The sequence below is a fragment of the Bos grunniens genome, chromosome 20, assembly GCF_055505025.1.
Source record: "Bos grunniens cultivar Pamir isolate PY7600 chromosome 20, Bosgru_T2T1.0, whole genome shotgun sequence".
NCBI classification, from domain to species: Eukaryota; Metazoa; Chordata; class Mammalia; order Artiodactyla; family Bovidae; genus Bos; species Bos grunniens.
Genome location: NC_141184.1, coordinates 72,930,827 through 73,049,591, shown reverse-complemented (window position 1 = coordinate 73,049,591; position 118,765 = coordinate 72,930,827). Strand labels below are relative to the sequence as shown.

Genomic DNA, 118,765 nt, shown 5'->3' with positions numbered 1-118,765 from the left:
TCGAGACTATTGCTTTCACTGATGTCCTTGGTCATTGGGCAAGGACAGCAGAACAAAGGGATCAATTGCATGGGATGGAGTAGACCGCTAAATATGACCACAATTTTCACGACTTTTTGTCTGACATATTGTTGACTTTTACTCTGTGTTTTCAGATATAAAGAAGCACTTCTCCTCGAGTTACTGATCGTTTAAAACAATCTAGTGATTTACTCCTATGGGTAAAATTATACCTTTTTTCTCTCTGCCTCATCCCTCCAGAAACTGGAGACACTTGGGTTCTGAACAGCCTTATCAGGTAAATAAAAAGACTGTCTCCCGACATATACAGAAATCTCAACGTATACCGGGGAGCTCTAAAAGAAAAATCCACCTAACTGAAGTCAGGCCTATGGCATCTATTATGTTTCACTGAATATTAAGTTCCAGTTTTTTTTAATTAAGGTCTGTATTTACTAAGACTCACTCCTTAGATAGTTCCTTGTGGTTATGTTACATTGCTAAGAGGTTGAATTAAGTTGTTAAAAAGGACATTCTGAGTTTGTTTCTAAAGCTTATCTCAATAACCAGTCATTGAATAAAGATCAGATGCTCAGGATCTACAAGCAGGATATCAACAGCAAGCTATAGTCATTTAGCAAACTAAGTCAGATGACATGGAGATGTCACTGGGCTACACCTAATAGAAGTTCTTGACTTAACTTCTTATGATTCTACTATTACTGCTATTGTTTTCGATATTGCCTGTTTCAAGAAGTGTTGTTCCTTACATTCTCAAGTGTGTGACTGAGCCACTAAGTGAGTCACTGTATGACTTAGCTGTAAAAAGAAGAGAAGTGAAAAGCAAAGGAGATAAGGAAAGATATAAGCATCTGAATGCAGAGTTCCAAAGAACAGCAAGGAGAGATAAGCAAGCCTTCCTCAGCGATCAATGCAAAGAAATAGAGGAAAACAACAGGATGGGAAAGACTAGAGATCTCTTCAAGAAAATTAGAGATACCAAGGGGACATTTCATGCAAAGATGGGCTCGATAAAGGACAGAAATGGTATGGACCTAACAGAAGCAGCAGATATTAAGAAGAGGTGGCAAGAATACATAGAAGAACTGTACAGAAAAGATCTTCACGACCCAGATAATCACGACGGTGTGATCACTGACCTAGAGCCAGACATCCTGGAATGTGAAGTCAAGTGGGCCTTAGAAAGCATCACTATGATCAAAGTTAGTGAGGTGATGGAACTCCAGAGGAGCTATTTCAACTCCTGAAAGGTGATGCTGTGAAAGTGCTGCACTGAATATGCCAGCAAATTTGGAAAACTCAGCAGTGGCCACAGGACTGGAAAAGGTCAGTTTTCATTCCAATCCCAAAGAAAGCAATGCCAAAGAATGCTCAAAGTACCGCACAATTGCACTCATCTCACATGCTAGTAAAGTAATGCTCAAAATTCTCCAAGCCAGGCTTCAGCAATACACGAACCGTGAACTTCCAGATGTTCAAGCTGGTTTTAGAAAAGGCACAGGAACCAGAGATCAAATTGCCAACATCTGCTGGATCATGGAAAAAGCAAGAGAGTTCCAGAAAAACATCTATTTCTGCTTTATTGACTATGCCAAAGCCTTTGACTGCATGGATCACAATAAACTGTATAAAATTCTGAAAGAGATGGGAATACCAGAACCCCTGACCTGCCTCTTGAGAAATCTGTATGCAGGTCAGGAAGCAACAGTTAGAACTGGACATGGAAAAACAGACTGGTTCCAAATAGGAAAAGGAGTACATCAAGGCTGTATATTGTCACCGTGCTTATTTAATTTCTATGCAGAGTACATCATGAGAAATGCTGGACTGGAAGAAACACAAGCTGGAATCAAGATTGCCAGGATAATATCAGTAACCTCAGAAATGCAGATGACACCACCCTTATGGCAGAAAGTGAAGAGGAACTAAAAAGCCTCTTGATGAAAGTGAAAGTGGAGAGTGAAAAAGTTGGCTTAAAGCTCGACATGCAGAAAACGAAGATCACAGCATCTGCACCCATCACTTCATGGGAAATAGATGGGGAAATAGTGGAAACAGTATCAGACTTTATTTTGGGGGGCTCCAAAATCACTGCAGATGGTGACTGCAGCCATGAAATTAAAAGACGCTTACTCCTTGGAAGAAAAGTTATGAACAACCTAGATAGCATATTCAAAAGCAGAGACATTACTTTGCCAACAAAGGTCCGTCTAGTCAAGGCTATGGTTTTTCCTGTAGTCATGTTTGGATGTGAGAGTTGGACCATGAAGAAGGCTGAGCACCGAAGAATTGATGCTTTTGAACTGTGGTGTTGGAGAAGACTCCTGAGAGTCCCTTGGACTGCAAGGAGATCCAACCAGTCCATTCTGAAGGAGATCAGCCCTGGGATTTCTTTGGAAGGAATGATGCTAAAGCTGAAACTCCAGTACTTTGGCCACCTCATGCAAAGAGTTGACTCTTTGGAAAAGACTCCGATGCTGGGAGGGATTGGGGGCAAGAGGAGAAGGGGACGACAGAGGATGAGATGGCTGGATGGCATGACTGACTCGATGGACATGAGTCTAAGTGAAGTCCAGGAGTTGGTGATGGACAGGGAGGCCTGGCGTGCTGCGATTCATGGGGTCACGAAGAGTCGGACAGGACTGAGCAACTGAACTGAACTGAACCGACATAACATAAGAAATCCCCACGCAATAGGAATTAAAATCAGTATATGAGTTTTCTCATACAGTTTGATTTACTAGCGAAAAGCAACCACCACCCCACAACCTGAACTGTTCATGAATCCAGACTGAATGAGGCAGGCAGAATAATGTCTTATTTTAAGCCTCATTCCGAGAGACAGAGATTTGTATGAATGATGTCTCTGTGAAATGAAGCAATATATTCTGGCCTCTTTATTTCCTAGTACTTGTACTTATTAACAAGAGAGATAAGAATGGCATATATTGTAAGCATCTTTTTAAAAAATTCCTCACCCAAAATATCTGGTATTAAACTCTGTAGTTCGTGGCTGAAGGTCACGGATTATGGTTTATGCTTAATTTACACATGAAGGCAGAACTGAGGTCTCTATGGAAGGCTATTAAACACTATAAGCAAACACAGAGATGGGGATATTGAAAAATATCAGTTATTACCAGATATTCGCAACTATCTGGGAAGATGAATGGATGATCTTTATGAAAATGTAACTCCAAACAACTGATCCACTTGAGGAGATAATTCAATTGGGAAAATAAGTAAGATTTGGTTAATTTACATTATTTACTACATATTCATTCAGTTACTTTGATAACTTTTGCCTCCTTAAGATTATTATTTACAATTCTGAAACACCATTCTTTTTTGACATGTAAATATGAAGCAAAATATGAAAATAATATTTGCAAAGTATCTTGCAAGTACAAAAATAAGACACATACATATTCAGTTCAGTTCAGTCCCTCAGTCGTGTCTGACTCTTTGAGACCCCATGTACTGCAGCAAACCAGGCCTCCCTGTCCATCACCAACTCCCGGAGTCCACCCAAACCCATGTCCATTGAGTCAGTGATGCCATCCAGCCATCTCATCCTCTGTTGTCCCCTTCTCCTCCTCCCCTCAACCTTTCCAAGCATCAGGGTCTTTTCAAATGCGTCAGCTCTTCTCATCAGGTGGCCAAAGTGTTGGAGTTTTAGCTTCAACATCAGTCCTTCCAATGAACACCCAGGACTGATCTCCTTTGGGATGGACTGGTTCGATCTCCTTGTAGTCCAAGGGACATTCAAAAGTCTTCTCCAACACCACAGTTCAAATGCATCAATTCTTCGGCCCTCAGCTTTCTTTAGAGTCCAACTCTCACATCCATACATGACTGCTGGAAAAACTATAGCTTTGACTAGACAGATCTTTGTTGCTAGTAAAGTAATGCTCAAAATTCCCCAAGCCAGGCTTCAGCAATACGTGCACCGTGAACTTCCAGATGTTCAAGCTGGTTTTAGAAAAGGCAGAGGAACCAGAAATCAAATTGCCAACATCTGCTGGATCATCGAAAAAGCAAGAGAGTTCCAGAAAAACTTCTATTTCTGCTTTCTTGACTATGCCATAGCCTTTGACTGTGTGGATCACAATAAACTGTGGAAAATTCTGAAGGAGACACACACATAATATAGCCAAATATTAATATGGCCTATCTTTGTGTGGAGAACAGTTAACAACATTTTTATGACATATTAATAATATGATTCTTTAAAATTCATAATCTTTCCTATTAATTCTAAAAAATATTACATTATTTGAGAGAGAAACATTAGAAAATATCCTATTACCTAAAATAAATCTATAGTATTAAATATAGTTTAACTCATTATATAGAATACAAATCTATACTATCAATAGTTACATTTTATATCCAAAACTATGCACATTTTCATAAGAAAATGCAGCAATCTTAAAAATGTATTTCAAACAAAATGTATACTTTGCACTAGAAAATCATGAAAATCCTATAGGTATGGATGTATACACATTAGACTTCCCTGGTAGCTCACCTGGTAAAGAATCCATCTGCAATGCAGGAGACCTCTGGTTGATTCCTGGGTCAGGAAAATCCCCTGGAGAAGAGATAGGCTACCCACTCCAGTATACTTGGGCTTCCCTGATGGCTCAGTTGGTAAAGAGTCTGCCTGCAGTATGGGAGACCTGGGTTCAGTCCCTGGCTTGGGAAGATCTCCTGGAGGAGAACATGGCAACCCACTCTGATATTTGTGCCTGGAGAATCCCCATGGACAGAGAAGCCTGGTGGGCTACAGTCCATGTGGCCACAGAGTCAGAAACACCTAAGCACAGCAGCAGAATATATATATATTCCCATCACTGAGTCTGATCTATATTTTGTCAAATATTATTTTAGGATTATTCTACACTTGAAATTAGAAACGAAGTGAAAGTCTTTTACTTTGAAATAAATCATCTATTTTGAGGAACTAAAGGATTTATATTTTCTTCTTTTTTGTAGCAAAGTCAGTTGTAGTTTATATATTCCTTGATCATGTATACTTAATGTGAAACCCAGTTAAAATAGCAAGAGTTTGTGTGTGTGTATATATATGTGTGTGTGTGTGTATATATATATATATGTATATATATATATATATACACACACACACACACACATATATTTTCCCCAATACTTACAATGTTACTTCACAAACAGATCACACAGTGACTTGCTTTTCAGACTGTAAGACTTGCCATGTAGACTATAAGGCTGGACTTTACACTATGTTGTATTTAGATCTATATATTCTTTTCACTTAAGTAAAATAATCGCAGTTCACAAATACACACAAAAAGATCTCTAGGTATTTGATTAAAAGAAATCTAGAGTTGTAGGATAGGAGGCTAGGTATATAGTTCTGAAAGGAGTTTGCAGTATGTGATTGTTCTTATTTTCCTATAACTGCCTTTTTGTTTTTGTTTAGTTGCTGAATCATGTCCAGCTGTTTTGCATCCCCATGGGCTGTAGCCCACCAGATTCCTCTCTCCATGGGATTTCCCAGGCAAAAACACTGGAGTGGGTAGCCATTTCCTTCTCCAGAGGATCTTCCTGGCCCAAGGATTGAACCTGTGTCTCCTGCATTAGCAGGTGGATTCTTCAACTGTCTTTTACCTTTTAACATATTATTACCTTTTATACCTTGAGGCCAAGTATTTTGAGAGCGAAGTCTCCCCCAGGTTTAGCCTTCAATACAGGCAGGATCACTCTCCCTCCAGATTTTTCAGTGTGTTTTTACTCTGTAAAAAGTTTTCTTTTCTTTTCTTTTTTTTTTTTAAACAAAGGGGATTATTAGTGAAAAGTGAAATCAAGGAAAACACATTGAGAGGAAAATAAAGAAGGAACCACCGAAGGCAAGCTGTTGTTGGAGGCTTGGCTTTTACACATTCTGACTGATTTTCCCATTAGCAGGAGAGAATCAGCAACAGAGGGAGTGATGAGAAGACAGTCACTGGCGTCAGACGAATGACCTTCAGATCATTAAGTTCCCTTCCCAGAACCTTTTATTGCACCAAACTCTTCTTATGGAATTTTTCATCTCCATGTTTCTAAGTGTGTAGATAAGCGGGTTGAGCATGGGGACAATAATTGTGTAGAAGAGCGTAAACACTTTATCTTCTGGTAATGTTGTGGCAGGTCTAATGTAAACAAAGATGACAGGTGTGAAAAAGAGGATCACGGACTGTGATGTGGGAACTACAGGTGGAAAGTGCTTTATGGTGGCTTTCTGCAGAATATGTGCACACATTATACAGAATCAAAGTGTAGGAGGCCATCAAAACCACAAAGAGCACCAGTCCCATCAAGCCAGAACTGGCAATGACAAAAAAGCCAATTTTGTGAGTATCAGTGCAGGCTAGTTTCAACAAAAGATATGCATCACGGAAATAGTGATCTATTTCACTGGGGCCACAGAAAGGTCAAACAATCGCAAGAAGAAAGAGACCAAGAGAATGAAGAAGTCCCCCTGCACACGACGCTATGAGAATTGAGTGACGTTTTTGCCTGTTCATGGTGATGGCGTCGTGGAGAGGTTTGCTGACGGCCACATAGCAGTCACAGGCCATCCCTGTGAGGGTGAAGACCTCAATCCCCCCTCAAAGAAGTGGGTGGTGAAAAGCTGTGTCATGCAGTTTTTATAGGAAATGGCCTTTTTCTCCATCAGTAAGTCAGTCATGAGTTTGGGTGTCACAGTGGAGGTGTAGAAGAGGTCTGAGAGTGCAAGGCAGTTAAGGAAGAAGTACATGGGCTGGGTGATTAGCTGACTGCATGTAATAGAAATCACAATGATCAAATTCCCCAACCAAATAGCCAGGTAACAGAATAAGAAAAATAAAAAGCAGAGGATCTGGACTTTCTTGTCCATAGAAAGTTCTAAGAGGATAAATTCAGTAACATTATTTCTATCTTCCATGATCTGATGTTCAAGAAAGTGATCTGAAATGACAAAACCAATGAAACGAATCATTGATGAGAAAATGGAAACCTAATATCTACTTTAAATGGCACCAATGCCTTTTAAAGACAAGTTATTTTGAGACCCACTGAAATCATTTTCATTTAATACGAGTCTTTGACTATCTAGTACTAATATTCTTCTATGAGCTAAGAATACAGTGATAAATTAGACAAAGTTCCAGTTTTTATATAATTTAAATTATTTTGTGAGGAAGCAAGGAATTATATTTATCAAGAATTTTAAAAAAAGAGATAATCTTAATAGTGTTAAGTAGGGTGACATATAATGTGCCAATTTAGGATGTAAAATAGAGGTAACTATAGAATTTGCTTGATTAAGTGGTTTCTAATGAAATCACAAAATTGGTGTAGGGTGTGTGGGTGGGTTTTGCAGTGCTGGCACAGAGTCAATGTTAAATAAATATCAATTAAATAAAAATCTGGAAAGTGAACAATGTGCTATAATTTTGAAGGAATAATACAATAAATAATCATCCTTTAGTCAGGTAATTCATGATAAAACTGAAGAACAAATCATTTTTATGAGTGGACTCATTTTTGACTTTTTGACTTTTAAGTTAGTTAAGTTGCTCAGTAGTATCTGATTCTTTGCGACCCCGTGGACTGTAGACCACCAGGCTCCTCCATCCATGGGATTCTCCGGGCAAGAATACTGGAGTGGGTTGCCATTTCCTTCTCCAGGGGATCTTTCTGACTCAGGGATCAAACCCAGGTCTTCTGCATTGCAGGCAGATGCTTTAACCTCTGAGCCACCAGGGAAGCCCTTTTGACTTTTAAGAGGAAATAATTCCTTCATGTGAAATACTCCATGAAACTTTCATATTTCTTAAACAATATTTGAAGCATCTCTAGGTTAATATATTGACAACTATGCTTTTCCTGTTTGTCTATATTTCTCTTGCAAGATTATTTCCTCTTTCAAAATATATTAACATTCAGAAGTTATTTGAGTTCCATCTTATCAGACTGTAATTATAGTTGCCTAGTTTGGAAATAATATACTGAGAAATGGGCTCCACTAATTCCAAATTAGTTCCCCTAAACACAATGCAATAAACAAGATGGAGCACTTCTTCCCGTAATTTCTTAGAGAATTCACCCACACAGTCTGCATGTGGAGTAGAGTTCCCTTTGGTCCACATCTTCTCTAGCATTTGTTATTGATAGACTTTGCAATGAGGACCATTCGGATTCGAGGAAGCGGTCCCTCCTTGTAATTTGCAGTTGAGTCGCTCCAATCATTAGTGTTATGGAGCAAGATGAACTTTTGGAAATGCAGATGCAATTCTATCACCTCCCTGCCACAACTGCTCTTGGATTTTCCCATCATATTGAATATATGATCACATCCCTTCATTGCTTGTTCCCGAAGTTTGTCTCTGATGCCTTTTCACTGGAATGCCCTCTGCACTCTGGCTTCCATCCCATAGGGCATTTTTCATTTCTAGAATGTCCTAAGTTTCCCTAGTCACATAGCCTTCCAAGATGCTATTTTCCCTGCGTGAAATTCTTCCTGCATCTTAACCCTGGTTTACGTAGGTTCAACCTACGGATCTCAAACCAATTGTTACTCTGAAAAGCCTTTCCTGACACCCAGGTTTTGGTGAGGGAAGAGGTCCCACTATAAGTTTGCAAAGGATCTGGCTGTGATGTATCATTAAATTCCTCTCAGTGAAACCAGGAACTCTGTGTCTTCTTCTCTCCACATTCTATTTCCAGAAATTTATTACACGCCTCCTAGCTCATCGTAGGTGCTCAGTATTTACTTAGTGTGTGAAAGACAGAAAAGATCTTGGAGGCCTCAAGGTGTCACTTGGCTCGGCACTTTTGATCTCCTTGTATATTTGGCGATTGAATTCTTTCTTTCCTAGGTTGATGTGTACACTATAATCAAGGCAAAATATAAGGCATTAATACATATCCATAAATATAGTTTCTTGCTTTCAAGGAACTCGTACCGCAGATTTCTACAAGTTAGGGCTTTTCAAAAGCTCTAGAACGTTCAGTGAACATTCAGTATGATTCATTTTCACTTCAAAGAAAAATCGTTTGACTTCCATAGCAAAGGTGGAGACCTTCCAACGTTTAGTCCAATACTTATACCTTGACCATTTCAGGCAAGTCTTGTGGTTCCTTCTGGAGGTGTGTGGCACTTGCAGAAATGTGAAAATTTTCCAATGTCCTCAGACTTTGCTGTCATTTGCAATCATCAGGAAAGCTTCCAGGTCTCCCACCACACACAGTCAGTAGCCAACGGAGTGCATTCCAGGAATATGCGTTGTTAACCAGCATCACCGTTGATACTGTTGCTGCACACTCAATGCAGTGGGCAGGGCCAGGATTGTCCTCTGGGTCTCATGTGGAATGGAGAGAAGGGCTTCCCCCACCCCCACAGAGCCCAACACCCCCACCCGCTGTTCACAGCCTTGTGACTAGAAACGGTCCCCAAAACAAGAATCAGACAAACCAGAGAAGCCCAATGATAGTCCTTGAGATGAAGGAACTAAGCAGCTGGTTGAGAAGGCACCAAGGGGAAAGGTTGCTCTTCTTGTCTGCCACTCTACTCCTTTCTTCCTGGACGCCTTAGGGGTTCGTCATGGAGATTTGAAATAAAGTGCACAAAAGTCATATGTGTTGAATCAAGATTTTGCATTTAACCATCTCTCAAAAAGGAAGAGAGCTTCACCTGCACATGTTTCTTTCAAAAACGTCAATTGCTTTTCAATTCTGGGGTTTCTCTCTTGCCTTGTTCAAGTAGCCTTAAGAGTAAAAATCGACGAAAACTACATAAAGATTCAAAGATACCAACAAAGGACACCTTCTGTTTCTGAAATCATCTTTCCATTTAGTAGAACACGAGCTCTATTCTTTGTATTTGGCCTAGGGAATTAGCAATGTCCTTGTTCAGATGGCAAGGCATCCGCCCGCAGGAGATTGGGGTTTGGTCCCTGGGTCGGGAATATCCCCCCCCCCGCCCCGCCCCGGAGAAGGAAATGGCAACCCACTCCAGTATTCTCGCCTGGGAAATGCCACGGACAGAGGAGCCTGATGGGCCACAGTCCATGGGTCATATCAAAGTTGGGCTCAACCCAGCAACTAGGAACAGAAGTATTTCCAAAGACCACACTCAAGTGTGTGTGTGTGTGTGTGTGTATCTCCTCTTGCCGTCTTGGAGTCTGTCTCGGAATCTTCATGTATTTCTGCCTCTGTATCTCCTGACAGCCGGCCGCCGGCCCGTTCGTCTGGCCCCGGCCTCTGCCAGGTGCTCTGGCTCTGGCTGAGGAGCTTGCGCAGGCCAGCTGTCTCCCTTGGCGTGGGTGCGTGCGAGTGTCTGTCTGTGTGCCTGCCTGTGGCTCGTCTACTCTCTCAGGAAGGTCGAGTGCTTGGCGGGCGGCGTGGGGGCAAAAGGGGGCCTCGGTAGTGCGAACGGGCGGGGCTGAGGCGCTCTGGTCGACCGTGCCTCCGTGGCTTCCGGTGGGTTTGGGCACCAGGCAGGTGCCCGGGAAGTTGGGCACTCAAGTTTCTCTGTGCCTAGGCCCGCAGGATGTTCAAAGGTCCCTGGGCCGCGGGGGTTGGGAACCGGGGGGCCCCGAAGACCGACACCTCCAGGGCCCCGCGGGCCTGAGCAGCAAATGGGATCGGGGGTGGCCCCGCTCAGCGAGCGCGGCCGGGTCTGGAGTGGCCGGGGTTGGGACGGCGCCGAGACCTCCGCACCCCTCAGCCCACACCCCAGGTCCCGCGCGCACGCACGCATGCCCTCCCGGTCACTGGGTGGTCCTGGAAGCCCTTCGGGCCCCCGAGCCCGGGCAGACGCTTGCTGGTCTGGTGTTGGCAGTGTTCGGGGGGCGGGCCGGCGTCAGCAGGCTGGAGTCAGGTCGGGGGTCATGCGGCTCAAATACAGCACGCCCCCCGACGAGAGGTGCGGCCCGTTGGCCTGACCTGCAGGTCGGAGCGAAAGGGAGGCGAAGTGCAAGGCTCTTAGGGCGCCCGGCGCCAACCGCTTCAGTCTCCGGACATATCAGCCTGAAGGCGATAGATCTTGTCTGCTCTCAGAAGTTAAGCAGGGTCGGGCCTGGTTAGTATCTTGGATGGGAGACCACCTGGGAATCCCGGGTGCTCGAGGCTTTTTGCCTGCCAGAAGAGGTCCTTTAGCCCCACCCCCTCCCACCTCCCGCGTCCCAATTCTTGGATCCCCCCCGCAGCCCCAGCCCCTCCCAGGGCGGGGGGAGTGGGTGGCCCCGGCCCCAGCTCCCGCTGCAGACCTGGGTTGCCTCCACGCTGCCCGCGAGCCCCTCCGCATTCGCATTCGACTTCCAGGACACCAGAGGACAGGCAGTCCCTTCTCCATCTGGGGCTCCTTTGGCTTGCCTCAGGCAATCCCGGGGCTTGCACCGACTCCAGCCAGAGCCCCATCCCCCACCCCACCCCCTGCCTAGCAGGCGATCACGCGCGCGCACGCACAGATAGATGTGCCCAAACGGGGCATCTATCTTGTTCACTTATACCGTGGGTGGATCTATGCCTGGGAGTCGGACTGCTGAACCATACGCTACTTCCACTTTTAGTTCCTTCGGGAACCTCCATATTCTTGTCCATACCGTTCCACCAACTCCCATTCCTACTCACCATGGAGGAGAGTTCCCTTTGCTCCACATCTTCTCCAGCATTTGTTATTGTCAGACATTGCAGTGAGGCCCAATCGGACTCATGTGAAGTCTTCCCTCCTTGGAGTTTGGAGTTGAGTCTCTCCAGTCATTAGTGATGTGGAACAAGATGACCTTTTGGAAGTGCAGATGCAATTCTGTCACCTCCCTGCTCCAACGGCTCTTGTATTTTCCCATCATATTGAAGATATGACCACTTCCCTTCAGGCTTGCTCCTCACGTTCTTCTCTGATGTCTTTTGCCTGGAATGCCCTCTGCACTCTTTGGCTTCCATCCCATAGGGCATTTTTCATTTCTTGAATGTCCTAAGTTTCCCTGGTCACATAGCCTTCCAAGATGCTATTTTCCCTGCCTGAAATTCTTCCTGCATCTCAACCCTGGTTTACCTAGGTTCACCCTATGGACCTCAATGCAATGGTTCCTCTGAAAAGCCTTCCCTGACACCCAGGTTTTGGTGAAGGAAGAGGCCCCTCTATAATTCTCACAGGATCTGCCTGTGATGTATCATTAGAGTCGTCTCAGTGAAAGCAGGAACTCTGTGTCTTCTTCTCTCCACATTCTATTTCCAGAAACTTATTACTTGCCTCCTAGCTCTTCGTAGGTGCTCAGTATTTACATAGTGTGTGAAAGATAGAAAAGCTCTGGGAAGCCTCAAGGTGTCTCTTTTGATCTCTTTGTATATTTGTCGATTCAATTCTTTCCTTTCCTGGGTTGATGTGTACACTATATTTGAGGCACAATCTACGGCATTAAGACACATCCATAAATATAGGTTCTTGCTTTCAAGGAACTCGTACCGCAGATTTCTACAAGGTGGGGGTTTTCAAATGCTCTAGAAGAATGTGAACGTTCAGTATGCTCCATTTTCATTTCAAAGAAAGATCGTTTGACTTCCATAGCAAAGGTGGAGACCTTCCAACGTTGAGTCCAATACTTATACCTTGACCATTTCAGGCAAGTCTTGTGGTTCCTTCTGGAGGTGTGTGGCTCTTGCAGAAATGTGAAGGTCTTCCATCGTCCTCAGACTTTGGTGTCATTTGCAATCATCAAGACAGCTTCCAGGTGTAGGTTCCAGACCACCACCACACACAGTCAGTAGCCAACGGAGTGGATTCCAGGAATATGCGTTGTTAACCAGCATCACCGTTGATACTGTTGCTGCACACTCAATGCAGTGGGCAGGGCCTGGATTATCCACTGGGTCTCATGTGGAATGGAGAGAAGGGTTTCCCACACACACACACACCACCCCCTCTGTTGACAGCCTTGTGACTAGAAACGGTCCCGAAACAAGAATCAGACAAACCAGAGAAGCCCAGATGGTAGTCCTTGAGATGAAGGAACTAAGCAGCTGGTTGAGATGGCTCCAAGGGGAAAGGCTGCTCTTTCTGTCTGCCCCTCTAGTCCTTTCTTCCTGGATGCCTTAGGGGTTCATCATGGAGATTTGAAATAAAGTTCACAAAAGTCTTATGTGTTGAATCAAGATTTTGCATTTAACCACCTCTCAAAAAGGAAGAGAGCTTCGCCTGCACATGTTTCTTTCAAAAATGCCAGTTGCTTTTCAATTCTGGGGTTTCTCTCTTGCCTTGTTCCAGTAGCCTTAATAGTAAAAATCAACAAAAACCACATAAAGATTGACAGATACCAACAAAGGACAGCTTCTGTTTCTGAAATCATCTTTCCATTTAGTAGAACACGAGCTCTATTCTTTGTATTTTGCCTAGGGAATTAGCAATGTCCTGGTTCAGATGGCAAGGCATCCACGCGCAGGAGACTCGGGTTTGATCCCTGGGTTGGGAAGATCCCCCGGAGAAGGAAATGCCAACCCACTCCAGTATTCTCGCCTGGGAAATGCCACGGACAGAGGAGCCTGATGGGCCGCAGTCCATGGGTCATATCAAAGTTGGGCTCAACCCAGCAACTAGGAACAGAAGTATTTCCAAAGACCACACTCAAGTGTGTGTGTGTGTGTGTGTGTGTGTGTGTGTGTGTGTGCTTGTGTATCTCCTCTCGCCGTCTTGGAGTCTGTCTCGGAATCTTCATGTATTTCTGCCTCTGTATCTTCTGACAGCCGGCCGCCGGCCCGTTCGTCTGGCCCCGGCCTCTGCCAGGTGCTCTGGCTCTGGCTGAGGAGCTTGCGCAGGCCAGCTGTCTCCCTTGGCATGGGTGCGTGCGAGTGTCTGTGTGTCTGTCTGTGCGCCTGCCTGTGGCTCATCTGCTCTCTCAGGAAGGTCGAGTGCTTGGCGGGCGGCGTGGGGGCAAAGGGGGGCCTCGGTAGTGCGAAGGGGCGGGGCTGACGCGCTCCAGTGGACTGCGCCTCCATGGCTCCAGGTGTGTTTCAGCACCAGGCAGGTGCCCAGCAAGATGGGCGCTCAAGATTCATTGCGCATAGTCCCGAAGGAGGTTTAGAGTCCAGCGGGCCGCGGGAGTCAGGTCACGGCAGGTCCCGAAGATCAACACCTCTAGGGCGGCGTGGCCCTGATCAGAGAAACGGATTGGGGGCAGGCCCTGCTCAGCGAACGCAGCCGGGCTTGGAGTGGCTGGGGGTGGGAATGGGCCAAGACCTCCACACCCCTCAGCCTACCCCCCAGGCCCCACGCGCAAACACGCCCACCCTCCCCGTCACTGGGATGTCCTGGAAGCCCTTTGGGCCCCCGGGCCTGGCCTGGCGATTCCTGGTCTGGTTTTGGCGGTGTTTGGTGGCGGGCTGGCGTCAGCAGGCTGGTGTCCTTTCGCAGGCAGTGCACCTCAAGTACAGCACGCCCCCCAAGGAGAGGTGCGGCCTGTTGGCCTGACCTGCAGATCAGAGTGAAAGGGTGGCGACGAGCAAGGCTCTTAGGGCACCCCACAGCAACCGCCTCTGTCTGGCTGTCGCAGTTTCCGCGGGGTGGCATGTGTTTTCCTCTTTATAACCCGTGCTTGCTGCTCTTACAGTTTAACTTAGAAGCAGCCCTTATTTTCTGCATTTCTAGTTGTCACCGTTCACTGGGGCTTTCCATGTGGTGCTTGGGATAAAGATCCTGCCTGCCCGTGCATCAGATAACAAGCGATGTGGGTTTGATCCGTGGGTCGAGAAGATGCCCTGGAGGAGGGCGTGGCCACCCACTCCAGTATTCTCGCCTGGAGAATCCCATGGACAGAGGAGCTAGTGGGCTACAGTCCCTGGGGTCGCAGAGTCAGACACGACTGAAGCAGGTTAGCACACACTCAGGTTTTAGTTCAGCCACTCAGGTGTGTCCGACTCTTTGCCACTCCGTGGACTGCAGCACTCCAGGCTTTCCTGTCCTTCAGTATCTCCTGGAATTTGCTCCAACTCATGTCCATTGAATCATCATGCCATAGAACCATCTCATTCCGGTGGCATCCACCAGAGAGGTGGCTGGGGTTTGGCAAAGTGCCTGGTCTTGCTGCGTGGGTGTGAACCTGCCCTCACCACTCCCTGACCGTGTGACCGTCACCGTGTCCTCCTCTGTAAATTTGGAGGGGGCAACACCTGCTTGGGAAGGGGCACACACAGCATCTTGTATATAATCAATGCACCATCCATCGCAGCATTGTATATATTAATAACAGGGATCACATTTAATAACCTGCTCCTTTTTCTCTCTTGTCACTTAACTGTGCTCCAGATCACATCTGCTTTACTTACCCCCGTAAATCCCACACCCAGCACAAACAAGACTCAACAAATTTGTGGCTGAAGAGGCAGGAACATACCCTGTCTTCAAGGAGATGAAGCCAAGCGAGATGAGGGCCTAATGATAACCCTGTGTGATGAGGGGACCTCAGGAGGACCTGCATGGCTGTGGGGTGGGGTAGGGGCATGGGCAGATGAGCTCCTGGATGGGGAGGTGGCAGGAAGGAGGGCGGGCTGTTCCTTGTGGGGTGTCCACAGATTGTACTTCACCCCTCACTGAGGAGCACTTAGGCAGTTTCCAAACACATGTCACTGTTAGGAGGAAACAATCATTGCCTAGCTCCTACTCAATTGATTTCGTACAATATGTTTCTAGCATTGGAGTACAATCATCTGCTTTATTCATTCCATGCTCCGTCCATCCACCCATCCAGCCAGCCATCTGTTCATCCAACCATCCACTCACTAATCAATCCATCCATCCACTCATTAACTCATCTGATCATCTCAGACCCATTGAGAAGACAGACGCCTCTTCCACTCCTGCTCCTAGGAGGACCCCCAGCGTGAGTGACTGGAGCCTTGTGGGGACAACAGGGGAGACACAGAAGGGAGATGCCTGCAGGCCCTCCTCCCTCTGAAAGGTGAAGCACCCACCTGGTCCTAATGCCTCCTTGTTGGGGTCTTCAGGCCGGCCCTTTTCCTTCTTGCGAAACAAGAGGCTGATGGAGGACTTAATTGATGCCCTTTTTCTTTGGGGCTTTGTGCAGCGAGTCCTGCCTGCTGGTGCCGCTGCTGGGGTTGTTCCTGAGGCTGTCCTGAGAGCCTGTCGAGCTTTAGGGAGAGAAAAGGACCTTTAACTGGCACCCTTGTACAAACACACACCCCTCCACAAGATCTACTGATAGAAATGGGCACCCAGCAACACCCACACCTCAACCTCGAAGCAGACAGTGGAGTCTCCTTCACCAAACACACTCCACACAAGCAATGCAGGCTCCGAGACACAGAGAACCACCCCAGGAAGTTGAGATTCTCTGCCCCGAGCTCTCCCCCGAGGAGGGCTGGACTCCAGGCCAGCTGGTGCAGAGGGCACTCCGACCCTCCATCAGGGTCGCTGCTCAGCAGGTGAAAACGCTCAAGCAGAAGGCAAGCTCCCCTGCTCTGGGCAGTTCCCCCCACCTCCTGCAGGGTGACTGTCCCCGGCCATGACAGGAGAGCGACGGTCACCGTGCAGGTCTGCTGGCCAAGTGACCACATGTGTCCTCCATCGAGTGCTGCCTGGCTCAGGACGGGAGCTTAGGTGGTGGTCTCAATGAGGACAGTGTCAGTCACAGGAGGGGACAGAGTCTCCTGAGAGGAGACCCCTGAGGAAAAGGGAGGGACCCTCAAGAGCGAACCTGAGAGGCACAGGGCCATCACTGTCAGGAACATGCCCCTGGCCGGGCAGACCTCTACCAAGATCAGGAAGAAAGCTCCCACAGGAGTCAATCTGTAGAGAAGGACGTTTTCTAAAATCACTGAGGTCACTGAGCTCTTCTTCCCCAGCACCTGAAGTTCACCACTAAACACAGGCACTAAACCCGAGGGTATTCCTTTAAAATCATCCTTGCAACTCCTTCAAGACAAGAGGCGCAGGGCTCCTGAAACTGATGACGGGCACACAGGCCGCTTACTTGTGGGCGTCCCTGAGGTCCTCATGGGTGGCTGTGTGCAGCGCCCCCGTGTGCAGGCGGCCCAGCCGAAGGGACAGCGGTAAGGCAGGGGTCGAGGTTTCACATTTGATGGTGGTCTTGTCATCTCCTACCTCTTCCCGTATAGCTGGCAGCTGAGGGAGTGAGGTAAGTGTCCAATTGGCTAACAATAGACTGTTTTGAAAATGGCAATCACATAGGCGTTACATTATAACCAGAAACTTATGTGAAAATCTATTAGCTATGCTTTCCCCCAAGTACAAAAAAACCCCCTTGTTCTAGCTTAATGCCATCTTAAAGGACTGTCTTGTTCAAGAGAAGCAGGGCTATGGGGCAGCGAGAGCATCCGATTGAGTGCAGAGACCATGGATGGGAGCCTTCCTGCAGCTGGGCTCTGCCCTCTCTGGAATCCAGCGACCAGATGGCCCTGCCGGGCAGGACAGCAGAGCGACGCCAGCACCGTGGACCCTGCATGGCATGAACTGCCCTGATGAAAGGACTGTGCTCATTGCCAGATGCTGCTCAGAAGCACCACAGCTAGAGTACGAAACCTCTCAGCAAAGCCGTCCAGACCTTTCTGTTTGAAGGAGAAAAAGACACAGCTTGTGCCACCATCCAAGATCATTTGTAATGATGATGCAGGTTACTGGAACCCATGACAACAAGAGAAACACAGAAAAGGTACCTAACCCCTCCACGCGAACACCATGTGCCTGGATCGTATTTCTCGGTAACATACAGACTCGGGGCTACTCACTGAAGTACTTACACGCAGTTCGAGTGTCATTCGCTCACAGTGGTTTCCATAAGGCACCCCCAGGTCTTCACTAAGAGATGATCTTGTATCACCCTAGTGGGGTGGGAGGTTCAAAAGGGAGGAGATATATGGGTACCTATGGCTGATTCATGTTGAGGTTGGATAGAAAAGAAAATTCTGTAAAGCAATTATCTTTCAACTAAAAAATAAACAAATTAAAAAAAAAAAAAAAAGAGAGATGATCTCTCCTGGACTCCCAGCGTTTCTGCTGGTCCTGGGTGTGAGGACAGGAAAGACAGTGGTGGCAACAGTGTGGGGAACAGATTAACCCCTCAGGGTCCAGACAGGTCTCACTGACACATCTGGGTGTGTGGTTAAGCCAGGGGAGGTTTTAGGAGACATGCATGGCATGTATTTTTATAAACAATGAGTGTGTTGTTTTAACCAACTAACCTGTGCCTTTTTAGTGGGATTCTGTAAAGAATACTGATCCCGTGCAGTCCCACGGGAGCTTGGTGACAGCAAAGTGACAGTGCAAAATACAGCTGAGCTCGTTTAACAGCAGCTGGATAAACTGGGCACCCTCTCCTGAGCTCTAACAAGAACCCTCAGACAACAGAAGGCTACAAAGGCTAGAAATTATCCACATGGAACTGAACAGGGATCGATCTCAAATTCAAGTTAAAATAAGCATTTATAAAAATCAGAAAACAGCAACGAACAGAGCAGGGAAGTGACACACCTGGGTTGACTACAGACTCAGTGGAGACAAACACCTGCCTCAAAGTCAGGGACTGTGGCCAGCCCCTTCGCCTGGGCCTTCTCCTGAGGAAGGCCTCTGGGTCCACAGCCTGGCTGCCCTACCCAGGATGGGAGCCACACCACTGGTGCCCACATGGCCAGGATGGGCAGCACCGTGTCCACTTAACAGGAGGGCAAAGCAGGCCACAGAGCAGGCGAATGGCACACCCAGGTCACCAACCCCAGGGGGACAGCGCTGGTCTGCTGTGCCCAGGAGAAGGGCTCCTGGGCACTGAGCTGCCTGAACTGGAGCACAGCCACCCCAGTCCTGCGGGAAGGCCCAGGAGTACTCGGTCAGTGGGCTGGGAGCAGGAGAGGGACAAGGAAGGCCATCCCTTGGGGCACTGGACTCCAACAACAGGGGCTCATCCAAGTGACCCGAGGGGAGAGGCAGCGAGCTCCCTCCTGATGCTCCCTCCATCAGGGATGCCGTGATGGACACGAGAGCCTCTGGAGGAAAGGTGGCTGGACAGCACCATGGTTAAGTGTCCAGGCTCTGATCAGACCAGTCCGCACCGTGCTGCTGGGTGTGAGAGCCTGGGCAGGGTGCCCGGCCTCGCTAAGCCTCAGTGTCTATGTCTGCTGAATGGGGATAGCATCAATCTGGATCTCACCTGGGGCTGAGATGACAGACTCGGAAAGCACGTGCCTGGCACACAGAGTCTCCTGCACACTGCTACCCACCATCATTAAATTGGCTTCCCGCAAATCTAACATCTATGGCTCTGATTCAGTCATTTCTTACATGAAAACACCAAGCGGAAATTCCATGGTGGTCCAGAGGTTAAGACTTGGCACTTTCACTGCCGGGACACTGGTCTGATCCCTGCTTGGGGAACTAAGATCCCATAAGCTGTGCAGCATGGCCAAAAACATAAGTAAAGAACATTTTAAAAATAAGAAATAATACTATGTCTATTATAAACATGCATGAGATGATCAGAAGGCAAACAAGTGGGAGAAAGGCACACTGTTACAACTGTCCCAACGAATGACCTATTTCCAACAGAACCATCAGCACATTTTAAGTGGTGGGTGAGTTTCATCACTTCCATTAAAACGTCAATTATTCACCAGGACATAATCACACAGTGTTCATTCATGTTAAACGATAAGGACTCTTTAATACTTCACAGAGAAACAAAGGCGTGCTACATTACTAAATAGTTTACCTTTCGACACTGCTTCCTTAAATCACTAGGCTGATAGATGCATGCAAAGAAATGAAGAGAAACCAGATTCATTGCGACTCTGAAGCTAAAATTTCAAGAATCCGTAGAGGCAAATACAGTAAAGCAAAAATGACGGCAAACATGTAAGTGACATGAAGATTTACAGAACATATGACTGGAAGCAGAACATTTTTTTTGACCACAGAAGATAAATAAGCTATTCAAGATTTACTAGAGAAACACTATAAATTATTACTCAGGAAGATACCATTCTATTAGAACATCATGATTTATTAAAGCACAGCATTCTGTACAACAAAGGGCCTTAACACGTGTCTATTCTCAGCCAAATTTCTCTATAAGTTAGTTTCTCTTAATCAAAAACATGTTATATTTTAAATTAGTAATTTAACTGATGAGGAAGTTACCATAATATCTATTTTAACATTGAACAAATCTAACCAGCTCTTGGACATTAATGTAAAATCCTGACATAGAATTTGATTTAAAACTTCTCAGAATAAATTCATTAAAGCAAGTTCCCTGTGATAATATGTAAGAATGAAAGCTAGCATAATAGCAGGTGCAGTCTTTACATTTTATTAACTATAGAAGATACTTTCTTAACGAGTCTAATAGAGACATTAACTGTGCAAAAGCTGATGAGATTTACAGTCTTAAATACAAGCACCAACACAGAAAGGATATTGTGTCAGTTCAGTTCAGTTCAGTCGCTCAGTCGTGTCCGACTCTTTGTGATCCCATGAATCGCAGCACGCCAGGCCCCCCTGTCCATCACCAACACTTGGAGTTCAACCAAACTCATGTCCATCGAGTCGGTGAAGCCATCCAGCTATCTCATCCTCTGTCGTCCCCTTCTCCTCCTGCCCCCAATCCCTCCCAGCATCAGAGTCTTTTCCAGTGAGTCAACTCTTCACTTGAGGTGGCCAAAGTACTGGAGTTTCAGCTTTAGCATCAGTCCTTCCAATGAACACCCAGGACTGATCTCCTTTAGAATGGACTGGTTGCATCTCCCTGCAGTCCAAGGGACTCACTCTCAAGAGTCTTCTCCAACACCACAGCTCAAAAGCATCAATTCTTCAGCGCTCGGCTTTCTTCACATCCCAACTTTCATATCCAAACATGACCACTGGAAAAACCATAGCCTTGACTAGATGGACCTTTGTTGGCAAAGTAATGTCTCTGCTTTTTAATATCCTATCTAGGTTGGTCATTAACTTTCCTTCCAAGGAGTAAGCGTCTTTTTAATTTCATGGCTGCAATCACCATCTGCCGTGATTTTGGAGCCCGCAAAAATAACGCCTGACACTGTTTCCCCATCTATTTCCCATAAAGTGATGGGACCAGATGCCATGATCTTAGTTTTCTGAATGGTGAGCTTTAAGCCAACTGTTTCACTCTCCTTTTTCACTTTCATCAAGAGGCTTTCTAGTTCCTCTTCACTTTCTGCCATAAGGGTGGTGTCATCTGCATATCTAAAAGTCCATTAATTCTACACTTAAGAGGATCATTTCTTCATGTAAGCACAATCTCATTTATGAATTACACATGATATGTAGTTTAGGATCCATCTACATTATGCTTATACCTGCGTGCTGCTGCTGCTAAGTCCCTTCAGTCCTGTCCAACTCTGTGTGACCCCATGGACTGCAGCCTACCAGGCTCCTCCATCCATGGGATTTTCCAGGCAAGAGTACTGGAGTGGGTTGCCATTGCCTTCTCCTGTAAATGCATAGTGATACACCAATTCAAATTACTGCTATGGGGGAAAAACACCATTTAATGAGACAGGAAGACAAAGCACAAACCCGACTAAGGGGACTCACGCTGTGGACCACAGCACTGCTATGACCAGAGGAAGTGGGGGGACGGGGGAGGGGAGATGGATGAGTAAACTACAGCCTCGGGGGCTGGGGGGGGGATCTGGATTGAGGACGACTAAGCAGACAACAGGATGAGACAGGAAATCAAAACCAATGATGAAAGCAGACACACTGTCAGAGAACTCCAACAGCAAGGAAAACATACAGAACTGTTCTTTTCATAAATATTCGGAAAGAAATCAAGCATGAAACCACAGAGAAATCGTCAAAGAATTTTAAATATCAACTAATTAGCCAATGATGCAAATTATAAAAACAGTGTCAAAAGACCACAAAATGGACTAGTTACCACTTCACAGGCCTCTAAAATGATTCACGGTTAATTTAATTATAAGCTGACTAACAATGCAGCTAACGTGAAATGGGTGGTAACAGAAAAAAGAGATAATACAAGTCCAGTTACAAAGCAGAGTGTTTGTACACGTGATTTCATGGGGTAAACAGCAATGCACTCACAACACCTAAGCTAAACACCCAAGAAAGCTGGAACATGTGCTTTAGAGCCACACACTTTGTCACCAAAAGCCCTAGGTCGTCATCCCAGTTTTAGACTTGGAAAAGTGAGGCAGCCTGACATCTTCCCTGGGGCCCTGGGGCACTGGGCTTTTAACCTGGTTTCACACGCAGAGCTGGCCGGAGTGCGTGGCCAGGTCCATCAGCAAGCAGACCAGTGTAGATTCTTGGTTTTGTTCCCACCGCATGCCCTGTACCCTGTAGCCAGGCATTCCCAATGGAAAATGTGCTGCACGACTTTCCCACGCCATGACAGCTGCCTATAGTTACTTTCACAAAGCTGTCTGCTCCCTGAGAACAGAAATTTCCCTGCAGCTGCTGTGCCCAGCACAGGCCAGGCCCAACGTTACAGAGGCAGGCTCTGGCTGAGTTCATGATGACATGCTAAGTTGGTGGTCCAAATATCAAGACTAATTTGTCACTGTGCCATTGTGGAATGATTAAAGACTAGGCGGTTTAAAAACTTTTAGACCTCTGAGCGTAGCAAATGTACCTGATTTTCTTCTGGGTATAAAGAGAAAAATCAAAAAACAAACAAAAAACAGCGTGCTGGGGGAGGGATGCGGCAGGGAGGAGGCAGACACATACCAGAGTCATGATGCCCAGCTGGTCTCCCTCCTGTGCCGGGCTGTGCCGCCTCGTTCTGGGCTTGGGCAGGGGCGGGCAGGAGCCAGCATGCGAGGAAGTGGGAAGCAGGTTGAGGGAGCTCACTGATTTAAAACGACAGAGGCTGCCTAAGCTCCCCCTGCCCTCCCTGCTCTCAGTCTCCTCGGCCCGCTGCTCCGTGTTCTCCTTCTCTTCTTCGATCAACCTAAAATACAATAAAATGCATCACCTGCCTTTGTCAGCAGAGGAACCTGTCTGGACAATAAATTTGGGCTGGCATTCTGTGTCATGATTAGCAAATTCCAGAAACAGTTGCTCAATGAACATCTCAGCCAAAAGGTTCTACGTTTCCTCTTTTGAATATTCTCAAACTTAGAATGACTTAGCGTTGAGTCTTACTGGCCCCTGATCATTCACGCTTGATTTCACTTATTTACTCTAACCTTCTGCAGGGACCCTGGTGGCAACTCTCTTCCTCTGAGGAGATACCTCAAGTTGACAACCCTTACTTCCCCTGCTCTCAGGGCAGAGATGCATGTCAGTGCCTCAAGTCTTTTCCACTGCGAATCAGGAACTCTGTATAATCAAAACAGCAATTCACGAACAAGCTGCAGTTTCTAAACACAAGTCTCCAGACCAGATGAAGTGCTGAGTTGATTTTTTTTTTTTTTTAAGGTTGTGTATATACAAACGCATCACTTGATGAAGTTCTCCACCAGCTTTGTGTGAGTTTCTGGGTTCATGTCAATGTGCTGCATTAACCTAGAATTCACAGTTTCTGCTCTTCTCCCCTAATGTGTGGTGGATGTTTTTATATAGCAGTTTAAATACACGATTATGCAAATAAAATGACTTTCAAATTAAAATACAAGATTCTTACAGACAGTAAACTCTCCAGCTTCACTTCTACTCATACATCTTGAAAGTTTTTCACTGTTGATTACAAGTTGATGGACAGAATTTACCATTTACATCAAGTCAACTTGTCAAATAAGGAAAAATCACTTTTACCTGACAACTTGCTGTAAAAATAAAAATATTAATATATAACCATTCCATACTTCCTGCAGGGATGCAGAAAGATCATCTTTCTGAGCTCGTCTCTGCTCAAACACGGCCCACAAAGCTGTCTGTCTTGGCGTCAAATGGGCAGGCGACACCACCTGCGTTTGCTGGTTGTCCCATTCACCCCCTGCCTTTCCCCGGGATCCCCGCACTCGGCCGACAGGAAAGGGCACCTCAGCCTGGGCTGACGTGGCGAGAACAGTCTGAGCAGCAGCTCTGCCTGGTCCTGTGCAGGGTCACCAGCCTGCGGCCACTCTGAACGTGGACTCGGGACACGGGCATAGCTGTGCGGGTGTGGCACCAGGCAGGCCTCGGGGCCCCCAGCCACCCGGCCGCACCCAGACCCAAGGCCCCCTGCTCACCACGAGGGAGGCCTTTGGATTCTATCCCATTTTGAAAATTGTTATAACTGCCAAGATGGTGTCTAAAGAAAACATCTTAAATATACTGATGAGATGTGAAAAACTCAAACACATGTCCTTGGACCACTGTCTTACAACAAGCCAATCTTCACACTGCATTAAGTTAAAAAGGAAAATGCAGATCTGAGTGGGAATTTGCCAACCCCAAAACTCCAGCTTTCACCAGGTGGCTTTTCACCAGAACGTGGGGGGCTCCGAGGGACACAGGAGGGTGCAAGGGCCATAGGGGACACCGCCTCGGCACCTCACCCACCTTGGGGCTCAGAGCTGATGGGGCACACCCCACAACGCCCCCCCACAGAGTGCTGACACCACACCGTGGATAGAACGCCCTGGCTGACCGAGCTCTATAAGCAAGGGCAATCTAAAAACTGAAAATTCTTGAAGCAGACCTGAGGTCAGGTTTCTTGCTATGGAACACTCAGATGTCCCTAGAAGACAGCTCCTCAGAGAAACCGAGTTTCTGGGGAGCCGAGTTCGCAATCACCCACTGAATCTCTTCATTGATGGTGTCCAGCTTCTCCTGAAGCATCACAGTCAGAGTCTTGGCATTGGCCTGCCCGCTGGGCGACAGCTGAGTGGCCGAGCTGAAGAGGGTGACCCTGTCGCCCTCGTCGTCAGACACGCCCTCGTCACTCTCAAATGCCTGGGCCACGTCGGCCAGCATGCTGGCTTGCTCCGCATGCTCCCAGTTCTGCTCCTTCAGGGTCTGCATCTGGGCACGAGAGGACCACGTCTCGTCAGCAACATTCAGGGCAGCTCAAGTCTATCAGGAACTGAACCCAATTTTACATGGAAACCCTGACTGTGGATAAATGGGCCATGTTCATGAGACACTGCCATCTCTTAATCGAGCAGGACTGAAGAAACGGGCAGGGGGAGAATCCAGTTCCTAGATGGCCTGGTGACACCCAGGACGGTAGGCATTCTATGAGGTTATTCAAAAGGGTGGGCTGATGGAGTCAGAGACAGAAACTGAAAATTACAAAAATACATCCATGCCTCCATCAGCCAGGCTGGAGGAAAATAAGAAAAAAGAACCCTTCAGCTCGGCAGCCACTGGGTCCCTATCAGCGGTCACCTCTGGTACCAGTTCACCAGAGAGTGCCATCCTCGCAGGCTTCCAGCCCTCCATTTCCCAGGCTGGTCTGAACACCCACAGACAGGAGCGAGCAGGGTCAGCCAGGAGACAGGAGGGCCAGCCCCCCTGCGGCTCTCCTCTCTGGGCACAGGCCCTCGGGCTGTTCTGGGGGACGGCCCCTCGCACCACAAGTGTGGCTCTGTCATCAGAGACACACGGGAGAGGGCCCACGGGGCCCCGTCCCACCCTCCGGCTCTCACACCTCACACCCTTCTCTCTGAAAACGTCCCCTCTGCCACACTGTCACCCAGGTCCTGCCTTCTTTCCCAAACATGACCTCAAAGGAACTGAGGGGCAGCCTCGAGGTGCTGGCTTGCTGGCTCCCTGTCCCCTGTGGCCAGTGCCCTCGCCTCCTGTCTTCATCACAACCCCACCCCAGGCCTGGGCTACCCCCTTCGCTGGCTCCAGGACCACCTGCCATCATTCCTGCTCCGCTCTAGCAAACCAGCTGCCTATGGGTTCACCCCCATCAGCCCGGTCAGCAAATCCTCTCCCTTCTCTCGCCTTCCAATAGCACAAGGGGAACCAGCAGATTCCTCCTCCAGGGCTCCCTGCAGCACCCACTGTGGGTCTCTGAAAGCTCCCTGGGAGCAGCCTCTATGGTCCCCTCCCGCCCGGTTCCTAGCTCTCTGCCAGCAGGCGGTGGGTGTGCCCCAACCTGCAGGGCAGCTCCCCGGGGGTTTGAAGAACCCATGTTACCAAGCCCCCTCCCCTCTTTGCCCTCCCCCACACCCGCCCCAGCATGTCTCTCCCTGGGATCCAGGCCCTGCCCTCCCTGCAGTTATTCCTGTCGCTTGCACCTCTTCTCAACCTTGGAATGCAGGGTTCCCCACAGCTCTACCCTTGCACCCCATCTCTCTCCACGGGCACCCACCTGATGACTTTACCGTGCTCGTGGCTTTCAATGCCATCTGTATGCCCACGACCCCAAGTCCACCCTGAGCTGAGTGAGTCCTCTCCCGGATGCAGGCCGGAACACTCAGCTGCTCTCCTCACAAGTCCCTGGGACACCCCATGGGCTTGTCCACCTCAACAGGGCCGAGGCCCAGCTCTTAGCTCCCCGTCCCGGCAGCCCTCCTCACCTCAGGAAACAGGCTCTGGCCTCAAGCTGCTGAGGCCTGAGCCCGGGCTCCTCCCTGATGCGGCCCGCTCTCTCCCTTGTCCCCACTGGTTGACACGACCCTTTTTCTATCTCCAAGTGGCTACTTCTCTTCCTGCCTCGGGGTCTCTGGTTCAAGGTCACCCTCCTGGTGTCACCTTGCTGGCCACCCTGTTCACACACAATCGTCCCCTCCTCCTTGGACAACTCGGGCACTCTGGTCTCCTTTCCCTGCTCATTACAGTTCGACAGGCTGTGCGGGTTTAAAAAGGGGTCCACAAATTCTTCCCTCCTCCTCCCTTCAAGCGGCAGAAGGGGCAACTCCTGCTCAGCCCCTAAGCGAGGCAGGACTGTGCAGCTCACTCTTGCAAACAGAAGTGAAGGTGTGCGGCCTCGGGATCAGGGTGCAAAAGGCCCCGGGCTAAACCCCACGCTCTCACTCTTAGAGGGTGTTCCGAGGAGAGTCAGGCCATACGGAAAAGCCACACGGCAGGGACCTGGGCCTGTCCCCAGCAGCCAAGTGAATCTGAAAGCCTGCCATCCAGCCCTGGGGGGCCTTCCTGTGTCTGTGCCCTCAGGAGGCCCTGAACCAGGCCTGCCTGCTACAATGCACAGGCACTGTGGACTGTGAGCTGCTCCCTAGGAAGTCATTAAGCTTTGCAATGATTCGTTACGTAGCAGTGGATAAAGGACACACACGGTTTTTAATTCACTGCTGGAGTCCTACTTCTGACCATGTCTGGCCCAAACTAACTGCTCACTGAATATGGAAGCTCAAAACACAGACATGTATGAACAAATACATGGCATGAATGAGGTGAAAAGATAAAGGCACTTAAACTCCCAATGAGAATTCTTCTCACTATAAGCTGATGGATATGTGTATCCATTTACTCGTAGGATGATTTCAAAACTGTGGTAATTAGTACCATGCTGGAGCTCACAGTAGGCCACAAGTTATCCAAATTGGTTATTTTAAGAAAAAAAAAAGCATGCCTTAAAAGTAAACTCTTAGCCAGAAAAAGGAAAATGGGAAGACATAAAGCGACCTATCAGCGCTTTGTTCCAAACCCACCTCAGGACCACAGTGTGAGGGGGCAGGTGCCTCACAAGGTGCCCACCAGGGACGGGAAGAGGGCCGCGGGGTCCTTGCCTCTGACAGCTCATCGTGCAACGCTGCCAGCTGGCCTTTCTGGGGGCATTGTAGCACTGCCCGATCTCCTGAGTAGTCTGCTGACCAGTCTGCCACAGGGAACCTGAGGTCCAGAGCACTGCCCAAGTGGGGTCAGCTGAAACACACGGCAAAGAGCAGCGCTGTTAGAAGAAAAGAGAGCTCACTCTGTCAGTCGAGCCAGAGCCTGTCCATTTGGAAGATTGGCAATTTCACAGCAAAAGGGCCCCCGGGAGGGCACTGCCCTCTGGCTCCAACAGCAACAGGCCACCCGCTGCTCCACAGACACTCAGGGCTCATCCCCAGCAGCTGGAAAACTCCCATATGTGGGGAAGGCAGTGCTGACGCGAGGGTGTGGAGCTGACTAGGACAGGATCGGCTGTCTGAGGCTGGGGCATCCAGGGTCCCTCTGGAGCCCACTCTCAGGTCCCAGGGCGGGGCCTGCACCTGCTCTGCTTTCCCCTTGGCACCCCACCTCCCCTTCGGCCCACGCCTGCTCTGACCTCCCTCTCCCACGGGAAGTCTGTGGATCACAATCACCAGTCTGCCTGGAACACTGTCTGCACTGCTCTCATTGTTTTTAAAGGTGTCTCAAACAACCCGCAGCAGAAAGGGCTCGGACCCACACCTCGGAGCTGAGCACCACTGGTGTCTCCCATTAGAACAAAGGTGAGCGTGTCACTGGACTCTGGGCTGAACAAGGCCCAGCACAGATGCTCAGGCCCTGAGCACTAAGGCCTGGGCCTGCAGGTGCCAGGAGCTCACTCAGCAGGGGCCTGCTGAGAGGCAGGGTGGCCCCGCCTTGACTGTGAGCCACCTGCACGGCAGGACCGCCCGGGCTGTGCTCAGTCTTGTCCCTGGGAAGAGGGTGGTGCCTTCACGTGCAGGAGTCCCTAAACCTGGGAGACAGGACCTTCCTCCGAGGACAGGACACCCCATACGTCTGCAGAGTGGCCAGGGCCGACCACCAGCTCAGCCTGCTCGGGGTCACCCGCTGCTCTGCTTGACGGTTTTGCAAGGAATACTGTGTTGCATAGGAGATGGAAGTCTGGAATCTCCCGGAGCCACACCTGTCTTCCCTCCTGTCTCCTCTCCCTCCTGACAGAACTGCTCCCTTCTCTGCCCCACTTGCACCCAAGGGCCTGGGGCCAGAACACACTTGGGAACTGGGTAGGGGGTACGACACAGTCCCACTGTGGACTGCGGACCCTCGAGGGTCCTCTGAGGGCCACAGAGGCCTCCGGGTTGGGTCGCCACCCAACCATCACCTCCCAGTCCCCTCGCGGGATGCAGCCTCCATCTCTTTCCCCCTCATCACCCGAAGCTCTATCCCCCCCGGAGAAGGTCTCAGAGACAAGGTGACCAATTCCTCTGGGAGGCCCACTAAATATGCTGTGCCTGCCCTGCCTGTGAGCCAGGTTTTCAGTCCCCACTCCCTTTCTCCTGAGCCAGCATAGTGCTCCCCACCCAGCCCACAGTGCCCGCAAGCCCCACTCCGAAGCCCCACCTGTGCTGCTACGTCACTGCCGTGACCCCTCGAGAGCTGCCTCCTGGAGACACCCCTCCCTCTCACCAGCCGCTGTGGCCCACTGTCTTCAGAGCACAGCGGGCCCTGCTGCCCCGCGGCTGCTTCCTCTTCTTGTCTCTCACACTCACTGACACACAGGGGACTGGTGACCAGGCCCCAGGTTTCTCCATCTGAGCCCCCCAACCATGCCAGGCCTCGGATCCTGGCACCAGGGCCCTCCTCATTACCCAAAAACCCCCAAGAGCAGGAGGCCATGTCCACCTCCTCTTTCTCCACTGTCTACACAGTCTGCCTCACACTCACCTTGTCCATCCCGGGAGCAGGGGTTCCCCACTTCTGACAGCACCAGCCTCTCACCTTGGGGGAGCTCTACCAGCAAGTCCAGCCATGTCCCCTATCCATATTGCAGGGCACGTGCTCTCCTTGAACTCCACCCACTGTGGTTTCGGACTCCACCTGCCAGTTTCTGGCTCTGCCTTTGTCTCAAATGATATCCCCTTACTCTAGAAGAAGGCTGGGTTGGGGCCCTGGACTGTGAGGATCCCCTAAGTACACAAACACAGAAATATGCGTATGGGCTCCAAACTGTCTCCTAAGTCAGGCTTCAAGCAGTAGTCGATTTCCTACAGATGAATGAATGTCACCAGTTAAGCACTTAATGACCTTTGCTAAAGTTTGTCTCTCACTTGTGACCATTTTTCCGTGAAGAAGCCAAAGAAACATTTAAATACTTAATAAGAATTACCACCCCTCGAACAATGAGGAAGAAAAAATCAGGATGCTCAGTAATCTGCTCGCCTCATTCACAAGCCAGGTGATTCCTCCCACCACAGTCAACGGCAAGTCATGTCTCAGTCTCCATTCATGTAAAAAAGACTACAGGTCATTAACCTTCTGCGACTCTTCTGAAACATCAGTGTCACAGTCTGTCAGGCCCCTCAAATGAATACACCCAAATATCAACTGGTCGCCCCCACACTTCCAAATCTCTGCCTGTGGTTTTGAGTGTTGTCAATACTGTGACTACCACTCCATGGTACCAAGTTTGACCCTAAGGAACGATGCTTGTCTCTTCCCTCTCGCTGGTCACGAAGCTACAGGCTCCTTGAGGTGCGACCATGAGCAACACCCAGTCATACTGTCCACACACCAGACAGGCCCTTGTCACACTCGACAGCGCTGAGGGGAGCTGCCCGGGGGAGCAGCCTACCCATAGTGGAAGGGAGCCCCTCGCACTCTCATCTGGTCCAGTTCAGCTCTCAGGGTTTCCAGGTTTAGAATCAGCTGGTCCTACGAAACAGCAAATGACACAGCCTGCACCGCTTGCTTTCCTGATGTAAAATGACTTGCACCAAAATGTGCAGAACAGGTTATGTGAGTAGGTATCCACTCCGAACATTTTAATTCTGAGAAAATGTTCTCTAGGAGTCCCTAGAAAATATAAACACTCAGAACAATATTCACCCATAAACCACAATGAGGAGGAAGTTCCATCTCAGGCGCAGAAAAGGTTTCTCTGGAGGAAACATGGCAAGCCATTAACAACGATGAAGTCTGTAGAGAGAAGCTCGACTTCAGGCGGGGGTTCGGGTCAGGGGGACACAACTCACTCTATTGCCCTCACTCCTCTCGTTGCTTTAAACGGTCTCCATGGAGCTCACCTGCATTCCTGGGCATTCCTCACATTCATTCCTCTACAGCCCACTTCACTTCCTTATGGGGTAAAACAAGTCAAACGGGCCAAGTTTCCGAGTCACTCGACTCAACCTGGAAGCTCTGTGCTGTCGGCCATGGCAGTCACTCGCCTCGTGCAGCCCCTGAGCACGTGAGACAGGCTGGTGCAACACTAGATGTGGAAATCACACAGAAGATTTCAAGACTCACAGTGAAAGAAGGATGTCAAGGAGCCCATTGGGTTTTAGGAAATTTTTGATTGTGTAGGTGGCTCGTATTATCTTTCTGACGCACAGCACAGTCCACGTGAAGGGCTCACGCTTTGTCTCAGCTTTCAGGTGATCCCAGAAAGGACTACTCAGAATTCTGAACCACACATAACAGCCACACACTCTAAATTCAACTATAATGCAAACACATTCAGTGTTCAAAACCAGAAATGCTATACGTGTTACAGCAGTGGATTAGCATAAGGAAAATGTAACTTGACTTCTGCTAAGCATCTGCTCAAACTCATGTCCATTGAGTTGGTGATGCCATCCAACCATCTCATCCTCTGTCATCCACTCTCTTCCTGACTTCAATCTTTCCCAGCATCAGGGTCTTTTCCAATATGAAAATTCATATTAAAAAACTGGAAATAATTACCTCAAGCATTTTTTAAATGTAATAACAAAGTTGGCAAGGCTGTGTTTTATAAAATGAGCATCAATTCAATTTCAAGGTTTAAAAAGCTGTTTTAGAATCTACTGTATAAAGAAATGGAGAGAAGAATGATCTAGTTGAGATTGGCTTTGTGTTAAAAATTGCTGAGATTAATTGATGGGTCATGGGTATTTATTATACTACTCCATCCACTTTTGTGCATGTTTGAAATTTTCTATTGTAATACATTTAAAAACAGTTTATTTTCTGTTAGAACAGAGTCTTCTCCAGCAACACAATTCGAAAGCATCAGTTCTTCAGGGCTCAGCCTTCTTTATGGTCCAATTCTCACACCCATCCGTGACTACTGGTAAAACCATAGCTTTGACTATATGGATCTTTGTCAGCAAGTGATGTCTCTACTTTTCAATATGCTGTCTATGTTTGTCATAGCTTTCCAAGGAGCAAGCAGTTTTTAATCTCATGGCTGCAGTCACCGTCTGCAGTGATTTTTGAGCCCAAGGAAATAAAACCTGTCACAGCTTCCACAATAAGGCATCGGCATTCAAAGATTTTTAAAGCAAAACAAAAGTTGACTTTGAATTGGCTTAGTCATAAACAGCATCCTGATCTCAACAGCCTCTGAACAGCAGTTCTGAAAGTAAGGAAGAGCACCCCTGATCGGGAGCCACTGAGCTCTCTGCCTAAGCCGGGAAGGCGCCTCACCACAGGTCTCACAATGGGAGTCAGAACCACTGCCCCCTGGGAGCCCGTCTTTGAGGCTCTGCAGTCCAGGCCCAAGAACACAGGCATAGTGGGGACAGTACTAACATGTGAGGCTGGACCTGGGATCCCCACTCCATTTCCTGAATGGTCTGTATCGCCGTGTGGCCAACCTTTCCAGGAAACCTCTCTCAGGACTCGGTGATGTGAGCCTCCACCATCACCCTTTCCTGACGCACCTTCTGTCGCAGCGCAACTACGGTTCTCGTCCTGCCTAGGAGCAGCCATCCTACACATACACCGTGTCTGGACCAGCAGTTTGGCATGTGGGACTCCAGCGCCACGTCCGAGGCAAGCAGGCTCCACACCTGGGCACCATGCCTTCAGTTTCATGGGCCCTGGGCTGGCACCCTCAGGTTTGTCTGAGGGGCAGTTGGGAGGTCCACCTGTATCCCAAGCAGCTCCCAGACTGGCTGGTCAGAGCAACAAGCAGCCTCTTTGAACGTGGGGACGCCCTGGCTCCTGCCCACTGCCTATGGGCGACCACCTCTGGCCCTGCTCCCAAGGAGGTGGGTGCCCGGATCAGCAGATGGGGCCACACATGCACACACTCGGCGGCAGAGAAGGGAGCGGCGGAGAAAGGCAGCTCTGGCCCCTGCCCAAGCCGTGTCTCCTGCCCAGACGCCGCCTCCCCGTCAGCACAGGCACCCGCTGCAGCTCCTTGTTCTCCTCCAGTTGGGCCTCCATCTGGCACAGCCTATTCTCCATGCTGCCATGACTCTCTCCCGCCTGTCCGCCAAGAACAGCATCAGCTCCGCTCTCAACGACCCTGTCCCGACGGCACGCGGGCTGTGACCGCAGGGGCGGCAAGCAGACCATGCTCTGTGTGGACCACCGGCCCCAGGTTCGTGGGGGGCATGCCCGCATGCCTGCTCACGCAGCCTGTGCAGTTTTGTGTGTGACGCGTGGCTCACGGAGGGTGCTGGTGACCGGCTCGTGAGAGAAGACGTGCTCCCCTCTGCCCTGGGCGCCGCAACCGCCGCCACTGCGCCCCCTCCTCGGACTGCATGTGGCAAGCCAGTGCAGGCAGCAGGACGCGCGAGGCACACATTCTACCTTCCTAAGCTGGGAAGGAAGTTTGAACCGTTTAGCCTCCTTAGTGGCAGAGCTTCTGGAAGACAAAAGGTCGGACTACGAGGCCAACCGGGGAAGGACAGCAGAGATGCCAGCGGGGAGGAGAAACCAAGCCTGGAGAAGATCACAGGCAGAAGGGCGCCCCCTGGCGGTTGTTAGTGACCCTGCTCTGGGAGGGTCTGCGAGCACCCGACACCGCCCACCGCCCACCAACGGATGGACGGCCCCTCAGCTGCTCACTGAGCTCCGGGCAACGCTCCCAACAGCCACGCCAGCACAACCCCGCCTGACTCTTCATCACCAGCCAGTGCCCACCGGCAGTGCGGGGCAACACTTTCCCACCAGAAGGACAAGGTGGCTGACTGGCTGGCTGACTGGCAGTGGGGACGATTCCCGTAGCAGCACCACATCCCTGGAATGTTTTTCATAAATCATGACCCCCACAGACACGACCGCCAGAAACATCATGATTCCACATTTCTTCGGGCCTGAAGATCTGAGGGTGAGCAAACATCACTCGACTTGTCTGACTGTATCACTGTCACACATCCCTTCAAGGAGCGGAACCTCAGAAAACTCGAGAAGATGGCCAGGCAAGCTGCCTCAGCAGAGCCCACACAGCATGCTCCCATCTCTCTGAGAGAACGGGCTCCACAGATGTCGCCAGACTCGTCTGAGGGAATCAGAAGGAAATTTCAGCATTCAACAGGCAGGTGGAGGCGGGGATGAACTGGGAGACTGGGGTTGACATATATACAGTACTGATACTACACATAAAGTCAATGAGTAAGGACCTAGTGTACAGCACAGGGAAGTCTACTCAGTGCTCTGTGGTGAAGTAAATGGGCAGGAAATCTAAAAGAGAGGCAGATAGATAGACAGATAGATAGATAGATGATTGATTCACTTTGCTGTACAGCAGAAATTGACATAGCAGTGTAAAGCCACTATACACCAATTAATGAATGAATGGATGAATGAGTTTTTACAAAAGGAGCACAATGGGCCCCCTAGAACTTGTGGAAAGGAGGAGTCCACACCCAGGGTGCAGCACAGCGCCAGGGCTGCCCTCATGTCGGTCCACTGCCAACGGACTGCCTGGACCAGGCCTCTTCTACCCCAGAGACCTCAACGCAGAGGTGAGGAGGCAGCCAGTTGTGGTCTCTCCAGTGCTCTGCTCTTACTCACGCAGCCATCCCAAGGCTGAGATCACCGGGAGAAGAAGGGACCCACAGTCCACCTCAGGCAGACAGGACCGCCATCACTCACTTCGCGGATGTCCCACTGCAGTTTCGTGTTCATGTCCTTGGACTTGAGGAGGTTCTTCCTGGCCGTGTCCAGGTCTTCCTCCAGATCTGTAACGTGGAAAGAGAGGGCTGCCAGGCACTCCTTCAACTGGCTCTCCTCCTGTGACTGCTTTTCTATGACTTCCTGACTGCGATCTCCTTAGTCAGGTCTTACTCGTGGCTTAGAGAGCCGTAGGAGGGTCTCTAAGGGGGAAAGGAAGCCTTAGCCTTGTTTTGACAGGGAAGGAACACAGCACTTCCAGGCAATCGGTGAGGTCAAAACAAGGCACTAAGTGTACAAATCCAGGATGGATGGGTGGCTGGTACCTTCTCGTCCAGGGCCTTGTGGTGCTCAAACAGCAATTTCAGTGCCCTGAGCACCTCCACCTCACTGGTCATGTTAGCTGGGGACTGTGCCTGCCACTTGCCCACTGTAATCCAGAGGGATGGAACGTACCGGGAAACCAGTAACCCCAGGTGTTCCAACAGCAGCTGCAGGGCAGGGCCAAAGGGGCACTTTCAACCTCATGCTTGACTTCAGGGCCGATAACTCCTTTCAGCCTCACGCTACAGCTGGAAACATGCTAAGGCACGTTGGAATCCTGCCAGTTCAGTCTAAAGTTAAGAGTGGACTTCCCCAGGGGCCCAGTAGTTAAGACTCCACCCTTCTGCAGGGGTCATGGGTTTTAATCCCTGATTGGGGAACTAAGATCCCACACAAAGTGTAGCGTGGACAAAAATGTAAGTTGAGAACTCCCCTCTCAAAGGTACTAAAATTACATTAGCTCTCATCATAAATTTGGAGTAAGGTATGAGAACCCCGAACTGATCCACCCTGGTCTGCTCAGTGGGAAGATGTGAAAAATGACTTGAAAATCAGACAGAGTTTAAAGACAGCAACACGGAGGCTAGCGGTGACCCACGTGGGGCAAATGTCAACACATGAGAATCCCCCTACTGACCCTGGTGTTGCTTCTTTCTGCTTTCAGTTCAGCAATTTCCTCTTCTCTTTTAAGAAGCTGCTCCCTGCATATTTTGAGTTCTACACTAGGAGTTGGAAACTCCTAGAAAACAGTTAAAGGGGAAACTAAATGCAAATATAAATTAAAAAGAGAGAGAGACTGTGAAGACTGACCCTGTCAAGTCTCTCCAGGCTTCACACAAAGGATCTCCTTGCCCTTCCAGAGAAGAGGGGGTCCACTGACCCCAAGACCACATAGACCACCACAACTCAGACTGGCCTTTGGCCTCCACCTCGACCTGGCAGGCACGTGGCAGGGGAGAACCCAGAATCCAAGCCTGCCTTCTCAAGTCCCAGGGACGTCTGAGAAGCTTTCCAAAACATAAACCTAACAACAAAGTGGATAAAGAGATTCTTAAATGACACACAGACCAATGACCTAGAGCCACTGGGGAGAGTGAAGAATAAAGGGAAGGTCTACAAGGCCACCAAGATTTGGAGTGTTCCTCTGGGACAAAGGTGGATGGCACCCCAAGGCCATCTGTTAGCCTGACTCCACTGAAGCCACCCAGTCATTCAATCAAGTGGTTAAAATGTTAAATTTATGTTATATGTATTTTACCACAATTTACATGCATGCAGGGCCGTCCACGTGGTGAACTTGCTCAAGCTGAACCACACGGAGTCTTTTGTTCTTCTATTTTTCTTTGCAGAAATAGAAAGATCCTGGACTACATATCCCCTACTACATACTGAGTGTCCAGCACCCAGAACAGTGCCCAGCACTTGTAAGAGGCATGTAGTAGACATGTGAAGCTATGAGGGTGTATGTCATACACGTAAGCAGTAGGTACCCGTCATTAAAATACTGGACACATTGGTCCGTGGTTTGTAAGATGGGAGACATTAACGGGCTTAGCCTTTCTGCTTCAAGGACTGACTCTCTAGCTCGATCCTCATGCCCCAGAGACTCTTCCAGCCAGTGTATTCTTTCCTTGGAAGAAGGGAGACGTTAAGGGGCTTAGCCTTTCTGCTTCAAGGACTGACTTGATAGCTCAGTCCACATGCCCCCGTGACTCCTCCAGCCAGTGTTTCCCTTCTTGTGGGGCTCCCGCCCATCCTCTATGCAGCACCTGCACAACCTCTTACAAGGTAAACTGCTGGGGTCGATCCTGCCCACTAAGGCCAAAATGCCCTGGCCAGCAGGGCCCACAACTATGCTAACAAAATGAAACACAACCCCAACGCTTCACTGGGTGAAGGCCAATCCGACGGGCGTAGTCCCTGGCTGCTCTCACCTTGTTGAAGTCTTTTAATGGACTGGAACCTGGTGGTCTACAGTCGATGATGAGAAGGTAAAGGAGAGAAAAAGGCTGATATTCCTTGATTTATGCAGAAAGCCAATAAAGCCCCCGACATGGGACTTGCTCTGTTCACGGAGGCCTCAGGTGCCCTCTCGATGGAGTGAAGACGGACAGCACCTTCTCGAGAGGGTCTTAGAAGCCCGGGTAGGAAAGTGAACTCAGAGAGCCTCTGCACTCCAAGAGATCATCCTGAAAGAGAGAGAGAGAGAGAGAGAGAGAGAGAGAGAGAGAGAGAGAGAAATACATGGGGACCAGAGCTCTGATGGAACAAAGGTGTTTTAATCAACATGGTGTGGAAATATATACTGTCTTACAAGGTAGTTATTCTCAGCAAAGATAAAGATTAAAATTCCAGACTTACAAAACATAGGTGATCCATATTAAAGGGAAAGAGAGTTGTATACGATCACTTTTACCATATGGTTCACAGGAAGGAAGAGGGTACTTATCACTGTATAGAAAAACTAATGAAGGAAATGCCTGGACTCTTCAGCCCGTGGGAGAGGCTTGCCTCTCCTCTTCAGGAATTAATAAGGAGCAGAGAATTCCTGACAGATCCAAAACAGCACACAGGAAGCCTCTTGTTAAATGCTTCCTGACAATTCCCTCTATTTTATTATATTTGTAAAAAAAAGGTCTTGACCAAATGAATTTGGTTAGTATTAACCAACCTTATAGAAAGGTGACGGTAAACAACAAATAAAATTATCAAGACAATCACCAAAGCTACAGTTCCAGACCCGATACTGTGGGTAATACTTTGAAACCATCCTCGTGGGTCTAGCCCAGGTAATTTGTTCAGCTAAAGTTTCCAAATTAGGGGAAGAGGGCAGATTTTTAGAAAAAAGTTTTAAAGATTTTCTTTTATAGTAGTTGTACATTCAGAGAGGCATTATCACGTATATTTATTAAATGAAATTTGATTTGTTCCCAGTTGTAGGCACTGTGATTGACGTGAACAGGAATAACACAAAAAGCTTAAAGAAATAGAGGTGTTAATACAAGTATATAGTTTGCAATTAATACAAGTTACAGAATGTAAAAGTCTTATTAAATTGTAAATTTTCTATGGCTATAACAAAAGGAAGTGGGACACAGGCCTGTATAAAATATGACTGACTGTAGCGAAAGAAATAGTTATTGTGACGACTGGTCCCTATGAAATGTCCGGTCCAAGTTCCAAGTTGTTCTGTGCTCTGATGCTTGCAGCAAGTTTCCAAATGGCCCATTGTTCAGGCCCACTCTGTTTATGGAGGACGATCTTAGGAGGAGGTGGGGCTAATCCATGGTCAAGTCACTCAAGAAGTCGTTTGTCATAGTAATGTTCCATCATAGTGTCAGTGACCTTCCATATCACACACAGTGTTGTTAATATCATCTGAGCAGTCAGATAACCACATACCATGGGGTCCCCAAGCAACAATTGTATGATTAGCCACAAACATTGATTTTCTTGATTGGTTTGACATTTGTCCCAAGGAATGGGAGTATAAGTAAAGTTTTTATAAGTAAACCCTTTGCATAAAGTTCTTTGTTCTTTCCCTAACTCTTTCCCGAAAGTTTCAGTAGTATAAACATGGTTTACAGACAACGAAAGGGCAGTAAATAATCCAAGCAGTGTCTGAAAGTCTTCTTTTGGAGGTAGGATGAAAGCCTAAATTTGTCAGCCCAAATTTGTCGGCTGACGTTTATGCACAATTTTGCTGGGCCCGTGCACAAGGGAAGGACTTCATAGCCTAAAGAAATATTAATTAGTTTTCTTTCCTGCCCAGGGTATGAAGGCCCTTTCATGTACTAGGGAGAAAGCATATGTATAGTCATTAGTTGAAATGATTGGTCCTCTCTCCGTCCATTCGACCACCTGCAATAGAGGGGGGTTGGGTGTTAGTCTGAGCTTGAGCAGGGGGAGGTACAGGCCAAAAGACTGAGCATTGCCGGGAGAATGTACTCAGGACTCGGAGGCAACCCCTGTTGAGAGACCAAATTTTCAGCTTGATTAGTAGGGCTTTTATTTGTCTCCAAGTGAGGAGATCATCGGGGTGATGCCGTCGAAGGCGGTGCTTTCTGGAGATCTTTGGAGCAGACATGGCCCGTATTGGAATTTCTTCTTCCTGGGGTTCTTATTTCATCTCCATTTTGAATGCCGGGGGCCCCCTTGGGTTGAATCTTAAGAAGAGGTTAAAAAATTTAAAACAAATAAAGCTGTAGTAACAATAGTTATAGGTTTAGAAAATATGTTAGAAGCTAGTAAAGTCTGCTTTAGATAAGGAAGACAGTAGTGTACCTGTGTATTCCCCTTTTTAATTTTTTTTATTTGTAACTTTAGTGTGTGATGTGTTTATTTTGACTATGTCTTGTGTCTGTGGATTATAAGGAATACCTGTAATATGTATTTATTGATAGGTATTACAATTTTATGAGGATCGGAGCCAATTAGAGTTTTAGTCCTAATTCTTCCATTGATAACGATTAGAGCAATTAAATCAAGGTTGGGTGTAAGTGACTTTATTTCCATAAAACGGATATAGATCCATTTTACTGGGTCTTCTTGTTGGGCAATAAGTCCTGTGGGAGAATGAGAGGGGAGTATAAACAATTCTAGAGGTAAATCTATTTTGATGCGAGTAAGAAATTGTTTTTCTAATTTATTTTGCACCAAACAGAGTTCTTCTCGTGCCTCTTGAGAAAGTGAACAAGGGCTATTTAAATCAGGATCTCCTTTTAAAGTACTAAATAGACTATTCAGTTGATAATTAGCAATGCCTAAAGAAGGTCTAATCCAATTAATATCCCCTAAGAGCTTTTGAAAATCATTTACGGTTGATAATTTATCAGCACGGATCTGAGTTAGTTGGGGAGTAATGCGTTGCCTATTAACAACGAACCCCAAGTAATAGTATGGTGTAGAGGTTTGAATTTTTTCAGGGTCAATGATTCATCTAGAGTTTTTAAAGCATAGTTGAGCTATATCAAACATGTGTTCAGTGTTTAAGATAGATGGAGCCGAAAACAATATATCATCCATATACTGAATAACAAGAAAGTTAGGAAATTGCTTTCTCACAGGCTCAAGGGTTTTGGCTACGTAGTACTGACACATGGTGGGCAAATTCATCATCTCTTGTGGCAGTACAGTCTATTGGTACCGTTTATGAGGTCTAATATGATTAGGATAAGAGAGAGAGAAAGCGAATCTCTATTGGTCTAAAGGGTGTAAAGGTTTATTAAAAAAGCAATCTTGTCCTGGTTGCAATGCACCCATAGGTTTCACAGATGCACTAACTTTTCTAAGGTCTGTTAGGAGACGCCATTTGTTAGGTTTTTTGTTGTTTTTTTTTATGACAAAGATAGCAGAGTTCCAAGGAGAACAAGACTCTTCAATATGTTTTAATTCTAGTTGTGCATCTATAAGTTCCTTAGCTGCCTGTAATTTCTCTTTCGTGAGGGGCCACTGCTCTGTCCAAATAGGCTCGTCATTCTTCCAAGTTATTTTAATAATTGTATTGTTTGTTAAATGAGGAGGGGCCCCCAGGGAAAATGTGGAATGTATATCTGAGTATGTCATATCTTATATCTTTTTATTAAAAGCATATATCTCACTTTTCCTTAGCAACTATGAAGTGTCTTGTACATTAGCATTTTATAGATTGGTGAATATATTTATTACATATAAATATATATTTATATTTATATATATCAATATATTATACATTATAAAATATATTTATTAATAGTTTAAAATCTCTTTAGTCTTTCTGTAAGAAAAACTTTTTGTAAGAGGAATTTAATGTTTAGTAATTAATGTTTTAAAATCTTATTTTATTTGGAAATGACCTAGCTATTTAATAAACTTTTATTATTTAGTTTAGTAGAACTCTAGAAATTTAAGTTATTCCAATCCTAAGAGACTATTTTAGATTATAATAACAGATTACAATAATAGATTATTCTATTAAAAATATAATAACTTTTAATAGTTTATCCAAAAGTTTTTATCTCATATATATATATATATATATATATATATATGAAGAGTTACCTTTTTGACAAATTTAGTTTACCTTAAACCTAGGCATAATAAAAGTATTATATAATGTTGATGATTTAAGACATGTCTTAATTAGATTAGCAAACAATTATATTTAAATTATACTCATATGTAAATAATTATATATATTTAATATTTTTCAGTTCATGTGAATTTGAATTTAAATAGAGCTCATTAACTTCATAGTATCTAAAACCAAAGCTGGTATATCGATGGCAGCACTGCCAGATGTTGAGGGTTTCAGGTAAAAGATGGAATTTGTCTCAGGTTTTTGCTGAAGGGGACCTGGGGGGTCCCTGCTTGCAGTTTTCTGGAATAGGTTTCCTTTCAATGTCAGATTTAGACTTACAATCTTTTGCCCAATGCATTCCTCTACTGTAGCGAGGGCAGATTTTTGGAGGTCTTTTATCTTTATATATTTTTCTTTTCTTTTTTTTTTAAGCTTTCTTAGGGCTGTCCCTTTTCAAATGGTTCTTATTTCCACATGTAAAGCATCCTTTATTTCCCTTTCTTAAGGCAGCAGCTATTGTTTCAGCTACCATTTGCATCTTTTGAGTTTCTAATCCTAGATTGCGACAAGCCTTCAAATAATCAATAGTCCCTTTCTCACGAATTGGAGCCATAGCTTTTTGACATCCCTGATTTGCATTATCACATAATGCAGGTAATTTGCAAGTAATTAAAGGTGTTTTAATCAACATGGTGTGGGCATATATACTGTCTTACAAGGTAGTTATTCTCAGCAAAGATAAAGATTAAAATTCCAGACTTACAAAACATAGGCAATCCATATCAAAGAGAGAGAGAGTTGTAAAGCAAATAATTTCTCTAGTTGCCTTTTGGCTTCTCCAAATACACTACGGGAAATAGCAGTTTCTAATCTAGCTAAAAAATCAGCATGCATTTCGTTAGATCCCTGAACTTTAAATAAGTGATGAATTAAAGTAGAAAAGTGATGGGGCTTTCCAGCCTTTTTACCCATGTCTTAGTACTTACCGGCCTCAATAGGCCCTGGGGTCACTCCGTCCAAGAATCTGCCTACGTGCACCAAGTCCCTGTTCTGGGTGCCACTTGTTGAGGTCCTTTAATGGACCGGAACTTGGTGGTCCGGAGTTGACGACAAGAAGGTAAGGGACAGAAAGAGGCTGATATTCCTTGGCTTATGCAGAAAGCCAATAAAGCCCCCGACACAGGGCTTGCTCTGTTCACAGAGGCCTCAGGTGCCCTCTCAATGGAGTGAACATGCAAAGTGCCTTCTCGAGAGGGTCTTAGAAGCCCAGGCAGGAAAGTGAATTCAGAGAGCCTCTGCAGAGCTCCAAGGGATCAGCCTGAAAAAGAGATAGAGAGAGAGAGAGAGAAAGACACGGGGACCAGAGCTCTGATGGAACAAAGGTGTTTTAATCAACATGGTGTGGAAATATATACTGTCTTACAAGGTAGTTATTCTCAGCAAAGATAAAGATTAAAATTCCAGACTTACAAAACATAGGCGAACCATATTAAAGAGAGAGAGAGTTGTAAACAGTCACTTTTACCGTATGGTTCACAAGAAGGAAGAGGGTACTTATCACTATATAGAAAAATTAATGAAGGCAATGCCTGGATTCTTCGGCCAGCAGGAGAGGCTTGCCTCTCCTCTTAATTCCTGAGTATTCAGGAATTAATAAGGAGCAGAGAATTCCTGACAGATCCAAAACAGCACACAGGAAGCCTCCTGTTAAATGCATCCTGACATCACCTCAGGCCACTCTCCTTACAGGACTTGGGCCGAGGCCAAGTTCTTCCTTGTCTTGGCCTTTGCCTTGGGGTTGCAGCACTGAAAAAGCGCCCACAGCCGGGCCCTTCTGCAACCCATCCTCGCGGATGGGGGCAGCCCCCCACTCGGGGGCAACTGCTGTTTCACGGTAGGATACCTCCGCTCCTGAGCTATAACCACCAATCTCACACTACAACCACTGCTATTCACACTATGACCACCGCTCTCACACACACTGCTCTCACACACACCACTCCCACACTATGACCACTGCTCTCACACTATGACCAATAGCACCACTGTCTCAAGGAGAAATGGCACGAAGGCTCTGCCTCCAGCACGTCTCCCAGGAGCCCAGAACCGGAACCCACTCAGTCACAAGGGGCTCTGTCGTAACAGGGGGGCTGGGCTCAGGCCCACCGTCAAGGGTACAGAGAGGGGGGACGGGCTGCCAAAAAGATGACAGGTGAGTGTGGGGTGCGGGAGAAGGAAGGCCGTGCCCATGGCTCAGGCCCCCTGTCAAACATGACCCTGCAAGGTACTGGGTCACAGTCGAACCGACCAGTATAAATTCTTTCAGAAACCACCACCCCTGGGAATGAGCACGTCTTCTAAGTGGGCTTCTGCACCCCTTTAAGCCCCAAACAAGCCTCCAGTGAGGCTACTGAAAGGGCACCCATGAACTCAAGGGCGTCCCCAGAATCCACCCGGCTGAGGAGGACTCACCACGCTAGCTGCCCCTCACTCTCACCCTGAGCTCAGTCCTCCCTGACTGACTCCCTCACTCAAGCTCAGCAAGGGCTTGACCAACCTCGCTCCAGGTACTTAAAATGAACCCACAGTGGGTACAGGGGTTCATTCAACCTGCTGTGAACTCATCCTTTTAACTTCAACCCTGGGCTGTCAGATGACTCTGCTCCGTGGGGGCTGCAAGGTGGAGGTTCAGGGATGTCCCTGCCTCGAGCCGTGACAGCCAGTGCCTCGCAGACGCCACCAGGTGCTGCCCCACCCTCCGCCCCCGAGTCTCCCACCCCTCTCCTGGCCCCACTCCCACCCTTGCGGCTCTCCACTTGCCAGGGCACAGGCCACTTGCTCCTGGCTCAGCCTGGACCTCTGCTGTCACTTGAGGGCCTCAGTCCCCAGGGTGCTTGGGGTCCTATATCCACCCATCTCACCAATTACACACTCTGGGAGAGACAGAGTACAGTTTGGGGTCCTGCCCACAGTTCACCCTGAACACGTTCTCTTTTTTTGGCTTTATCTACTGGAGTTCTCTGAGATGTGTTTTTAAAACCTCAACTGTTGCTTTCAAAAAGACTGTAAAATCACTGTGCTCAACTTTAAGAATAAAATCTTCATTTTCCACCTTAAAGTAAAACTGGAGGGAAAACTAAAAGCAGTCATTTTTTCAAACTGAAAAAGAAAACCCACATGTGACCATGTCACAGAATACAGGTCACGTAACCCCTCCCTCCTCAGCCTTGGCCTCCACCACCAGCAGCCCGTCGTCGCAAGGCCTGCCCTGGGCCGGCAGGGGCAAGGGAAGAGGGGAGACCGGCTCCTCTGTCTCCAGGCCACGTCGGCTGCTTGCTCCACCTCCTTCCCAAGTTCACGTGGCACTGAAACAGCCTGGGCAAGCTGGGGATTCTGACCAGAAACACAACCGTGGGTACTTAGCAAGGACACCTGGTTCTTGTTTTCCCCAGTATCAAAGTTGATCAATACAAGTACTGTGACTGTTGCATGTGGCTTCAGATGACAGACTACACCCAGGGTGTCCCCACATCCAGTGACAGATGCAAGCAGCTTGTAGGTCAGCCTACCGAGAACTAGAAAAGCTAAATACAGTTTAAAAAGAGGTCCTTAGGCAGCCACAATCCAAGATTTCAAACAAAAGGGAAGCCCAGTGAGGGAACTGAAGACTGAGAGGCCCGCTCCTTCCCTTGGGCCATCTGAACAAAGCCGACTCTGCGAAGAAAAGGCAGGGAAAAAGTCAAGCAGAGGGGACTGGATAACACAGCTCTGGATGGTTCCTTGGGCTGGGAAGACAAAAATTTGTGTGCAGGCCTAGAGAATCAGTTCGGATATCAGAAAATGTACCCAACACTCTGCCCGAACTGGTTGAGCACTATCTGTCACCTCGTGGTGCTCAGGAGACAGATGGTGGGCTTCAGGACCTGCTGAGAAGAGGGCGGCCCTGGGAGGCAGCCCAGGCTTCCAGATGGAGACGCTGGAAAGCTCCTCCCTGGGCTCGGGGGGAAAGGTGGGTGAAGGCTGCTGAAACTGAGCTTACAAGGAACCCCCAGCCTCAAGTCCCTCAGGCCCTGAGTGAACAGACAGCTCTGTCCCCACTGGAGGTCTGTGTCAGAGGAGACTCTGGAGAAGACAGCATCACTCAGAACCTCTAGGGTTTTCCAAACATAATGTCCAACATGCAATCAAAAAAGCAAAAGAGGGTGTAACAACAAACAGGACCAAGAGAAAAAAAAAAAAAAAAACTGAACCAGATCCAGAGGTATCAGATGTATATCAGCATATCAGAGGTATGCTAGAGGTATTAGATGCAAATGTCACCTGTTGAAAAATATACTTGACGAAAGGAAAACTTTCTGAGAATCAAAACTGACTCTCGAACTTTACAATAACAGTGACTGAATTTAAGAACTCAGTCTCTGGCCTTAACATCAAATTGGACATAGCTGAAGAGATGATCAGTGAACTGAAGGATGGGTCAGGTAAAAATATATATAAGAGAGAAAAAAAGGATAGAATATATTGAAGGAGCCCCATGTTAAACTACGTTGTTAAAAAGTATAAATGGGGACCCTCATGGTGGAGAAAAGAGAAAGGGGAATAAGAAATGCCTCCAGGGGTTGAAACGAAAGAGCCTCTTGATGAAAGTGAAAGAGGAGAGTAAAAAAGCTGGCAAAACTCAACATTCCAAAAAATGAAGATCATGGCATCCGGCCCCAGCACTACGTGGCAAATAAATGGGGCAACAATGGAAACAGTGACAGACTTTATTTTTTGGGCTCCATAATTACTGTAGACAGTGAAATTAGAAGATGCTTGCTCCTTGGAAGGAAAGCTATGCCAAACCTAGACAGCATATTAAAAAGCAGAGACTATTTTGCCGACAAAGGTCATTTAGTCAAAGCTATGGTTTTTCCAGTAGTCATGTATGGATGTGAGAGTTGCCCCATGAAGAAGGCTGAACGCCGAAGAATCGATGCTTCTGAACTGGGGAGTTGGAGAAGACTCTTGAGAGACCTGTGGACTGCCAGGAGATCCAACAAGTCACTCCTAAAGCAAATCAGACCTGAACATTCACTGCAAAGAGTGATGCCGAAGCTCCAATATTTTGGCCACCTGCTGCGAAGGACTGACTCATTGGAAAAGAACCTGATGCTGGGGAAGACTGAAGGCAGGAGGAGAAGGGGACGACAGAGGATGAGATGGTTGGATGGCATCAATGACTCGATGGTCATGAGCCTGAGCGAGCTCGGGGAGTTGGTGATGGACAGAGAAGCCTGGTGTGCTGCAGTCCATGGGGTCGCAACGGGGCAGATACGGAGCGACTGAACTGGCTGACAGGCACAGTGGCAAGAGTTGGTTCAAGAATCAGACCACTGACTCAAAAATGAAACCACACATTGGTTTCAGCAGCTCTGCAGGTGCCTAAGGCAAGAACAGCATGTTCAAGCGCTCAGAGGAAAAAGGTGTGGCTTTTAGTGGCACAGCAACACTGAGAGCTGACTTTCCAAGAACAAGGAAGTCAGAAGATAATGGACTGGCATCTGTAAAATGCTGAAAAACAAATAACCACCAACCTGGAATTCTATACTCAACAAAAATACTCTTCGAATGTGAAAGCAAAATAGAGACTTTGAGGGCAAAGGGAAATGAGACAATTCATCACCCACACACATGAACTAAAAAAATATTCAGGCAGTGCTTTGGGAAAAAGAAAAGTAGTCTATGACGGAAATATAAAAAACAAGTAGAGACCAACAACGAGGTAACTGTGAGGGTAAATATTAACTCTACAAAACAATGATGTTAACGCCAAATATATATCTAACAGTTCAAAGTGTAACAGTGACAAGGAGGAAACAGTCGAGTCAGGGAGGCAGTAAAGTACTAAGTTAGGCTTGAGTGTAAAACACACGCTGTGTCTGCAAATATGCACCTAACAACCTGACAGAGGAGCACAGAACTAGAGAAACACTTCAAACTTCTAAAAGAAGGCAAGAGCAAAGAACACAGACTAGGTGGGACAAACAGAAAACACACAGCAACATGGTGTCTACACACTGAATATCAACATTATAAACACAGCAAACACTCTCATTAAAAGATAAAGTGTCATACTGATTCCAATGAAAACTGTACACTATTCACAGAGCTACATGTTAAGATGGAATATCTTTTAGACAGGTGAAACTAAAAGATACCCAGGCCAACAAGGACAGAAAACTGATGTGGCAACATCACTGTCAAATAGTCTCTAAAGAAAGAAGCATTTCTAGTGATAAAAAGGAGCATCTCATACTGACACAAGTTCAGTCTAGCAAGAAGATGAGGATTCTAAATTTGAATGTACCTAATAACATAACCTCAAAATATCAATACATAAAAACTGACAGAAATAGAAAAGGAGTAACAGCCGAGTTCATAATCCCAGTGGGAGATATTAAAGACACCTCTCTCGTGGAACTGGCCCCCCTGGTATGTAGTCACCTGCAGCCATGAAGTACCTGAAATATGGCTGGCTCTACAATGAGATGCGCTGCAAGCCTAAAACACATACTGGATTTTAAAGACTGAGCATGAAAAAAAGAATGTGAACTATTTCATTAGGTTTTATCATGTTGATTACACACTGAAATGATATTTTATGTGTGCTAAAATAAAATATATTACAGGTAATTTCACCTACTTCTGCTTTTACTCAATGTGGCTACTGGAATCGGAATTACATGAGTGACAAGCCTGATCTGACTGATACACATGGAACATTGCATCCCACTGATACATATTATTTTCAAGAGCCAAAGGAACATATAACAAAAAGAATATATATTGGGCCATTAGGAAAGCACAAATTATTTCAAAGGACTGAAATAATGCAGGGTATACTTAGCGATTGCAATGGGCTGATGGTTTATGGGCCCTCAAACTTCATCCGGCAGGTGGTGATGATCCAAGGAGGCAGGCACTCTGGGAGGGGTCAGGCCAGGAGGGAATGGGCTCCTGTGCTGCGAGAACAGGGAGAAGCAGCAGGCAGTCTAGGAACCAGGAAACAGGCCTCACCAGACGAGGCACCTGCTGGTGATCTTGGGACTCCCCAGCCTCCAGGCCTACAAGAAACAACTTTCTGTTGTTTATCAGCTAGTCTACGGGATTTATAACAGTAGCCCCAAAAGCCTACAACACGGCTCTTCATGGAATTAAGCTAGAAATCAAACAAGGGTCACTAGAAAAACCTCCCCAAACATTCGGAAGTTAAATGACATACTGCTTGAAGAATTTCCTGATTAATAATTTTAAAAAACACAATGAAAATTAGAAAATACTTTTCCATAAAAGATAATGAAAATCTGGCTTATTCAAACCTGTGGGATGCAGCGAACTATGTTTAGAGGGTAACTTAAAGCCTTAAACACGTACACTGGAAAAGAAGGAAGGCTAAAAATCAATTAAGCCTCCCTCCCAAGAAACCAGAAAAAACACCATAGCGAATGAAACACAAGGCAGATGGAAAAAAAAAAAAAAAGAAAGAGCAGAAAACAAGGAAACAGAAAGCAAATATGAAGTTTCTTTAAAAAGAAAGCCAAAAGTTGGCACTTTGAAAGGAATGATAAAAACTGATAAACCCCTAGAAAGACTTATTAAGAAAAAGAGACAAAGCACAAATCACCAGCATCGAGGGTTTTTAAAAGGGGAGACAACACATCTTGCAGATAAGAAAGATATTATGAACCACAGTTCACTTACTAACTGGAGAGTCTGCTCATCTCAATAAATTCCTAGCAGAGGGGGAAATGTTTTACTGAAATAGACCCACGAAGACATACAATATGAGAAAATTTTATTTGCATGAAAAAAATTACATCTGAAATTAAAAGCCTCCCCACAATGAAACCAACTGGTTTTGCCAATCAGTTTTTCCAAAAATCTAGGGAAGAAAACAGTAGTCTCACAGGAATTCTCGGGGTAAACAAGGAACACTCTGCAAACTTGTTTTATAAGACTAGCATAACCTTGATACTAAAACCAACAAGGAAGAAGTACAAGAAAGTAAAATTACAGACTCTGAGTATAGATGAAATAATCCTAAATAAAACACTAACAAGTAAAGTCCAACTGAAGGAGAATACATTGAGATCAGGTTGGGGTTGTTTTAGAATCACAAAATTTTTAAAAGTTAAATCACCACATAAAAGAAAAATCACCTGTTTCAAAATCTGCAGAAGATAAACTTAAGAATTTTTAATGTAATAATTTTAGTTCATGACTAAGAAAAAACTGCTTAGTAAACTAACAGAGAAGAATTTACATATTTTGATAAAAATATCTACAAAAAAGCTAATATCCTGTGTGATGGTGAAATAGTGAAAGCTTTTCCTCTGATAATTGGACAGAGACAAGAATACTTATTCTCACTACTTCTGTTCACCACTGTACTGGAGATCCTAGTCCGTACAATAAGTCAAGAAAAAGGAAAGGGTTATCACAGTTGCAAAGGGGAAAAAAAAGAACTTATTTGCAGACATAATTGTGTATACAAAAAAAAAAATACAATTAGAAGGATTTGAAGTAAGTGGATTTACCAAGGGAATATAGACAAGTCAATTCTATCTCTATTAGGAATTTATAATGGCACTAAAAATATCAAGTTATCTAATTAAACATGTGCAAAACATACAGCAAACTATAAACTTCTAAGATAAATAAGATCTAAAAAAATGGAGAGCTATCTGTATTGTGTTCATGGATTATAAGAACAACATAAAAGGCACACACACACACACACACAGAGTTAATCGTGTGAGGCGATGCGAATGTGGGGCAATCATTCCACGACGTCTATGGGCATCAAGTCATCACAATGTAGACTTGAAATACACACAAACTGTATCTGTCAATGACTCCTTAGTGAAGCTGGGGGTCTAAAATCGGCGCTTGGCACCTGGTAGCTGGCAGGTGTGGGAACCGGGGTTCACATGCAGGCTGTACACACTCTTAATCACAGGTGAGACTTGAGGCAACCCAGCAACTCTCCATTTTTTTTTTCTGTTTTGCTCTGTTCCCCTTGCCATTTGTGTTTAACAGATACCCAGTATCGAGTGAGCAGCGTCAATGCAGCAATAATGTTTTCCCATCTAAGGCGGGAGCATGTAACACTAGCAGACTTCCCAATCGCCCTGAGATAACTGGAGTGCCCCATCACAACAGAAAGCAAAGAAACACGACAGTCCCCGAGAGAGAGTTGCCCCACGGCAGGGGGAACTAGGTCCACCGGACGTCCCAAGGGGACGCTCAGGGGCTTGGAGCCCAGGCTGGGCCCCTCAGCTTGAGACCACACTTGCCTTTCCACCATTCTGCCGGTCCTGGCAGAAGAAAGCCAGGCCATGGAAGGGGGAAGGTGTGGCTGGCCCGTGGGACTCAGGGCAGGACTGACTTCCGTCTGTGCTGGGCTCCATGTCCAGTCACCACCCTTGGTGTGTACAAAGCTCTTGAGATCATTGTAGGTTTTTGGCAAAAAAGCAATGGAGCTGAAGTCACTTAGGATGGCTTTTAAGGAAAAAAATCCTCACTGAGGATTCCCTCAGCACCAGCCTCGGCCCCTAGTGAGATGCAGACTCCTGGTCATCCATGGCTGTGCCCGCAGCCCACCAGCTCCAGGAAAGGACTCCGCCTTCTCTTCTCTGTGTGCCATGAACCTGCACAGTGGGCCTTCAGAACCTCAGGAGACTCACCCCACCCCCACTGTAGCCAGAACCCTCCCCAGGCATTAAAACAGCTGTGGAGTCACTTTGGCCCAAGCCCTGGTTACGGATCCCTAGAGCCCACTACAGCCTCTACAGCATGATTAATCAGGCCCTTTACACACAGATTGCTGCCTGTCAGATCTGAGCTTTGGATTCATGGTCAGCTCTGTCCCTCCCGTGGCAGCCAGGTGGGCCGCAATGCAGACAAAGGAGCTCAGGAGCTGAGTGTCAAGGGAAGCATTGAAAGGACAGCGATGGATGCAACCTGTTGCAAACTGAAGGAGGGTCCCTGCATGTCTCAGAAACGGCCTCTGGTGTGCAGGTGTGGAGGAGGGCCCCCACGGTGCAAAGGAAAGAGAGGTACTCGGGGGCAAAGGCTCTTGGCCTCTCCGGTAGCAGCTCCAGGTGGTAGCTCGTGAACAGTGGACAGCCAATGTGGTCACATGAGCGTGACACTTATTCCCTCACAAAGAAAGAGAAAGGGGGCAGGGTGTGGGAGTACCCGGAGGGTGTGGTGGGGAGGATGAAGAGAGGTGTCCCTCCTCTCTTCAGTGCAAATTGCTTTTGTGAGTCTCAGAGCTGCCAGAAGGCAGTTACCAAGTCAGGTCCCCACAGTATCCAGTGTGGGCTGGGTGCCTTAGCCCCCGTCACATGGACAAGCCACACCACATGGCTTCCCTGAGTTCTAACAGAAGATCGGGGGGTTTTGTCTAGGTACACACTTCCTTGCTGTAGCTGTGTTACCCACTTCTGTGAGCCCCCGTTTTGTCCTCTAGATAAAGGACATCAATTGCTACCTTAGCAGGTTGCCAGCTTAATCCCATGAAGACTAATTAGGGTAATCCTACAATTAATATCTGGCCTTAAGAGATATCAATGAATAGCTGGCCTTAAGAGATATCAATGAATAGCTGGCCTTAAGAGATACTGGGCTTCCCTGATAGCTCAGCTGGTAATGAATCCTCCTGCCATGAGGAGACCCTGGTTTGATTCCTGGGTTGGGCATGCTGATCCACTACAGAAGGGAAAGGCTACCCACTCCAGTATTCTGGCCTGCAGAATTCCATGGACTGTATAGCCCATGGGGTTGCCAAGAGTTAGACATGACTGAGGGACTTTCACTTCACTTTCAAGAGATATGACCTGAATCCAGATTAAACTGAAGTCTCCCAGTATCATCTGGCATTTCTTCCCTGAAGCCAGCCAAAACTCACAGAGGAGCATTTCCAGGGTCTCCACGTAGCCAGCTGGACAGAAAATCCAGTGTGGTTCAAACAAGCTGACAGACAAGCAGGAGAGGACTCACGGGCAGACGGCCTCCCTCTGGCCTCAGGGCAGCTCCCAGACCACAGCAAGAACTGGCGCTCTCAACCCCTGGGCTCAGCAGTGCCCTCCTTCTCAGGCCGGCGGCTCTACGCTGACGGGCGCAGGAAGGCCACCAACTGCCCCAGGCTGACCTCAATCCCCTCCCACAGCTGTAGCCTGACCTCACCTGGCCTCACCCCTTCCGGCAGAACCAGCCCTCCTCTTCCCTTGATTCCAGTGTGAGGCCCGGCCCTGGGCCCTGATTGGTCACCACCCCAGTCCTGAGCCACTCACGGTGGCCAGGGAGGATGGAACACACCGATTGGTCAGGTCCAGGTCATGTGACCATACTCTCCAGGATACGTGCAAGCTGCTCACCCTGTGTCAGGGGTAGAGATAGTGTGATGCCCCCAGAGCAGGGCTGAGAGTCCAGTCCATGTGTCCGTGTGCTCAGTGTCCTGGGACGTGCCTGCACATCCTCTCTACACACCGCTTTGTCCTCTGCAGACAAAATATTCATGACACACCTCTTCCTTTCCCAAGCGCTGTTTCACACACCCACATTCAAGGGAGCAAGACTTCCTGTTTGAAGGTAGGTTTGGAGATCCTCTCTTAACCTCTGGACTTGTTTCTTGTATTGCTACCACTGCTACTGCTAAGTCACTTCAGTCGTGTCTGACTCTGTGCGACCCCATAGACGGCAGCCCACCAGGCTCCCCGGTCCCTGGGATTCTCCAGGCAAGAACACTGGAGTGGGGTGCCATTGCCTTCTCCAGTTTCTTATATTGGTCGAATAATTTATTCAGTCTAAAAACCCCCACAAGCACCACCATATGCTTGCTGCTTTGCCTATTCAGGATTCTTAGCTGTTCTGACAGAGAAGGCAATGGCAACCCACTCCAGTACTCTTGCCTGGAAAGTCCCATGGGCAGAGGAGCCTTGTAGGCTGCAGTCCATGGGGTTGCAGAGAGTCGGAGAGGACTGAGCGACTTCCCTTTCACTTTTCTCTTTCATGCATTGGAGAAGGAAATGGCAACCCACTCCAGTGTTCTTGCCTGGAGAATCCCAGGGACAGGGGAGCCTGGTGGGTCTATGGGGTCACACAGAGTCCGACATGACTGAAGCGACTTAGCAGCAGCAGCTGTTCTGAGGGCATGGCCCAGGGGCCTCCCAAAGGGAATGAATTTTGTCCAAGGAAGCACCTGAGAGGCTGAATCACTGAATCACTTTGCTGTACACCTTAAACAAACAAATTATTGCAAATCAACAATACCTCAATTTAAAGAAAAGATATTCCCTCATCAAAAATTGTTCAAAATTTTGTAAAGTTTTTCCTTCAATTGTTGGTTTTTAGTATGTGCCTAATTGGTTTGGTGGTGTTTTGTGAGGTAGGGATCCAACTTACCTTCCCACATGGATACCACATTGTCCCAATGGGACGATTCCTTTGTACTTGAATAATTGAATATTTTTTAATTTAATAATGGAAATTATTAAATTAAATTATTGAGTTAATTTAATTATTAAATATTAAATTATTTATTGTATTAATATTATAAAGTAATTTATTATATTGATTACATTAACTGTTAACTATTAAATTGATTTATTTAAATTAATATTTAATTTATTTTAATTTAAATAATATTTCAATTATTGTGCTTGATTTATTCATATTTTCTATTTGTTCCTGGTTCAGTCTTTAGAAGATTGTACTTTTCTAAGAATTTGTCCTTTTGTTCCAGGATATCCATTTTATTGTCATGCAGTTATTTCTAATTGTCTCTTATGACCCTTTGTCTTTCTGTGTGGTCTGTTGTAACATCTCCTTTGTCATTTCAAGTTGCTTTGAGTCTTCTCCTTGTTTTTCTTGATGAGTCCGGCTAATGATTTGTCAATTTTGTTTATGTTCTCCAAGACGTATCTTATTGTTCTATTGATCTTTGCTCGTGTTTCCTTCATTTCCATTTATTTCTGCTCTGATCTTTATGATTTCTTTCCTTCTGCTCACTTTGGAGGTTTTGTGGCCATTTTCCTCTTTTTCTAGGTTCTTTAGGTGTTAGATTAGGTTGTTTATTTGATGTTCTTTTCATTTCTTGAGGTAGGCTTCTTGTATTGCTATAAACTTCCCTCTTAGCATTGATTTATTGCATCACATAGGTTTTGGGTTATCATTTATTCATTGCCATTTGTTTTTAGGTATTTTTAAATTTCCTCTTTGATTTCTTCAGTGACCTGTTTGATTTCTCCATGTGTTTGTGTTTTTTACAAATTTTCCTATAAATGATCCTTAATCATGTATCAGTGTGATCAGAAAAGATTCTTGCTGTGATTTCAGTTTCTTAAAATTTGCAAGGCTTGATTTGCGGCCCAAGACGTGATCCATTTCAGAGAGTGTTTCATGTGCACTTGAGAAAAAAAAAAAATGTATTCTGCTGTTTGGTGATGGAATATGCTAAAGATATCAATAAGGTCCATCTAGTCTAATGTGTGATTTAAGGCTTATGTTTCTATATTAATTTTCTTTGTGGATGATCTGTCCATTGGTATAAGTGGGGTGTTAAAGTCCCCTAGTATTATTTTCTTACTGTCGATTCCCTGTTTTTTGGTTATTTGTATTTGTCTTACGTATTTAGGTGCTCCTGTGTTGGATGCGTGTGTATTATTATTGCAATATCCTCTTCCTGGATCGATCTCTTTATCATTATGTAGTGTCCTTCCTTGTCTCTTGTAATAGTATTTATTTAAAAGTCTGTTTTATCTGAGATGAGAATTGCTACTCCAGCTTTCTTTTGATTTCCATTTGCATGGGATACCTTTTTTCCAGGCCCTCAGTTTTAGTCTGTGTGTGTCCCTAGGTCTGAGGTGCATGTATTATCGACAACATTTATATGGGGCTTGTTTTTGTTTCCATTCAGCCAGTCTGTGTTTCAGTTGGACCATTTTATCCATTTATAGGTAAGGTAATTATTGCTATGCATGATACTATTATATACTTTATTATTCTGTTTTTTTCCATGTCTATTCACTCCCTTCTATTTCCTGCCTAGAGAGCATCCTTTAATATTTGTTTTGTAAAGCTACTTTGGTGGTGCTGAATTTTTTAACTTTTGCTTATTTGTAAAGGTACTGAGTTCTTTGAATCTGAGTGAGGTCATAGCTGGTTGGAGTAGTCTTGCTGGTAAGTTTTTCCCTTTCATAACTTTAAGTATATCATGCCACACCCTTCTGGCCTGCAGCGTTTCTTCAGAAAGATCAGCTGTTAAACTTATGGGGATTCCCTTGTTCTTTGTTGCTTTTCCCTTTCTGCTTTTAATATTTTCTCTTTTTGCTAAGTTTTTCTTAGTTTGATTAGTATATGTCTTGGCATGTTTCTCCTTTGGTTTACTCTGTGTTGGACTCTCTGTGCTTCTTGGACCTGGGTGTGGTTCCTTCAACAATATAGGGAAATTTTCAGTCATTGTTTCTTCAAGGGAGAGTTTATCTTTCTCTCTTCTCCTTGAATTCCTATAATGTGAATGTTAGTATGTTTGATATTATCCACCAAATGCCTTAAACTATCCTCAATTTTTTGGCTTATTTTCTTCTTTTTGGTGCTCAGATCGGGTGATTTCCACTACTCTGTATTTCTTTGTCTTTTTTTTAAATATAAATGTATTTATTTTAAGTGGAGGCTAATTACTTTACAGTACGGTAGTGGTTCTGCTCTACATTGACATGAATCCGCCACGGGTGCACATGTGCTCCCCATCCTGAGGCCCCGCCCCCTCCCTCTGGGTCAGCCCAGTGCACCGGCACTGCTCTGTATGTCAGCTTACTGATCTGTCCTCTGAATCATCCAATCTCTTGACTCATCTGCTGTATTTTTCATGTCAGTTATTGTATTCTTCCATTATAATCAGTTCTTTTTTATACTTATTGCCTGTTTGTGGAGTTCTCACTCTGTTCTTTCATGCTTCCCCTGATACAAGTAAATATCTTTTATTCGTTTATTTAATGGGTCCACTGGGGCTTGCTGTGTCATTGGCTTTCTCTAGTTGCATAGAGTGGGGGCTGCACTCAGTTATGGTGCGTGGGCTTCCCATCATTCTGTCTTCTCTTGTGGAGCACAGGCTCTAGGGTACATGAGTTCAACAGCTGTGACATGCAGCTTTACTTGCCCCACAGCCTGGGATCTTAGTTCCCAGACCACGGGTTGAACCCTTGTTGCCTACATTGTCTGAAAAATCTTAACAAATGAACCAGCAGGGAAGACCCAGTAAATATCTTTATGACCCTTACTTTGCAGTCATTTGATGTAGATTATTTATCTCCATCTTGTTTAGTTCTTTTTCTGAGTTTATGTCTTAGCTGTTCATTTAGCATAGATTCTTTGTCTCTTTATTTTGCCTTTTTGTTTCTATGCATTAATATTAGGTAGATGAACTATGTCTGAATAAGTGGATTTTTGTAGAGTGTCTCCTATGCGGCCCAAAGGAACAGTTCCCCCAGGTCACCAGAGACAGGAAATCCAGGGTGTCTCCTGTGTAGGCTGAGTTTGGTGTTCTGTTAGATGTGCATGCGTTGCTTTGGGCATGCTGGTGGGTCTGGCTGGCCCCCAGTGCAGCTGAATGTAAGCCCCACCTCAACAGTTGCAGGTGTAGTTCTGGCTGGAGCTGACCTGAAGTGGGAATCAACTTGAGGGGATGCAAGTCACAGCTGAGTCCACCCACCGTGAATGGTAGGAAAGGAGGCGATTGTGTGGGAATCCAGGCCCTTGAGGGCAAAGCCATTTTGGAGGAGCGTTGTGGGCATGGCTGGGCTGGATATGTCTGTTCCACAGGGAACACAGAGACATAGCAGGGCAAGCAGTGCTAGCAAGGTAAGTGAGGAATGTCAGAAAAGTCTCCTTCTAGCACTGGGACAGCTGGGTACAGGGAAGATTTTTTTAAATGTCAAGTGATTTCATCCCTGGATAAAGTTTCAAGAAATCCTTGCCCCTTTGGCACGTGTCCTAAAATTAGTATATAATTCTCTTTCCCATGTGACCTGTGGCTACATTGAGCGTCATTACTGACAACATTCAGCGTCAGTAAGTTTGGCACTAACCTATTAAGCATGGGGTCTTGGCTTACCACAGCCCCCAGCTCTCTCCCAGATGTAGCTCTGCTGGTTTCAAATCAAGATATGGGGGCTTGTCTTCCTCATCCAGGTCACCAGGGCTCAGGTGCTCAGCATGTCCTCCCAGGGAAGATACCAAGTTGGTAATGTCCCCTCCTAATTCTGGGTTACCCATCAGGAGTATGGGTCCTGACTAGACTCTATCTCTCCCTTCCAATGCATCTCCATATTGTTTTTTCTTTACAACCTTAGTTGTGGAAGAGCTACTCTGCTAATTTTCAAGTTGGCATCTGGGTTCTCCATGTGAGGAAGCTCTCAGAATAAAATAGAGTAAGTGTCTCAAAAAGTGCTGTTTCAGTTTCTGTGGAAGCTGTCTCCTTGCGTAAGTCAGTGGTTCTCCAAGTGCCATCACTGGACCAGCCGTGTTAGCATCACCTGGGAAGTGGTTAAAACTGGAGTTTCCTAAGGTCCACCCTGATCTACTGTATGAGACGCTCTGAATCATTCCTCCTAGCCATACACATGCTCAATACTAAATTAACCTGAAACACATCTTCCCCAAGGTTCTGGGCCCACCGTGCCCCTTAGCTTTAACCAGGTACTACTGTTTTGCAATTCTGAGGAAATTTAGGAATTTGGGGGGGGGCATGTTTCACCACTCTCTCTTGGAAGATACTAAGGAATATCTAATAAGTTGGACACGATACTTCTCTCTCGTCACCCATTGTGAGAGTTCTTAGTACATAAAGTAAAAATAAAGAACAATTTGATTGGTAAAGAAAATCCTACAGCATGTTGGAAAGGTGCAGATGCTGCATTAAGATCAAGGTCTTGTACAAGGTTCATGGGAGTACAGGATGTACAGATAGTTTGTTACCTTCATGGAAAAGAAACAAGGGTGGAGCAGAGTAGCCACTGGGCTTCAGTGACCCCCTACTGCTTAGCTGTGCACCTTCCTGCAGGTGTGATCACCACTGAACCCTGGGAAGAGCGCTTCACACCTTGAACTGTGAGGCTCCCCAGCAGGCTGGCCTGTGACCTCCTGGGCACCATCACCTTCTGCTGCTTCCTGAACTGGCCATGTTTTCTCCCTCTGCCTTCATCTCCTCTGCCTTTATCGCCTGGTCTTTTGTGGGGGTGCCAGTACCTTGTGGTCTGTGCTGGGCCAAGGAAGACGCACCTTTGCACTTCTGAACCCTACTGGCCACCTGATGACACGTCATCCTCCCGTGATCGTTAACTCTGGCCCTGATGGGAGAGAGCTGTGTTCACCCACCACTGATGTACTCTCTTTTAGCTAAAGAAGGAATCCATTCTAATCATGCTTTTTAGGTGGCTGGATTTACCAAACAGAAATACACGAATCCCAGTTAAATTTGAATTTTAGGGAAACAATGAAAACTTTTTTTTTTCTTTTGTTTAGTAGAAGTCCATCTCCTGCAATACTTGGGATGTACTTATACTAAAAATTATTCACTGAAAACCAAATTTAACTAGATGTCTTGTGTTTTACCTGACAGGCTTACTCCCAAGGTAAAGGGGTTCCCATTTTAGCTTCCCATCCTAGGAGTGGCACTTTGTCTTAGAAAAGAATGTATTTAGTCATCAAAATAAGGTCAGACTTACCTGCACGCCAGCCATGACTTGTGACATATTGATCACATGTTGAAATGATAATACTTTTTGTTTACTGGATTAAAATATAATTTGAAAATTAATTTCATCTGCTTCTTTATGTTTTTAAATGTGGTTACTAGAAAATTTAAGGTATTATATGGAGCTTGAGTTTGTAGTCCATAGTACACTTCACTGGACAGCTTTGGCCTAGAGCAAAAGCAATGCTGGGGGACCTAACGACCATCGGGCTGGGAGTGGGGCACCCCTCTCCCCAGAAAGAGTTAGACTCTCCCCTTTGGAGTCGTTTGTAGCTGAACTGGTCAGGGGCATATAGATTCCTTGAGTGAGTTTGTCTTTACAAAGATTTTATTGTTTGAATTTTTCAGTTCTGACCAAATCTTGGTGGTTTTTGATTGACGAGAGACCAAACAGGCCTGGAGTGCATTTCCTGTTAAGTATATTTATAGCAGGGTGCTTCCCAGGTGACTCTGGTGGTATAGAACCCATCTGCCAATTTAGGACGCACAGAAGACTAGGGATAAAAGTTTGATCCCTAGGTCAGGAAGATCGCCTGGAGGAGGGCAAGACAACCCACTCCAGTATTGTTGCATGGAGAATCCCATGGACAGAGAATCCTGGTGGGCTACAGTCCATAGGGATGCACTGAGTCGGACATGCCTGAAATGACTGAGCACACATGTGTATTTGCAGTTGAATTATGACAGCAGATTGTGACACATGGGAAGAAGCAAGATGGGTGTGGAAAGGGGGTGATTTGGGAAAGGGTCTGGTTTCTGGAAGCTGTACCGTGTTGTCCTTTTTACTCCTCTTTTTCTTCTTTTGGTTTTATGATTGCATACTGGTGGTGGCAAGACAACACTGACTGCATTTGCTAGAAGCAGATGTCCCCATTAATTTAGATTTTAGAGACTGAAAATTAAGGAGGATGCATTATGCAATATGAAAGAAGGAAATGAAAATTTCTTTGGCAACATTCAAACTCTGAATATCTCCTGAGTTGGGTTCGTGGAGGTGGAAGTCTTTTTATATATGTCTTATATAAGATATAAGACAATATCTTAGGATCATAGTTTAGTTGTAGGACTACAATTCTCCTTGATCATTCACTGCTTTCCTCTCCCTACCCCCTAACCTTCTGAAATTCTTGGAAAGTCAAGAAACAGTAGTGAGAGCAAAGCAAATAAAAATTCAAGAGCTTTCAGAGGCCAAGGGCTTGGTCTCTGGTCAAATAACCTGACCTTTACTCAGTTCCATTTACAATCTCTCTTCTGGGAAGGCTTGGACGGTAAAAGAATCTGCCTGCAATGCAGGAGACGTGGGTTCGATCCCTGGGTTGGGAAGATCCCCTACTCCAGTATTCTTGCCTGGAAAATCCCCATGGATAGAGGAGCATGGAAGGCCACAGTTCATGAGGTCGCAAAGAGTCAGACATGACTGAGCAACTAAGCATAGCACATGCCAAGCACAGCAACTCGGAGAACCTACTCTTGCTGCAGGATCCACCTTCTGTCCACTTCCACTTTTCCCTCCAGGTTTCACTACCTGCTGATCATGTTGCCACAGTGTCCCTCATAGGTGTCTTGTCACCAGTTTGAGGATATGACCTCCAAGATGTCAGGCCAGTGGGAAGTTGATGCCACATACCTTAGCAGCTGGCAGTCTGGCACATCTGGTGATAATTTCATTAAGCTCAGCCCTCCCCCACCCTAGGTCTTCTTGTTGGCATTGTTGTTAATTTGAGGATTTTTATAGGACACGTGTGACACATGGCTCTTCAGTAAGAGGAGCTGATAGCCTTGGCTGGCAGAATGAGGCATGGCGCTGTGTGCCAAGTTCCATTTTCTGAGAAGGAGAACACCTCAATTTCATGAGGCCTTGAGCTCTCAGACCCAAAGGAGAGAAACCAAGGGTGTAGAAGGTTGACAGGCACTGACTGGAAATCTGTGTGAGAAGGTGTTACTGCTGGCTGTGTCCTGTGTCTCATGCTCAGCGCAGAAAAACTGATGCTTTTGAACTGTGGTGTTGGAGAAGACTCTTGAGTGTCCCTTGGACTACAAGATCCAACCAGTCCATCCTAAAGGAAATCAGTCCTGGGTGTTCGTTGGAAGGACTGATGTTGAAGCTGAAACTCCTCCAACATTTTGGCCACCTGATGCGAAGAGCTGACTCATTTGAAAAGACCCTGATGTTGGGAAAGATTGAAGGCTGGAGGAAAAGGGGACCACAGAGGGTGAGATGGTTAGATGGCATCACTGACTCAATGGACATGCTTTGGGTAAACTGCAGGAGTTGGTGATGGACAGGGAGGCCTGGTGTGCTGTGATTCATGGGGTCACAGAGTCAGATTCGACTGAGCGACTGAACTGACTGACTGACCACCACCATCATCGTGCACGGTCACTGGCCCTTGTTCAAGTCCAACAGGTCCAACTCCCCTTATCCCCTGGCAGCCTTATTCTACTTTGTGTTTGCAGTGGACTTATCTGGACATCTCACAGTGGAATCATAGATTATTTGTCCATTACTGTTTAGCTTGTTTCACTTGGCATATGACTTCAAACTTTACTCAATTTGCAACACATGTCAGAATTTCCTTAGTTGTTAAAAATAAATAGCACACAGGCTCACCATCATGTACAGTCAGGGAATTACAAATGAAAATCATGATATATCACACCACACCTCTTAGGACTGCTAAACGCCAAATATAAGATAATACTAATTGCTGGAGGGTGAGGAACAACAGCAATTCCTCATTGCTGGTGGAATGCATGTACAGTCCCCATGAGAGGCAGTCTGGTAGTTTTCCCCAAAGCTCACAGGTTTCACCTTGGGATCCAACAATCATGCTTTCAGTATTTACACAGTTGCTCTGAAATTCTACATCCAAATGCAAACGAGGATGCAGTTTTGCACAGCAGTTCTATTCACAATGGCTACAAACTTGAAGAAATCAGGATATCTTTCAGTAGATGAATGTGCAAGCAAATTGGTGTACACAGATATCAAGGGGACCAGAACACACCACCCCAAATTATGTCTGACATGAGTTAGTTTAGTTTAATTTAAAATAATAATAATAAAAACCTGAGTAGAGGTTGCCCCCTATTTTGTTTTAAATGTGTTCATTTCTTTATGGCCATGCTGTGTCTTCGTTGCTTTGAGAGGCCTTTCTCCAGCTGTGGAGAGCTGGTTCTGCTCTTGTTGCAGAGCGTGGGCTCTAGGTGTGCAGGCTTCAGTAGTTGTGGCGCCTGCATGTAGTAGTTGTGGCTCCCCAGCTCTAGAGCGCTGGCTCAGTAGTTGTGGTGCATGAGCTCAGCTGCTCTGAGGCATGTGGGATACTCCTGGATCAGGGATAGAACCTGTGTCCAGCGCATTAGCAGGCAGATTTTTAGCAGCTAGCTCGCCAGGGAAGACTGAGGTTACCCTTTTGTGAGGTACATTTACATTTATGAGAGAAATCTCCATTTGTAAGGGTGTCCCCCTTTGAACCTAGGAGAGGAATAATTACATCTCAAGGAAGGAACACTTATCAGTGAGGAAGTCAGGACTTAAATCTGCAAACAATCTTCTGTTTATTTACTGTGCTTTGCATGATAACCTGCCATAAATGGCCTCTGCCTTCCCCTCAAGGTCTTTCTTCTGTTTGGGGTTGAAGAGCTATTTATGGTGAAGTCTTTGGTCATTTCAGGGAGGACTCAGTTTTCCTTGGCATCTCCTCTCTATGCAAAAGGTATACATGTTCATTAAACTTCTTTCTCCTGATAATTTGTGTTTAATGATGGAGAAGGAGGGCTCAACCAAGAACCTGGAAGGGGAGAGGGAAATTTATTTTCCTCCTATATACATGCAAAGGAATAACACTCAACAGTGGGAAGGAATGAAACATCAACCTTGAAAGGGATAAATCTTAGATGCACATGGCTAAGTGAAAGAATCCAGTTGAAAAGGCTGCACCCAGTATGACGCCATTGTGACATTCTTGGAAAGGTAAAGCTACATAGATGATAAGCAGATCACGGAGTGGGGAATTGGAAGTGATCGTTTAGGATGGATACCTGTCAATATGCATTTGTCTAAGCCTGTCATTTTATATAGTGCAAAGGGTCGATCAGAATCTATTCAAATGTACTTATTCATTGTATAAGTAAGTCATAGGATGGAATACCAAACACAACAGAATCTCAACATCACTCACTATTCTATCACTATTCAGTTCAGTTCAATTCAGTCGCTCAGTCATGTCTGACTCTTTGTGACCCCATGAATTGTTGGTGGGAATGTAAATTGACATAGCCACTTTGGGGGGCAGTATGTAGGTTCCTTAAAAAACTGAAAAGAGAACTACCATACCACCCAGCAATCCCACTGGGTTTGCTGAGACTACCATAATTCAAAAAGATAGATGCACGCTCATGTTCATTGCAGCCCTATTTACAATAACTAGGACATGAAATCTGGAGAAGGAAATGGCAACCCACTCCAGTACTCTTGCCTGGAAAATCCCATGGATGGAGGAGCCTGGTAGATTACAGTCCATGGGGACAGGAAGAGCCGGACAGGACTGAGTGAGTTCACTTTCAATTTCACTTTCATGCATTGGAGAAGGAAATGGGAACCCACTCCAGTATTCTTGCCTGGAGAATCCCAGGGACGGGGGAACCTGGTGGGCTGCCGTCTATGGGATTGCACAGAATCAGACACGACTGAAGTGACTTAGCAGCAGCAGGACATGGAATCAACCTAAATGTCCATCAACTGCGAAATGGGTAAGGAAGAGTGCTACATATATACAGTGTAATATTATGTAGGCGTTAAAGGAATGAAAGTGGGTCCTCTGAAGACATGTGGATGGACGGTCAGTCATAAAGTGAAATGAGACAGAAAAACAAAAACATATATTGTATCTTCATATATATATATATATATATATATATATATATATTGTATATATGAATTTATACGTTTTTCTGTCTATCTGTAGGCTTCCATAGTAGCTCAGCTGGTAAAGAATCTTCCTGTAATGCCAGAGACCACGGTTCAATTCCTGGGTTGGCAATATCCCCTAAGAAAGGATAAGCTACCCGTTCCACTATTGTTGGGCTTCCCTTGTGGCTCAGAGAGTAAAGAATCTGCCTGCAATGTGGGAAACCTGAGTTTGATCCCTGGTTTGGGAAGACACCCTGGAAAAGGGCATGGCAACCCACTCTAGTATACTTGTGTGGAGAATCCCCTTTGGCAGAGGAGCCTTGCAGGCAACAGAATGAACAGGATTGAGCAGCTAAGCACAGCGTATATGGAAAATGGTGCTGAGGCCCTTATCGCCAGAGCCCACGTAGAGGCACAGACACAGAGAAGGACCTTGACGACGCAGCAGGAGAGGGGGGAGGGGCAAACTGAGAGGCCAGCAGGGACATGCATGCCCTGTTAAGATGTACGTTTCCTGTTGTTGCTTTTGTTTGTTTTTAAATTTCCTTTATTTATTTCTAATAATCCTCAGGTCTTTAACCAGACAGCTAGTGGAGAGCAGCTGTCTAATATACGGAGCTCAGCTTGGTGCTCTCCATTGACCTAAAGAAGAGGAATGAGGGGGTGGGTGGGAAGCTCAAAGGGGAGCAGATATATATGCACATATAAATGATTTACTTCATTGTACAGCAGAGAATAATGTAACATTGTAAAATGACTATGACACAATTTTAAAAAGAGAAAACATATAGGTGGTCCTGGTGCTACGACTCTGCACTCCCAAAGCAGGGAGCCCAGATTGATTCATAGTCAGGGAACTGTATCCCACAAACTGCAACTGAGACCCAGCGTAGCCAAATTGTAAAAAAAACGAAAAATTACGAATGCCACAGACAGCATAAAAAATAAAATAGTATCCATATATTTCTGATAAATGTTATAAAAAATGGGGACATTTCCTTTTCAGGAAAAGCCCTGATGGTTATTAGAAATAAATTAAGGAAATTTAAAAACAAACAAAAAGCAACAACAGAAAACCTATTATGCCAAACAAAAGAAGTCTGACACAAATGCAAACACAAGATCCGGTTTTTATGAAATCCTAGAAAATAGATCTAATCTCTCGAAACCAGCAAATCATTGGCTGCCTGGTGTTGATCAAAATGGTTGGGAAAAGGACAAGAGAAGATTTGTGGTGATGGAAACATTCTGTATCTTGCTTGTGGTGGCTGTACATGGGTGTATTTATCTGTCAGAAAACATAAAACTATACCCTTAAATTTTACTGCATGTGGATTATACTAAGGTCATGAAACGATACTTAACATGGTTTGTCACTAGAGAAATGCAAGTTAAAACCACAATGAGAAACATCTCACATCTAAGATAGCTTCAATGTAAAGATCAGAAACAACAGAATATGACAAGAGTGCACAGGATTAACAAGTGGTGGGAGAACGTGGAGACACTGGAACCCTGTATCTTGCTGGGGAGAATGGAAGATGATGTGGCCACTGTGGAAAAAAATTCACACATTCCTCAAAAAGTTAAAATTGACCTATGAGCTGGCAAAACTGTTAGGGGAAGCACACTAATTGAAACTGCCCACCCTGGCCAGGCACCATAGTAACCATTTGCATGAGTTGTTTTATGACAGGAGATCCTGATAAGGAATAGGAAACTAATAAGCCACCACCAACAGGAAGAGTTCGGGAAATGTTAAAAGGAGACACTGTGTGTCCATCCACTTCCCAGAATCCCTCTCGCTAGCATCCATCTTGGCTGAGCGATGCGTGCACCACCAGGAAAGACTCTGAATTAGAATGATTGGCCAAAGACCACCCGGAAACTAATCCCATCACCATAAACCCCAAGACTGCGAGCCACGCGGCAGAGGAGTTCTCCTGGGTTCCCTTACCCTACTGCTCTCCACCCGGGTGCCCTTTCCCAATAAAATCTCTTGATTTGTCAGCACATGTGTCTCCTTGGACAATTCATTTCTGAGTGTTAGACAAGAGCCCAGCTTCGGGCCCTGGAAGGGGTCCTCCTTCCTGAAACAAAACTACTCTAGGTCTAAACCCAAAAGAATTGCCAGTAGGGACTCCAACAGATACTTGTACACGAATATTCATACCAGCACCATTCACAACAGACAAAAGGGAGATGCAACCCAAACGTTCATCCATGGGCAATGGATAAGCAAAATGCATTACAAACACAGTTACCCCTCAAACCACACAGATTTGAACTGCACAGGTCCACTTACACCTGTATTTTTTTCAATAAATATATACTATGGCATGTCCCATGGTTTTTGAATCCACAGACATTAAACCGAGGTTATAGAGGGCTCACTGTAAAGTGTACACAGATTTTTGACTACATGGAGGATCTTAATACTTTTTTGCTTTCAGAGAACTAATTTTGTAAAGGGAATGGTGCTCAGAGATATAACTTGATACTTTCATCTCCACCTGCCTACCTCCCATCTTCATTCTGAAGTCTAAGATCTGCCTCAGTATCAGCAGGGCCACAGCCATGACTTTCTGCCTCTACTCTGTTCCTGCAGATGCCCCCCCCACCCCTCCCCCCATAGTAATCACTGCTTATTGTTTCTCAGGCCCAAACAACGATTCCATTCTTGGGTCCTTCCTTCCACCAGTTCCAGACATGAATTGAAGAAAATAAAGTTGATTCTGTCTTTGAGATATATCTAGTTCTGCCCATACATGAGTACTTGCTTTATTACACTACTAGTACCAGTGACTTCCCTGATAGCTCAGATGGTAAAGAATCTGCATGCCATGTAGGAGACCCCAGTTCGATTCCTGGCTTGGGAAGATCCACTAGAGAAGGGATAAGCTACCCACTCCAGTATTCTGGCCTAGAGAATTCCATGGAGTGTACAGTCCAGGTGGCTGAAAAGAGTCAGACACGACTAAGTGACTTTCATTCATTCACTCACTGACTCAGTACCAGTGAGCAGGCAAGTAGATTTAAAGTAAATGCTGCTTAATTAACTGCCCATCTAGATGGAATAAAATCGATCCAACAGAAGTCAGTTCCAAGTGAATAGTGAACCTAAGTGGAAAGGAAAGAAAAACCGGTAGATGACATAGGGGAATATCTTCATGACCTCAGGTAGCCAAAAGTCCAAGGGCAGGAATTTGTGTCTGCTGCATTCATGCCGCATCTCCAGTACAGATGCCCAGTGTTTCCAGAGGGAACATAAAGGAAACTTCAACACCATCTGGAGGAAACTACACACCTGCAAGCACTTGGGTCATTGTGAAGACACACAGTATTCTCAATGATCAGATTGAATGTCATATAAATGTCACTTCTCGTTAGTCTAACATCTAATGCAATCCTAATTAACAGCCATTCAGACTGATTTTCAGGATAAACTGATTCTAAGTTTCACATGAAAAATGAGCAAGAATACCTAGGAAAGCCTGAGGGAAAAAAGCCGGGTCCAGTGATGAGGTGTGATAAGGCCTACCAGGAGATAAGACAGATTTTAAAGCCAGGATTATTATCATTTTTTTTTTGAAGAATCCAGGCAACTACTGTTACAAGTTTCGTTATTGGCTCAGATACCACTACATAAAACACTATTCCGAAGACTCTTGACTTGTTAGGTGCCTCCCGACTCAGAGATCGGGAGGGCCCTGGGAGGCGCAAACGGAGGCGGCGGCGATCGCCTTAAATCAGAAAGTGGTGGATAAGTTTTTAAAGGTTTGCGTAGAGGGGCAGGGGGCTCGCCAGGGCGCCCAGCTGCAGTGCCCTGTAAGCCCCCTCCTTTCTCAGGAGGTAGAGCACAGTCTCCCTCCTTTTCTTCATCAATGGTAGAAAAATATGATCTGCGCAGAAAGTGGAGACCCACCACCATCCACCGCCATAGCCTCCCCCACAGGCTATCTAACAGCCTCATGACGGGGGTCCAGGACATTTCTAATCACATTCCACAGAGCAAAAGCATCTACAGGAACCCTTTTTGGCTCATGTTTCTCTTTCCCTGTTCCGGAGATCTTTTAACTGTTTGGTGACTGAATCTTATGGATGGTCTGGTTGGGGATGTTTCTCTTAAGCTCTTAGGAGCATTTTTAGCTAAAAAAGACCAATCTTTATTAGAATGGTATCGGGCTGCTGCCTCTTTTAAATCTTTTTCATCTTGAGGTGAAGTATATTAATTATAAACAATTAACGAATTGTTTGTATTAATAATTTATAATTATTTACGCGTTGTCATAAATAAATATATGTATTTATATAATTGTACATTTTAATTAATTAAAGTAATATACTGTAAATATAAGTATTTACAATAAATTTTTGTAATATTATTTATGTAATGTAAATAATTATAATGTAATTCGTAGCTAATATTAAATATTAATCATATATAATGTATGTGTATATACATAAGTATAATTAATATATATAATATATAATATAATAATGTAATAATAGCATTATGTAATAAATGTAATACATTTATATATTATTAGATTCATAAACATTTATTAATATTAAAATTATATTATTTAATTACAAAATAATAATAATACATTTTAATAAATTAATGTAAGTTATTTATATATTTTATTACTAAATCACATTGGCAATTAATGTAGTGGATTAACCAGATTCATGAGCAGGATCTAAAGAGTCTCTAATCATATTTCATAGAGAAAAGGTGTCAGTGGGGACCTTTTCTGGGCCATGTAAAGTGTAATAAGTTTTTAGGGGCTTCCCTACTTTTTCCCAGATATCTAGGTTAACAGTGCCCTCTTCTGGAAACCAAGGACATTGCTCTTGTACAAATGTAAAAAGGATTGAACATTAGCTTTCTTAAACTTAATTCCTCTTTTGTTTAACAGTTGTAAGATTACTCCTATAAAGAGTTGTCATTCTTTTGACTCACTGTTACCCGTGTCAGAAAATTATCTTTTTTATCTCTTCATCGAAAAGATTTTTACTTCCCACTGTTTTTTACTTTACCTATTTTATGCAGGGGGGTCTGCGGCATCCTGAGTGGGGTCCTAGCTGTTCGAAAAACTGTACAATGGGGGAGACTTACCTTCGGGACCCTGTTTCGGGTGCCACTTAGCGGGGTCCAGCCCCAGTTGGATCCAGGGATTCCCTCAGGAGAACGGTGTCGGCAAATAGAGAAAGTAAAGGAGATAGATAAAAGGGGGGAAAAATAGGCTTAATCTTCCTTGGTTTACACAGAAAGCCAATAAAGTTCCTGACACAGAACTTGTTCTGTTCACAGAGTCCGCAGGCGCCCTCTCAGATGGGGTTAGGACGCAGGGCGCCCTCTCCCTGGTGAAGACACAGGGCGCCTTCCCGATAGGTTCTTAGAAGCCCAGGCAAAAAGTGAACAGAGAGCCCCTGTGTTTTAAGTAGTCATCCTAAAAAAAGAACAGAGAGGAAAAAAGCATGAAAAGGAAAAAAAAAAAAATGACACAGGGAGACCAAGCTCTGATGAAGCCAGGTCTGTAGCTTTATTTTCAAAAGGAGCTTTTATACCCTAAGTTGCATATTTCCAGAAGTGAAAGATACAGAGTTATATAGAGTCAGCTCAACATTACATCAGTTTCACCCTTATCAAAAGCAGGACATTTTTTGTATAGCTTTTTATAAACAAGGGTCTTATGTTGTGCACACCATCTTCTGGCCCTGTGGCCTGTTAACATTTTGTAACTCTTTTTTGATAAAGGTTGGTCGCCCAGAAAACCTGTTTTCCCTTTATCGTTTTGGTCTACAGTCCCCCTCAAGAAACAGAGATACATTCTTATGGAACAAAGGCACAGTGGGTTACAACAAAGAAAGAACTTACTAACTCAAGGGTTTTATGTTGCTAATGCCAAGGCTACTGCTTGTTTTTCTTGCATACCAACTATTTTTGTTAATGTACTCCCAGGCGCACATTGGGTAAAGGACAAGGAAACTCAGCAGCAAACATTGGCTCAACAATGCAGTATTATTTTAATAAAGCTTTTTTATCGCTCGAAGGTTATGCTTGGGGTGTTGTGAACAATCATGTGCATTAGTTGTAAGAATGTGGATAAACCTGCCAAACAAGCTAAAATAGTAACAGAGGGGTTACAGGAAAAATGTTCCTTTCAAGCCCAGGAGACTTAGTAACTATAGCCCTAAGTTGATTTGTTTCAGAAAAAGGTGGTCAGGGATAGCCCCCTGTAAATGTCAAAAAAGTTGGTGAAAAGCATAATATAATAAACAGTAGACACACAGATTTTAGTTTTGGGGTAGATGCTGGAGCAGATCCAGAGAATCCCTTGAGTCCTGTTTCGCCTTTGTCTGTCAGGTCCTCTCCACATGACGTTTGTCATGGTTGGGATCTCTCGTGGTGGCTCCTGACATATATCAGAAGCTTTCTCTGTCTCCTTTATACTTTAATAAAACTTTATTACATAAAAAGCTCTGAGCAATCAAGCCTCATCACTGGCACTGGATCGAATTCCTTTCCTCCAGAGGCCAAGTATCCTGGCATCTGTCACAGCTCATCGCAGCAACATTTCAATACTGAAGAGATCCTCCAAGAACTAAGAGTCTTTTAATAGTACAAAGCCATAGATTACAAAATGAAAATACATATGACCCCCCCCCCTAATTTGTGCAGCTTCACAGGTGCCACTATGTGGGTCGGGAAGATCCCCTGGAGGAGGGCATGGCAATCCACTCCATTGTTCTTGCCTGGAGAATACCATGGACAGAGGAGCCTGGCAGGCTACAGCACATAGGGTCGCACAGAGTGGGACACGAATGAAGTGACTTTACACTCACGCACCTTAATTTGTCAAGAAATAGCTGGAGTAACAGCAAATTTAGCCTTGGAGTACAGAATGAAGCAGGGCATAGACTAATAGAGTTTTGCCAGGAGAACACGCTGGTCATAGCAAACACCCTCTTTCAACAACACAAGAGAAGACTCTACACATGGACATCACCAGATGGTCAACACCACAATCAGACAGATTATACTCTTTGCAGCCAAAGATAGAGAAGCTCTATACAGTCAGCAAAAACAAGACCGGAAGCTGACTGTGGCTCAGATCATGAACTCTTTATTGCTAAATTCATACTTCTATTGAAGAAAGTCGGGAAAACCACTAGACAATTCAGGTATGACCTAAATCAAATCCCTTACAATTATGTAGTGGAAGTGATAAAAGAGATTCAAAGGAATAAATCCGATAGAATGCCTGAAGAATTATGGGCGGAAGTTGGTGACATTGTACAGGAAACAGTAATCAAGACCATCCCCCCAAAAAAAGAAATGCAAAAAAGGTAAAATGGTTTTCTGAGGAGGCCACACAAATAGCTGTGAAAAGAAGAGAAGCAAGAGGCAAAGGAGAAAAGGAAAGATATACCCATTTGAATGCAGAGTTCCAAAGAATAGCAAGGAGAGATAAGAAAGCCTTCCTCAGTGATCAATCCAAAGAAATAGAGGAAAGCAATAGAATGGGAAAGACTAGAGATCTCTCCAAGAAAATTAGAGACACCAAGGGAACTTTTCCTGCAAAGATAGCACAATAAAGGACAGACATGGTATGGACCTAACAAAAGCAGAAGATATTAAGAAGAGGTGGCAAGAATACACAGAAGAACTGTACAAAAAATATCTTCACAACCAAGATATTCACGATGGTGTGATCACTCACCTAGAGCCAGACATCCTGGAATGTGAAGTCAAGTGGGCCTTAGGAAGCATCACTACGAACAAAGCTAGTGGACGTGATGGAATTCCAGTTGAGCTATTTCAAATCCTGAAAGATGATGCTGTGAAAGTGCTGAACCCAATATGCCAGCAAATTTGGAAAAACTCAGCAGTGGCCACCGGACTGGAAAAGGTCCGTTTTCATTCCAATCCCAAAGAAAGGCAATGCCAAAGAATGCTCAAACTACTGCACAATTGCATTCATCTCACACGGTAGCAAAGTAATGCTCAAAATTCTCCAAGGCAGGTTTCAGTAGTATGTGAACTATGAACTTCCAGATGTTCAAGCTGGATTTAGAAAAGGCAGAGGAATCAGAGATCAAATTTCCAACATATGTTGGGTCATTGAAAAAGCAAGAGACTTACAGAAAAGCACATACTTCTGCTTAATTGACTACACCAGAGCCTTTGACTGTGTGTATCACAAAAAAACGGTGGAAAATTCATCAAGAGATGGGAATACCAGACCACCTGACCTGCCTCCTAAGAAATTTGTATGCAGGTCAAGAAGCAACAGTTAGAACTGGATATGGAACAACAGACTGGTTCAAAATCAGGAAAGGAGTAAGTCAAGGCTGTATATTATCGTCCTCCTTATTTAACTTATATCCAGAGTACATCATGAGAAATGCTGGACTGGATGAAGAAAAAGCTAGAATCAAGATTATCAGGAGAAATATCAATAACCTCAGATATGCAGATGACACCATCCTTATGGCAGAAAGCCATGAGGACCTTGATGAAGAGCCTCTTGATGAAGGTGAAAAAAAGTGAAAAAGATGGCTTGAAACTGAACATTAAAAAAAAAAAAAAAAACTAAGATCATCATTTGCCATCAAAGGTCCACCTACTTAAAGAAACGGATTTTCCAGTAGTCATGTACGGATGTGAGAGTTGGACCATGAAGAAGGCTGAGCATCAAAGAATTGATGCTTTTCAACTGAGGTGTTGGAAAAGACTCGAGAGTCCCCTGGACTGTATGGCAATCAAACCAATGAATCCTAAAGGAAATCAGTCCTGAATATTCATTGGAAGGACTGATGCTGAAGCTGAAGATTCAATACTTGGGCACCTGATGCGAAGAACACACTCCTTGGAAAAGATCCTGATGCTGGGAAAGAGCGAAGGCAGGAGGAGAAGGTGTGACAGAGGACGAGATGGTTGGATGGCATCACTGACTCGATGGACATGAGTTTGAGCAACTTCTGGGAAATAGTGAAGGACAGGGAAGCCTGGCGTGCTGCAGTCCATGGGGTCACAAAGGGTCAGACACGACTGAGCAACTGAACAACAGCAATTATTTCAAAGAATTCAAGTGATGTTGCATGTAAAGACAAATATGTGAAAGCCTATCTCCACTGGCTTTTTTTCCAAAATGAATTTTCTCACCTTTTGCTTTATAAATTGAATTCATTTTACCCCCTTAATCCAGACTCAAGATTCTGTTTGTATACTGGGAAATTCCTCCACCAACATGTGTGTAAGCCGATCCCCTTTAAAGTCTGCTTGTTTCTGAGTGTAAATCTGCTTGCTCCCCAAGCCCCTGCGACGAGTAATATCTGGTGCCAGTAAGGTCCACCAGGTGCTCTGCCAAAGAGAAGCATTGGGAGTGACCTTTGACAAGTGAAGTCCCTGCCTCCCTCTGCACCTGCCCATCTGCTCTGGTGATGCTTAAGAGCCCACCAGAGGTGGCCATGGGAGGGGACTGCCTCGGGAACCAAGACATAGGCCGCTCACGTCGCGGCTCCCTGGTGTTTTAAAAGAAAGACCATACTTGCTCTTGAAGTTTATGAGTTTTTGTTTTTCCTGTTTTAGGCGATGCAGAGACTAAAAATGAAGAGCACAATAAATGCTTATCAGATACCTTGGATAAGCTTCTATGCGAATCAGATGAGAAACTTCAGCTTCATCTGAAGGAGAGAATGGCAGCTTTGGAGGGTAAGGTGAGCCAGCCCCATGGCCTCTTTAGAAAGAGGCGCTTCTGGCCTGGCCCGGCCTGGCCCGGCCTGTGTGTGGGGGAAATCTCCAGCCTAGGAGTTGGAAAACTCTTCCCATAGAGGGCCCCGGAGTGAATGTCTTTACTGGTATGAATAATTGAGTAGCAGCATTTCATGCTAGTGAATAAGCGTGACAGCATCCACAGGCAGTGTGTAAAGGAACAGACATAGATGTGTGCCTGCAACCTTTACAGAAAGCGTCAGAGAGCCGGATCCACTGATGGCCCCAGTGTTACCAGCCACCATGCTAGAACTTTCTTCTAGGTCCACCCTCACCCTTTCGTTTCTTTCTTAGAAGTTTATTTCTGGGGCTTTGCTGGCAGTCCAGTGACTGAGAGTCTGCCTTGCAAGGTCAGGGACACAGGTTCGATGGCTGGTTGGGGAGCTAAGATCCCACAGACCACGTGGCAACCATGACAAAGGAATCCCGCATGATGCAGCTAAGCTAAGGCCTGACACAGTCAAATCAATAAGTTTAGTTCAGGATCTTTTACATAAAGTGATAGAAAAGACTGAATCAACTAAAAGCAAGTATTCTCATATTCCAACTCCAGCCTTCTCTCTTTTCATTTGCTTTGAAAAATGGCTGAGAACCTCTACCAGAGCAGCTCAGTGGGCAACATTCTGGTTCAGGTTCGGTGAAAACCTGTCCCACCTGCACCAGTGCCCTAAAGACGAGGCCCAGAACCTTCCCCGAGGTTGGCGTTTGGGCAACGCTTGTCTGAGAGAGACCAATGGTCACTACAAGTTCTGTGGCACGTTTTCCCCCCACAAAACCCAAGATGAAACACACACCTCACTAGAGACCACACAGTGTGGTCCCCTCACTTCACCCTGAACTGTGGGCTGGCCCTGAGGTGGGGATAGTTTTGTCTCAGGCTTGAATTTGGCATGTGAAACCTGCGCCAGTTTCCTGAGTGACCACTGAACTGCAAAAAGCTATAAGCAGTTTCACTTCTGCCGGGACCTGGCCTCCTTGTATCTAAAAGATCAGTCAGGGAAGGAGGAGATTGTCTGTGTACAAGTTAATGTTAAAAGTTGTCATCCAGCCTCTTGCTGGCACTTCACTCTGGGCGCGAGGTCCGCCACTCATCCCAAGGTGCTTTATGCTTTCAGACAGAAGAGTAGCCATCCCGCAGTCCATGCAACATCTGTAAGAATTGACACTAAAGCTGTTTGTATCTTTTTCAGAATTCTCTCCTATGGGAAGCTAAAAATGTTAAAAAGCAATTAGAAGAAATGCAAAACAACAAGCTACTTAAATCTCTAAATCGTTTAGCAATTTGTTAAGAGCTGAATTGAGCTGGGTTCATTGTTCCAGTCACTAAAGATGCTTAGGAGATGTCGAGTTACATTTTCCTTATGGCTAATCCACTGCTGTAACATGTATAGCATTTCTGGTTTTGAACACTGAATGTGTTTGCATTATAGATGGATTTAGAGTGTGTGGCCGTTGTGTGTGGTTCAGAATTCTGAGTAGTCCTTTCTGGGTTCACCCGAAAGCTGAGACAAAGCGTGAGCCTTTCACGTGGACTGTGCTGTCCGTTAGAAAGATAATATGAGCCACATATGCAATCTAAACTTTCTTAAAAACCAACAGGCTATTTGACGTCCTTTTTTCACTGCGCGTCTTGAAATCCTGTGTGATTTCCACATCGAGGTTTGCACCAGCCTGTCTCACGTGCTCAGGGGCTGCAGGAGGCGAGTGACTGCCATGGCCGACAGCACAGAGCTGCCAGGTTGAGTCAAGTGACTCAGAAACTTGGCCCGTTTGACTCGTTTTACCCCATGAAGAAGTGGGGTGTAGAGGAATGAATGTGAGGAATGCCCAGGAATGCAGGTGAGCTCCATGGATACAGTTTAAAGCAATGAGAGGAGCGAGGGCAATAGAGTGAGTCCTGCCCCCCTACCCGAAGCCCCGTCCCAAGTCCAGCTTCTCTCTACAGACTTCATCATTGTTAATGGCTTGCCGTGTTTCCTCCAGAAGCTTTTCTACACCTGAGATGGAACTTCTTATTCATTATGGTTTATAGGGTTTAATACTGTTCTGAGTGCTTCTATTTGCTATGGGACACTTAGAGAATATTTTCTCACAATTAAAATATTTGGAGTTGATAACTACTCCTATAACCTGTTCTACACATTTTGGTGCAAGTCATTTTACATCCAGAAAGCAAGCGGTGCAGGCTGTGTCATTTGCTTTTTCATAGGCCCAGCTGATTCTAAACCTGGAGACCCTGAGAGCCGAACTGGACCAGACGAGGCTACGAGGGGCTCCCTTCCACCATGGGTAGGCCGCTCCCCCAAGCAGCTCCCCTCAGCGCTGTCGAGTGTGACAAGGGCCTCTCTGGTGTGTGGACAGTATGACTGGGTGTTGCTCATGGTCGCACCTCAAGGAGCCTGTAGCTTCGTGGCCAGCGAGAGAGAAGAGACAAACATTGTTCCTTAGGGTCAAACTTGGTACCACGGAGTGGTAGTCACAGGATTGACAACACTCAAAAACACAGGCAGAGGTTTGGAACTGGGTGAGGGGGGGGGGCGACCAGTTGATATTTGGGTGTATTTATTTGAGGGGCCTGACAGACTGTGACACTGCCATTTCTTAAGAGTTGCAGAAGGTTAATAACCTGTAGTCTTTTTTACATGAATGGAGACTGAGACATGACTTGTCATCGACTATGGTGGGAGGAATCACCTGGCTTGTGAATGAGGCAAGCAGATCAAAGTGTAACACAACTGGGCACAGATTTCTCAAGCCTAGTTCTTCTAAAGCAGAGTTACACCACATGTATGAAACGCTCAAACCAGGACCAGAACTTGCTGCTGGTACAACTCCTGTGTGCCAGTTCAAAATCCATTTCAGGTCCCTCCCTGGTCATTAAGTAACCAATGTGGGCAAAGTCCTAACATTAAAAGTGAAAGGTCTTAAAAACGCTTTTTCCAGAATTCTGTATGTATTAAACTCTGCCACCTAATCTCCTGTTGCCAAAGAGTAGTGTGAATAGCTTATACAAACCTGTGCAAATATTTCTTTTTTGAGTTCTTATGCAGAATTACTCACACCAAGCTACTAAACAAGGACACTTGCTGTACCACATGTTGGAGGGGTTCTCTCTGAGATGGTCTCAAGGGGGAGGGGTGGGCAGGGTGGGCGCTGTCTGTCTGTGCACAGAGGAGAGGTGAGGCTCACAGGAGGAGGCCTGAACCCCCAGCACTCTTCTGTTTTCACGGTGACCGTTAGGTAGTTTCTTATAAATCATGACACCCGCAGACACGACCGCCAGAAACATCATGATTCCACATGGTTACACAACTCGGGCCTGAGGATCTGAGGGTTAGCAAATGCCACTTGACTTGTCTGACCGCCGGTATCACTGTCACACATCCCTTCAAGGAGCGGAACCTCAGAAAACCAGAGAAGATGGCCAGGCAAACTGCCTCAGCAGAGTCCACACAGCATGCTCCCATCTCTCCGAGAGAACGGGCTCCACAGACGTCACCAGACTCGCCTGAGTGAATCAGAAGGAAATTTCAGCATCATCAGGAACACATTTGACAGGGAGTTGCGGGGGGTGGGGGTGGGGGTGGGGGAGGAAGAACCGGGAGACTCGGGTTGACATATATACAGCACTGATACTACACATAAAGTCAACGAGTGAGGACCTAGTGCATAGCACAGGGAAGTCTACTCAGTGCTCTGTGGTGAAGTAAATGGGCAGGAAATCTAAAAGAGAGGGAGATACGTAGATAGATAGATAGATGACTGATTCACTTTGCTGTACAGCAGAAATTGACACAGCAGTGTAAAGCAACTATACGCCAAAAAATGGATGAATGAATTTTTAAAAAAGGAACACACTGGGCACCCTAGAACTTGTAGAAATGAGGAGTCCACACCCAGGGTGCAACACAGCGCTAGGGCTGCCCTAATGTTGGTTCACTGCCAACGGAATGCCTGGACCAAGCCTCTTCTACCCCAGAGATCTCAATGCAGAGGCGGGGAGGCAGCCAGTTGCAGTCTCACCAGAGCTCTGCTCTTGCTCACACAGCCATGCCAAGGCTGAGATCACCGGGAGAACAAGGGACTCACAGTCCACCTCAGGACAACAGACACAGCTGCAGTCACTCACTTCGTGAACATCCTGCTGCAGTTTCCTGTTCACGTCCTCGGACTTGAGGAGGTCCTTCCTGGCCATGTCCAGGTCCTCCTTCAGTCACATGGGCAAAGAGGGCTGCCAGGCGCTCCTCCATCTGGCTCTGCTCCTGCTTGTCTATGACTTCCTGGAGGTCGATCACCTTAGCCAGGTCTTCCTCGTGGCTTAGAGGGTCTCTAAGGGGGAAAGGAAGCCTTAGACAGCCTTGTTTTGAGAGGGAGGGACCACAGCACTTCCGGGCAATCGGTGAGGTCAAAACTGCCTTCTGCTCTCTGGGAGCTCACAAGACCCTCACAGCCACTCAGACCTACATGGTATGTTGGTGAGAGGTCCTGACAGCCCCACACAGACTGGATGGTAAGACAAGAACCAGACAGAGAGTGAGACCAAGGACTTGCCTTTCCATTGGCGCTTGGCATGTTTCCTTGCTCATGATTTACATCAAGCACCCTGTGCATTAGTATCTTTTCCTGGTTATTCTCCTCTTTAAGAATCATCTGCTAAAACCAAAAAGTTGAATTAGAGTAAAGAAATAAGTAAAGACAGCAAAACACCTGGAAAAATTCAAGTCTAAACTGAAAACGCAACATAAAAAGAAAATACATGGTGATACTATCCATCCCGAATACCACCAGGTGATTAGAGTCAGAATTTGTCTTCTGCTGGAAAAGGGGGTACTTAAGAGATCCTGCAACTCTGAGCCACAAGTCTAGTTTACTAGTCATTAAAATAACCCAGGTGGGCAGGTCCTCAATCAGAACGATAAATAACATCTGATGCCCACCACTACAGCTTTCATTCTTTTTTAAAATGAAAGGATTCAAATGACAAACCCTTCACGGAAATTACACAATGACTGATCAAACTTACCTCTTTATGTGTGGCACCTAATTCTTCTTCTAACAAACTACACCTTTCGAGTGCTACTCGTAATCACGCTCTCAACTCAAACAAAAGGGGCCAAGTCACTGTGTGTTGATGTGTGTATATACATTAGTACACTTCTTAGTGTATACTCACCCTAATACATAGATACTGTCACAGAATACCTTTAATGTCTCTCATTGATCTTAACGTCAAGTAAATCTGCTTGTTAACAGCTTTAAATTCTAAATTTGAGAGAACAAAATGTTATCCTAAATTAATTCTATTACCCAGTTTTTAACTGCAAGTTGATATACAGAATGTAATAAATCTGGAGACATTTATGCCAACTAACACTTTTTAACTGGGGGTTTCCCAGGTGGCTCAGTGGTAAAGAATCCACTTGCCAATACAAGAGGGTAGGTTCGATCCCTGGGTTGGGAAGACTGCCTGGAGTGGAAGATGGACACCCACTCTAGTATTCACGCCTGGGAAGCCCCATGAAGAGAGGAGCGTGGTGGGCTACAGTCCACAGTGTCACAAAGATTTGGACATGACTGAGCATGTACACAGGCAACGCTTTTTAACTATATAAAACTCTGACTTCTTACAGAAAAAATATATATACAAGAATTCAAGAAGCTCAAAAGTCAAGTAGTTACATAAATACATGCATCATCCACCTAACAAGACAGCAAGTGTACAAATCCAGGACGACTGGGTGGCTGGTACCCTCTCGTCCAGGGTCTTGTGGTGCTCAAACAGCAATTTCAGTGCGCTGAGCACCTCCACGTCGCTGGTCATGCCGGCTAGGGACTGCGCCTGCTGCTTGCCCACCGTCATCTGGAGGGATGACACATACCAGGAAACCAGGCACTCCAGGTGCTCCAGTAGCAGCTGCAGGGCAGGGCCAAAGGAGCACCTTCAACCTCATGCTTGATTCAGGCCCAATAACTCCTCTCAGACTCACCCTATAGCGGAAAACATGCTAAGGCACATCGGAATCCCGCCAGTTCAGGCTAAAGTTAGAGTGGACTTTCCCAGGGGCCCAGTAGTCAAGACTCCACACTTCTGCAGGGGTCATTGGTTTTAATCCCTGATCGGGGAACTAAGATCCCACACAAAGTGTAACATGGACAAAAATGTAAGTTAAGAGAACTCCCCCCTCAAATGTTCTAAAATTACATTAGCTCTCATCATAAATTTGAAGCAAGGTATGAGAACCCCGAACTGATCCACCCTGGTTTGCTCAGTGGGAAGGTGTGAAAAATGACTTGGAAATCAGACAGAGTTTAAAGACAGCACACGGAGGCCAGCGGTGACCCCCGCGGGGCAAATGTCAACACGTGAGAATCCCCCTACTGACCCTGGTATTGCTTCTTTCCACTCTAAGCTCAGTGATTTCTTCTTATTCTTTCAAGAAGCTGCTCCATGCATATTTTTAGTTCTTCAGTAGGAGTTGGAATCTCCTAGAAAACAGTTAAATGAGAAACTAAATGCAAACATAAATTAAAAAGAGAGAGAGACTGTGAAGACTGACGCTGTCAAGTCTCTCCAGGCTCCACACAAAGGATTTCCTTGCCCCTCCAGAGAAGAGGGGGTCCACTGACCACACGAGCACACAGACCACCACAACTCAGACCAGCCTTCGGCCTCCACCTCAACCTGGCAGGCATGTGGCAGGGGAGAACGTAGAATCCAAGCCTACCTTCTCAAGACCCAGGGGCATCTGAGAAGCTTTCCAAAATATAAACCTAACAACAAAGTGGATAAAGAGATTCTTAAATGACACACAGACCAATGACCTAGAGCCACTGGGGAGAGTGAAGAATAAAGGGAAGGTCTACAAGGCCACCAAGCTTTGGAGTGTTCCTCTGGGAGAAAGGTGGATGACACCTCAGGGCCATCTGTTAGCCTGACTCCACTGAAGCCACCCAGTCATTCAATCAAGTGGTTAAAATGTTAAATTTATGTTATATGTATTTTACCACAATTTGCGTGCACATGGGGCCCTCCACATGGTGAACTTTCTCAAACTGAACCACATGGAATCTTTCGTTCTTCTATTTTTCTTTGCAGAAATAAAAAAATCCTGGGCTACATATCCCCTACTACATACTGAGTGTCCAGCACCCAGAACAATGCCCAGCACTTGTAAGAGGCATGTAGTAGACATGTGTAGCTATGAGGGTGTATGTCACACATGTAAGCAGTAGGTACCTGACATTAAAATACTGGACACACTGGTCTGTGCTTTGTAAGATGGGAGACATTAACGGGCTTAGCCTTTCTGCTTCAAGGACTGACTCTCTAGCTCGATCCTCATGCCCCAGAGACTCCTCCAGCCAGTGTATCCTTTCTTTGGAAGAAGGGAGACGTTAAGGGGCTTAGCCTTTCTGCTTCAAGGACTGACTTTATAGCTTAGTCCACGTGCCCCAGTGACTCCTCCATGCAGTGTTTCCCTTCTTGTGGGGCCCCCACCTGTCCTCCACGTGGCACCTGCACAACCTCTTACAAGGTAATCCTGCTGGGGTCGATCGTGCCCACTAAGGCCAAAGCGCCCTGGCCGGCAGGGCCCACAACTATGCTAACAAAATGAAACACAACCCCAAAACTTCACTGGGTGAGGCCCAATCTGATGGGCCCAGCCCCTGGCTGCTCTCACCTCAGGCCACTCTGCTTCCAGGACTTGGGCCGAGGCCAAGTTCTTCCTGGTCTTGGTCTTTGCCTTGGGGTTGCAACACTGAAAAAGTGCCCACAGGCGGGCCCTTTGGTTACACTCTCTTGCGGATGGGGGCAGCCCCCGACTTCAGGACCTGCCGAGAGGGGGGGGGGAACCTATGGGGCAGCCCAGGCTTCCAGACCGAGATGCTGGAAAGCTCCTCCCTGGGGTGGTGGTGGAAGGTAGGTGAAGGCTGCTGAGACTGAGCTTACAAGGACACTGCCCCCTCCCCAGCCTCAAGTCCCTCAGGCCCTAAGTGAACAGACAGCTCTGTCCCCACTGGACGTGTGTGTCAGAGGAAACTCTGGAGAAGGCAGCATCACTCAGAACCTCTAGGGTTTTCCAAACATAATGTCCAACATGCAACCAAAGAAGCAAAAAAGGGTGTAACAACAAACAAGACCAAGAGAAAAAGAGCTGAACCAGATCCAGAGGTATCAGATGTATATCAGCATATCAGAAGTGTGCTAGAGGTATCAGATGCAAATGTCACCTGTTCAAAAATATACTTGACAAAAGGAAAAATTTCTGAGAATCAAAACCGACTCTCGAACTTTACAATAACAGTGACTGAATTTAAGAACTCAGTCTCTGGGCTTAACACCAAATTGGACGTAGTTGAAGAGAGGATCAGTGAACTGAAGGACTGGTCGAGTAAAAAATATATATAAGAGAGAGAAAAAAAGGATAGACTATATTGAAGGAGTCTGTTGTTAAACTATGTTGTTAAAAAGTATAAATGGGGACCCTCATGGTGGAGAAAAGACAGAAAGGGGAATAAGAAATGCCTCCAGGGGTTGAAACTAGAGAGCCTCTTGATGAAAGTGAAAGGGGAGAGTGAAAAAGCTGGCATAAAACTCAACATTCAAAAAATGAAGATCATGGCATCCGGCCCCATCACTTCATGGCAAATAAATGGAGAAACAATGGAAACAGTGACAGACTTTATTTTCTTGGGCTCCAAAATTACTGCAGATGGTGAAATTAAAAGATGCTTGCTTCTTGGAAGGAAACCTATGACAAACCTAGACAGCATATTAAAAAGCAGAGACATTACTTTGCCGACAAAGGTTCACTGAGTCAAAGCTATGATTTTTCCAGTAGTCATGTATGGATGTAAGAGTTGCCCCATGAAGAAGGCTGAATGCCAAAGAATCGATGCTTCTGAACTGGGGAGTTGGAGAAGACTCTTGAGAGCCCCTTGGACTGCCAGGAGATCCAACAAGCCAATCCTAAAGCAAATCAGACCTGAATATTCACTGCAAAGACTGATGCCGAAGCTCCAATATTTTGGCCACCTGATGCAAAGAACTGACTCATTGGAAAAGAACCTGATGCTGGGGAAGACTGAGGGCAGGAGGAGAAGGGGACAACAGAGGATGAGATGGTTGGATGGCATCACCAACTTGATGGTCATGAGTCTGAGCAAGCTCCGGAGTTGGTGATGGACAGGGAAGCCTCGTGTGCTGCAGTCCATGGGGTTGCAACGGGGCAGATACTGAGCGACTGAACTGGCTGACAGGGACAGTGGTAAGAGTTGGTTCAAGAATCAGACCACTGACTCAAAAATGATAACCACCCATTGGTTTCAGCAGCTCTGTGGGTGCCTAAGGCTAGAAGAACATGTTCAAGCACTCAGAGGAAAAATGGTGTGGCTTTTAATGGCACAGCAACACTGAGAGCTGACTTTTCAAGAACAAGGAAGTCAGAAAATAATGGACTGGCATCTGTAAAATGCTGAAAAACAAATAACCACCAACCTGGAATTCTATACCCAAGAAAAACACTCTTTGAAAATGAAAGCAAAATAAAGACTTTTAGGGCAAGTGGAAATGAGACAACTCATCACCCACACACATGCACTAAAAGAATATTCAGGCAGTGCTTTGGGAAAAAGAAAAGTAGTCTCTGATGGAAATATAAAAAACAAGTAGAGACCAACAATGAGGTAACTGTGAGGGTAAATACTAACTTTACAAAACAATGATGTTAACGCCAAATATACATCTAACAGTTTAAAGTGTAACAGTGACAAGGAGGAAACAGTCGTGTCAGGGAGGCAGTAAAAGTACTAAGTTAGACTTGAATGTAAAACACACGCTGTGTCTCTGAATGTGCACCCAACAACCTGACAGAGGAGCACAGAACTAGAGAAACACTTCAAACTTCTAAAAGAAGGCAAGAGCAAAGAACACAGACTAGGTGGGACAAACAGAAAACACACAGCAACATGGTGTCTACACACTGAATATCAACATTATAAACACAGCAAACACTCTCATTAAAAGATAAAGTGTCAAACTGATTCCAATGAAAACTGTACACTATTCACAGAGCTACATGTTAAGATGGAATATCTTTTAGACAGGTGAACCTAAAAGATACCCAGGCCAACAAGGACAGAAAACCGATGTGGCAATATCACTGTCAGATAGTCTCTAAAAAAGAAGCATTTCTAGCAATAAAAAGGAGCATCTCATACTGATACAAGTTCAATCTAGCAAGAAGATGAGGATTCTAAACTTGAATGTACCTAATGACATAACTTCAAAATATCAATACATAAAAACCAATAGAAATAGAAAAGGAGTAACAGCCAAGTTCATAATCCCAGTGGGAGACGTTAAAGACACATCTCTCGTGGAACTGGGCCCTGGTATGTAGTCACCTGCAGCCATGAAGTACCTGAAATGCGGCTGGCTCTACAATCAGATGCGCTGCAAGCATGAAACTCACACTGGATTTTAAAGACTTAGCATGAAAAAAAGAACGTGAACTATTTCATTAGGTTTTATCATGTTGATTACACACTGAAATGATAATATTTGGGGTGTGTTAAAATAAAATATATTACAGGTAATTTCACCTACTTCTGCTTTTATTCAACGTGGCTACCGGAATCTGAATTACATGAGTGACAAGCCTGATCTGACTGATATACATGGAACACTGCATTCCCACTGATACATATTCAAGAGCCCAAGGAACATATAACAGAAAGAATATGTATTGAGCCATTAGGAAAGCTTGAATTATTTCAAAGGACTGAAATAATGCAGAGGATACTTAGGGATTGCAATGGGCTGACAGTTTATGGGCCCTCAAACTTCACCCAGCACGTGGTGATGATCCGAGGAGGCAGGCACCCTGCGAAGGGTCAGGCCAGGAGGGAATGGGCTCCTGTGCTGTGAGGACAGGGAGAAGCAGGAGGCAGTCTAGGAACCAGGAAACAGGCCTCACCAGATGTGGCACCTGCTGGTGATCTTGGGACTCCCCAGCCTCAAGACTACAAGAAACAACTTTCTGTTGTTTATCAGCTAGTCTACGGGATTTATAACAGTAACCCCAAAAGCCTACAATGGGGCTCTTCATGGAATTAAGCTAGAAATCAAAAAAGGGTCACTGGAAAAAGCTCCCCAAACATTGCGAAGTTAAATGACACACTGCTTGAAGAATTTCATGAATAATAATTTTAAAAAACACAATGAAAATTAGAAAATACTTTTCCATAAAAGATAATGAAAATCTGGCTTATTCAAACCTGTGGGACACAGCGACTGTGTTTAGAGGCTAACTTAAAGTCTTAAACACATACACTGGAAAAAAAGGAAGGCTAAAAATCAATTAAGCCTCTCTCCCAAGAAACCAGGAAAAAAACATAGCAAACGAAACACAAGGTAGATGGGGGAAAAAAAAAAAAAAGGAGCAGAAAACAAGCAAACAGAAAGCAAATATGAAGTTTTTTAAAAACAGAGCCAAAAGTTTGCTCTTTGAAAGAACTGATAAACCCCTAGAGAGACTTATTAAGACAAAGAGACAAAGCTCAAATCACCAGCATCAGGGGTTTTTAAAAGGGGAGACAACACATCTTGCAGATAAGAAAGATACTATGAACCACAGTTCACTTACTAACTGGAGAGTCTGCTCGCCTCAATAACTTTCTAGCAGGAGCGAAATGCTTTACTGAAATAGACCCAAGAAGACATACAAAATCAGAAAATTTTATTTGCATGAAAAAAATTACATCTGAAATTAAAAGCCTCCCCACAATAAAACCAACTGGTTTTGCCAATCAATTCTTCCAAAATTCTAGGGAAGAAAACAGTAATCTCACAGGAATTCTTGCAGTAAACAAGGAACACTCTCCAACCTTGTTTTATAAGACTAGCATAACCTTGATACTAAATCCAACCAGGAAGAAGTACAAGAAAGTAAAATTACAGACTCTGAGTATAGATGAAATAACCCTAAATAAAACACTAAGAAATAAAGTCCAACTGAAAGAGAATACATTGAGATCAGGTTGGGGTCGTTTTAGAATCACAAAAATTTTTTAAAGTTAAATCACATAAAAGAAAAATAATCACATAAAAGAAAAATTACCTGTTTCAAAATCTGCAGAAAATAAACAAGAAAATGTAATGTAATAATTTTAGTTCACAACTAAGAAAAAACTCTTAGTAAACTAACAGAGAAGAATTTACATATTTTGATTAAACTATCTACAAAAAAGCTAATATCATGTGTGATGGTGAAATACTGAAAGCTTTTCCTCTGATAATGTGAAAGAGACAAGGATACTTATTCTTACTACTTCTGTTCACCAATGTACTCAGGACTGGAGATCCTAGTCCATACAATAAGGCAAGAAAAAGTAAAGGGTTACCACAGTTTCAAAGGGGAAAAAAGAACTGATTTGCAGACATAATTGTGTGTACATAAATAAATACAATTAGAATGATTTGAAATATATGGATTTACCAAGTGAATATAGAAAAGTAAATTCTGTATCTATTAGGAATTTATAATGGCACTGAAAATATCAAGATATCTAATCAAACATGTGCAAGACATACGGCAAACTATAAACTTCTAAGATAAATTAAAGAAGATCTTAAAAAATGGAGAGCTATCTATATTGTGTTCACGGATTATAAGAACAACATAAAAGACACACACACACACAGAGTTAACCGTGTGAGGTGATGCGTATGTAAGGCAATCATTCCATGATATCTATGGGCATCAAGTCATCGCAATGTAGACTTGAAATACACACAAACTGTATCTGTCAATGACTCCTTAGTGAAGCTGGGGGTCTAAAATCAGGGCCTGGCACCTGGTAGCTGGCAGGTGTGGGAACCCAGGTTCACATGCAGGCTGTACACACTCTTAATCACAGGTGAGACCTGAAGCAACCCAGCAACTCTCTATTTTTCTTTTTCTGTTTTGCTCTGTTCCCCTTGCCATTTGTGTTTAACAGATTCCCAGTATCGAGTGAGCAGTGTCAATGCAGCAATAACGTTTCCCCATCTAAGGCAGGAGCATGTAACACCAACAGACTTCCCATCACCCCGAGATAACTGGAGTGCCCCATCACAACAGAAAGCAAAGAAACACGACAGTCCCCGAGAGAGAGCTGCCCCACGGCAGGGGGAACTAGGTCCACCAGACGTCCCAAGGGGACCCCCAGGGGTTTGGAGCCCAGGCTGGGCCCCTCAGCTTGAGGCCACACTTGCCTTTCCACCATTCTGGGGGTCCTGGCAGAAGAAAGCCAGGCCAAGGAAGGGGCATGGTGTGGCCGGCCCGTGGGACTCAGGGCAGGACTGACTTGGGTCTGTGCTGGGCTCCATGTCCAAGTCACCACCCTTGGAGTGTACAAAGCTCTTGGGATCATTGTAGGTTTTTGGCAAAAAGCAATGGAGCTGAAGTCACTTATGATGGTTTTTTTAAAAAAAAAATCCTCACTGAGGATTCCCTCAGTGCCAGCCTCGGCCCCTAGTGAGATGCAGACTCCTTGTCATCCATGGCTCTGCCCGCAGCCTGCCATGGCAAGGGGAGGCTACCGGACACTGGGTGCCACATGGGGTTCTTCCCCCACTTTGAGTGAAGGGCTGCACCCCCCCCAGGATGAACCCGGATCAACCCTCCACCTCTGATGCTGAGGCGCCCATGCCTCCCACGACCGGAGGATCCAGCCTCTCCCGGGGTCTCCGTGTCACTGCACAAGCCTTCTCCATGCGGCCCCAGCAGGCAGGGTGAGCCCTGTGTGGAGCCTCCCAGCTCGCTGGCCTCACTGCCCGCATCAGGGCCTTGTATGTCCACTGAATGAGTGGATGAGGGCCCCTCACAATGACGGTGATGGTGACGAGGAGGAGGAAGTGAAGCGGGCTGAGATCCAAATGTCAGTCCCTGATTCAGCCATCTGTGTGTATGAACTCATTTAACCTCATGACAAGATTGTGTGTTGGGGTTGGGGGGTAGGGGGTGGGTCCTGCCACTGTTCTCACCTTGGAGCCAGCAAGTTCACTCTCAGTGTCCAGGGGTGGCTGCAGCCACTGGCCACAGACTGGACAGCTTTAACACAAATTCATCCCCCCTCCCCCCAGTTCTGGAGTCAGAAACCTGTGATCAAGGTGTGGGCAGGGCTGAGCTCCCTCCAGAGGCTCCAGCGGAGGGTCCCTCTGGCCTGGTCCAGTCCTTGGGGGACGCCAGGCCACCCTGGGCTTCTGGCCACATCACCCCGACCTGTGCGTCCATCTGCACAAACCTTCTCCCCTGGGTGGCTCTGTGCCTCAGATCACCCCCTTTTCTTCCAAGGACATCTGTCGTTGGATTTAGGGTCCACATGCATCCCGGGTGATCTGGTGCAGAGGTCAGGAACTTACTTCCATCTGCCGAGACCTTTCATCGGAATAAGGCCACCTCTGGAGGCTGCAGAAGGATGGATGGCTTTCGGAGCCACTACTCAGCCCACCATACTTGTCATGAAGCCACAGGGCAGAGCCTCACTGGGCTTGGTGAAGGGAGCTTCGAAGAAGCAGGGCTCAGTCCTGGGGCTGCCTCAAGAAAACAGTTAGGATCAGGACACTCGGGCACAGAGACCAGATGGGCAGGGCTCGGAGGTGTGCTGGTGGGCGTGGGGCTCACCTGCAGGGAGCCCGGAGCCTGATATGACGGCCCAGGGCTGGGGGACACAGTGCATGGTTGGGAATGGACACATCCCAGCGCAGACAAGGGGAGGCAGGCCCGGGGGCTCAGGCCAGGGGAGCCCAGATCTTCCTGCTGCCCTCAAGGGGCAGGTCAGATGGGCACAGGAGGGAGCTGTGGCTTCAGCGACCTGGGTCGGAGTCCTGGTCTGCTGCTGTGTTGTCTCTGGTGAGTGACTCAGCCTCTCTGAGCCCACCGGAGAAGTGCTCGCTGGTGCCCGGGAAACAACGCATGCATTTTGGAACTGGGAGAAGAATCCTCGTCACTTATTGGTACAGCTCAATCTTTTCTGGAGGCCATAACCAATGTCTTTATGTTTGATGTTCATTTCAAAGTCAGAAGTTTTTAAAAAGATATGTGTGGCAAAGGATTTAATTGGACTTGGAAAGGCTCTTCTTTCTCCTTCATGAGCATGGCCATTTCATTATCATATGAGCAATAATGATATATGACTGAATATTCACATCACCAGTGAGAATTTCCCGAGTGCCAGACTCCAAGTTAAGTACTTTAGGATAACCCAGTTATGTAATGACTTGTTTCCCAGGTGGTTCAGCAGAAAAGAACCCGACAGCCAATGTAGGAGATGCAGGAGACCTGGGTTCAATTCCTGGGTTGGGAAGATCCCCTGGAGGAGGAAATGGCAACCCATTTCAGTATTCTTGCCTGAAAAATTCCACAGAGAGAGGATCTTAGGGGCTACAGGGCTGCAAGAGTTTGACACGTATGAGCCACTGAACATGCACACAGTCGTGTAAATACTGTTGTTATCTCTGACAAATGGTGAAGCTTCGGTGTTGTTGATTAGTCATCAGATTTTGTCCGATTCTTTGTGACCCCACGGAGTATACACTCCATGGAATTCTCTAGGCCAGAATACTGGAGTGGGTGGTGTTTCCCTTCTCCAGGGGATTTTTCTGACTCCCCACATATTGTAAGACTAAACTTGAGAATTCGTGTTTTTATTTCATTTCAAATAGCCTTTGGGAATCTGAAAGGACAGTGTAGGTACTTTCAAGATGTCTTCTGCAAAACAAAGCCCTTTCGGCAAATGTGGTCATTATATCCAGGTAGGTGTTGCTGTTGTAAGTGTCACATATCAGCCAGAGGCAAATTCTGAGCTCTTCCTCTGGCAGAAACAAATTGACAAAATAAGGCAAGAAAGAGAGCTGGGAAAACAAACCAGATCAACAAGTGGAAAAGCGTTCCTCATGAGACAAAGCTAGAGAAAAACCCAACATCCTTGTGGTCCAAAAACCCTCTCAGAAATGAATGTTCCATAGGGAAGACACGAAACATGTCAAGTTCCAAGGAGAGGCAATGCCCATGGCCAGTGTAGCTTAGAGACGGCCTGACCACTCGATGAAGACACACACCAACGTAAACCCTTTGCAGACAGCAGTGACGGTCATCACCATAGTAAGTGTTTAGTCTGGGGACAACCTGCCCTGGGCTCCAATAAGCGAGCAAACCTGGTTCTCTTCCTCTGCCCCCACACCATTCACTCATAATGGCAGCTCAGGTGCTTTCGTGCCCTGCCTGCCTGTCTGGCTCATCCATGAGCTTTGACCACCTCCAGGAAAGGACTCTGCCTTCTCTTCTCTATGCACCATGAATCTGCACACAGTGGGCCTTCAGAACCTCAGGAGACTCACCCCACCCCCACTATAGCCAGACCCTCCCCAGGCATTAAAACAGCTGTGGAGTCACTTTGGCCCAAGTCCTACTTACGGATCCCTGGAGCCCACTACAGCCTCTACAGCATGATTAATCAGGCCCTTTACACACAGATTCCTGCCTGTCAGATCTGAGCTTTGGATTCATGGTCAGCTCTGTCCCTCCGTGGCAGCCAGGTGGGTCACAATGCAGACAAAGGAGCTCAGGAGCTGAGTGTCAAAGGAAGCATTGAAAGGACAGTGATGGATGCAATCTGTTGCAAACTGAAGGAGGGTCCCTGCATGTCTCAGAAACGGCCTCTGGTGTGCAGGTGTTGAGAAAGGCCCCCACAGTGCAAAGGAAAGAGGGGTACTCGGGGGCAAAGGCACTTGGCCTCTCCAGTAGCAGCTCCAGGTGGTAGCTCGTGAACAGTGGACAGCCAATGTGGTCACATGAGCGTGACGCTTATTCCCTCACAAAGAAAGAGAAAGGGGGCAGGGTGTGGGAGTACCTGGAGGATGTGGTGGGTTGGATGGAGGGACGTATCCTTCCTCTCTCCAGTGAAAATCGCTTTTTTGAGTCTCAGAGCTGCAAGAAGGCAGTTACCAAGTTAGGTCCCCACAGTATCCGGTGTGGGCTGGGTGTCTTAGCCCCCATCACATGGACAAGCCACACCATATGGCTTCCCTGAGTTCTAACAGCAGGATCTGGGGGTTTTGTTTAGGTACACACTTCCTTGCTCTAGCTGTGTTACCCCCTTCTTTGAGCCCCAGTTTTGTCCTGTAGAAAAAGGACATCGATTGCTACCTTAGCAGGTTGCTACCTTAATCCCATGAAGACTAATTAGGGTGATACTACAATGAATAGCTGGCCTTAAGAGATACTGGGCTTCCCTGACAGCTCAGCTGGTAAAGGATTCTCCTGCCATGCAGGAGACCCCGGTTTGGTTCCTGGGTCGGGAATGCTGATCCGCTACAGAAGGGACAGACTACCCACTGCAGTATTCTTGGGCTTCTCTTGTGGCTCAGCTGGTAAAGAATCTGCCCACAATGCGGGAAACCTGGGTTCAATCCCTGGACTGGGAAGATCCCCTGGAGAAGGGAAAGGCTACCCACTCCAGTATTCTGGCCTGGAGAATTCCATGGACTGTATAGCCCACAGGGTTGCCAAGAGGTGGACACGACTGAGGGACTTTCACTTCACTTTCAAGAGATATGACCTGAATCCAGATTAAACTGGAGTCTCCCAGTGTCATCTAGCATTTCTTCCCTGAAGCCAGCCAAAACCCACACAGGTGCATTTCCAGGGTCTTCACGTAGCCAGCTGGACAGAAAACCCAGCGTAGTCCAAACAAGCTGACAGTCAAGCAGGAGAGGACTCACGGGCAGACGGCTTCCCTCCGGTCTCAGGTGGAGCTCCGGGACCACAGCAGGAACTGGCGCTCTCAACCCCTGGGCTCAGCAGCACCCTCCTTATCAGGCCAGCGGCTCTGCCCTAACGGGCGCAAGAAGGTCACCAACTGCCCCAGGTGAACTCACGCCCCCTCCCACTGCTGCAGCCTGACCTCACAGGGCCCCACCCCTTCCGGCAGAGCCAGCCCTCCTCTTCCTTTGAATCCCCCTTGAGGCCTGGTCCTGGGTCCCGATTGGTCAGTGCCAATCATGGTGGCCAGGGATGGAGCACACTGATTGGCCAGGTCCAGGTCATGTGACCATACTCTCCAAGACACGTGTGAGCTGCTCACGCTCTGGCAGGGATGGAGAGAGTGCAATGCCCCCAGAGCAGGGCTGAGAGTCCGGTCACTCTGTCCGTGTGCTCAGTGTCCTGGGACATGCCTGCACATCATCTCTACACACCACTTTGTCTCCTCTGCAGACCAAATATTCATGACATACCTTTTCCCTTCCCAAGCGCTGTTTCACGCACTGACATTCAAGGGAGCATGACCTCCTTTTGGAAGGTAGGTTTGGAGATCCTCTCTTAAACTCTGGGCTTGTTCCTTGTATCATGTTAGAATAGTTGATTCAGTCTAAAAACCCTCACTGAGCACCACCATATGCTGCTTTGCCTATTCAGGATTCTTAGCTGTTCTGAGTAGAGGGGCATGGCCTAGGGGCCTCCCAAAGGGAATGAATTTTTTCCAAGGAAGTACCTGAGAGGCTGAATCACTGAATCACTTTGCTGTAAACCTTAAACAAATTATTGTAAATCAACAATACCTCAATTTAAAGAAAAGATATTCCCTCATCAAAAATGGTTCGAAATTTTGTAAAGCTTTTCCTTCAATTGTTGGTTTTTAGTATGTGTCTAATTGATTTGGTGCTGTCTTTTGAGGAAGGGATCCAACTTACTTTCCCACATGGATACCAAATTGTCCCAATGGGACGATTCCTTTGTCCTTTCTCCTGGAAATATCCTTTCTGCGTTTACACATTAAGAAGCTTCTTTTAACAATGCCAAGTATCAAGAACTTCAGATCTTTGGAAATTTGTACAGCACCCCAGAAGCATGTTTCCATTTCTGTGTCTTCTCTTCACACTTCACCATTGCCTGTTTCTAGTATACACAAGTACCCTCAGAGGGTTCTCTGTAGTGAACCATGTATGTTTCTGTGAGGACAGAGGATGTGAGCACAGAGGAGGGACTGAGTGACCCTAGTGACCACGTAACCATGCTCAGCAACCTCAATATTAAGTCTGGCTGAGACTTCCTAAGGCAAGGTCTGTGTTTCTCCCTCTTGCTGTCTGGATATGCAAAAGGATGTTGGTGGATTGGGACATGGGTCCCTGGGTCCAGCAGTGTAGAGATATACCCATAGCCTGCTTTTCCATTATATTTTCCTCCTGTGGGCTCTGCTGAGCTGCTGTGGAGATATTTCTGCTAAAGGCTTGAGAGGTAGTCAATCCTCCTGCTTCTCATCCCCTGACCTGTCTGTACTTCTGTCATTTTTTTAAATATAGCTAATTTTCAATGTTGTTAGTCCTTGTGTCATTCTGACTCTCAGGCACCTGTGGTTTAATAGACCTCCAAGTCCCAAGAGCTCTTTGCCTGGTGGAGACCTGGAGAACTCAGGGAGCAGCCCCACATCACACTGGAGCCCGGACCAGAGAGAAGGTTCTTGCCAGGAAGGCTCCATCCCTGCTGGGGGTGGGGTGGGGTCGGGGTTCACATCTGATTGTGCATCCCCCGGGCCTTCGGTGCAGGCCCCACTCTGAGATCTGGAAAGGAGGTGGCTTCCCTCCCTGACACAGAACTAGTATTTTTTTTGTCCTTGTCATTGTCTAGTCCCATTTGGCTCCCAGGCTCTACACTTGACCCTCACCCACAGGATCAGGAGAGCCCAGTTCTAGAAGAGTTTCATACAGGGAGAGGCTCCAGGAGACACTCCAATGCCCGGGCCTAAATAAGCATTTCCTTGGAGTTTCACAGCCCTGGGAGGAGATACTGGGTTTGTGTCCATTTTACAGTTGAATATGTTGAGCCTCAGATCATTGTGTGATTTGCCCTGGGTCACTCTGCAGGTCAGTGTAAGGTGGGATTTGAATCCAGACTCTATGTCTTGGAGCCTGTGACTGTACAGGTGTTTCTGCTCATCGGTAAATTTTATTTCATGGTTGTTGTTGTTGTTGTTGTTGTTTGATGCATTTGTATATGGTACTGTTCTGTTCTCTCTCTGATGGCTCATTTTCCTGCTACATTGCTGAGTTTATTAGTTTTAATACTTGTTACTTGGTGGAGTTTTTATGGTTTCATATAAATCCTGTCATAATCGAATAATGGCAGTGTAACTTCATTTGTTCCAATGGGAATGCTTTTATTTCCTTTTCTTGCCTAGTTATTCTGGGTAGGACACTTCCACTACTATGTTGAACAAGATTGGGGAGAGTGGGCATCCTTGTACTATTCCTGATCTTTTAGGAAAATCTTTCACCTCTTTACCACTGACTTGGATGTTAGCTGTGGGCTTGTCTTATATACCCTTTAGGATGTTCCATGTTTAACCACTGTATTGAGAGATTGTACCAAAATTGATGTTACACTTTGTTGAAAGCTTTTTCTGCAATTATTGAGATGATCACATGATTTCATTCTTAATTTTGCTCATATTGTGTATCACAGTGATTGATGTGCAAATAATAAATCATGCTTGCAGGCACAGAATAAATTCCATTTGATCATAGTGTATGATTCTTTTTAATGTGTCTTCAATTTGGTTTGCTAATATTCTTTTGAGGATTTTTACATCCGTGTACACCAGGGTTAGGGTTCTCTGGTGGTTCATATGGTAAAGAATCTGCCTGCAATGCGGGAGACCAGGGTTTGACCCCTGGGTCAGGAAGAGCCCCTTGAGAAAGGAATGGCTACACACTCCAATATTCTTGCCTGGAAAATTCTGTGGACAGAGGACCTGGTGGGCTACAGTCCATGGGTCACGAATAACTGGACATGACTGAGTGACTCACACTTACAAGAGTGCTTCTTGACATTCTTAATATCTAAATTTAAGATTTTATCTCAGTCAAAAATTACAGCCTAAGGCAAAAATGTCAAAAGTCCAAGAGTCCTTAGAAGTAAATGAGAATATGGCATAACAGATGAAAGCAAGAAGGACTCGACATAATGTACTTTTCATAAGAATTTTAGATCTTCAGAGGAATTCTCACTGAACTGAATTAAAATGCAAGCTTTAGTTTAAAATGCAAACCTTTTTTGGTATTATGTTTCTATGTTGAGACTGAAATGTTATTATGTATGTGTGAGATATTAAGCAATACTGTGTAGCTATTAAAATCATATTTTAAAATCATATTTTCAAAACCTTTAATGACATTTATAAGCACTTATAGTGGAAAAATAGCTAGGAATAGAAGATGATCCCATATAGCTTTAGATGACAGTACAAATGTGTTGAATGATAGTTTTTAGATTGTATTTATTAATTTTTAATTGAAGGATAACTGCTTTACATTGTTTGGTTTGTTTTCCTCATACAACAACATGAATAGGCCATAAGTATATTATCCACTCTTTGGTGAGCCTGCCTCCCACTTCCCGCCATCCCACCCTCTAGGTCATCACAGAGGACAGTGCTGGGCTCCCCATGTTATATAGCAACTTCCCACTAGCTAGCTATTTTACATATGGTAGTAGGTGATGTTTCAGTGCTACTCTCTCAATTCATCCCACCCTCTCCTTCTCCAGCTGAGTTCACAAGTCCTTCCTCTACATCTGTGTATCTGTTTCTGCTCTTCAAATATTCACCAGTACCATTTTACAAGATTCCATGTGTATGCGTTCATTTACTATATTTATTTTTCTCTTTCTGACTTACTTCACTCTGTATCACAGTTTCTAGGTTCATCTACCTCAGTTAAACTGACTCGTATTGTTCCTTTTCGTGGTTGAGTAATATTCCATTGTGTATATGTTCCACGACTTCTTTATACATTGTTCTCTTGATAGACATTAGGTTGCTTCCATGCCCTGGCTATTTTAAATAGTGCTGCAGTGGACATTGGGGTATATGTGTCTTTTTAGAGGTATGGTTTTCTCCGGGTATATGGCCAGTAGGGGATTGTTGCATCATATGGTAGCTTTATTCCTACTTTTTAAAGAAACCTACATTCCTTCTCCATAGTGGCTGTATCCATTTACATGTCTACCAACAGTGCAAGAGGGTTCCCTTTCTTCCATGTCCTGTCCAGCATTTATTATTTGTAGAATTGTTGATGATGGCCATTCTGACTGGTGTGAGGTGATACCTCACGTAGTTTTGATTAGCATTTCATTAATAATGAGTGATGTGGAGCATCTTTGCATGTGTTTGGTGGCCTTCTTAATGTCGTCTTTGGATAAATTTGTTCATGTCTTCTGGTCACTTTTCAGTTGGTTGCTTTTTATCTGATATTAGGCTCGATGATCTACTTGTGTACTTTGTAGATAATCCTTTGTCAATTGCTTCATTTACAATTGCTTTCTCCTATTCTGAGGGTTGTCTTTTCATCTTGTTTATAGTTTTCTTTGCTGCTTATATACTTTGAAGTTTCTCTAGATGCCATTTATTTTTATTTTTATTTCAGTCATTCTCGGAGGTCTTGCTGTGATAAATGGCAAAGAGTGTTCTGCCTGTGTTTTCCTCTAAGAATTTTATAGTTTCTGGCCTTACTTTTGGTCTTTAATCCATTGTGAATTATTTTTGTGTATAGTATGAAGAAGTGTTCTAATTTCATTCGTTTACATGTAGTTGTCCAGTTTCCCAGCACCACTTACTGAAGAGGCTCTCTTTTCTGTCCTTTCTCCATTGTAGCTTCTTGCCTCCCTTGTCAAAGAAAAGATGCCTATAGGAGTGTGGGTTCATCTCTCAGCTTTGTGTCTTGTTCCTTTGCTCTCTGTTTCTGCTTTTGTGTCTGTACCATAGTGTCTTGGTAGTATAGTCTGAAGTCAGAAGGTTGATTCGTCCAGTTCCACCTTTCTTTCCAAGATTGCTTTGGCCCTTCTGGGTCTTTTTTCCCCCCATATAAATTGTAAAATTATTAGTCCTAGTTCTTTTTAAAAATGTCATTGGTTGTTTGATAGGGAGGAATTGAATCTTCAGATTGCTTTGGGTAGTATAGACATTTTCACAACATTGATTTCTTTCAAGTCAAGAACAAGGCATATCTTTCTATCTGTTTATTTCAACTTGGCTATCTTTCATCATACAGCCTGTCTTTCTGCATACATGTGTTTTGTCTGTTTAGATAACTTTATTCCTAGCTATTGGAGAAGAAAAATGGAAACCCACTCCAGTACTCTTGCCTGGAAAATCCCATGTACAAGGAGCCTGATAGGCTACAGTCCATGAGGTCCCAAAGAGTCGGACACGACTGAGCGACTTCACTTTCACATTTCACTTTCATGCATTGGAGAAGGAAATAGCAACCCACTCCAGTGTTCTTGCCTGGAGAATCCCGGGGATGGGGGAGCCTGGTGGGCTCCCATCTATGGGGTCGCACAGAGTCGGACGTGACTGACGTGACTCAGCAGCAGCAGCATTCCTAGCTATGCTGTTCTTCTTGTTGCAGTGGGGAATGGCACTTTTTTCTTAGTTTCTCTTTCTGATTTTTCTTGTTGTGCTGTAAGTCTGCAAAGGATTTCTGTGTATTAATTTTGTATCCTGGGCTTTACTAAATTCATTGATTAGCTCTAGTAATTTTCTGGTTCTATCTATAGGGTCTTCTATGAATAGAAACAGGTCATCTGCAATCAATGACAGATGGACTTCTTCTTTTCCAATATGTGTTCTTTCTCGTTTTCTTCTCTGATTGCTATGTCTATGACTTTAAAAAAAACTATATTGATTAATAGGAATAGAGTGGGCCCCATGATCTTGATGCTGATCTTAGAGGAAATGCTTACATTTTGACACCATTGAAAATAATGTTTGCTGAGAGATTTTCCTATATGACCTTTCTTATGTTAAGGTAGGTATCTTCCATGCCCATTTATGGAGTGCTTTTTAAACTGGTATTTAGTTTTGTCAAAACCTTTCTCTGCATTGATCAAGATTATCATATGCTTTTTATCTTTCAGTTTGTTAATATAGTGTATCACATTGATTGATTTGCAGATAGCGAAGAATCTTTGAATCCCTGGGATAAACCCCACTTCAACTTGGTGTATGATCCTTTTCATGTGTTTTTGTTTGGTTTTTGCTACAATTTTTCCCCAGGATTTTTGCATTGATGTTCATCAGTGATGTTAGCCTGTAATTTTCTTTTCTGTGTGGCATTTCTGTTTCCTTTTGGTTCATGGTGATGGTGGCCTCGCAGAATGAGTTGGGAATGCTCCTCCCTCCACATTTTTCTGGAACAGTTTGACCAGCATAGGTATTATCACATCTCTACCATTTGAAAGCATTCATCTGTGAAGTCCCGGGCATTTCTTTGTTGGAGACTTTTGATCCCAGTTAGTAGTGCTTGTGATTGATCTGTTCATAGTTAGAGCTTGTGACTGGTGTTGGTGCTTGACTTATTCATATTTTCTATTTCTTCCTGGTTCAGCCTTAGAAGATTGTACTTTTCTAAGAATTTGTCCTTTTGTTCCAGGTTATCCATTTTATTGTCATGCAGTTGTTTCTAGTTGTCTCTTATGATCCTTTCTCTTTCTGTGTTGTCTGTTGAAACGTCTCCTTTTTCATTTCAAGTTCATTTGAGTGGGCTGCCTTCTATGGGGTCACATAGAGTTGGACACGAATGAAGCGACTTAGCAGCAGCAGCAGCATATAAGGCTCAGCAACCCTGAGCTTTCCCAGATGTGGGATTTTTAGTGCTAAAACCAGGACAGCTCTGGGCAAACCAGGATCCTGGTCACCCTAGTTCTGTGTATCATCTTCCTCAATCCTGAATGCTCCCCCTTGTCGGTCCCATCCCGTGTTTACTCTCCAATACTCCTCATCCTCCGTTTCTGCTTGCACATCACTTCTGCTGCCCCCAGGGAGTGGTTTATTCATCCTATCTAGGCGCTCTGGGGCTTCCCAGGAGGCACTGAACAGAAAGTGAAAGTGTTAGTCGCTCAGTCATGTCCTGACTCTTTTGCAACCCCATGGACTGCAGCCCGCCAGGCTCCTCTGTCCATGGAAATCCCAGGCGAGAATACTGGTACCTATGCCCTCCTCCAGGAGATGTTCCTGACCTGGGGATAGAACCCAGGTCTCCCGCATTGCAGGTGAAATCTTTACCATCTGAGTCACCAGGGGTGCTAGTGGAAAAGACCCCGCTGCCAGTTCAGGAGACCCAAGAGACATGGGTTCGATCCCTGGGTCTGGAGAAGGAAATGGCAACCGACTCCAGTATTCTTGCCTGGAGAATCCCATTGATAGAGGAGCCTGGCGGGCTACAGTCCAAGGGGTCTCAAAGAGCTGAACATGACCAAGTGACTTAGCACAAATGCTCAGGCTCTCCTGGCAGTGACCACTGTGTTCTAACAGCTTCTCTGTCTCTCTTCAAGTTATAAACTCATTAAAGACTGAGGCAGTTTTTTTTTCCCTTCTACCTATAATCTCAGAGCCTAGCAGAGATTCTGGTGCACAGTAGGTGTGCAATGAAGTTTTATTGATTTAATGACTATCAGTATCAACATATCAAGTGTCATCTATTTCATATGACTACATGGGATGTTATGGACTGAATGTTTGGGTCCCCTCCAAAACTCATATGTTGAAGTCTTAACCCCCAGAGCGGCTGTATTTGGACGTGGATCCTTTAGGGAAATGCATGAGTGTGTGCTAAGTCGCTCAGTCGTCTCCAACTCTCTGCGACCACATGGACTGTAGCCTGCCAGGCTCCTCTGTCCATGGGATTTTCCAGACAAGGATACTGGAGTGGGTTGCCATTTCCTCCTCCAGGGGATCTTCCTGAGTCAGGGATCAAGCCTGTGTCCCAATGCAGGGGGCCTGGGTTTGATCCCTGGTCAGCAAACTAGACTGTACATGCCGCAACTAAGCCCTGGTGTGATTAAATAAATTTTTTTAAAAATTGAAGTAACCCTAAATTCAACACTATACTTTAAAAACAGCATGTGCAGATTGAGCCTATTCCTGTTACAGTCACTCTATCTATGTAGCTCTCTATTCATCCTTCTATCTGTATTTGTTATAACAGTGTTCACCAACTGTGGATATTTATAGTATTTCTGTGATCATAAAGTCAGGATGATTTGAACTTAGGTAAAAAAAAAGAAGTGGAGAAGGAAATGGCAACCCACCCAGTGTTTTTACCTGGAGAATCTCAGGGACGGGGGAGCCTGGTGGGCTACCGTCTATGGGGTCGCCCAGAGTCGGACACAACTGAAGCGACTTAGCAGCAGCAGCAGCAAAAAAAAAAAAAAGGGGGACACCAAGAGATCGCTCTTTCTCCCCCTCCCTCCATCCCCCTCACTTTTTCCCCCTGCAGAGTCACCTAGGAAAGACCGTGTGAGCACACACTGAAAAGGAGCTCCCAAAGGGAGCTCTCAGCAGACATCCACCCTGTCAACATTGGGTCTCAGGCTTCCAGCCTCCAGAGTGGTGAGAAAACAAATTTCTGTAGTCAAAGCCACCAGCCTATGGTATTTTGTTATGGCACACCCAGCGCGATAACACAGGGCTCATACCGAGTTCATATAACCATGCTGTGACGATTGATGGGTGTGGTCACACAGGTACCCTCCTGAGTCAGAGAGCTGCTTTCTATTCCAAAACCCTTCCAATAATACTTCCCATCCCATTTTAAGAACATAAGTGTTCAACATGTCAAGATTGACAAACCTATTTTTCTATCATTCTGCTTTACTTCTGCAAACAAGTATCTTAGAATAGTAACTTCTGGGACTGGAAATGGTTACATGAATACGTGGTTCAGTTTCAAATGTATGACTAATATTTTTTGCAGCTAAGTAGCATTTTCTGTTTTCCAATGATACTTTAAAGCCCATTTGTGTTACTGAGTATGCATAATTAATTCCTCCTTTGGAAATGTCTTTGTTTTCTCCACTGAGCTGGTGATTCTTCATCGTCCCACTCAAATCCTACCACTCCCCTCCCACCCCTGGCCACACTTGTCATCCTGTTCCCTGCCTCAAATCCTGACATCTACAAGCTGCAGCCCCCAGGCCTCGCTGTTCTCAGCGCCTCTTTCTAGGCTCTTGACCAAAGGGAAGCACTATTAGAGTGTGAAGAGAGGAGTGTGAAGGGCGGGGAGAGAGAGGGGTGGGTCTTCTCCCTCCCTCCCTCCTTGCCAGAGCCTGGTCTCCACCATGGGTGCCTTCCTCTGTCATATAGCACCCATGCCGGGTGGCCCCTCTCCTATGACCACAGCTCTGGATGGGTTCTAGGAATAGCACACCCTTTCTCTTTTGTTTCTCCAGGCCCAAGGATGATGGAAGCTTCTGCTGTTAATAGTTCCCAGTGGCTTCTCCATTCATCTTGATTCTTTTTACCTTGCCCACAGTGTGAGTTAAGGGTTAAGTTGTAACCCCTGCCCCCAATTCCTATGTTGAAGTTCTAACCCCCCCAAGACCTATGTTGAAGTTCTAACCCCCTAAGTGACTGTCTTAGGAGAGTGTCTCCAAAAAGGTAATTAAAGTTAAACAAAGTCATACAGGTGGACCCTAATCCAATCTGACTTGTGTCCATATAATGAGGCCCAGGTGGCACTAGTGGTAAAGAACCCGCTTGCCAATGCAGGAGATATAAGAGATGTGGGTTCGATCCCTGGGTCTGGAAGATCACCTTGGAGGAGGGCATAGGAACCCACTCAAGTATTCTTGCCTGGAGAATCCCATGGACAGAGGAGCCTGGCGGGCTACAGTCCATGGGGTGCCAAAGAGTCGGACATGACTGAGCAACTTAGCATATACACAGTAAGAGAAGATTAGGACATCGACAAGCAGAGAAGGAAGACAGTCTGTGGGCAAGGCAGCCGTCTGCAAGCCAGAGAGAGGGGCCTCAAAAGAAACCAACCCTGCCCACATCTTAATCTTGGACTTCCCAGCCTCCAGAAAATAAATGTCTGTTGTTTTTAAGCCACTCATCAATTGTGGTGGTAGCTTAGTCACTCAGTCGTGTCCAACTCTTTGTGAACCTGTGGGCTGTAGCCCACCAGGCTCCTCTGTCCATGGGATTTCCCAGGCAAGAATACTGGAGTGGGTTTCCATTTCCTTCTCCAGGGCATCTTCCTAACCCAGGGATCAAACCCAAGTCTCCTGCATTGCATGCTGTTTCTTTACCTCTGAGACATCAGGGAAGCCCACTTATCAATGGTACTTTTGTTACAGCAGCCTAAACGGACTAAGGTTTTGCTACAGCAGCCCCAGCAAACTATGACACCATGGTCAATCGTCCCATCACTAAACCACTTGTGGAGCCCTGGGGATGTGCTGGTTATATCCTTCTCGGACCTGGTCTCACACAGCCAACCTCACCAAGGACACTTATCATATGTCCCTTTATCCACTCCACGGTATCTATCATCACATTCCTAAGTTTATAAATATGTCAACGTTTGTGTTGTGAATACCTGTTCCTGAAATACTGCAGGACTTACTTTCACAGTAAGGTTCCTAAGCTGTTTCTAAGCGAGGAGCCAAGTGACATCCAAGTCTCTGTGTGGAGCATCTTGTCGTTTTAGGAAAAATCTTTTCACATTTTTTACATCAGCTGCTGCTGGAAGGCCTGGGGTGATGACTGAAGTCCAGAGAGCTTTTGGAGATGCTGTGTGAGAGTTTTTGCTGCTGCTTCAGTGGCTGGGAGACCCAGTGGCTGGTGAGCTGGAACATGTAGGGAGGCCCTGGGTTCTGCATTTAAGGAGATCTAGGGAGGAAAAAAAGATACCGCTACAGTGAGTTGTTAGAACAGCAGAAAAAGCTATTTAATTCAACTTATTGAAGGAATATAAAGGGCTTCCCTAGTGGCTCAGTGGTAAAGGATCCACCTGCCAAGCAGGAGATGTGGGTTTAATTCCTGGGTTGGGAAAATCCCTGGGAGAAAGGAATGGCATTGCACTCCAGTATTCTTGCCCGGAGAAATCCATGGACAGAGAGGCTGGTTGGCCAAAGGCGGACAGAACCTAGTTACTGACCAACGACAAAGTAGTGTAAAACAATTTTATAAAATCATAGGATGGGATGGGATTTATTGAGATGTCCCAGTTTTACCACCTTCCGCCTCATTCACCCCTCAAGTATTGAGTTACTCCTAATAAATACATTTCTTTGTCTCCAAAGCACTTTCACAACCATATTTCATTTGAGCCTCAAGGAAATTGTGTGAGGTAGATAGGGAGGTATTAATGTCTCCATTTTACAAATAAATGAAACTGAAGAGCAGGTAGTTGAAATGCCAGCATTCAAGGAGCTAAAAAGTGTTAGACCTGGGCCCGGAGACTCGTGATCCTCAGACCAGGTGGGTATTGATAGAGTTCCCATCGTTTACCCTCCCTGCTAATCTGGGCATGTGCACTAAAGACTGATGTCACACGTGGACATTCCATCCAAAACTCACAGTGAGGAAGGACTTCTCAACATCTGGCTGTGAGCAGAAAATGCAGAGGAAGGGAGAGAGTGAGAGAAAGACCTAATACGAGCTGAGTTTATGGGGACCAGGAAGGGGCACATGCACTCTTATCTCAGCCCTGACTGGGCAGAGCAACACAGGAGAGCAAGCAGATGTACAGAGGCTGAGCCTCTCCAAACATTGTCCCCCTCCTGACTCCATATTCAGCTGGCAGGCCCCAGGAGTCAGGTCATCCATTACCTCCCTCTAATGCTCTGATGGATATGTTTGCAACACACAGGGTTTCCATTAATCTAGGGAAAGTCCTACTTTAGGCTTTCACTGAATCTGAAATTGCTTCAGCCATGACTGCTGTCTCCAGTGAACTGGGTCCCTCTCCTTCCACAGAGATGCCCCACACAGGCTGCTCTCACCTGCACCCTCCACCTGCCTCTCTCTCTTTATATATATCTTTAAATTGGAGGGTAATTGCCTTACAATGGTGTGGTGCTCTCTGCCATACATCAGTATTAATCAGTCATAATGATATATATGTATATATCCCCTTACCCTCTTGAGCCTCCCTCGGCCTGCATTCCACCTCTTTAGGTCATCACAGACTCCAGGTTGGGCTCCCTGTGCTATATAGCAGCCTCCCACAAGTTATGAGCATACATGGGGCTTCCTTGGTGGTTCAAATGGTAAAGAATCTGCCTGCAATGAAGGAGACTCAGGTTTGATCCCTGGATTAGGAAGATCTCCTGGAGATGGGAATGGCAACCCACTCCAGTATTTTTGCCTGGGAAATCCCATGGACAGAGGAGCCTGGCGGGCTGCAGTCCATGGGTTCTCAAAGAGTCAGACACATCTGAGTGACTTTGAGAGTGAGTGAGTGTATATACATCAATGCTACCTTCTCAATTTGTCCTAGCCTCTCCTTCCCCCGCCGTGTCCACAAGTCCATTCCCTACATCTGCATCTCCATTTCTTCTCTGTAAATAGGTTCATCAGTACTGTTTTCCTAGATTCTGTATATATGTGTGGTGCATGCATGCTGAGTCACTTTGGTTGTGACTTTGGTCATATAGACCCCATAGACTGTAGCCTGCCATAATGCATATCATACATGCATTAATATACAATATTTGTTTTGCTCTTTCTGACTTTCTCACCTGCTCTCTTTACTCCTTCTCTACATCTATCCTTGGAGGCCCACCTTCTCCAAGAAGCTTGAGTGTTTCAACCCTCAGGGATTTTTGTCTCAGCTGCATTCCTGAAGCCATTATCATACAGACCCCCAAACTCAGCACTGAACATATGCTCTTCAGGACTAGTTCTCTGATGAGATGTCAGCCCCTGGAGAATCAAGCTGGAATCCCACATCCTACTGAATCTATGCTCCTGCTAGTAGATCCATGCATGCTAGCTGTGACTTTTCTGGGAAAGAGTAGGCAAAACTAGGGTTAAACACAGCCAGTCATTGGAATCCAAGAGGAAAGGGGGAAGGAGTGGGAATTAATTGTCTTCCCGTGTTGGAAGTTTTCACTGTTGTTTCAAGATCCGTGTACAGTAGCATATTCATGTTGCTCTAGGATTAGCACAAGGTACAAGAACAAACAGAAGCCTTCCTTTGTGCTATTTTAGGAACAAGGAAAATAAAATAATACCTTCCAAATGGAGGAACAGCCTAGCTTTCTGTGACACAAGAATGGGCTCATAACACCTCGGCTGTAACTGTTTCAAATGGAATCCTATTACAGTGTAGAGGATATTTATCAGTGTATTTGAGGAACCCTTTCTTCTAAGTCCCCCCAGGGGGAGATCCACAGGCTCAGGCAGGCTCCTCTCAAACTCTCCTATTCCACCCTGGCAGGTCCCAGGGACTCCCCCACCCCACCACCTCTCCTCTTGGTAATTGTCACCACCACCCCAAGCTATCAAGTTTCTCACCCCTTCCTGAGGGGCTCTGGAAACTGGTCTCTTTATGCCCACCTGTTGGACTGCACCTCACAGGCCTACAAAGCCTATATTTGCCCAGCTTCAAGACTGACGAAAGCCTGGATTGAGCAACAGAGGGCTTCCCCGGTGGCTCAGCGGTGAAGAATCCACTAGCAATGCAGGAGACACAGGAGATGGGGGTTCGATCCCTGCACCAGGAAGATCCCCTGGAGAAGGGAATGGCAAACCCACTCCAGTATTCTTGACCAGAGAATCCCATGAACAGAGGGACCTGCCGGGCTACAACCCATAAAGTTGCAAAGAGTCAGGCCTGACTGAAGTGCCTTAGCCTGCACACATGGATCAGGCAACAGAGACTTCAGTGGTTTGACAGATGGGGAGCTTCTGTGTCTGAAGCAAAGTCCTGGAGCGACCTCCCACCCTGTGCAGCATACACCTTCAGGACGTGGCAGCAGTCTTTGCTCCTGGTGGAGGGGGAGATTGCCAGTTACAGGGGAGTTGATGTCAGATGGGCTCATCGATTACCAGGGAAACCAACAGAAAGGCACACACCTCACCGTCCCTTTGATAAGAACAATCACTAGCTGGCGCCCAAGGCAAGTATGTAGGAAGGCCAGAGTAAGTGTAAATGAAGCAGGCACTGGTCGGGCAAGGGACAGACAGAGAGCAAGGGAACAGCCATCTTGAGTGGGCTAGTCAGCCACCACCATTCCTGGTTGTCCCTGAAAAAAAGCTTCCAGATCCTCATTTTAAGACTTTAATGCCCATGATGACAAGAGGAAAGACAAAAATGGGGAATTACATGCGTGTGTGTGTGTGTGTGTCCAGTGGCTAAGCTGTGTCTGACTCTTTGCAACCCCGTGGGTTGTAGCCTGCCAGGCTCCTCTGTCCATGGAACTTTCCAGACAAGAATACTGGAGTGGGTTGTCATTTCCTCCTCCAGGGGATCTTCCTGACCCAGGGATCAAACCTGTATCTCCTGCATTGGTAGGTGGATTTTTTACCACTTGAGCCACCTGGGAAGCCTGAGGAAATATACAGAGTACAAATCTAACAGTCTTGAATTTGGTCCAGAGCACCTGATGATCTGGTTGAAATAACTGGAAATTTCCTTTATGTCAACATTGGGTGTTGTAAGCAGATAGGGGAGGGGGTCCCTGGAGAAAGATAATCAAGCTTGACCTCATTTTGGTCCAAGAGATTTTGTGATCTAAACCTGGCCACAATGCTTGCCCTTAAACAGGTCTCAGTAATTAATGATCTTAAGGGGAGAAAGGACTGCAGGCACGAAGGGAAAGCAGTCAAGAAACAATGGGTCTAGGACTCCCTTGGTGGTCCAGTGGCTAAGACTCCGAGCTCCCAATGCAAAGGGGCTGGGGTTCCATCCCTGGTCAGGGAACTAGATCCTGCATGCCACAACTAAGAGTTTGCACGCCCCAACTAAAGATCCTGCATGCTGTATGATGTGGCCATTGAAAAAGATTGGTCCACATTAAAAAATATATACCTTAAATTTTTTTTTTAATAGAGAAATAGAGGTGAGCAAGAAATAATCAACACAGCAACAGGCCTGTTTTTGTTCTTCATTTGTCTTTAGCTCTGGGGTAAAACCATCAGTTGTGGGGGGAAGGCTAAGCAGAAAATTCTAGCCAGGGTTTTGGAATTTAAGTCCAAGATTATATATATATATATATATATATATATATATATATATATATATATAAAATATACCATTCAGCCTCCCAAATAGGTGGTATAATGTCGGGTTGTGCCGCCAAATGTGCAAAGAACATAGAATTCCTATGGTTCTTTTTTAGTAGGGACTATGAATTTACATTTCAAAGCATCCATGTCTAAAAAAATTGGCTTCTAATGTAGTTTTCTGTAAAAAGCCAAACTATTTAGTACAAAGGGTTATACTCATGCACATACATATAGACTACATATGCACATGTGTATATTTTTTAAGAATTTTTTTGATGTGGACCATTTTTAAAGTTGTTTATTGAATTTGTTACAATATTGCTTCTGTTTTTCGTTTTGGTTTTTGAGCAGTGAGGCATGTGGGATCGTGGTCCCCCCATCAGGGGTTGAACCTGCAGCCCCTGCATTGGAAGGCACAGTCTTAACCACAGCACCACCAGGGAAGTCCCTTTTGTTTAACTCTTAAGTAAAAACAAGAAGCCATTTGGCCACAGTCTAAATATTCAGGGAAAGAAGTAAGTAGAATTACTCCTGTTGGAAATGCCACATTAATTTATTATGCATAGCATGATCAAACAAGAGGCCACAAGACAGAACAAGCAGACTATGCTCTTTCAGAGGTAAAAGAGAAATGCAAAGATGCTAAGTCGTGGTCCTTCCTGAGAATTAATTTTGCCCCCAGGATTCTTAGCAATTAGGTCTTTTCATCTTGGAGGTATCAGAGGCAAAGGAGGGCGCACAGCACCAAATCCATGGCACAGAGTTCAACACACAGTATTCTACCTGGGGACGTGGAATCAAAAACCCAGCACTGAGAAGGAGTCATACACAGACATAAGATTTATGGAGGCCATGCAGGGAAAGAAAATATATGGGTTACATATCATACCACTCTGGATGCAACCATTTTTCACACAGCAGAAACTGAGAGAGAAGATAAAGGAGAAAGACAAAGAAAAGTGGGGAGGGGCTTTCCCTGGTGGTCCAGTGGTTAAAAATCTGCCTTCCAATGCAGGCGATGAGGGTTTGATCCCTGGTGGGGGAACTAAGATGCCACAAGCCACAGGGCAATTAAGTTTGCAAGTCACAACTACTGAGCCCAGGAGCCACATGTAGAGAGAAGCCCACACCCCACAATGTAAGATCCCACATGCTGCAATTGAGACCCAACAAGGCGATGGAAAGCTGGAATCAAGATTGTCAGGAGAAATATCAATAACCTCAGATATGCAGATGACACCACCCTTATGGCAGAAAGTGAAGAGGAACTCAAAAGCCTCTTGATGAAAGAGAAAGAGGAGAGTGAAAAAGTTGGCTTAAAGCTCAACATTCAGAAAACTAAGATCATCGCATCTGGTCCCATCACTTCATGGGAAATAGATGGGGAAACAATGGAAACAGTGTCAGACTTTATTTTTGGGGGCTCCAGAATCATTGCAGATGGTGACTGCAGCCATGAAATTAAAAGAGGCTTACTCCTTGGAAGAAAAGTTATGACCAACCTAGATAGCATATTGAAAAGCAGAGACATTACTTTGCCAACAAAGGTCTGTCTAGTCAAGGCTATGGTTTTTCCAGTGGTCATGTATGGATGTGAGAGTTGGACTGTGAAGAAAGCTGAGCGCTGAAGAATTGATGCTTTTGAACTGTGCTGTTGGAGAAGACTCCTGAGAGTCCCTTGGACTGCAAGGAGATCCAACCAGTCCATTCTAAAGGAGATCAGTCCTGGGTGTTCTTTGGAAGGAATGATGCTAAAGCTGAAACTCCAGTACTTTGGCCACCTCATGTGAAGAGTTGACTCATTGGGAGAAACTCTGATGCTGGGAGGGATTAGGGGCAGGAGGAAAAGGGGACAACAGAATGAGATGGCTGGATGGCATCACTGACTCGATGGATGTGAGTTTGAGTGAACTCCAGGAGTTGGTGATGGACAGGGAGGTCTGGCGTGCTCTGATTCATGGGGCCGCAAAGAGTCGGACACAACTGAGCGACTGAACTGAAGTGAACTGAACTGAACTGAAAGGCGATGGCACCCCACTCCAGTACTCTTGCCTGGAAAATCCCATGGGTAGAGGAGCCTGGTGGGCTGCAGTCCATGGGGTCGCAAAGAGTCAGACACGTCTGAGCGACTTCACTTTCAATTTTCACTTTCGTGCATTGGAGAAGGAAATGGCAACCCACTCCAGTGTTCTTGCCTGGAGAATCCCAGGGACGAGGAGACCTGGTGGGCTGCCATCTATGGGGTCGCACAGAGTCGGACATGACTGAAGCGACTTAGCAGCAGCAGCGGCAGCATAGCCATAAAAGAATTTAAAATATTAAAAAAAAAGAAAAGTGGGGCAAGTAAAGGTAAAATCAAGAAAGAGAAGGATGGAGCCTCCTCCTGGCCACCTGGCTGACCCCTCGTCAGCAACTCAGCAGCCACTCAACATCAGCACTCTCTCAGTATCCCTGCTGTCTCCATGGTGATTTAATGTGATTCTGATGGATGTGACTAGATCGTGAACGCTTCCTGGAGCTGGGCACTGTTGGTGCTAACTCCATTTTCCAGATGAGAAAACAGTGCTTCCGAGATTGTTAACAACTTGTCCCAAATCACCGAGTTGCTAAAATTGTGGGATCAGGCCATTGAACCTAGGCTGTTTCAGGCCCAAACGTGTGCTCTTGGTGAGCAAAGTAAAAAATAAGATGGTGTTTAATGGAGGAGAACATGAACATGTATTGAGTACTTAATATATACGTGGCATGTGATCCTCACAACAGTCCTGCAAGGGAGGTATCATTCCCATTTCATAGATGAAGAAATTGAGGCTCAGTGCTCACTTTGGCAGCACATATACTTAAATTGGAATGATACAAAGAAGATTAGCATGGCCCCTGCTCAAGGATGACATGCAAATTGGTGAAGCATTTCATGTTTTTATGGCAGAAACCATCACAACATTGTAAAGCGATTTTCCTCCAATTAAAAAATAAAGTTAAAAAAGTATGAATAAAACAGGGAAATGTCTTTAAAAGTTGAGGCTCAGAGAGGTTACATAACTTATCTAAAGTTGCACTGCAAAGCCCCGGTCTGGGGCACTTCACCTCCTCTGTGTCTATGCTGAGAGTTTTGTACTTTCTCTCTGAAATAAATCCTGTTTGCTTGCTACCATGAAAAAGAAAAAGGCCAGGTCTCTCAGACTGCAAAGCCCATATTCTATTTGTTAAAAATATATATTGTTGTTTTGCTCCTAAATTTTCTTTATTTATCATTATTTATTTGGCTTCTTCAGGTCTTCACTGTGGCATGTGGAATCTAGTTTCCTGACCAGGGATCAAACCCAGGCTCCCTACATTGGGACTAGTGTCTTAGCCACTGGAACACCAGGGAAGTCCCCCATATTCTTTCTTATTCTTTCTTCCAGATAGAATTCGCAGGAATTTCACAGATTGAACTAAGTAATTAAAAATCTCTCCTTTAGATATTTTTAGTTCTGCATATCCAAACCAAACACCTAGTGTATTTGTCAGAATTTGAAAGAAGTCTATTAAAGACTGCTTGCAAGAAAACCACTGTATAAACTATGTTTTATAAGTTCTTCTGTTTTAATTATTTAGGTTTTCTAAAGTTTGAAGGAAAAAAAAAAGGAGACAGAAACCAGTTTTTAATGATTTGGAATTAGGATTCATGAATACACCAGATTCTTTCTTGGTACTGGGGGAAAGCAGAGAATAAATGTGGTGGGAAACTATGAGGGTCCAGAGATTCAGACTTGAGCCTGGAATAGACATTAAAGAGGTATTTCAAGGACTTCCCATGTGGTCCAGTGGCTAAGACTCTGTGCTCCCAATGCAGTGGTGTGGGCTCGATCCCTCGTCAGGGAACTAGATCCCACATGCCACAAGGAAGATTGATCTTATGTGCTGCAACTAAGACCCGGTGCAGTGAAATAAATACTCAATAAATTAAATATTTAAAAGAAACCTCAATTATTTAAAAAAAAGATGCAATTCTAATTTATTTTAGAAATAGCTTGTGTGTCTGCTAGTCAACAGTAGAGCTAAGGCCAGAACCTGGGGTTTCCCAATTCTTAAACCATTGTTTTTTCTTAGACATGAACCATGAATTGCTTTAGAGAATAATCCTTTCTCTTCCTCTCTTAATCCAGAATGGGGGGGGGGGGGGGCGGGGAGTGAGAAAGCTTAAAGACTTGAAAAAACAATCAGGACATCAAGAATCAAGTTATCCTGGAAGGAGGTCAAGACAGTAACCACAGAGGCTGGAGTTAAGGGGAGGAGAACCAGGCAAGATAAGGTCTTAATCTAAAGCAATTAGAGTAAGCAGGCAAGCTTTTGTTACTTGTTTTTAGCTGAACGCTGTGAACAGAAAGTTTTTTGAAATCCTTGGCTAAATCAAAACCTGCAAAGTGAGGACTTCTAACCTTCAAGAAAAAAAAGCTGAGCGTGAGACAAAAAGGTATTTGTTTTTATACTTAACTTGGTAGGGAAAAGGAAAGAAAAATAAGATGTCAGTTCAGCTGGGTCCCAATTCCAGCCCTGGGAAGCCCAAAGCCCACCTCTCTTGGTTTTATTTTTAAGAATAGCATTTTTCCCTCCCTTGGCCAAGTTCAGTGTGTAGGATCTTAGTTCCCTTACCAAGGATCAAACCTTCACCCCCTGAAAGCGTGAAGTCTTAACCACTGGATTGCCAGGGAAGTTCTACCCTCCCCACCTTGGTTTTTGTAAATCGTCCTGAAGGGCTTTCTTGGTTTCTAGACTACTGAGATCTTGCTTCCGTGTGTAAAGAGATGGAAGTCAGGCTTTACATCCCAGTAATAGGGAACAAATTTGATTGGGAATGGCTGGGTTACCATCTAACACTGACATGTCATTTTCCCCTGACCGGGCTCAGCTTCCATCCATCCGGCTGGCTTTTCTTTCATGGTCTTATTTCTTTCCTTTCTGCCCTCTGCCCCTACTCCCCTCTCCTTGCAGGAGCAGAAACAAGAAACTCTTCCTCTAATCTCCAGCCTGGCAGGTTTTCCCTCCCCTGGAGTCCAGGTGCCTGTAGCATTAGCTCCTCAGTGGCTTTCCCCAAGGAGACAGCTCCCTCCTTCCTCTTCCCAAAAAGGAATCATGGGGCCAGCTGTTAAGATTTCAAACAATTATTTTTTTCACGTCTTTACTCAACATGGGAAAATCTCTGAAGTTTAAGGTGGCACCTGGCTGTCCTGTAGTGCTTGTATTTCTTTCAAGGCTTTGTTCTGTCTGGAATTTTATTATAATAACTAATGATGGGATTTCTTTAATGGTCCAGTGGTTAAGATTCTGAGCTTCCAATGCAGGGGGGTCACAGGTTCAATCCATGGTCAGGAAATTAAGATCCCACATGCCACATGGTGTGGCCAAAAAGCAAAACAAACAAACAACCACTACAACAAAAAACTAATGGGAATGAACATACCTTGATGTTTACATAATTTTAATAAATCAACTTCAAAATGATAAAACATTAGTAATCAAATAGAGATTCACTCAGTCATATCCAACTCTTTGGGACCCCACAGACTGTAGCCCTCGAGGCTCCTCTGTCCATAGGATTTTCCCAGGCAAGAATATTGGAATGTGTGGTCATTTCCTCTCCCAGGGGAATCTTCGTGACCCAGGGATCAAACCCGTGTCTCCAGTATTGGCAGGTGGATTCTTTACCACTGAGCCACATGGAAAGGCTAGCTTCTATCAATGATTCACACCAAAAGGTGGTTCAATGAAGCAGCTATGATGAGGCAGTACTAGAATTCAAAGGGGAATCAGGTACCCTTGAAACTCAAACCTAATAGTAGTAGAAAACACCACCCACTTACTTACCCAATATACACAGATTTGAAACTGTTTCTTTGAGAATGTTTCTGTTTGGGGGGATAATTCTCTTATTTGAAGGCTCTACGTAATGACAGGCAGAGAAGATGCCTCAGTGACCTGATAGCCATGCCCTGGAGAGACAGCTGAGAGAGGGGTCCCCAACCTCCGGGATCTAATACCTGATGATCTGAGGTGGAGCTGATGTAATAATAATAGAAATAAAGTACACAATAAATGTAATGCACTTGAATCATCCTGAAACCTTCCCCACTTCTCCAATTCATGGGGAAAATCCCCTTTCATAAAACTGGTCCCTGGTGCCAAAAAGTTTAGGGATATTCAAAGGAATGTTCTTTGTCCTTCACACCCACGCTGTTTGTCTAACTGCCCCATCTCACAAAGCTTTAACCTCCCCTAGCATCACACGCCTCTTCCCACTTTGAGGGGCAGGGTGCACACCAGTGTTCAGGCCTCAGGTCCTCCCTGGGTGCTGGTGATCTGTCCTTCTCATCCTGGCTCTGTAAGGCACTCCCCTAAGTTTTTCCTGCTCCCCTGTTTCTCTAGTTCCTCCTGAATCTTCCTAGATAAACCTGTCTAAATGATGCAAGAACTTTCTATCTAATGAATCTGTGATTTTCTCCACTTTAATCACACCTGGGCTGTGTCTACCACACTCTCTCCACAGCTGCACTTGTTGTTTCTGTTTCGTTTTCAGCTTTCTATTTTACACTGGAGTACAGCCGATTAACAATGTTGTGATGGCTTCAGGTGGACAGCAAAGGGACTCAGATGTATGTATTCATGTGTCCATTCTCCCCCAAGCCCCTCTCCCACCCAGGCTGCCACATAACATTAAGCAGAGTTCCCTGTGCTGTACAGTAGGTCCTTCATTATCCATTTTATTGTCAGATTTTATTTACTCCTTATTTTCTTTATGTCCCCTAAATGAATTTCCTCAAAACCCAGTTCCTCTCCTCTCAGGCCCCATAGCTAGTATTTCATTTTCACAATCACCTTGCCTCATGTAGGAGTGTGGTGGGCGGGGGGCGTGGCAAACTGGCGCAGTGGAGGGAGGGGGCCTTAGCCACCTGCAGTCTGCGGCCTGAACAGCCACAAGGCTCCCCCAGTGGCAGAGTGGTACAGACTCTGCCTGCCAAGGCAGGAGATGCAGTAGACTCGGGTTCGATCCCTGGGTCTGAAAGATCACCTGGAGTAGGAAATGGCAACCCACTGCAGTATTCTTGCCTGGAAAATTCCATGGAAAGGAGGAGCCTGGCAGGCTACAGTCCATGGGGTTGCAAAGAGTCAGACAAGACTGAGCATGCACGCATATCATAGACACCAATGTTGAGTCAAACATCCCAGCTCACTTTTGGAGGGTTTAATTATGCCTTAATGCTCCTTATCATAATTAAGCAGAAATAGTGATTCTAATTAGCATATTTACAGAAACCACACAAGTATGCTTCCCTGGTGGCTCAGATGGTAAAGAACCCACCTGCAATGCAGGAGACCCAGGTTCAATCCCTGGGTCAGAAGATCCCCTGGAGGAGGAAATGGCAACCCACTCCAGTATTCTTGCCTGGAGAATTCCATGGACAGAGAAGCCTGGCAGGCTACAGTCCACAGGGTCGCAAAGAGTCAGACATGACTGAGCAAATAACACACACAAGTAGGTCCATATAATCGCACACTTCACCTACTCGTAGCTTAATGGTGTTCCATCCGTGTTTACTTTGCCCTGGTTTCCCTTTCAGCTTGAATGAGCACAACTTTTGAAGTCTTTAATTTATGACTGTTTTAACTTAAGCAAGCCCTGCTAGAGGGTGACAGATGGTAAATGTCAAAAACCCAGAGAGAGGGTTTCTGTTTAGCCTTTGATTTTTGTTTTGTTTTTTAAGCCAGAGAAATGTCCGATTGTGCTCATAGTTTGTCGGAGAAGGCAATGGCAACCCACTCCAGTGTTCTTGCCTGGAGAACCCCAGGGACAGGGGAGCCTGGTAGGCTGCTGTCTATGGGGTCGCACAGAGTCAGACACGACTGAAGAGACTTAGCAGCAGCAGCAGCAGAAGGAGAAAATTATTTCTGTTCTCAAAACACTATAATAATAACAAAAGTAAAACAAAGAACATGACTTCCCTGGTGGTCTAGTGATTAAGAATCTGCCTGCCAATGCATGGGACGCTGGGTCAATCCCTGGTCCAGGAAGATTCCATATGCCCGTGTGCCACAACCACTGAGCCAGAGCTCTAGAGTCTGTGCTCTGCAACAAGAGAAGCCATCGCAATAAGAATCCTGAGCACAGAAGGTAAAGAATAGCCCCTGTTCACTGCAACTACAGAATGCCCAAGGGCAGTAACGAAGACCCTTTGTAACCAAAAATAAATAAATAAATAAATAAATCCTTCAAAAAAATCATCATCACCATGATGGCACTGATAATGGTGGCAGTGATTATAGCAGCCACCAACCCAGAGGTACTTGTATGTGCCAGGCACTGTCTCAGGAAGTATTCCTACCTTATTATTTTTTGAGGGGGGTTATACAGTGAGGCATGTGGGATCTTAGTTCCCCCTACCGGGATCGAACCTGCACCACTTACATTGGAAGCACAGAGTCTTAACCACTGGACCACCAGGAAAGTCCCGTTCCTACATTACTTTATTTAACCTTCATAATAACTTTAAAAGGTAATCGTAACTGCTTCCATTTTATAGAAGAGAAAACTGAAGGTAAGATAAACTGATAAAATTTCCCACTACTACTGTGAAGACATAAGCAGTAAGACCCAGGGTCAGAATTTGAATCCAGGACTCTCCAGCTTCAGGCCACACAGTGAGCTTCTCTATCCTGTCTCGCCACCTCTCCTGCCATATCATTATACAGTTATTCCACAACTGCAGTTAGTTTGTTCATAACAATATATGTTCTTAAAAACAGTACCCTGTTCTACCTATCTAAAACACAGAAATAATTTCCATTATGTAGGGGTAAACTATAGATTTTATCAATTATCAAAACTTCAGCCATTCCTAAAGAATTGGGAAATGAAAGTCTTTTTTTTTTTTTTTTTGAAAAGTCTATTTTTTAATTGCCCAAAATGAAAGTCTTGTTTTTTTGTAATGTAAAATTCGTAAGGGTTTTTATGTGGTTGTAGCCTAAGGGAAGAGATACTGCTACGTTGAGAAGCCATTAAAGGTTTAATTTTTTTTTCCTTAAGAGATTAGGGAAGCTTTGCTCAGTAAATTGGTTTGCTTAAATTGTTTGTGAAAATTTAAAAATTCCCCAAGTTCCTCCAAGCAGAATCAGTTAGTTTCTTATCCTTGTTTCAACTGCTCTTTCTTTGTGCATGTTTCTCTTACAGGATAGTACTTCGTATTCAGTGTGGTAACTATCTGTTTCTGTCCTGGGCCATAGACTAGACTCCCAGAAAGTGGGGTTAAGACCATTGTACCCTTAGCAGCTAGCACATAACAGTATTTAATACGTATTTACTGATTTAGTGAGTGATTGTAAGTAGAGTAAGAAGACATTTTACTTTTATATAATAGATGGCTCATTACAAGATTAGTGTTCAGTGTTTTGTGTGAATCCTGGCAACCCACTCCAGTACTCTTGCCTGGAGAATCCCCATGGTCAGAGGAGCCTGGTGAGCTACAGGCCATGGGGCTGAAAAGAGTTGGACACGACTCAGCAACTAAGCACAGCACAGTGCGGATCTCACTTAAAATGGACATTCAAGGAATTCCCTGGTGGTCCAGTGGTGAGGACTCCACACTTTCACTGCCAAGAGCAGGAGTTCAGTCCCTGGTCAGGGAACTAAAAGCCCAAGTCACACGGGGTGGCCTAAAAAATAAAATAAATAAAATAAGATGGACATTCATTTCATTTTTCTGAGTTTATATGGAATGAAATCTATTTTTGCTGGAAGAGATCTTGTTTAACACCACTGGTAATAAAGAATACATGATAATAAAAAAGCATTTTCAGGGGAGAAAATTTGGGCATGAATGCTCGTAACTATATACATAAATAAACATCATTAATTCTGAAAAGTACAAAATATTTGACCCATTAACAGAATAGATAATAATGAAAACTGATGACTTTTCTGTTAAGTAAACAAAAACTTTGTTCCCTTTACCCAAAGCCATTTGAGACTTTTTAAAATGGCAAATGATGAAAAAAAAATTAAATGCTTTTGTTTGCATATATTGAAATAACCAAACATCTTTTGTCTTTTATTCTGTGAATTACATGGACTGATTTTTTAATATTGTGCCAACCTTACTCTCCTTGAATACATCCCACTTGGTCATCATGTATTATTCCTTTTTTATATCTTACCAGGTTTAATTTGCAATTTTTTCTTTAATAGAAAAACTGAAATTTACTATAACAAACTACTCCCTAAAGAAATGAAATACTAAGCAACAATGTGGCAACTTTCTTGTATCAGAACTATTCATCATCTTAAAATATGTGTGTGTTAGTTGCTTGCCGAGGTCCAGCCCGGCTGATCCAGGGAGTTCGAAGCGGGGATGGTGTCGGCGAGGATAAGGATACAATAGCTTCAATTAGATATTAATTAGAGATGTAAAGAGTAATAGAATGAGGATAGCTCAGTAGGAAAATTCAGTGGAGAAAAGAGGCTGAGTAGCTTGGTTTACGCGGGAGACCAATAAAACTTCAAGACAAGAAGCTTGCACCACTTACGTAGGCCACAGGCATCCTTCCGTTCTCCCAAAGGAGAGGAGACACTGAGGCCTCCCCGGTCAGATCTTAGAAGCCTAGGCATAATTAGTAAGCATGGCGGGTTCCGCGCTCCATATGGAGACTCAGCCAGAGTTTGAGAGAGAAAGTGACATGGGGAGACCAGTATTTCGAGAAACTGATCCCGATTCTCTATTTTCCAGGGTCTGTTTTTATACACTGAGGTGTTATACAAAAGTCATGTGGGGTCAGCAGTCCTGACTTTTATCAAAGTCAGGTGCTTCATACAAATGTATACAGAGGTCTTAGGGGTATTTACATCATCTTCTGGCCAGGGGGCCTGCTGACGATTTATGACCCTCTCCTTGTGACAGCGGTCAGTCAACCAGGACACTTATTTCTCCAGGGGTGATTATTCTTCAAAAAGACTCCACCTTCCGAAGGTACCAGATAAAGTTACATTCCTATAGGGTGAGGGTGTAGTGGGTTTTAATTAAGGAAAGAATTTACTTAGCCTAAGGTCTAACGTGATTAATATCAAAGGTTAATACTTATTTCTTCTATATATTCATTAATGTGTGTAAGGGCAGGGAATGTGGAGACTTAGCAACAAACATTGGCTCAACAAATGAAAAACCCTTCAGCAATACAATTTCTAATCAGCCCACTATACTTATACTAATGGTTTTCTAACTTTTCTAAGGAATCTGTTTTTAGAAGGTTTAAAGCATCTTGTGCCTCTCACGGTTGGGAGGCTGTGAGCAATCACATGTGGCCCGACAAGCCTGTCAGGCAGGCTAGAGAACCTTCAGAGGAGTTTGTAGGTTAAAACACCCTTGTCGCACCCAGGAGTTTTTGTTAACTGGAGCTCTAAGTTAACTCCTTCTCCAAACGAGGTGGTGGGGGACAGCCCCCCATAAAGTCAGAGGTGTAGGTGAGAGTACAAAGTAGTAAAGTAGACAGGCTCTGGTTATGGGGGTAGATGCTCGAGGATTTCCAGGCGGACTCCTGGGGCTCGATTCCGCCTTTGCGTATGTCGAGCCTCCTTCCTCATGACCTTTGCCACGGGCGGAGTGCCTCACGCTGGCCTCCAACAGTTGCTCAATCATGTCCGACTCTTTATGATCCTGCAGACTGTATCCCACCAAGCTCCTCCAACCATGGGGATTCTCCAGGCAAGAATACTGGAGTGGGTGGCCATTCTCTTCTCCAGGGGATCCTCCCAACCCAGGGATCAAACCTGCATCTCCTGCATTGCAGGTGGATTCCTTACCGTCTGAGCCACCAGGGAAGTGCATAAATGGTTTCTGGAAAAAGAGTTATTGTTGAAGACCAAGTATTAAAATCAGTATTACATACAATACTCAAAACCTTTTTTCATTCTACAACCTGGTTGATCACTTTTCTCTCCTCTGTCCCAGAACAGCCCGCGCGTCAGCTATTGAAGCCTTTCCCTGGCTATGAGTGATGTTGAATGAGAGTTAAGGAAAGCCTTGTGATAAAAGGAGTCATAGCTATTGTAATTTTTAAAATAACTCTTCCACCACTGCACTGTACATTTTTCTTTTTAAAAGAAATTCTCATGAAGAACAGCCATC

General features: G+C 45.4%; 1 protein-coding gene, 3 long non-coding RNA genes, 1 other non-coding gene and 2 pseudogenes across 12 annotated transcripts; 2 read left to right on the top strand and 5 right to left on the bottom strand.

Annotated features, from left to right (window-relative positions):
- Positions 1 to 5,808: 5,808 nt before the first annotated feature.
- Positions 5,809 to 16,074, bottom strand: LOC147350760 (olfactory receptor 4P4-like; annotated as a pseudogene).
- Positions 16,075 to 22,733: 6,659 nt separating this feature from the next.
- On the bottom strand, positions 22,734 to 52,338 carry LOC147350757 (uncharacterized). Of its 4 annotated transcripts, none has more exons than XR_015149059.1 (3): positions 52,012 to 52,287; positions 42,044 to 42,375; positions 37,534 to 39,165 (listed from the first exon to the last, which is right to left on the bottom strand). It is a non-coding gene; the product is annotated as an uncharacterized LOC147350757 (long non-coding RNA). The 4 variants fall into 4 exon arrangements; XR_015149060.1 differs by having other exon boundaries at positions 37,888 to 39,165; positions 52,104 to 52,320; XR_015149062.1 differs by lacking the exons at positions 37,534 to 39,165; positions 42,044 to 42,375 and adding an exon at positions 22,734 to 22,991 and having other exon boundaries at positions 52,012 to 52,276.
- On the bottom strand, positions 23,450 to 26,565 carry LOC147350759 (liprin-alpha-1 pseudogene; annotated as a pseudogene). The gene has a single exon (XR_015149030.1). The product of XR_015149030.1 is annotated as a liprin-alpha-1 pseudogene (transcript).
- Positions 31,706 to 37,188, bottom strand: LOC147350758 (uncharacterized). The gene is made up of 2 exons (XR_015149053.1): positions 36,934 to 37,188; positions 31,706 to 34,743 (listed from the first exon to the last, which is right to left on the bottom strand). It is a non-coding gene; the product is annotated as an uncharacterized LOC147350758 (long non-coding RNA).
- Positions 52,339 to 52,441: 103 nt separating the features above from the next.
- On the top strand, positions 52,442 to 75,898 carry LOC147350756 (uncharacterized). The gene is made up of 3 exons (XR_015149048.1): positions 52,442 to 52,694; positions 73,371 to 73,493; positions 75,763 to 75,898. It is a non-coding gene; the product is annotated as an uncharacterized LOC147350756 (long non-coding RNA).
- Positions 75,899 to 76,487: 589 nt separating this feature from the next.
- On the bottom strand, positions 76,488 to 91,437 carry LOC147350755 (uncharacterized). Of its 4 annotated transcripts, none has more exons than XM_086362303.1 (7): positions 91,321 to 91,437; positions 90,450 to 90,526; positions 87,961 to 88,131; positions 79,937 to 80,039; positions 78,105 to 79,467; positions 77,683 to 77,882; positions 76,488 to 77,061 (listed from the first exon to the last, which is right to left on the bottom strand). In XM_086362303.1, exons 5-7 carry the CDS (start codon positions 78,137 to 78,139, stop codon positions 76,802 to 76,804), a joined length of 495 nt encoding a protein of 164 aa, XP_086218429.1. In that variant the 5' UTR covers positions 78,140 to 79,467; positions 79,937 to 80,039; positions 87,961 to 88,131; positions 90,450 to 90,526; positions 91,321 to 91,437; the 3' UTR covers positions 76,488 to 76,801. The 4 variants fall into 4 exon arrangements, with proteins under 4 accessions (XP_086218429.1, XP_086218430.1, XP_086218428.1 ...); XM_086362304.1 differs by having other exon boundaries at positions 78,105 to 78,203; XM_086362302.1 differs by lacking the exon at positions 87,961 to 88,131 and having other exon boundaries at positions 78,105 to 78,203; positions 79,254 to 79,467.
- A 17,988-nt stretch (positions 91,438 to 109,425) lies between these two features.
- Positions 109,426 to 109,532, top strand: LOC147350754 (U6 spliceosomal RNA). Its single transcript, XR_015149287.1, has one exon. It is a non-coding gene; the product is annotated as a U6 spliceosomal RNA (small nuclear RNA).
- Positions 109,533 to 118,765: the final 9,233 nt, after the last annotated feature.

Excerpts from the sequence above, each read along its gene's own strand:
- LOC147350755 (XM_086362303.1), bottom strand. The coding sequence starts at position 78,139 with ATGAGCAAGGAAACATGCCAAGCGCCAATGGAAAG. Across the intron at positions 77,883-78,104 it reads TGCCAAGCGCCAATGGAAAG|AGACCCTCTAAGCCACGAGG; the intron begins GCAAGTCCTTGG and ends TTTCCCCCTTAG. Across the intron at positions 77,062-77,682 it reads TGCAGCAGGATGTTCACGAA|GCGAGTCTGGTGACGTCTGT; the intron begins GTGAGTGACTGC and ends TGATTCACTCAG.